Raw genomic sequence first — 115,318 nt, 5'->3', positions numbered from 1 at the left:
AAAATGGCAACGGTTCACTGTATTGTTCTAGAGTGCATTGAAGGCTGCTTCAGCGACGTTATTCCTGCCTGGTACATTGAGTATTCTGAACCACTGTTACAGTTCTTTGATTCAGATTTTGAATGTACTGTTGGAGTATGCTTTGCTGCCCGTTTAAGGTTGTATGTCTTTGGAATGCTTACCTTAATTTGCAAATTGACCTCATTCAGTAGTGGGGAACATAAATTATGCAACTGTCTACATGATTACTGTTTTTTTTTTTTTTCCATATTTTCAGAACACTACATTGCCTTTAAAATAGATTGTATTATATCAGTAAGTGCTGCTTTTGAGTCTTTTCATGCATACCAGCAAGTGTACAGAGCCCATGGTACTTTTGATTTCCAAGAATGAACTGTTCCTTTCCCTAGGTAAGATTTATCTCGCACTCATTTCAGCAAGTGAGTGTGTAATTTGTAGAAGACCTTGAATTTTACCAAAATCTAACTCTTTAAACTATTGTATGAGTCTCAAAACATGTAAACTGGTTAATTCATTGTCACACTCTGTAATTGCTAAGTCATGAGTCATAATTTAAGCTTTATTTTATGTGGTAATTCTGAAATCTTGAAGACCAACCTACTTCAGAAAAATAGCGTGAAAATTAAGATGATCTCAAGGAAGATTTTCCCCCTTCAAATTAAATAATAGAAGCATATATTCTGTGCAGTTCTGTGGAGTCTTTAGGCTTAAAAGCTAATATTCACAATTAAATGAGCGTGAAGTGTACTTGTAACTAGGGAGACTTATTTAGGCTTTTGTACAAGAAAGCTAGAAGCTGCCTGTAAATCTTATGTGCATATTTTTTGTGTGCCACATACAAAGAAAGGGATGAGCTATAGAAACCAGTGAGCTGAAGGTCTTTAGATACAAATACCAGAAGACTCCATCAATGTTCTTCAGAAGATCAAAGCTTATGATGGTTTGTGTTGTTGTAAGGATACAGAAAAGCATGCCTGGCTTTAGTCAGACTTTGCCTGAAATTGTAGGGACATCACAGTATCTTCGCAGACTTGTTTAGAAATTGAATTCCTTCCTGCCCAACTTCTGAATGAGGGTAGGGAAACTTTTTTAAATTGTTCTTGCCAGGATATATTTTACTTGCAGTGGTAGGAAGAGTGTGGTTGATCTTTGGCTGGTAATTAGTATATAAACTAACAATTAACCTTTCACTCTCCAGGAGTATTCTTGGCGAGCAACACACAGCAACCTTAATTCTGCTTTCTTTTTGTTTTTCAGCATATAGCTCCTCGAAGGCTTTTCACAGAGCTAGTAGGGATGGCAAGGTGATTTGCTAATGGTAGCATAGCTGAGATTGTGCCCCTTCGTCTGTGATGCACAATTGGTAACAGCAGTAAGATGGGCAGAGAGCCTAGTGAAAAGGCCATGTAGGTGGCAAAAGTCTTGGCCAAGGCTTAGCGTTAGTTAAGTCTTGAGCAGTGCCAAACTCTTAATGCTTGCTTGGAGATGGGATTAAATGATGTGGAATTACAGACTGGCAGAGTTTGAGCTGCGTGTCACGCAATTCTTTCTTCAGCCACCACAGAGGATGAGTTTAGAGAACAGAACACAATGACAGAGAAGTTCTCAGTAGAAAACAGTTGCGTTGCAATGTTCGTACAACTGTCCCACCTGTGTGTTGTGTTTCTTTTTGGCACGCTGCTTTCAGGACGCTATCAGTCAAAGTTAAATCAAAATGACTTCACGTAGGGATTTTAAACTACCTTTATGCAAATGACCAAATGTAACCAGACTCTTCATTCTACTTATTTGACATGCCCCTTTAATGCATCCTGTAGATGCAGAAAAATACTTACAGAAAACAAGTCAGCATCAGAGGAAGACTTACTATTTGCTCCATACTAATTCTAGAGACTTACTATCTAAATAATGTTAAATTTTGACATTTGTCGTAGCTTTACCTGATTCCTTATCATAGATACAAATGGTATAGTTCATAATTTAGAAACATCATGCCATGGGAAGGACAGTCAATACTGTGTGACATTACAAATATTATTTTAGAATAACTATGTTGTTCATATTGGAATGCAGTACAGGAAAATTCTGAATGGATATGTATGTATCCTCAGTTCGGATACCACGACTTCATGCTGTGTTCTTTTACATTATAAAAACTGAACACCTTTTACAAAGGCTGTGTCTGTATATATTATGTAACTTTAAGTGTTACCTGTGCAAGATCATATCTTATATGTATGGACACAGGTACACATAAGTATTTTTTAAATTAAGATTTTATTATCACCGGATCTGCTCTTGGAAATCCAGGGGGACCAAAATATTTTAGCATTCAAAATACTAATTTTATATCATTTCAAGTATATACCAAAACAGTTTGAATACTGATGCAAATGTTTATTGTAAATATACGTACCTTATATGTTCACTTGAGTTTTATGGATTCAATCAATTTGATATTTTAGTAGCATTGGAAGCCTCGGCGATCAGTTGGATGCATACTGACATGTAGAATAAAGAGTGGGGAGAATTTTCTGATGCTGAAAAGCCCAAAATAATGCTTTTGGAATGCTGGAGTTCTTCAGGGACCTTCTGATGTTGAAAGCTGGAATTCTGAGATGTTTATCAAGCTGATTTTTCAGGCGTGATGATCTGCTGTCACCCTCCTGTGGTCTCACTTGTAATCCTGAGAAAGACTTTGTATATAAAAACATTGACTGTATGGGAACATGAAGGTGTCAAACAAATAAGAGGCTATATTATATTTTCAGTCATGGTTCTGCGTGTGATTGTCATGAATTCCAGCTTTTAGTTAGTTTCTTGTTTATACTGTTCCATTGAAACGATTGTATGGCGTTAATCATTTCATGTTTATAAAAAAAAAAAAATCACTATCAGTTGCTTTAAACTCTAATTACCTCTTAAAAGGCCAAGGTACATTTACCTCGTGTATATAATGCTTAATATTTTCAGAACGTTTTCCAAGTTTGCAGTTACATGTTTTTAGAATATGGCTAATCCTAAATTTTTAGCTTCAGTGGTACTAAATGTATTTTCCCGTGGCCCAAAACACTTTCATATTCCATATTTTGTTGTATTAGCAAGTCTGCTGCTTTGAGTGTAGCACCTACCCCTTTATGTAGCTGTGTGGATGGATACTGCCTTGTAAATTTTACTTCTTGGATGATAAATTTGATGATCCTGTACAGATGGCTGTCACTTTTTTAAACCTTAGAAAATTGTGCATTTCCCCTTACATTTCTGAAACTGTATTGTATTTTTAGAGTATACATTTCAGTGGATTGTAAATAGGATGACAGTAGAAGAGTGGATGCATATATTAGGTGCTAACACTACAACAGAGAGATTAAAGGAGTGAAAATGAGTATATATATATTTATATATATATATATATTTTTTTTTTTTTTCATTTTTTTCCCCTCAAAATGTTTGAATTGTCTTTTAGGGGAAGACATTACAGGTACGTTCTGAACTGGCAAAGAGTGGATTTACAGTGAGGTATCTGTGAATTCCTTTTCTCTGAAGAAACTTCTGCTGCCATGAAAATGATGAGAAGGGGTTTGCTGATGCTGAAGCAGTCCATCCCATGTATGCCATACAGATGATGATAATGTGCCCAGTCTTCCTTGTATCCTATAATACGTTTTGGATAAATACAGTGTTGGTGTCTCTGATCTCTTAGCTAAAACAACGTGACTGGCTGTAAATTTTGCTGCTTTATTATGTTTACGTAGAAATAAGCTAGCATTTAAATGTATGTTTAAGAGGATTTTAAGACTGGAGCAGCTAACCTCAAGTGCACTGCAGAACAGCCAGTAAAGTCAGCATGTGTTGAATTTAACCGATACCACAACAAAAATTAAGATACCTTGCAGTTCTACAGTGCTATGTGCACCTATTTTTATTAGAACTGTTCAGTTGGAAAAGGGCCTACAAAGGCCATGTCCACCTGCCTGACCTCTCTAGGGCCGTTGTTCTCATAGCTCTTGAACATGGACAGGCGTGGGGCATCAACACCTTGCTTGTAAGCCTGTTCCAGTGTTTGACCATGCTTGCAGAAAATAAACACTTCTAATTCCCAGTCCTCTCCTTCCACAGCTTTGGGCTGTCCCCTTGCACTGTGAACAGTGGTATAATTGCCTCATTTGACTAGCTGGCTATGTTGGATTTAATGCACACCAAACTGTGGCTTTGCCCTCTTGGCTGCCAGGGCATCAGCACAGCTTCCAGTAAAATCTCTCCAAAATAGGAATCCTTAAGGTGTCCAGAGAAAGTCAAAAGCCACATCAAAATGTGTTCTTTAAAAACTGTCACAGGAGATTAAAAAATGCATTATATATTTGGCTGAAAACATGCCTCTATGCTGTGAGCTGCCAGAGGAAGGCCTAGCACTACAAACTACTAAAATGCAGTAAAATTCAAGGTCCCACTCATAAATCTGCTGGCAGAGGAAAGATATGGCTTCTAAATAGTATAATGGTGTTACCATCTACCAGGCTTAATTTTATCAAATATGGACTTCTAAATCTTAAAGTTGAAATCACGTTATAAAAATACACTTGATAGTGAGCAGTTGTTCTTCTGGCAGATGATTTTTAATCTTGAGTGAAGTATGGACTTGTATGATCATTTATATATATATATTTATTTTTTTTTACATTGCTGCAAGGACTTGACAAAAAGTACGTGGTCTTTCTGGGTCTGCGCTTTGGTTTATGCATAGTTTAAAAAAAAAAAAAAAAAAAAAAAACACCTGTAAGCTGATAATCTGTGATCAGGAAACATCTGTGAGGCTGTTTTAAGATAATTTAAGAGGAGCTGCTGAATGCATGAGTTCTGCATTCTGTCTTACACAAGTCATTCAGCAGAGTTGGGGTTTGCTATCAAAGTTGAAGGTGGAAAAAATGTCTTGGGAAAACTTGAGGGCATTTTCTGCTTTAGAAATCAAAACCTACTAGTGTGAAAGGTAGGATGATGAATGTGTGTGCCACTACTTCTTACACTGTTCTATTACAGATCTATTCACTGAGAGGCCCCCAAAATGTCCAGTTCTAGTCATGCTGCAGATCAGGTGTCTCTTCCTCTTTTTTTTGTCGCTGTCCTAAAAAAAGAAAGAACCATAGGTAAGTTCCCTACATTTAAAAATGAGTCAAATTAATTGAGCCCAGTATAGGAAGTGTTCTTGCTTAAGGTAGGCTGAACACAAGTTGTTATTTCAATCACTGTGGGTGGTGAGTGAGTGTAAAGATCTCGTAACTAAAAAAAAAGAAAAACCATAATAAAGGCTTATTTACAAGACTTAGTGCTATCTCTAAAGAAGAACACCACCATGTTTGAAATAATTTAGCACAAAACACTGTACAAACCTAATGGTGGTGGTTGTGATTTCTCAGACTTCTTTGGAAGATTGAGTAAACTCATCTCCCTTCAAAGTTCTGTATGTGGTCTTAGAATAGTGGAAAAAATCCCCTAAGTAGAAAAACATATAGAACCCAAGGTAAATGTACACTTTCTATTTGAATATGATGACTTCTAAAATTTGTAATGACCAAGCCAAGTCGAGGACAATTTTTCCTTGACAAAAAAAGCCAACAACAACATAAACACCTCTGCCCTATTTTATGATCTTCTATGCATTGGAATGCAGCATGTGACCAGCCAAAATGTTGATGGGTAATAACTGGATCACTGCTTGCTAATGTAGTTATATATTATTTAACGTGGTATCAGTTAACCAAATACTGACTGGTCCAAACCACTGGAAAATATTAAATAGTCACCTGAAACTTTAGAGGGTTGCACACTCATCTTGGAAGGTTCTGGAGTACTAAGAGGATTAGGCAGAAAAGAGCAAACAGGGCCTGCAAAATGGAGAAATGAAGCACTGGAGGGGACAGGACAAAGAAGGATGTGTATGGAGTTCATTGTAAGTTCAAAAATAAAAAAATATACTGGAATGAGAGCAGTGGGAAAAGAAGATCATCTAATATTTATTGAGGAGGAGAAAAATGATAAACTATTTTTATTCTAGCTTGCTTGGTAGATCTGAGCTTCTTCAGTTGAAGTATTAACCTATTTGTTTCTAAGGATACTGTTGGCTTTTAATGACTGGTGGTTTGTTGCTGCTAGAGAAAGGATGCAGGCAGTTCCCACTCAAAGCACAAGTTCAGCAAGAACGGTAGGAAAGATGTCAGGCTTCAGTAATTTGTAATGGCATCCTTTCTCAAGCAGCTTGATTCAAAATATCCTTGACCCCTAAACAGAGGGTGACGGGTGCATAATGAATCTAAGATCAAATCCTAGCAAAGCTGGTATGGGTTTTAAAAAAATAACTTACCAAAAATCTGACATCAAGGCATCAACACATCACCCCAAGGAGGTGATGCAACCAGATACAAGTGTGCAGTCCTCCATCTGGGCAAGAACAAGCCCAGGCACCAGTACAGGTTGGGGACTGACCTGCTGGATGCAGCACAGGGCAAAGGGACCTGGGGGTCCTGTGGACAGCAGGATGACCACGAGCCAGCACTGTGCCCTTGTGGCCAAGAAGGCCAACGGCACCGGGGTGTATTAGAAGGGGTGTGGTTAGTAGGTCCAGAGAGGTCCTCCTCCCCTCTACTGTGCCCTGGTGAGAATGCATCTGGAGTACTGTGTCAGTTCAAGGACAGGGAACTGCTGGAGAGAGCCCAGCACAGAGCCACAAAGACGATTAAGGGCGTGGAGCAGCTCCCTTACGAGAGGCTGAGGGAGCTGGGTCTCTAGTCTGGAGGAGAATGAGGGGTGTCCTCGTTAATGTTTATAAATATGTAAAGGTGAGTGTCAGGAGGATGGAGCCAGGCTCTTCTCAGTGACATCCAGTGATGGGACAAGGGGCAGTGGGTGCAAGCTGGAACACAGCAGGTTCCAAAATATGAGGAAAAAATATGAGGAAAAAAAATTCATGATGAGGGTAACTGAATACTGGAACAGGTGGCCGAGGGAAGTTGTGGGGTCATCTTCTCTGGAGGCATTCAAAACCCACCTGGACACATTCTTGTGTGACCTAACCTAGGTGTTCCTGCTCCAGCAGGGGGTTGGACTAGACGATCTTTTGAGGAGTCTCCCTGGATGAATCCTGACATTCAGGAAGTATGAGCTACAAGTCCTAGCAACGTGATTGTGACTGTGGGCCTGACATGCAGTACCTGGGCAGAAGTGACGTTGACTTGACAAGTTTTCACAAAGAAAACTTAGTGAAACTTGAAGAATTAATGGAAGCTGATCCTCAAGCAAAGTTGTTCATGCCAGGCCTACTAAAAGCAAAGAGAGGGTATTTGAAGTCAGAGATGATCACAGAGAGAATAAGAATGTGGAAAAGCTGGCCGTCATTAGGTGTTGCTTAAGCACAACGTGATATAGGCTGATGGCTTTGTACCCAGACAGTGAAATCAAGGCAGAAAGAAAGAAGCAAAACTGTATGTATAACAGTTCTCATGCCATCTGTGCACATGAAGAGGTGCTAGACAGAAATTTGCTGATGTATCCTATTTCAAAGGCAATGTTGAAGATAATGCAAGCATTGTCAGTACTCTTATTTTTCTTTCATATAGAAAATCAGAACAGAATTACTTTGTTTTCACGTGGCTTTTGGGAAAAAAAAAAAAAAAAAAAAAAAGAAAAAGTGACCCTGAGACATGGATCATTGTAATCTGAGCAGCTAGAACATCAAGACAGGGAGAAAACACAGATCTTCATTAAAGAAAAGAGTGAAATTGCAATCACTCAAGGAAAACATGCTTCGTAGGTAGAAGGAAAATGATTCTTTTCATACATCAGCCATCTCTACTATAAAGGACATAAAGCAAACTGAAAAATACTGATGTGATGAAGTATGTTTTTATTGTAAAGTAGCAGAGAAATTATTTCTGATTATTCCATGCTGCAAAAGTCATGTTGCTTATGGCTTAAGGAAGCCAGAAAAAATAGCAAGCTTTGGCTTGCTAGTCTATGATGAGGCTGATTCCTTGCTTTCACAAAAAAGCAACTGACAGCTTTATCTTGTAGCAAGTTGTAACTTCCTGTTGGTAATTGCAGTCCATGTGTTAGTCTCCCACTGCAATTTCATTCAGTTACTCAGAATATGATCATTATTAATATATATAGTGCAGTTACACAGCACATTTGAAGCAAAGTAGCATATCAGAAGATGCAGATGTGAAGACCGTATCTGTATGTTGGACAGTGACTGCAGTCGGGAAGATTTGAGCATTGCTGTTTCCAGACTGCACCACAGTAACAGTGGTGTTGGTCACAGATGTCAGAACATTATAACCAAAACAATTTTTTTCTGTTGATCACCTTGTAAGCTTGGCTTAAAAGGTGCAAAACAGGAATCTCATAATGGTTTGAGCCATGACTGTTCAACCTTTTGGCTTCCTGGGCTGCACTGAGTGAAGAGGAATTATTTTGGGCCACATATAAAGCATGTATTGTAGCTGACATATGAGGGCTGAAGTAATGCATCCTATTCTGTTATGTTGGCCCACCATGTCAGAGGCAGATGTTGGCAGTAGAGGCGAAACTTCCTGCAAATATCTCACATTTTACTGCTGTACCAAGGAGGGCACCAGAGGGGCAGTCTGACAAAAAGGCATCTGGCATGGAAGTCCATATGAAGCCAAAGGTGTGCCGCTGAATTCCTCCCCAGGAATCACTTTACCTTCTAAGGGGATCCTGGTCAGGTCAAATATCGTACAGTAAAAATGTATGTTTTGACCAGTAATACAAAAGGACTATCCAAGAATCTTCACTTAGTGCTGAAGAAGGCTTCAACATAAAATCTAAAGTTCAATCTTCTTAATTTTTCATCTTTTTTTTATGCTAAGGAAGCTGGATTAAACACCACATGTAACAAAATACAATGAACTAACCAAGCTACTCCAGAAAACAAAGTAGCTGAATGACCAGGATTTTTTATGTTCTAAGAAACAAGGATATAGCATATAGAATAAAATATTCATTTTCTCTTCACCGTTAAGAGGAACAGCAAAAAGAAAGATACTGTTGCAGAAAGTTTTCTGTTTTATCACTAGACTTAGAAGGTAACCTGTCAGTATACTGACAACAATCTGTTTTACACCACGGCATTTGATTAGTTCAAACCCCAGGATTCCACTTCTCACTGTTGAGCCCTGGGTAGGAATTGATTTGAAATGGGTTCTGTTTTTATAAGGTCTACTTGGATGGTTTAACTGAAAAACAGTAGCATGCAGATAAACATACAAAGTCTAAGGGAAAAAGTACTTGGTCTCTAGAACCAAGCAGGTTAAACAATAACCTGTTTTAAGAACTTGAGCTGTTACTATTGAAAATCAAATTGTAAAAGGTTTGTATAATTTCCAAGATGAGCTTGCTTCCTCAGAAGTGAAGGAATTACTTTCAGCGGTTTCGTTTATTTCTTCTGGACCTGGTAGAGTGTCCTGGTATGAATACCCAGAGCCATTAGCTTACCAGAAGTATCAGCATCTTTCTTCTGCCTTTTTGCTTGTGGAATAGTTAATTATCATTTTGCATATTTGCAAAATAATTTTGCACTTAAAAAGCATTCAGGGAAAATAGCCTGCACAGCAAACAGCATTCACCCACATGTTGAACTGAGACAAATTAAACCACTTAGCATAACTAGGGCAAAGCATATCAAATTCATTCAGGCCTCCTTGTATTTCAGTGAAACCGAAGCAGAGTAAAAATTTGGCTTTTTGGCTGATGCTGGTTTTGGATCTGCTGCTATCTAGTGGACCCCTGGTGAATTATAAGGACGTATATAAGAAGTAGCAGAAGTTAACCTTGGGTTTAGGGGGAAGAGCCCAGCTGTTCAACTTGCATGCAAGCACAGTTATATATTGGCAGCAAAAGAATGAAAGGGAAAAAAAAAAAAAAAAAAAAAAGGACAATTTTTTCTATGGTCAGACTATACTGGCTGCTTTTCATGAATTCACATTTAGAGCAACAACTTTAATTTGACTTCAAATTAAATTGTAACTAAGTGTAGTGTTACTTCTTTTGGCTTTGCTCCATAAAGACGTGATACGATTTAATTACTCTATAGGTGATGGCCAGGATGTAAAACTTACATTTCACTGCAGTGTTTTTCGGTATTGCCTCGCTGCTTTCTTTTTTGGGACCTTTTATGAATTTGATACTGGAGCTAAAGAGTATTCAGCTGCTACAGATTCTCGAGGCTGTAAAAATCATGGAGTCATGATAAGCTTGGTGGTTTTTCAGATTGTCTTTGGAGGAAGAAGTCCATTGGGATGACAGGCTGGAGACAGGGTAAAAGCAGAACAAACAGCATCTTGCAAACCATGTTTTTAAGACTCCTGTTTTGCTATTGCCTGAGTCTGACTCAGAATGGCCATGGCGCTTAGCCAACAACCATCCAAAGTCTGCCTACACAACTTTGAAACAGTCGGGATTCTCTGAGACAAAGTAGTTAACAGTTACGAACTGAGCAGTAACTCAAATCTGCTTTGGATAACTTCGATTTAATTTCTCATGTTTTCTATATATATATGAAGCTTGATCGTCACAGAAAAAAAAAAAAACAAAAACATACAGCTGCAGTCTTTCCTTACTTGTCTCCGTGAGCTGTATCTCCACGTGTTATCTTCCATCCGCCGCGGCCGGGAGCTGGAGCGCAGGGAGGGATGCTCGTGAAGAGCCTGAAGGACGGAAGAGCAAAAGCAGCAGCAACCAGCAGGGCGCTTCCGGCTGTTAGCTGGAATTGCAGCCCACAGAGAGCTGCGGCCGGTGCTTGGCTCCCGCTAGGGCCGAGCCCACGCTCCGCAGTAGCTCCAGCCCGCCGGGTCGCTCCGCGACAGACCGCGCGAACCCCGGCCGCTCGTCGGAATGTCCGCGGCCGTCCAGGCGGCGGGGCGGGGCCCGGCGGGGGAACTGCAGCCAATGGGGACCGGCGGCGTCACAGCCCGCCCGTCGGCCCGTCCGGCCCTCTCTTGGCTGGCTGAGGGTTCGCGACCGGCCATGGCGGCGGCCGTAGCTGCGTGGCCTTGGGCTCTGCTGTGCCTGGCGGCGGTGCCGCCGCCGCTCTCCCCGGGAGCGGCCGGTGAGTAACGGGGGGAGCGTGGCGGGAAGGCGGCTCGGCGGGACCCCGCTCCGCAACATGGCGCGGGGCGAGGCCGGGGGTGTCGGAGCCTCGGTGAGGGGCCGGGGCCGCTCGTTTGTTGTACTGAGGTCGTGCCGTCCGTTGCGGCTCTTCGCGACGAAAGAAGGCGGCGCGGGTGTAGATGGTGGCAGAGAGCTTTTATTAAGCGCGTCGCGCCGGCAGCGCGAGTGGGAACGGTGAAAAATGTAACGCCGTAAAGTAGAAAACATCGATATCGGAGGCTTTTGAGGGCACGGCGTGGTTGAACCGCGGTTCTGATTTCCACTTGTAGGAAGAAAGTCCGCTTTTAGTGAAAAACCGGCGAATTGGGACGTGGCGTAGTGTATTGCAGCTCTGTGATTAGGCTGACGGTGTGACGGGATGGCAGACCTCAGCCGAAGCACAGAGTGCGAGGGCTTTGCCGTGGTCGGATGTAAGTTCTGAAGTGAAATCTGGAGCTTTTATTAAAACAAGAGGCGGCTGGGTGCGAAAGAGGCTGGAGGAGAAGTCATGGGGCGTTTCGGAAGAGAGGCAGCGCTCTGAAACCGTGTTTGCGATGAATGCTGTGCACAGCCCAGCCTTCTGACTGCAGCGCTGTGCCCGGTGCATTGCTCCTCATTCCCGGTACCGTTACTTGATCAGAATTTCTTTTTCACTCTGAAAGTAGTGCCTCCTATTTATTTCCGTGGCAACTACAACGTACAGAGAGCACAGTCGCCCTGTTTGATAGGCCAAATTCTCGGCTGCAGAATACAGTTCTTCAGGCTCACCACCATTGGCTGTGCATTTTCACCGGTGATGAACAAAAGCCTGCGTGCCGTGGTCATAAAAATCCCCACCGGTGGAGATGACCCACTGTCACCACTGCTGAAACGCTCCACCAGCCTCCTCATTGTGCTTACATTGTACATCCACTGCTTGGTCTCCAGAAATGCTCAGCGAGCACAGATGAATGTCAGTGGCCGCAATTGCTTCCCCATGAAGGTATTCAGTGACACACTTTTGCTCCAGACAGACTTCCGTGTCAGGTGCCATTTTGTCAGACTGCCCCTCTGTTGCTTTCCCTAGTGTGGCAACAAAACGTAGCAATATTTGTGGGAAGCTTCAGCCTTGATGGTGAGCCAACGTAATAAAATAGAATGCATTACCTTAAGAGCGGCATCATATAAAAGGAATTAAGTGACTGTAAGATTTGGCATATTAGTATTTCATCCTGAGATACCTTTGATATAATTGCTAAGACTTGAAACCCAGTGATAGAAGTGACTGAGAAGAGCAAGCCTGGGTATCTGTTAGTTCCTTGTAGAAGGGATGTGAGCCACTTGGAACTGATGGATAAAAGGCCAGAGAGCATTAAATAACTGAATGTTATCTAGGATATTCATGAAGTGACATGCGCTCTTAAACATACGTGTTGTCTTAGTAGCCAATAAAAAATTCTCTCCATAGGCTGGAAGCTCTAAATTCTTGGGTCTCTCAAGTGTAAGGGTTACTCTGAGGGGAAATTTATGTGATGAAAAATGTCTGAGACGGTGAAACAAAACAATGAGAAGGTTGACTGAGTAACCACTATTTCTGGTTTTCAGTAAAGCATACCTTTAAGTACATCTGATTGGGGAGGGGGAGGTTGTTGTTTATTTTGACTATTAATTTGGTGAATATTTTTTCGTTATGAATCCTTTCCCCATCATTATGTTAGTATGTTTTCAATCTGATGGCATTACCAATTACAATTAGTGGAACGTGCTAATTAATGATGAAACTTGGGGAGGGATGATGATGCTGGTCAGATTGTCCTGAGGAACAGTGTGCAGGGAATCATAGAATCACAGAATTGCTCAGGTTGTAAAAGACCCTGAAGATCATCAAGTCCAACTTCAGCCTAACCATACTACCCTCACTCTAACAACCCATCATTAAATCACGTCCCTGGGCACCACATCCAAATGGTTTTTAAACGCATCCAGGGATGGTGACTCAACCACCTCCCTGGGGAACCTATTCCAGTGCTTTCTGTAAAGAAGTTGGACCTGATAGCCGATCTAAATGATTTCCCCTCATCCTGTCACCTGTCAAGAGAGAAGAGACCAACCCCACTCTCGCTGTAAGCATCTTTCAGATATTAGAAGAGAGCAATAAGGTCTCCCCTCAGCCTCCTCATCCCTAAACTAAACAGCCCCAGTTCCTTCAGTCTCTCCTCACAGGCCATATTCTCCAAGCCCTTCACCAGCCTTGTTGCCCTTCTCTGGACATGTTCCCGCACCTCAGTGTCCTTTCTGTACTGAGGTGCCCAAAACTGAACACAGCATTTGAGCTGAGGCCTCACCAGTGCCGAGTCCAGGGGCAGGATGACTTCCCTGGTGCTGCTCACCACACCATTCCTGATCCAAGCCAGGATGCCATTGGCCTTCTTGGCCACCTGGGCACACTGCTGGCTCATATTCAGCCCACTGTCCATCAGCACACCAAGGTCCCTTTGGTGTCAGGCAGCTTTCCAGCCACTCCTCCCCAGACCTGTAGGGTTGCCTGGGATTTTTCTGACCAAAATGCAGGACCTGACACTTGGCCCTATTGACACTCATACAGTTTGCCTTGGCCCATTGATCCAGTCTATCCAGGTCCCTCTGTAGTGCTTTTCTGCCCTCTGGCAGATCAACACTCCCTCCCAACTTGGTGTCATCTGCAAACTTACTGAGGGTGCACTCAATCCCCTCATCAAGATCGTTAATAAAGATGTTAAATAGAAGCAGCCTCAATACCGAGCCTTAGGGGACACCGCTCATTACCGGCCACCAACTGGATTTAATTCCATTGTCCACAGCTCTTTGGGCCCGGCCATCCAGCCAGTGTTTCACCCAGCAGAGCACATGGCCATCCAAACCGTGGGCATCCAGCTTCTCCATGAGGATGCTGTGGGGGACAGTGTCAAAGGCTTTACTGAAGTCCAGGTAGACAAACCACATTGACAGCCTTATCTTCATCCAATAAGTTGGTCACCTTGTCATAGAATGAAATCAGGTTTGTCAAACAGGATCTACCATTCATGAACCCATGCTGACTGGGCCAGATCTCCTGGTTGACTTTTAATTGATCTATGTAACGTCTCCCAAGATTATCCATTCCATGGCTTTTCCTGGCACCGAGGTGAGACTGACAGGTCTGTAGCTTCCAGGATCATCTTTCTGGCCTTTCTGAAGATGGGTGTCACATTTGCCAGTCTCCAGTCCCCAGGACATCCCTGGTTAGCCAGGACTGCTGAAGGGTGATGGAGAGTGGCTTGGCAACCACGTCTGCCAACTCCCTCAGCACTCCAGGGTGCTATCCATCAGACCCCGTGGACTTGTGAGTGTACAGCTTTGAGCAGGTCCAAAACCATCTCATCATGGGTTATGCAGGGCCTACTCTGTTCCCCATCCCTATCTACCAGTGCAAGGGGCTGTGTGCCCATGGAGTAACTAGTCTTCTGTTAAAGACTGAGGCAAAGAAGGCATTAAGCACCTCAGCCTTATCCTGATCCTTGGTCACTGTGTTCTAGCAATGGATGGAGATTCTCCCTAGCCCTCCTCTTACTTTTGATGTACTTATAGAAATATTTATTGTCATTCACCTTAGTGAGCAAGTTCAGTTCTAGCTGGACTTTGGCCTTTTTAATTTTCTCCCTGCACTGCTTCTCTGTGTATTTTGAACCTCATAAGCAGCTTGCTCCCTCTTGCAAAAATCGTAAGCTTGCCTTCTGTTCCTGAGTTCCAGCCAAAGGTCCTGAGTTCCAGCCAAAGGCCTCCCTGCCCATTGGCTCGTCTTCCATGACTTGGGGATGATCAGTTCCTGCACCTTTAAAATGACTTCCTTAAAGTATTCCCAGCCTTCCTAGGCTCCCATGCCCTCCAAAACTTACCTCCCAAGGGACCCATTCATCCATGGTCCTACAGAGGCTGAAGTCTGCCCAGCTCTGCTGACTCCCTTCCATGATTCAACAAGGATTGAGAGATCCAGCATCTCATGATCACTACGCTCCAGACAGCCTCCAAGCTTTACACCCCCCACAAGACTTTCTCTGTTAACAAACAGCAAGTCCAGGGTCTTGCTTCCCCTTGTTGGCTCCTTCACCAGCTGTGCCAGGAAGTTATCTCCCACACTCCAGGAACCTCCGGAACTGTTCTCTTTCTGCTGTATTATAAATGCAGCAGATGTCTGGGAAGTTGAAGTCTCCCATGAGAGCAAGGGGAACAATCCTGCAAGGTGTGCCACTTTTTGCCTTCAAATTTGAAAATGTTTTGAGCCATCAGGGTTATATCCTTTTTCTGCATTTGTAGATCATTATGTTTTTTCATCTCCCCGTATCATAAGCAGGGCTTCTGCTTTCTACGTTAATTACAGGTGTTTTGCTGCACTGTTTCTATTTATTAATGAAAACATTCAGAACTTACAAGTTAAATTGCAGTTCATCTTCTCTTCATGAATTATAGATTTCAGCATTAAAACATAGTTCAAAAATGTAGTAGCTATTTTAGATTGTGACAGCTTTTTGATTGGTGTTATAATTGTTTTTTTTTTCCAGTTCCTTGACATTTTCAAGCTGAATTCTTCTTTTTTTTTTTTTTTTTTTTTTTTAACATTCTCTCAGTATTGAAGAATTTTGGGTTTGTTGATGGCTGTTTTCTTGTAAAAACTACAATTTTTTGGATGAGAAACTTTGTAAGCTGTGAACATATCAGAGTTCATGCCTAAGACCCCTCATATTGATCCCATGAAAATCAAACTGATTTTCATAACTGCGTATTGCCAAATACAGTTTTTATACATACAGCATTGCTTTTCTATCACGTTGCCTCCTGAAGGCATTTGGCAGGTGCTAGGCTCATGCAAATGGAAGAGCATAAACATGGCTGGAAGCATAAAGCACACGGTGCTGCTCCTGTGCTGGCAGCAAATGTTCAATGTGAGGCTGGACAAACTGAGTCAGTGGCAGCTTTGGAACAAAAATTTCTTGTATTTTTGGTTTTTGTGTTTTGTTGTTTTGTTTTCTGGGAGGGAAAATTTCTCACAGTACTCAGATGGTTCTGATAGGTCAACCATCAGCTGAGTAATTCTCTTCAGAGGAAATGGTAAAGTACTTCAGGTCTTTTAAACACCATCTTCCCTTCCTTGCTTTTCCGTAGGCCTGTCTTGTTGTTACCACGCGAAGGACAATCTAATGTGCCGGGATGTTTGTGAACAGGTAAGCTTACTTTATCAGTTCTTTTATCTCCCAGAGTTAAAATCATGCTTTTAGATGGTGACTTAGCAAAAATAGTGGTATAAGTAATTATCTACATGTAAGCACTGCATGTGAATCATGACACATAATATTGTTATCTAAATGAGAACGTAAAGGTTTGAGCTGTGGCCCTCTTCCTTATCAAAGTGGATTCTTCATCAGGTTCTACTGAAGTTCAGAAGTCAGAGTTAAAACTCGAATTCAGGATTTTGCCAAGAAGTGATGAGCACGTTGGGAAATGTGAGGGATGAGGGTATTTTACTGCATTTCTGGATCACGTGTCTTCTTGAGAATTTGAAATGAAGAGCAGAGTGTTGGTACTGTTCTTTTTTTCTCCTCGTTGTTGCTTCTTAACTAACAGTGAGATATTCATTATGATGTATAGATTTGTGAATCCAGCAGGAATGTTCTTACTCTGTTCATACAGTAATAGTAGAGCTGGTTGTGTTGAACCCAAACTTGGAAAATATTTTCCAGAACTTCTGTTTAGTTTTTTTAGCTTTGGAGAATACATTGTACATCTTAGTGTGCATGTGTATATATTTATGTAAATGTATGTACCTAGAGCTTTTGTATTAATAAACTATACATAAACAAATGCACAAATTCAATATTAAATTTGTGCCCTTGCATCACAGCCGCCTTTTTTTGATTGCCTGTTTTGAACCTATCAGCACTGAACCTGGTTATGGTTAAGGTCATCTTTACTTGCAATTTTATTACTGAAAGTTTTATTTAAATCGCTCTTCTGCCTTTTTGATACAGAGTACCAAATCCCCTTTCAGCTTTCCTATTGTCTTAAGAGGTCTTAAGATCCTACAGACGTGCTTTTAGCCCTTGCAGCTTCATTTCCTCTCTTTGAATACAGATAAACAAAACTGTACATGCTACTATAAACAAAAGTGTAACGCTGAGTTGAAGAACTGTTAAAACTTTATGGTAAGAAACAGTTACCAAATTTGGCCACTGTATTGAGATAGCATTTGGAATAGTCTGTTCAATTTTTTCTTTTATTTCACCAACTTGAAGTTCCTATTAGCTCTTCCTATTAGTTCTTCATAAAAGGTCTTGAACTTTTCATTGTCAAATTTCATCTCATTTCTGCTACACGATTTCTAATTAGCAGGTGGGGTGTTTTTTTTTGTGCTGTTTACTTGGTTGGTTTGTTCTAGTTGTGTGTTGGTTTTTTTATGATTTTGCCTCATCTGGATGATATCTGTCTACTCATGGAAGGAAAGATTGCCAGATTATTTGGTTATTGAATATTAAATTTCACGCCTTCTGACAGTAGGAAGAAATTTATCTGTCTTTGGATGTGCACTTAAATAATAGATCTGTGGCCTTTTGATGGGTGAGGAAGAACAGGCTCTGTCAAGGAGCCATATGTACTTAACTTATGGATTGATAACAGTACCACCAGAACAGGGACTTCCTTCTGTATGGGATGGAGGGAATCATCTCCTGACTAGACTTGCTCCCTCATCAGGTTTGTTTTCTGGGACTTAGGATATTGCAGAAATTTCCAGCTTTGTTTGGTCTTGGACTGTTTATGTTCATGTGCTGATCTGCTTGGACACCCGTGCTCCTACTGAGAAAAGCCTCATCTGGATAAGGACAGCTACAGAAAGAAAGGCTTGGGTATGATTAAAGAATCCTGGTAACTACTAATTCAACTTCCTTGTGAGTGTCACAGATTAAATGGGTTACGCAGCCTGTGAATGTATGGTGATCACAACAGTGGGTTCATGAGATTCTGAAGTACACAAGCATGTGTAGTCTACTTCCTAAATGTCTTTATTTTGTTACAGATTGCTACGAATTCCCAGTAGCAAGTACACTTATGATTAATAAAGTTATGATATATCAAGTTATTACAGGACTGTTAACAGCAACGATCAGTAGCAGCTACAAATATATTTCCATATTGCAAGCTACTACAAGCTTATCACTAGTAGAGTAGTAGATGTATGTTTAATTATGTACATTTAATTATGCATATTTTATGCTCTTTTTTTTAGTAATTTGTGTTATGTGACTGGAACCAATCATTTATCAGACCAGTCCCAGAAGTGGGGCCAACTGAAATCAGAGTTTTCATCATGGGGAGGGATGGAACTAAATGATCTTCAAAGTCCTTTCCAACTCAGTCATTCGGTGATTCTTTGAAATTTCACGCTGGAGATGATGTGTGTCACTCGGTTTGGAGTCAGCCAGGTGTCCCAGCAAGGTTACAATCTGTCTGGGAAATCGGGTAGGAAAAATTCCTGTGCAGAAAGTTCTCAGAGACAGAAGTTCCACTTTTGTTCAGAAGTGAGAATTTAACAAGGATGTTAGCAAAAACAGTAACCAGGAAAATTCTCCAAGCCAAGTGATAGTTTAGGAAGTCAACACTAGTTTATTGCAGTGCATGAGGATCTCTTCACAAAGCATGCACACCCTGCAGCTAAATTATCCTCATTTTATACATCTAATGTGAATATTCATAAAATTTCCATGAAGTTCCTGTTTATTCCCAGAATTTCATACGTATTAAACCTAGCACCTGCATTTGTCAGTCAAGGGATTCTTGCATGGGGTCTTTCTGTTTGCCCAGGTGTGGTACTGATGCTGAGGTACACAAAGCATAATCTGTCTGTGACGCCAGGAGGTCTGTTCTTTGAATGCTTTGAATGTTTAAGTCTTTGGTGTCAGGGCTTAAGAGGACATAGTGTGACACCACTTAGAAGTAGCCAACAGATGCTGCTAATTTCTGTTTTTTTCAGAGACAGACAATAGATTGTGCCACTTTCTTCTCTCAGACAAAATTTTACTTTTCTCAGACTATTTTATCTTTTCTTTCAGCTAGAACAGCCAGTAGCTGATTCCTACTTTATGAGAATGTTTCCCTGGTTCTGGATGCTGTTTCTCTCCTTTCCAGCTAATAGGCTGCTGTTACAGTTGCTTGTTTTTGTCTTTCCTGGTGGTATGTATATTCAGGGTGTCTGTGGTTCTGCACTTCAAAGATGTCACCTGAGTTTCTTGTGGATGCTCTGAGTTCACAGGCCTTGTTCCCAGAGTGGCAGACATGTTCTTCTGCCAATGTTTTAGCAGATTTTCCATAAGTTTTTTTCCCATTTTACCCACATCGCCTTTATGGCTGCACTCACCACTAAAGAAGGAAAACTCAGGTTACAGGTTAGTTTGGTTTTTGTTTTTTGTTTTTTTTCCTACTAACTAACATCAACATCTCAACATCTATTTTTTTTTTAATTCTTAGTAAGCACTATTAAAAGCTTCATTACAATATTTTCTCCTTTTAGTGATTATTTGATTCTGTCTCTTAGATAGTGTAGAAAGAAATGTGGGCTTGCCTTTCTTTAGCTAACCTTTCTTCCTAAGCTTATGAATGGGAAGTTTTGCAGTGATGCTTTTCCTGACTGTATTCATCTCTGTATCAGTTCAGAGGTTTCTGTCCCCCTTGCAGGATAAGAGCAGTCCATCTCAGTCCTCAGGAAGACAAGTAGATGTTTCAGGAGCCTAGCTTAATTAAAAAAAAAAAAAGTCAAATTAGCTACAGTGCAGAAAGGCAGTACGAAGTATAGAGAACATTAAAGCAGAGGAAGGTTATGGAGGAAGAATCAAGAAGTTTTGCAGAGGCACGTCGGGGCTATAATAGGAAAGACAAGATCTCAGCTGCAACTGAGACTTGCAAAAGGTGTCAGGGCAGCAGAAAGTCCTACCTGCTGTAGGTAGTAGTCCAGATAGCACATGTGACCTTGCAGTGACACCATCCAGCTCTCTCAGATGCAGGCTATCATCTTTGAAAGGTGGAATTCAGGAGATGTCCCTAGTAACTGGAGAAGGCTACATTGTTTACCTGTCTTTTCCTCCTCCATTACTGCACTCCAGGAAGAAGGAAAAAAAAAATATCTGGAGCAAAAAAGAAAAAAAAAAAAAAAAGCTGAACTACTCTTTCCAAACCAGAAAACCATCCATCTTTCCTTAAATCTCTGGAGAGATTATAGAGGGAGTCCTGGAACACATTTCTGATCATGTGAAGGGTAAAGTCATGCCTGACAGACTTCATTGCTGTTGATAATAAAATTTTCATTGACTGTAAGGATTTCAACACTCAATATTTTTGTGTCCATTTTAGCATATTATGGCTTTGATGGATGGATAGGTAGATGACTGAAAAATTGTTTGAATAATTGGGTTCAGAGAAGAGAAGTTAATAGGTCATACTTTATCTGCAGGGCAATAAGAAGTGGAATACCAAAGGGATCTGTACTGGGACCTGTCCTGTTTATCATCTTTATTAATGACATGGAGGAGCCAGTTGATTCACTCTTGTTGAGTTCTCAGTTGATACCTAACTGGCAAGAAAAGTTTATGATCTCAAAGGCAAAACTACCATCCAGAGCAGTCTGGACTGTTGGAAGGAATTGGCCAACAAGAAGCCTATGAAGCTCAGCAAGGACAAATGCAAAGTCCTGCACCTGGAAATAATTACTTACAGCAATACAGGTTGGAGGTTGATTTACTGGAGAGCAGGTTTGTTGGAAAGGATCCAGCGGTGTTAGTATACTGACAGCAAGCTGAATGAGAGCCACTGTGCCTTGGCAGAAAAGAGGATAGCCTGGGATATTTTAACAGGAGCACAGACAGCACTTCTAGAGAAATGATTGTTTCCAGAATTTGTTACACCATATCTAGAATACAGCATCCAGTTTTGGGCCGCACTGTTACAAGGAAGACATCAGTTAACTGGAGAAAGGTGCACTGAGATGATCAGTGCCTGATCACTGAATGATCAGGAGCAGATGCCATGTGTGGGGAAGCTGAGGTAACTGGTTTTAGCAGGGGAGGAAGGAGTACATCAGCAGCCTTTTGATACCTGTAAAACATGGTTCAGGATGTAGAGCCAGGCTCTTCACAGTAGTCCCTAGTGGGAGGCTGAGAGAACAGGCATAGATTGAAAGCAAAGAATTCTAACTGGTTATGAAGTAAAACTTCTCCACTGTAAGGACAGAAGAATGTCTGTGCATTCTTTGCCCTTGTGTGTTTTCAAGATCTGACTGAGCAGCGTGGTCTGACATCAGAGGTAACCCTGCTCTGAGCTGAAGGTGGGAATAAATTATTTTCTGAAATCCCTTCACATCTGAACTATTTTATTCACCTATGACCCTGAAAGACCCCTAACACTACTGCAGTTCTTTCCTTGCTATCTTTTCTGAAACCAGCAACTGTTGTTATCACAGAATTGTAAGGGTTGGAAGGGAGCTCCAGAGGTCATCGAGTCCAACCCCCTGCCAAAGCAGGTTCCCTACAGCAGGTCGCACAAGTCAGTGTCCAGGCAAGTCTTGAACATCTCCAGAGAAGGAGACTCCACAGCCTCCCTGGGCAGCCTGTTCCAGCGCTCCGTCACCTCACCTAAAGAAGTTCTTGTGCACATTTGTGCAGAACTTCCTATGCCGCAGTTTCTGGCCATTTCCCTTCGTCCCGTCTCCACGCTGCTGAAATGAGTCCGGCCTCGCTGTTCTGCCCCCCACACCTTAGATATTTATAGGCCTGGATCAGGTCCCCTCTCAGTCTCCTTTTCTCAAGGCTGAACAGACCCAGTGCACTCAGCCTTTCTCCACAGGGAGATGCTCCAGGCCCCTCGCCATCTTTGTGGCCCTCCACTGGACTCTTTCCAAGAGATCCCTGTCCTTTTTGTACTGGGGAGCCCAGAACTGGACACAGTGCTCCAGATGAGGCCTCACCAGGGCAGAGTAGAGGGGGAGGATCACCTCCCTCGACCTGCTGCCCACGCTCTTTTTAATGCACCCCAGGATGCCATTGGCCCTCTTGGCCACAAGGGCACACTGCTGGCTCACGGCCGACCTGTCGTCCACCAGGACACCCAGGTCCCTCTCCGCAGAGCTCCCCTCCAGCAGCTCATCCCCCAGCCTGTACTGGTGCATGCAATTATTCCTCCCCAGATGCAAGACTGTTGAACCTCAGCTGGTTTCTTACTGCCCAGCTCTCAGCCTGTCCAGGTCTCACTGAATGGTAGCACAGCCTTCAGGCGTGTCAGCCAATCCTCCCAACTTCGTATCAGCAAACTTGCTGAGGGTGGCCACTATCCCCTCATCAAGGTCACTGATGAAGATGTTGAACAAGAACGGATCCCTGAGGAACACCGCTAGTTACAGGTCTCCAACTGGACTCTGCACCGCCAACAGCGACCCTCTGTGCTCTGCCAGTCAGCCAGTTCTCAACCCACCACATCTATCCCACACTTCCTCAGCTTTTCTATAAGGATGTCCTGGGGGACAGTATCAAAAGCCTTGCTGAAATCAAGGTAGACTACATCCACTGCTCTCCCCCCATCCACCCAGCCAGAGACAACATCATAGAAGGCTACCAGGTTGGTCAAGCACGACCTCCCCCTGGTGAACCCGTGCTGACTACTCCTGATAACCTCCTTTTCTTCCAGTTGTCTGGAGATGACATCCAGCACCAGCTGTTCCATCACCTTTCCAGGGACAGAGCTGAGGCTGACTGGCCTATAATTGCCTGGATCTTCCTTCTTGCCCTTTTTGAAGACCGGAGTGACATTGGCTATCCTCCAGTCTTCAGGCACCTCCCCCATTCTCCAAGACTTCTCAGAGATGACAGAGAGCAGTTCAGCAATCACCTCTGCCAGCTCCCTCAGCACCCGTGGATGCATCCCATCGGGTCCCATGGATTTATGAAAATCGGTGTTGCCTGGGCGCTCTCAGATCGCCTCTTCCCTGACTAAAGGGAAGTCTGCCGTCCCCCAGACCCTCTCACTAACCTCCGGGGTCTGAGATTCCCCAGGGGAAGCTTTTTCACTGAAGACAGATACAAAGAAGGCATTCAGTATCTCTGCCTTCTCAGCATCCCCCGTTACCAGAGCACCCCCCTCACTTAGTAGGGGAGCCACATTCTCCCTCGTCTTCCTTTTACTGTTAACATACTTTAAAAAGCCTTTTTTATTATCCTTTGCCAGATTCAATTCCAGGCAGGCTTTAGCCTTCCTCGTTGCATCCCTGCAGGGCCTGACAACATTTCTATATTCTTCCCAAGTGGTCAGCTCATCCTTCCACTGTGCAACTCTTGAGAACAGTCTGGCTCTGTCTTTTCTATAATCCAGCTTCAGGTAGTTGAAGACAGGAGTTCAGATACATACACCTTATCCCCTCCTAATCAGCAAACAGCTTGTCTTTTTATGTCATAAACTCCAGCATCTTTGTGACTTTTTGCTTAAATCTCTGAAGTTCATCAGTGTGTTTGTTGCACAGAGGTGGCAGAATACTGGATGTGGTGTTACATTGGTCCAGATATGGCTTCATCAGTGCCTTTATGAAAGGAAGTGGTTGTCTATGACCTACTGATGATGCTGTTGCTAATGAGGAATACTATGGTGTATCTTTCAGTGCTGCATTGGTGCACTGCTAAGCCATGTTCAGCTTGCCATCAACCAGGACCTCAACACCCTTCTTTGCAAAGCTCTTTAGCTAGTGAGCACCCAGCCTGCATAGGATTTTTCTGTTCCAGCTATAAGATTCTGTATTTGCTTTGGAACCTTCTGAGTTTCCTTTCAGCTCATTGCTTCGTTGATTGAGCTCATTACTCATTGAAACCAATCTGTGTAGCAGCTCCACTCTTCGGTATGTCAACGACAGCTCTCAGTTTAGGACCATCTTTGTACTGTCTGAGGATTATTTCTGTAAAGCAATTAAGCGGTATTGGTGTAACTGCTGTTGTACACCTCTTCTAAGTGGCCAGCACCTAGATAATTGAACTGCTGGCTACTAATTTTTGAGGCTGACCATCCAGGCAGTTTGTTATCCACCTCACAGTCCTTGCATCTCATCCACATTTCACTAGTTTCCTGTAAAATACTGGAAAAGACCATGCAAAACCCTTTTTAATGTCAGGGTAAGTAACACATTGTTTTTTCACTTCTTTACTGAATTAGTCTTTCTGGTATGGAAGCAGTCAGGCTTACTTTGCTGTTGGTGTGTGCCTGTGCTGAGCGTTGTGATTGTTGCTGGTCACCTTTCTTGTACTTCAGGTGGCTTCCTGATGTGGCTCCCAGGAGGATTTACTCCACAATCTTTGTGTGGTGAGCAGCCTGATTTCCACAGATTATCTTTGTTGCCTTTCTTATGGATATGAAGTTTACATTTTCTTTTTTCCAGTCATTAGAAACCTTGTCCAATTGCCATGATTGTTCAAAAGTGATAGTAAGCTGCCTTGCAATGATAGTAGCCAGCTTTTCACGTCCCATAAACTTCTGGATGATCTGTTTGATTAGATGATGCTTGATCTTGCTCCACTGTTCATTCCCTTTGTTTATTTTAACAGTATCTTTACCTTTTGTTCACATTTATTCCATAACAGTTGCTTTTTCTTTTTTCCTTCTGGAAGGAGTTAGTTGCCTGAGGTCATGCAAGAAGATCAGTTAAGTGAACAGAGTTGTGTGATATGTTAAGCAGAATTTCTTCATGTTTTTCACACTGCCTATTCTGTAGAAACTTCCAGATGTAAGAGTTCTAGGAGAAAATTCTAAAAGTAAAAATCCCTCCTTCATAAAAGTATCTGGGGGACTATAAATATATAAAAGAAAATCTTAAATGTGCATTCTTTACATGCTGACTATTAGCAGAAGTTTTCAAAAGATAGGCAGTACTGAAACTAAAAGAGGAAGACATCAATTGATATTCAGTGTGTGGTTACATTTTCTGTGTGTTTTGCTTCTTACAGATTTTGTCTTCTAAGAGTGATTCCCGTTTAAAACATTTACTGCAACGGGCACCTGAATATTGTCCAGAATCAATGGTAAGGCTTGCTAGATTTTAATTTAAAACAACAACAAAAACCACTAATCTTATGTTAACAAAGTTTTGCTTACAAAAGCAAAATTTCAAATTAGCTTGCAGAGTAATTTTCTTTCTGAGTTTTGAGCTGGTTTATGTTTTCAAGAGTTTTCTCTGTTTTGAAGGCTAGAAAGGTACTTAAATTGAGATTTGATCCTCAGGAGTAGGATTCCTTTTTAAAACTTGCCTGTTGTGTTACTTGGTGTTCATGTAAGCTATGAAATGGAATGAAAAACTATCTGATATTATGAAAATTTGCACTGTGTGATTGTCATTTAGAAATTAATTAATTAATTAAGCAGTGATTTACATGCAAGAACGCATGATGCAGTTTGTATGGGGCAAAGCTGTCAGGTCTTCGTTATACAGAGGCATGGACATCCATATAGCTGCTCTGAATGGCCTGTAGGCATTTCTGACAACCTGAAAAAGTGCTTCTGTTGGATCACGGTTTCCTAAAAGTTCTGCAGTATTTTAAGTGTGTGTGTGTATGTGTGTGTGTGTTCCCTATCTCTATGGAGGAAATGATATTATGGATGAAGAGATGAGTGCTAGCACTGACACTGCCAAGAGAGAAGACTCTAGAACAACTTAAAATATCTCAATTTGTTTGTTTTTAAAAAGGTTTGATTTCTTTCTTGTAATTTTTGTTCTAAATGCTATCGATCCTGTTTTCATCCAGTAGCAGTGGTAAATCTTAGTCTATCATTTTGCAGGCTTCTTCCCATAATGTGTTTGTTTATAGATCCCTTCTTCCTGTGCCTCAAAAATATGTTTCTCAAGGTTTGGTTTCTGTGGATCCCCAGCTCTAAAACCTTGGGAAACTGTAGACATCTGATGGCATGAGTAAAATCGTGGTAGGAAAACATATCGAAGTGGTACGTAGCATTTGCTTTGGTACTATTTCTCATCGTTATTTGTGCCCCGATGGGAGGAATGTGATTTATCTGTAGGCAGTAGACTTTTAGAAGACAGTACCACAGAGATTAGGAAAGGGGAAAGTGACTGATGCAATATTTTTTTTTTAAACTCCCAATTGCCGTCTTTATAACTGGTAGCTTTGCTATCTAGTGTGTGCTTAAATTAATGTTGCCACACTAGTAATATTTTAAAAGACTTCTATTTATAAAGTAGTTGACAGTTCATCTTAGTGCTGTTTTTGCTGTGTTCAGATACCACTCTGCTTTGTTGGGAAGGTGTTCAAGTGACACTCCACAGAAAAGTAAATAGGTTGTAAAGGTAATCAGTTGGTCCATTTTCTGGCATACTGATTACAGACATTGTTATCTTTACTCTTTCATGTGATATAAGAACTTTGCCTGATATAAAGTGATACATTAATTACCAAAATGAGATGCTACTATTCTTTCATGAAATAAGGGAGATCAGTCGAACCAAAGGAGCAGAACTAGGAAGCAGCAGCTCTAATGTTTTTCTTTTGAGCTGACTTTCCTCTTCTCTGATGTGGGAAACTCCACAGACAGAGGAGATATTTTTTGAACATTAGATACAGATTGACAGTATCTTTGGACAGTATTCCTGTGATGACAGAGTCATGACGTGACAGTACAGGTTGCTTGTGTGATTGAATTGAACTTTTCTCCTCAGGAATATTTAACATTATGTCATTTAAAGCCCCTTTAAGACTTTTAATTTGCCTTCGAATGCTGCAGAATTTTCTTCTGATTTCACCTATTAGGCTTTTCCCAGTGCTTGTTCAAAAAAGTTTGAATTCAGTTAGATTGCACTAAAATACATGCCCAGAACTGACCATAGTATTTGAGGTGCAGCCTCAGCAGTGCTGAATACTTGAGTTCTTACCTTAGATTGAATCCTTCCTCTACTGCCTAAACCTTGTTATCCCAGGACATTTGTAAATTTTATTGAGTGTGTATCGTAACCTTTGAAGAGTGTATGTATTTGTGTCATTTTTAATTAGAATGCAATAAAATCATGTTGTCTAAGTAAGGTAAGATTTCAGTTGTTGGACATTAACCATCATACATATAGTATATGGGAAATTGCATACCTTTTATCTCTTCAGCGTTTTAATACAGCACACCCACTGTAATGTACTTCCTTCTGACAGTGGAAATTACCACAGAATCATTAAAGTTGAAAAAGACCTCTAGGATCATCTAGTCCAACTGTCAGCCTGTCAACACCAGGCCCACTAAATGATGTCCCTCAGTGCCACATCTTGTCTTTTCTTGAAAACTTCCAGGGACAGTGACTCCACCACGTCCCTGGACAGCCTGTTTCAATGCTTGAGCACTCTTCCAGGGAAGTTTTCCTAATATCTGACCTGAACCTCCCCTAGCACAACATAAGACCATTGCCTCTCATTCTGTCACTGGGAGAAGAAGCCTACGCCCATCTTGCTACAACCTCCTTTCTGTAGAGAGTGATGAGGTTTCCCCTGAGCCTCCTCGTCTCCAGACTAAACAATCCCAGTTCCCTCAGCTGTTCCCTGTAAGACCTGTGCTCCAGGCACTTCACCATCTTCATTGCCCTTCTTTGGACATGCTCCAGGGCCTCACTGTCTTTCGTGTAGTGAGGGGCCCAAAACTGAACACAGTACTCGAGGTGCAGCCTCACCAGTGCTGAGTACTTAAATTCTTACCTTAGGTTGAATCCTTTCTGTACTGACTACCTGTGGTAAGATGGCATCTTACCTGAGAGTTCTCTTATACAAGCCCTACAGTAAAAAATTCCCCATGATCATTTCAGCCAGTAGTCTTGCTAACACCAGTAATGAGGGAGATGAGGACAAAGAAATCTGTATCTTTTTTTTTTTCCCTTTGGGTTGTGGGGAAACCCAACAGATCTGTATTTTAACCTTTCCTGTTAGTAAGCTTAACTTTTACAGCTCTCTTCCATACATCTGTTTTTCCATGAAGCTGCCTGTATCCGGGGTATCTTAAAACCTCTGATCATTTGTTGGGTTGCTTTTTTTTTTAGTATGGTTTGGTTTTGTTGTTGTTTAGAGGGAAAAAAAAAGAAAAAAACGTAGTGGAAAGGAGTGCTAGGGTAACAAGCTTCTCAACAGGTCTTGGTCCTAGATAAACTTTTCTCTTTTAAAACAGTGACTATTGTGTTCTCTAAATACTGGTGGGAAAAGCTGACTGTCTAGCATAGGTGAGATAATAACGGTATGTTCTCCTACAAATATGCTGCTGTTGATTAGATTCTCTGGAGATGACAACCTTCTTTTCAAAGCAAGTGAGTGGTGCACAGCTCATGTAACTTCTTCTTAGAAGACAGTGTAGACAAATATTCCATTGGAATAACTCTTTTAGAATACAAAGCAAAGTGACTGAAAATACTGTTTTGTGTATGTTAAAAACACTTTTATTCTGTAGATTGTTTATTGCTTTTTTACATTTTAATTTTCAGGGAGAAGTTTGGGGTTGTATAAATTCTTCTTTGCCAGGTAAGAAATACTAGTTTATTATTCTGTTGTGGTGCTTTTCCCTAAATGTGCATTTCAGTGTTCTGACTGCTACTTGCATCTGTAGGTTTCATGATGGTTTAAGTTTCATTAGGCTTCTGTTACAAACTATGCTTTCATTCTAGTTTCTTTTAGTCTACACTGGGTTACCTGAGCATCTTCTTAAAACGCTTCTTTTCTTTTCCTAGTTAGAAAATATTGAATAAGTTTTTGTGATTTTCTGTGACCCATCCAGGAAATATCAGAGAATTCCTTTCCTTTAAAGGCTTTCAATTATTTTTAATTTGAATATACTTTCAGTTTTAGATCTATACAGATTTCTGCCACTGTTTCAGAGGCAAACCTAAGCCACATGCAGAGAGATTTGCTGCCTTACTATAAGTGAAAGTGGTGAAATATGTAGTTTCTTAAGGAGCTGTAGTAGTTATCTCTCACCTAAAAACTTTTAACTTTTTGGTTGCTACTGGTGTGGCCTCACCTTGAGTACTGTCAGTAATTTGAGGGACACAAGATAAGGAGAACATAGAACTATTAGAGAGCATGCAGAGGACTGTTATGAAGATGATGAAGCATCTGGATGGCAGGGCATATGAGGAGCAGCTGAAGTCACTCAGTTTGTTCAGTCCAGAGAAAAAGAGACCAGGGGGAGACCTCGTGACTACCTGCGTCTCAATCACAAGAGAAGAGGAGGGGCAGGCACCGATCTCTTCTCTGGTGACAGTGACAGAGCCCAAGGGAATGGCATGGAAGATGCATGAGGGGAGGGTCAGAGTGGGTCAAGTAAAAGTTCTTCACCAAGGGGTGGCTGAGCACATTGGAACAAGATCCCCAGGGCAGTGATCACAGTCCTAAGCCTGCCAGAGTTAAAGAAGGATGTAGAAAATGTTCTCAGAAATACAGTTTGAATTATGGGTTGTCTTGTGTGGAGCAATGAGTTGGACACAATCCTTGTGGATCCTTTCCAATGCAGGATATTCTGTGAGTCTGTGGTATTATAATGCCTAAACATCATTGTAGCTTAAGAGCTACATACAAATGAGTATGAGTAATGGTTTTATTCTATGTAAGCAGCGTACATTTTAGTTTGAAATTTAGGTTTGTGTAAGCAAGAAAACAAAACATTTTGTTGTGTTGTTTTTTTTATGAACCACTTGCTAATTGTCTTTCTGGTCTGTCTGGACTGATGTGAGGCCTCTTCAGCTTCTATATGGTAGGATTTATAGGGAGAAGCTCCTTCCTCAGTAGTGATGTACCCTGTTCTCTTTTTTTTATAACATCTTCGTAGACTAACTGGTAAAGCATGGATTAGATAAGTGGAGTGAAGATGGATAGAAAACTGGCTCAAAGGTTTATTATCAGTGGTACAAAGTCTATCTGGAGGCCAGTAACGGAGGGGTCAGTACTAGTTCTAGTCCTGTTAAACATTTTCATTAATGATGATACAGCATGCACCCTCAGCATGTTTACAGATGATAGAAAATGGGAAGGAGTGTTGATAGATCAGATAGTTGATCTCTACATTGATGATGTCCTCATGTTGGGCAGCTTTTTTGAGAATGGGAAGAAAATAATTCAAATCCTTCTAAAAGCTAGTTTTGCATAAAGCATAGTAAGGTCAAGGGACCTTCACAGGAGATCGATTTAGTTCCTAGGAATAACATGGCAAGATGGATGTTGTCAAATTACAGTGGATGTGATCAATAAAATAACTGCTATGTCTCCACCAGCTTACAAAAAGAAAACAGAATCTTTCTGAGGTGTCGTGGGCTTCTGGAGAATGCATATGCTGGATTACAGTCTGATTATAAACCCTGACCATCAAGTGACGCAGAAGAAAACCGCTTTAACAGAGGGTCCTGAGGAACACCAAGCCTTTGAATAAATTAAACTTGAGATAGCTCATGCAGTAGTCCTTGGGCTAGACAGCACAAGGTATAAAAAAGGTGCTGTACATTGCAGACAGGGAGAATGGTCACACTTGGAGCCTCTGGCAGACTAAAGGTTTACTCCTAGGGTTTTGGAGTCGAGGATAAAGAGGATCTTAGGCCTGTTATACTGCAACTGAAAAAGAGATGTTGGCAGCATATGAGGTTGTCCAAATAGCTTTGGGAATGGTTGGCACTGAAGCACAACTCCTTTTGGCACCCCCACTGCCTGTGCTGGGCTGGACATTCCCCTCCACACATTATGCAGCTGATGCTACATGGAGTAGATGAATCACACAGAGGGCTTGGATTGAGAATCCCAGTCATCCCAGCATTTTAGAATTGATTATAGACTGGCTCAAAGGCAAAGAATTTGGAGTATCATCAGAAAATGAGGTGACGTGCTGAAGAGGCTCCGCTACACAGTAAACTGCCAGAAAATGAGAAGAAATAGGCTCTGTTCAGTGATGGGTTCTGTTGCATCGTGGAAAAGCTTTGGAAGTGGAAGGCTGCTGTATAGTGTCCTACATGACCAGTTGCAGAAGCTTCTGAAGGAAAAAATGAATTGAACCAATTTACAGAAGTGAAGGCCATCCAGCTAGCTTTAGGCATTGCTGAAGGAGATAAGTGGCCAGTGCTCTACCTCTGCATGGACTCCTGAGAGGTGGCAAATTCCCTATAGCAATGAAAGCAGAACAACTGTCAGCACAGAGGCAAATGCATATGGGCTGCTGCCCTGAGGAAAGATGCTGCTGCCCTGGTAGAGAACATAGTTGTATAGCTAGGTCACGTAGGCGACCACGTACCAAAGAGCCATGCCACTGAAGAATATCAAAACAACCAGTAGGTAGATTGAGCTGCTGGGATTGAAGTGGGCAAGGTAGATATGGACTGGCAACGTAAGGGTGAAGTATTTCTGTCAGTCTCCTGCACTGAAGGACTGTTTTGACAGATGGAACTTGAAGTTATGAATGGAATGAGTACCGAGAACCATTGCACATGAATGGCCCATAGACTGCAATAACATGTGAGTGTGTACATATCAAAAAGGAAGATAGGTCATGGTAATTAGTTAGGATGTGTACAAACTGTGGGCATGGTGTTAAGTGGTATGGTATAAGGAGTGGACATTGTCTTAGTTTCAGCTGGGATGCATTTTTTCTTCAGAGTTTCTGTTATAATGCTTACGTTTTAGTTCTAGGAGAAAAACAGTGTCAGTAACACACTGATGTTTATAGTTTGTGCAAAGCAGGAGCTGGGGGGGAGAGAATTAGGATAGCTGTCTGAAGCTAGCCAGAGGGATATTCCATACCATATGACATCATACAAAAGGAATTTTGAAGAGGGTGGGATTTCATTTTCCTTTCTTCCACTGCCTGGGGGGCTAACTGGGTTTCGGTCAGGGGATGGTGAGCAATTCTTGTGCCTCACTTCTTATATGCATTCAAGTGTATATGAATACTATATGCATAGTAATAACTATCATCCTTTTCCTTTTCTCTATCTTAGTAAACAGTTTTATCTCAACCCAGGAGTTCTGTGGGGTTTTTTTTGTTTGTTTGTTTGTTTGTTTGATTCTCTCCCCCATCCCACTAGGAAGGAGAGAAGGGAGCAAATGTGTGGTGCTCAGCCACCTGCCAGATTAAACCACAACCGTGTTGTATTCACTTTCTTTTATGGCTCATCCTCAAAAAACAAAACTATGTTGTATGTTATTGTCCTTGCCAATGCAGTATTACTAGCTTCAAAACAGTTTAGAATGTTAGAATCAAAACAGTTTATTAAAATTCAAAATGTTTAGAAGCAGAAGTTTAAGAAAAGAAGTTTAAGAAAAATATATTTTCTGAAGGTGAATACTAATTAGCGTTTTAATGGAGGATTTTTTAAAAACTGTGAGTCTGTTGATGTTTGTTTATGAAAAATAATAGACCTACAGTATGTGAATTACTTGGCATTTCAATAGGAAATTAAAATTTCTTTCTTATTCTGCATGCATTATACTATTGAAGGAACTACTTGCAAGTGGGAGGGCAATGGGGGTGGGTCAGCAACCTATAATTCTAGATGGTAACTATGCTCTGATTTTAAACTTTCTCATTTTCTGTAAGCAGACGGTAGAAGACTTCTCCAGAGACAGCAAAATGCTGACTTGATCTTTGTTATTCCACATGAAAACTATGATGAGCCTAGTTGTTTTTCGGTTTCTCCTTTTTCCATCTTCCTTTTTATTCTTTCCTTTTGTTTCCTGTGAACCACTGTGATCAAGTTTCTTTTAAATTTTCAATGTGTACACGGTTGCTTTCATCATAAAATACATACATCAGAAACCATATTCTAAGTCTTCACATTTGAGCAATATTCTATCTTTGATTCTGACTTGAATGCTCTTGTGGATGCTATAATAGAACATTTTTAATAAGGAAGAAAAATGTTTGTCTTTTTATTCATCTCAGTAATGTTGTGTGGCTCCTGGAAACTTCATTGAAAGGAGATCTTTGACATGCGTTGTACAGCATGTAGTTGTATGGATTTTGATACACTGGCTAAATGCAGTCCTGGGAATAGTGAAAAATATGTAGCCTTGCTTTCCATTTTCATAAAGGAATTTGAGAATGGAGTTTCAAGATTGCAAAAAAAGAAAAAATTATCAGTTTGCTTGCAACTCCATTTTCAGTCAACATAAATACATGACCTGTGAGTTTTCAAATGGAATGTACAGAGTTGCAGTTGGATATTCAGCTGAAAAATTTGATCATGTCTTTTTACTAGACTTTAGTAAGAATTCTCTTAGCAGAGAAAAGTATCCCTTGCTTCCCAATCATGCCTTATTTGCGTAATCGCTTTTTGGCAGTACACACATTTATGAACTACTGTTGTCAAGGATGAAGTGCAAAAAGAGTAAAATTTCTTCAAAAAACTCAGATGAGCACCTTGAGAATGCCCGAAGAACTGCAGGCCCTTCCATCAAACTGGCCTGGTGCTTTGGTTTCGCAAAAACGGGGTCAGCTATCTTACTTGTTCCATGGTTTTGCTGCTTTTTAAAAATGTTCTAATAAAGATATTAGTAATTAAAATGTTACTTATATTTATATGAGGGCAGCTCTAAAAGTAATGCCTCCTGTTTTATTATTTTGGCCCATGGTGTTTCTCAGAGGCGTACGTCCGTGGTATGGCACTGGAGGTTGAACCTTCCTGCCAGTATTCAATCACCTGCTGTTGCCGTGCGACAGATAGCAGCAGAGAGTCAGTCTGCAAAGTGACATCTGACTTGAAAGTGTGTATGATGCACAGGCGTGGAACAGAATTCCTCCGTGCAGAAAAAAAATGGCATCCGTTGACTTCATCAGTGTTTAGTGAACAATTTTGGAGATCAGAGAGTGGATGTGAGCACAGTGAGGCAGTCGTGGTGCATTTCAGCAGTGGCATCAGTAACAGTGGGTCAGCTCCATTGGTGCAGACTTTTATGGGCATGGCATACAGCCTCTTGGAAAACATGCACAGCTGATGGTGGTGACTGTGTTGAAAAACAGTGTTTTGCAGTTGAGGATATGCTCTATCAAGCAGAATTGTTGTGCTTGTTTTAGCTGTTGTAGTTTCCATGAAAATAAATAGGAGAAATTACTTTTGGAGTGACCTACATATACACAGCCCAAGGCAATTGCATTTCACTGAATGTAGCCAGAATGTTGGACACCCTTAAGAAATATGATCTTAAGTCAATTAATTGTGCACTGAAGGTGCATTTTTTGTTAAGAAATGCTTGTACTTCAATTATCTTGATTACAAAATTAATGTTTAAATGCTAAAGTTGCTATTTTAAAATTGCAATGCAGTATGTTATGGACATGTACCATAGCTTCTTTTTCACAAGCTTGTTTGATAGGCTGAAATATCATGAGTAGAGGGCCACTTCCCAAGAAAAATGTAACCATGGCTGAAGCTTACCAGCATTCCTAATTTGGCATGCAAGTTTGCTTCATTCTTCTAGCAGAGTTCATTGAAACGTGTTTCTAAAACACACAGGCTCTGTCTTGCACAAGATAGGAATGCTTGTGGGGTCTTTTATTTCTGTCTTTTGGTTTGTTTTGTTTCTCAGCTGCAATTATTCACTGGTTGATTTATTCAGTGGTGACATTGCCACTAAAGCTGTACAGATTAATTTATCATACTTCTCCAGCATGGGGGTGGTTACTGCAAGTATTTTTCTGGAAAACTTGTTTTTATACTGCACATGATATTTTTTTTTTTTTTAGATTTTATTTATTTATCTATTTATTTTACCTTAAAAGAACCTTGGAGTATAAATCCTCCTGAATTATTGTTCTGATCAAAGGGAATCTGTGTATGATAGCTCCACATAAAAAAGAGCTGAAACAACTAGCTGCTATGTTATCATAGAATCATTAAGGTTGGAAAAGACCACTAAGATCATCTAGTCCAGTCTAGTTATTTATATGCCTGAAGTGCATTGTAGAGAGTAATTAACAGATGTGTTGTTAAATGTATCTGCATTACTTAAGTGTAGACACGCAGTTGCTTTTGGGATTAGTTTAAAACAATGCATCAACTCAGAATTTCTGAATGCTGTTTCCAAACTGTTGATGTGTACCACAACAGTAATCTCCTAAACACATTTCAGAATGATTCTCAGTCTCTGAAAAATCAAATCTTCACCCCATTTGTGGGAGAGTAGGGTGACCTGATTCTGCTGTTATTTGTGGCCTTTGCTTCTGCTTTCAGCTCAGCTGAATTGGACAGTTGAGCTAAAACACTGAGCAGAGGTAAAGAGAAATCAGTCTTCAAAATGATGATCAAGGCACTGGTCTGCTGTGCATCGACACGGGCTGGCACAGACAGATGTAGTGCCTCTTCAAGCTCACTGCAGTCAGGCTGTTCTTCACCTTTGCCTCCTGTTCCTTTCCACTCAGATACACAGTTCTGCTACCGTGCTTATGCCAAGTGTTGATGTTGTAATTTGCATGAAAAAAAAAATTCTGGAAAATGTTCATTTAGCTGAAGATTTTGATTTTTCTTTATAAATTTACTTATTGCAGAATTCTCTTTACTGTGTAATTCCCTGAAAAGTGTAGAAAATGAGAGTAGCAAATTAAATAGAAAAAGATAGAAGACGGAAAATGTTGAAGGCATTTGTGAATATTAAAGTACGTTATTAAGGTAGAGAAACTACAGACAAAGCTTGAAGAAAAAGTAAGAATGATATTCTGTGTTAAGAAGTGGAGAATTATAGAAAAGTGTAGTGCTATTGAAGCCAGTAAGAGGATGTATCAGAACATGCAGTTTTGCTTCTTTTCTAACATTTTTTTTTCTTTTGGTTTCTGTCGGCTTATACTTCATATTAGATAAGAACATACTGCTATTTCCAGTAAATACATAAAATGGTTTGGATAAAAGACCTGTAAAGTCAGTGTGTAGAACTTACCTATTTGACAAATTCTAAATTTATTAAGTACATGGACTTGCTTTTCTTTTCTTGCTTAAAGTTAGTTTGGAATCACTTAATAAATTCTAACTAAAATATAATCTATAGGCAGACTTCTTGAGCAAAAACAGGACTGTCATACATGGAAAGTAACCTACTTATGGTGAGGGAAGGAAAAATAGCACAGGTTCTCTTGCTACTGTAATATGTACTGTAATTTTATTTTTAAAGGAGTTCTGAAGAAGTCTGATGGTTGGGTTGGTTTAGGTTGCTGTGAGCTAGCTATTGCTGTGGAATGTCGGCAAGCATGTAAACAGGTAAGACTTTCTTGCTATTTTTTGGTCCATTATTAATGTCAAATGACTCAGCATTGAATTCACTCATGTTACTGTTTGTGATTTACAGGCTTAATGAATTTTTAATATGAAACTTAAACTATCGCACAGATTTCTTACAAATTAGAATATATGCTAGGGTAATAAAACGTCACCAACCAAATTTCAAGAATTAAAACAGGGAATTTACATTCTTAGAGTTTTCAACAAAAAAAAAGCAACATTTAAATTCTGACGAGATGAAAACCTAGTTAAAATGCAGTTTCTTTCTTTCTTTTTGTTGTGGGTGGTGGTGGTTTTGTGGAGTTTTTTTGTGTGTGTGTTTTCAGCCACTCTGGAGGACTAAGCTTCTGGGTGCTTGCCAAGACTTCATGACCCTGAAGTTTGAAGACCTTTCTTGTTAGCATTTCCACAGAGAGAATTTGCTGTTCTCATGAGTATTGTGTTGCATGTACATGTGTAAGAAAGTATGCAGCTACACTCCAGGAGAGGTTTCTAGTTTACAAGACCTGTTATTTGTTGTCTGACATACTCAGTATTCATGGCCATCTCTTAGCACTGGGGAGGTGGTGGAAGGCAATCATTTGATTTTGATTCAATTCATTGTAATCAGATGGATCAGAAAGTGTTTAGATCCATGACGTAAACCATGTTTTTTCTCATACTGAGACCTGATATTTATAAATTTGAAGGCTTTGTTATTTTTTACATATGATCTAGAAATTATTAGAGGAAGGAAATAGATAACAATTGACATCTTTCCTTTTGGTGGTGTAGGTGGTAACAAATTAATGTTTAATGCCTACCAGTACGTTTTGACCTGAGCGCGATCTTTAAGATCGCCAACACTTAGGAAAAGTACCATTAATTATTAATCGTAACAGTTTTGTGCCGGAATTGCATTGGGATTCAGTAAGAAGCTGAATTTTGGTGTATGTCAACTGTCTTGATCTTCTGCATTAAAATGTTTACTGCTATGACATGCTAGCCTGCAGCTGTTAGGTAGTTACTTGGGTTTTTTTGGCATTTTTACTTTTTTTAGTGGCAAATCAAGACAGGGAGGCAGTTCTAGACAATAGTTCTTGTAGTGACAAATTGCTAAGTGGTGGTTTCACCAAATTGTTTTAAGGAGTTATCACTTCTCATAGCTTTTTACTCACTTACCTGAGTTAAAAGAATAACATTCAGTCATGTAATTCAGTGCTGGTATCACTATTAAAAAAAAAAAAAGAAGAAGAAGAATCATCAAACAAATATATTTTATTTAGTTCTGTAAGGCTCAGGAAGTCATACAGCCAAGAGTGGAACCAACCCCAGGTATTTTGCTGGTAGCATACAGCTCCCCGTGGATAATGGTTTCCAAACAAAACTGTCTCAGCCCTGCTCTATGAGATCTCTCAGTCACGACGTGCAGGTAGGCAGTGCCCTTAAGTAATGTTGTGTAGTACCCAATGCGCTGTCATGGAAACCCACCCGGGCAGGGAATTGGAGGGCCTCCCTGAAAATACTCCAGTACATGCTGGAGAACTCACCATTCTTCTGGTCCCCAGAGAGTCTGGAGAGCTTGTCCTATTTAGATTGCTCCTGTTGGCAACACTGTTTCTGGTGCAAGCCACGTTTTCTTTGATTCTGCCCGTTTTGGATTCCATTGTCATTTGTGTGGCATGAAAGAGCAGTAGTGGATAGCAGTCTGTTCTGATGACAAGCTGTGGCACTCTCTTGGCAGTGTCCCAGATCTTGGCTCCCAGGAAGCAGCAGATGACTCCAGGCACCCTGTCAGGCCAGCAGAGGGAAGCCTCAGTGCCTTTTAACAAGGAGTTATCCACTGCAAGCATGAGGTGTTCCTTTGCTAATACTGCAATGATTTTTCCTCACCTCTTCTTTGATACAGCATACGAGATGGGCCTCTGGCAACATGAGGCAGAGAGCAGGGGAAGCAGAGAGGAAGATCTTGCCATCACCCTAGTGAAAAAACCTTATTTGATCTGTCTTAAACTGCACCTGCAGCACTGCAAACTTGCGTCCCAAAATTCTCCAACATCAAAACAGAAAACATGTCTGAGAGTGGTGCTGTGCCTTTTTGTCTGTGTTTTAAAGCCATATGTAATGAAGATATAATTGTTAATAACTATAAGATTCAGCAGCCATCTTACCACTACAGAGGCTCCAGTGTGAGTGCTGGGTGGTTGCATCATGTAACTTTGCAAATTGAGATAACAAGTTTAGTTTTTCGTTGCAAACTGGAGGTATGTGATTGCTGCTGATGTGCTCTATTTTGTTGTTTCATAGCAGTATTTACTACATCTGCAGAGATTCCAGAGCTCTCTTTACTTTTGTTACGATAAACATAATTTCTTGATTATTTTTTTTCTATTTTTTGCAATCTCTGAATGAAAGTTTTTACTCTGCAGTAGGGCAGACTGGAAGGCAGCATGTGAGGTGGCCATTGTATGTGAAGTTTCATGGCACAGTGAGGAAAAGAGAAACAGTAGACAAATGTAACTGTAGTTCAAAAAGTGTTTTCGTTCTTCTGAAAAGAATATGTGTCTGTACCCAAATGCATATCTTAGCAAAGTTTTCAGATTTATCCTAATGTTTCTTTTCTAGATCTTTCATTTATGGTTGTGTTCTGTGAAACTTAATTTAATCTTATGATTGCTGTGTCATTTCTCTTTGTTCTCAGTATCAAATGCTGTGTTGCTTGATTGAAGACTGCTGTCTATGTATCTTGGCTGTGTCTCGTACTGACTCTGGTTGATATGATTCACATGATTTTCATTTAAACTAAAACAGACATGACTTGGGATTTTAAGGATATTCACCATTAAGGATAATGGTGAATAACAGGATGTTAATATTGATTCTTAAAACTTGAGGGGGTTCTGCAGGCATTTTGAAGGTGATACTATAGGTCATATCTTACCTTGGTTATTTTAAATTGCTGGAGGGAAAAATATCTAATGTAAGTAACGACCATAATATTTAATATCTGACATGAAAAAGGAGCAAGAGTTAATCGACAAAAAAAAAAAAAAAAAAAAAACAAACAAACAAAAAAAAAACTTATCTACACTGCAAAAGGGGGTTTTCTGCAAATTGCTTTTACAATAGTAATTGTAGAATTTCATATTCTAGAGGGAGAAGAAAGGAATAAAACAGATTAACATCATTGAACATACAAAATGAAGAAAAGTGATGAACAGGCTCTTCCATTTCCTTGTTTTTTCCAGTATTCTGCTCTGTCTGGAAAACCTCTGATGAAAACTAAGTTGCTTTGTCTGTGCTTCCAGTATCGACTAACTTGGTGCAGAAATAAGTGTTTTGGGGTTTTAATCAAATGTAATGGAGACAAAGTTGTAGCTTCTACTTTTTTTCCTTAAAGCTTTAAGTGGATTCTTCAGGTTCCTAAAACAGAATGTTAAAGTAGATCTTGTATCCATGGTTATCTTAGGTAACAAAGTCAGAATCATTTTTATTTTGCAACATGTTTTTATTGTTTTCTACTTCAAATTGGGGCATTTTCTGTTTTCAGGCTTCTTCAAAGAATGATATTTTAAAAGTCTGTAGAAAGGAATATGAGGTACGTATGTATTTATATGCACATGTATCTTATTAAGTCGTTTGTTATATAAATAATGAGGGAAAGTCCAATCATCTTATAGTAGCATGTCTGGATACTTCCATCCAACTGCAAATTAGCTGTCTGCAATTACTGTAAAAGTACAATTGCTTTCTGTAAGAAAGGGGCTTCCCTTGCATATATCTTAATTTGAATGAAAAAGATACAGCTTTCAAAATGGAGATTCGGATTGTAAAACTGTTTGATAAGAGTTCTGATAAAAGTAGGCATTTATTGTGAACATTCACTGTCAGCAACGTTTTGACTTCTAGAATGGCATATGTAGCTTAACAGCGACTAAAAAACTAAGGAAATAAATACAGGAAAGAATAAGCCTTTATGTAGCCTATCCTCATTCAAAAGGAATAATTTTTGCTAACATCAGTGAAAGTGTGCTTGCCACTTATACTGTTCTACTTTTAAAATTACTTTTAAAATTAATCATTAGAATGTTTTCAGAAATGTGTAAATGAAGATTTGTGCTCTTTTTGTAGGATTCTGTAGAAATGTTAGTTTGCTAGGACTTCTTCCCTTTCAATGTTTCTTCATTTAAAAAACAGAATTCTCCTTCTCCCACTCTTTCATCCCCTTTCATCCTGCCTGCTGTCCTGAATTAGACAGTCCTGTGTAAGTTCTGCCCGTATTGAATGGTGTCACACAATTCTTTTTGATTTGGGAAGAAATATAGCAGGTTTCTCATTTTTCAGAAAACATTGAATTCCTTGTTTGTTTGATTTTCCTTTGGTCTTTCTATATAATCAATCTACAGAATATTTTCCTAGATTCCTCTCCATTGAAGTTACTATAGTTTATTGTCTTTAAGATTATTTTTCATTTTAAGTAGTTCTGTCTTTTCTGATGCTATAATATGCTATACTGTCAACATCTGTAAGCTTCTCCTCTATTATGCTGGTCTGTTTCCTTCTTTTTTTCTGCATTTCTGCATTGCTGTAGGAGGTTGGCCAATATGTGTTGAAGGAGAACGGGAGAGGAAAGGTAAGAGAATAAAGAACACCTACAAAATAGTGATAGTCATCTTACTTACTTTTCTTAGTCTCTTTCTCCAGTTTTTGTCTGGAATTTTAGAAAGTGGGATGTTGCTGTTATTGCACAGAAAACCTTAACTCTTTTTATCTGTGCAGTACTTTAAAAGACTAGGAGAGACAGCAAAATAACAGAAGGAGAAATCAAGTCTTCTGGTTGATGAAGAAGAAAAGAACTTCTTTAATGAGCACTAGGATTGGTAGGCACAGATATTATGTTAGGGATACAAATGAAATTATCTGATATGGTAGATCCTCACTTATTACATTTTTTTGTATGAAAATAGATTTTCCTGTGTATCTTAGACGTTATGGATAGTCATGAAAAGTAGTATTTGCTATGCTTTCAAGAGGTCTATTGCATGCATAAAATTTAAGGCAGTTTTGTCTAAGGTGTGAGATTTGAGAAGCTGCTTCTGGAGGGAACGTGCCTTCCCTTTTTCCCTCCTTTCTGTTTGTTTATTTTTAGTAGTTTCCATGGTGGATGTTGCATGCTCATTGTAGTCTTCTGAGTAGCTTCCATGTCTTTGGCTAGTACCATACTTTGTATTCAGTTCAGTTATTGGGGAAAAACTGAATGACTGGGAGGTGAGTGGCTAATTAAAACACTAGATGACAAGATCAGAAGCAGCCTCTGAATCACATAAATGCAATGTTTTATGTATTGTGTTTGCCTTTTTGTTTAAGAAGCCATGACTCACTAAAAGTAAGGATCCAATTTGAGAAATAGTTTATTGAGAACTAGCTACGGAGGTGCTGAATGTGATAAAGACAACATATAGATAACAACGAGCTGAATTAACAATATAAAAGTTTATCTTGTGAACACTCTCCTAGCTTATCAACTGGTTAATCTCATACACTCACACAGGGATTTCAGAGAGTTTGCACAAGGTTCTTACACCAGTAAACCAAACTTTGCGTAGTACTTTTCAGTAGTATTTTGAGAGTAGGAAAGCAACTTCATTAGCTTACCTTCAGCTTCCCACTAAGTTAGTGAGCACAGAGAATGAGAGAAGTCTTCAAGAGTAAGGCGTAGGGATCAGAGCAGTGAAAGCAGGAGAAAAAAATAATCTCCAAATGGAAGATGTTAGAAAGTGAGAAGTTGCTAAGCGGAGTCCAAAGTTGTGCAATAAGTGAATCACTTTAGCACTGATGTGCCAACTTGTCATAAGATTAACTGAAAATGCTTTTATTGGATTGCAGTTACTGTTAGTAAAGTTTGTGATTCTTGTGATTCAGAGATTGTACTTTTTAGAAATGATTTGTGGCGTAATAAGCTGTTAATTCTTGATTGGTGCATTGAAAGTTTTAAAGCATACCCTATGAAGCGTGTTCTATGTGCAAGAAGCACTGCATGCAGAAATTATATTTAAAAAAAATGCGTAGTATCCTTGAAGAGTTTTGAATGTTACTTGAGTATACATTATTTGGCTTCTTTTGAAAGATGTTATTGTGGAATTCCTTTTTCCCATCTTCTGCTTCTCAGACACTCATTTTTGTCCTCTTTTCTCTTTAGCTCTGTGCACCTCTTATCTTTTATCTTTCACTACTACCAGCTTTCTACTATCTCGTTCATCTTTATCTAAAAAGAAGGTAGGTGATAATCAATGGACGAAGAAGGAAGTGGGCTGCTTGGGTTGTGTGTAGGGTTTTCTAATTTTTCCTATTTTTAAAAGTTTTGTGTGAAAATTCATTTTTTGAAAAGGCTACATGGAATGATGCTTGAAAAAGTAGCAAAGTAATATATAATGGTTGAAGTAAGTTGTGAAGAGTTTATTACCATATTTAAGATGCTAAGGACATAGAAAAGATTACAAAATGGTTTTAATGAACTCCTAAAAAATGCAGCTGTGTGTGGCCTCTGGAAGCACAACATCACTTAAGAATTTGCAGCAGACTTGACCTCTATCTACCACACATTGTAGTTAGTAATAATGTGATCTTGGGGTGCTTCTTGTTACTGTTCTTCACAGTTCAAAGAAAGTCGATGCAAGACTCAGAATTCTTGCCAAAACTTAAATTCCAGTGATCATGTTCTACCTTACTCTGCAAGGTTTTCTCTTTTTCCTTTCTTTCTTTTGTAATTGTTTAACACAATTCAGGAAAACCTTGGCCTTGATTGTTACTTGTTGAAAGTTTTTTAAAAATCTAAACAATTGTGCACCATAATCTGAAATTTCTACTTCACTCCACTAAGCCTCAGTATGTTACCTTCTGACTTTAAATCCTGTTGATTAAATTCTAAGATTAAATTAAATTAAGTTGAGGAAAGGCTAACAGAACTTAAAATGCTTTTTTTTACATGGTTAGTATGCGCAAGACAATAGTACTAAACTTATTTATTCACAGGTTGATAGAACATGTGTACAACTGTAATTTTCAGGAAGAGAAGTAATATTTTTTTTAAAATCCTCTGTTTTCTTGTGTAAATGAGCAGCTTCACTGCCATTTTTCATTCAAGGTACAAGAAGAAACTGTTTAGAAAAAGATGCAAAAGCATGCCTTGCAATGCGACAGACTTTCTCCTTTAGCAGTTTGCTCTGCACTGTCGATGTGCATGTGCTTTGGGTTTTGAGCCGTTACCTGCAGCTGATGAGCTCCAAAAAGAGCGAAACCAGTTAGGTCCTGCAGTACTGGCTGAAATCTTTCTTCAGGGAGCTTCTGTTGAGGAAGACTGGAAAATCTTTTCTGCTAGACAAGCTTGAGTTACCTTTTTCAATTTTCATCATGACAGAAGGTCTTTGAGACTGTTTTCTTAATGCATACGCACTTGTTTTAGCTGTGTCTGTCTGCTGCTTTCCGTTTCTCCTACTTGTAATCTCAATTAGTGACCAGTTTCAGCAGTGCTTGTTGTTATGGGTTTTTTTTTAAAAAAAAGAGGAGTCTGAAAGCTGAGGTTAATCAACAAGTAGAGCAAGTAATTTTACGTTTGTCCTTTGAAGTTCAATATGGCCATCTTTGTTCTCTTAATATTTTATTCATTAGTTGAAATAGGGAGTTCAATTTTTTAAATTTTTTTATTTTCTTTAATCTTCATTTCCACAGGTCTTGGTGAGTTAGTTTTTTCTTTTAAGGCAAACACTCTTTTCTGCTGATACTGGTTTTTGTGCATGGGAGGGAGCTGTTTGTTTTGCTTTACATATATCTGTTTTATCTTTTATTTTGTTTTTTTCTCTCTTTTCTCACAGTTCACTATTTCAAGAGATTTTGATGGCAGATTCAGGAAGAAGTTTGAATGGGCTGATGAGACTTAAATATGACTGCTACTTAATACTGTAGATAGGGCTTAGCTCTGTATTCTGTAATGAAGTTAGGGTCACTAACTGAAGTCAGACTATGACTGTTTAAAGCTGTAATCAGCTTTACTTACAAATAGGTGGCGTTATTTTTTCTGAGATTTTCTCATGTGTGTATAGTTGTGCTTCCAAGATGTATAGATTTGTTTTCTGAGACAGTGAATAGTTTTCCAGACCTACACAAAGAGCAAAGTCAACAAAGAATACTTAGCTACCGCAGAATACAGTGATATTACAGGCTACAGTTTCATGAGGTTGAGTTGCTTTAACAACTCAGTGCAGCTGAAGTTCCTCCTGTTCTCTCCTGAAGCTGCCTTTTTTCCACATGCTCTCTCCCTCTGCTAGCCATGCCAAATCTTTTTTGCCTACTTTATTCTGGAGCTGGCATCTGGCAGGTCCTTCTAGAATCGTAGTATCATCTGAGTTGGAAGGAACCCTTAAAGGCCTTCTGGTCCAACCCCCCTGCAGTGAGCAGGGATGCCCACAGCTCCATCAGGTGCTCAGAGCCCCATCCAGCCTGACCCTGGCTGTCTCCAGGGATGGAGCACAATCTTCTAAAAGATTTTGTAAATTCCTAGAACAAGAGGAAAATATTCTTCAGGGCTACTGAGAAAAATAAGGTCATTAAAAGATTATTGGAGTCAGAGCTGATGTGAAGGCATACAGGAGACTATACAATCAGGAGCAGGGAAAGAAGAGTTGAAAACAACATAGGAAAGGGAAGAAAGACTGAACTCTTTTAACAGTAATATGAGTGTTATTACAGTGATTCAGCCATCTGCAGAACTCCAGTTTTGATTTACAGAGTGAAGACTGATTACCTGGTTAGAAGATCCTGCCTGTCTTGGGGGGACTGGGGGGAAGATGTATAAAATAGTTACAAGAGGATATAATATTCAACTTGATAAATTTTACCTGAGTTTCTGATCACTCTAAATATTGCTTATGCTGTCTGAAAGTATGATCAGTACTTAGACATAACCATGGCAAACAGACCTCAGGCTTTTCAGAACCCTTTACTGTCTTAGTGCAATTGTTCCCCTTTACTTTGCCCTCATGAGGCCTCATCTGGAGTGCTGTTTCCAAGCCTGGGACTCCAGCATTAGAAAAACATGCAGACGTTGAGCCAGTTCCACAGGAATACCACAAAGGTGATCAGAGGGCTGGAGCACCTCTCCTATGAAGAAAGGTTGAGGGAGATGGGCTTGTTCAGCTTGGAGAAGAGAAGGCTGTGGGGAGACCTCACTGCAGCCTTCCAGTGCTTGAAGGGAGTGTATGAACAGCAGGGAGATTGACTTTTTACATGGACAAATAGTGATAGGACAAGAGGAAATGTCTTAAAATAAAAAGATGTTATGTGGAATTTTTTCACTCAGAGGATGGTGAGGTGATGGTCCAGGCTGCCCAGAGAAGCTGTGGATGCCCCATCCCTGGGGGAGTTCAAAGCCAGGTTGGATCCCTGGGCAGCCTCATCAAGGGGATGGCAACTCTGCCCATGGCAGGGGAGTAGGAACTAGGTGATCTGTAAGGTCCCTTCCAAGTCAAACTATTCTGTGATTCTAGGGCAGTGTTGCTTCCTACTTTGCTGCTGTGTACGCCATGTTGCAGTGCTTGATACGGCTGTGTGTGTAGGAGTCCATCCTCAGAAGCATCTGAAATTAGTCAGTTTTGGATCAGACTGATGTTGTGTGCGACAGCAGATCTTTTCTGATTGTTCTGTGATACACCAGAGGTCCCAAGCCAGACAGTATGGTGCTATATAAATGACATGCTCCTTTATGTAACAGTATAAACCTGTTCTTTACAGATATAGGATGGTTATTCTGTCTGCATGTTGCTTCCATTAGTTCTTGTGTCCGTCATCCCTGTTACATATGAATGGATGACAGAAGTTGCTTTGCAAATAGTTTCTGAACTGAATCTGATGAAAACCTGCTGCTGGGATGAGTAGTTTTGCTGTGAAATTGTTCGTACTCTTAGAGAACTTCTGCAGTGTTCTTGTCAGTAAGGATCTAAAATTTGAAACAGGATTCTAGAATTTGACTTAGTGAGGTTCTGTGTATTATTTTATGTAGAGCAGGCTTATGAATTCCTTTATCTGTGCTTTTATTCATGATCAATAAAATGATAAATAGTAAAGTTTATAGATAAATCTAACTTATATTTTAAAGTTAGCTTTTTTTATTCTCTTACATTGTGTCAGTGTTCTATCTACCATGGTTTACCCAGTAAATAAATTCCTGACTGTTAATAGAAGAAAGCCACTCTGCTCACTACAGTATTGGAGGTATTTTCTTTAAAATCCTACATTTGACTGTCAACTTATTTCACCAGCCAAGAATAAATTATCCAAAAGATTATTTCCTTATGACGCTGTAGAAAACAGGATTATAGGACTATGTTTGACACAACATAAAGATTAGCTGATAAGTTGGTACTCGTGACCAACTCAACCATAAATTTGAATAAAATCAAATCATCAATGACATGATACAAACTGAAACTTTAAGACTTGAGGCTTTTCAAATCTATGTTAAAACATCAACCATCCATCATTTGGTACTGTAAATGTTTCTTGTGGCTTTTCAGATTTTCATCAGAACTGTCTACTTGGGAATGCTAGTTCACGTGTAGAGAGCCAATCTGTGTACTGAGAGTTCTTGCTTTTAAGTGAACAACAGAAGATAGCTATGTAGATAGCTATGAAAGTAAAGAACAACATTAAAGAAAATCCTTTTTACTTGGGTACATACAAAGCTTTTATTAGGAGAATAGTTTAAAAAGGGGAAAGTAGGTTTGTAGAATTCTGCAGTGTTTTTTAGTGAAATAAATGTGAATAATGAGTAACATACCAACAAAATAAGAGATTAGGGCTTAAGGTTTCAGTATCAGGAGTTAAGGTGTCTCTGAAGGTGAGTAGATAAGGAAGAGGGTACAGAAGTTGTAGGTTGTATACTTGCCTACGCTGAATCTGTCCAGTAAATGTGAGACTGCCTGTTTGTTCTGCTCTTGTGGGAGGAAATATGTTCTACATTTACCTTTCCCTGTTAAGCACAACCAAACGTGAGCACGCTGCTTGAAAGGAAATCATCAGCATTCAGAAGTTGCAGTTATTTGTGTTTTTATGAGTTAGCCACAGGGGAGGACTGGTTACTTTGATATTGACTTTACTTGGTTCTGTAGTACTTCCCAGACCAGGATTCAGGGGAGTAAATAAGGATATAATGCCAAATCAGATTGACTCAAATGATCTCTGGGAACAAAGCAGAAAGAGAATTTGAATTGGAAAAACAAAGTCCTGCACTGTAAACAATCTCTGAGAGAAAAAGAAAGATCGGGGTGATTTCTAATAGAATGTTTAAATATAATTAAGTGAAGAAAATGTAACATTTTGATCCATTTATAGCAGTACAGATTTTTGAAAAAACAAAACAACAACAAAAAAACCATTATTGGGGATACCCACTTCTCTGCAATGTGGTAAATATGAGGAAATAATGTAGAGGAAGAATCTCAAGAAAATTTTATATACTTATTTACTGTTTGTCAAAGAGAAAGTGACAGCTGCTGCCCTCTGGCCAATTGATAATGGAAGACCTCAGCATGCTACTTTTTGACTTGTAGCCACTTGGCATCTTTGTGCTTTGTTTTGCAGTGCAGGGGGGGTTCCCACAATCAGAAGATTCAGCTGTAGAAAATCCAGCTGAGGAAAGGATCATGAAGTCTTCTGAGTAAACAAATTTTAAAGTAATGCTACTGAGGGAATTTCTATTTCTCCTAACAGAAATCCTGTTAGATGGTGATAGGAGAAATGAAGGAGATCAGGAAGTTTATGAAGATGTGGATTATATTGTCTTTATGTTAATGGTCTTGGTCACTTCTGATAACCTTGCAAGTGTAGAAAGGCTTTGCATTTCTTTTTCAGAATCGTGTAATTTTCATCTTTCATAACTGGCAACTGTATTTTAGAACTTCAGCCTCAGAACTTCACCTTTCCATTGAGTTCCAGAAAGCTTATATGCAGTGCTTGATGAAGAAATGTGGGGAAGACAGTGGTTATTTTGGGCAGGAGTTCACTATGCAGTCTGTCAGTCAGTCGTCCTGTGCGTTATAGAGCCCTCTGAAAGCAAACAATTGGATGTGTGTGTTTGCCTCCTTCTTATGCAGTTTAACATGTTGAGTATCCCCCAGGTGTACTATTTGGTGACTGTAATTCAATGGCATTGATAGCATGTGTTAGATTTTAAGGTATAATGCTGAGATTCTTGAAATTTTCTGTTTGCACATGTGCATATGCAAAGTTTTGTTTTGTTTTGTTTTGTTTTGTTTTTCCTTCCACAGATATCCTTTAAAATTGTCATGCAAAAACGTGTTGGTATATCCTATTCTGACATGTTCTTTTGAAGGTAGTCTAGAAATCTAGAAAAATCATCCTTTTGCTTGAATGTACTTCACTAGTATTGTTCACAGTGCTTAGGTGATACTTGATCCTTCCATTTCTTTCATTCAGGGCTTTTGTTTAGCATTCTTATTTGTTCCAGTTAAACTGAACTAGTTGAACAAAAACATTGGAAATGAGCGGACACCTAAATGTTTATTTGGAAGTTTTCAGGCTTGTAATGCTATTTTTGTTTTGATTTCAGAATGCTCTCTTTAGTTGTATTAACAGAAATGAAAGTAAGTATGTAATGAATAGTTTTTTGCTTTTTTTGTTTTTAGTTTTCCTTTTATAAGCTAACAATTCTTCCTCTGAAATGCAAGAAATTCTGTAGGCGAACATGTACGCAAATCACATGGATTTGGTTCCACAGAAGGGCTAGGCAAATGTATAATTTTTTTTGCTCAAGTGGTAAGAAGATTGGGCTGTTTGCATAATTGCTATCAATTTTTAATCTATGTATCTGTATATGTTTGGGTTTTTTTTTAACAAAATAAAGCAGATATGTTTGAAGTCTTGTGCCACGCAAGTGCTATGTTGTCTGATTTCTGTCTATAGAAAATGAAATAGCTGGGCACAGAGAACTCAATGTCTCAGAATTAATTCCAATAATAGTATTTAGTGGTTGGCAATCCTGCCCGTGGCCGGGGCACAGGAAATAGTTTGTCTATAAGGTCCCTTTGAACCCCAGCGATTCTGTGATTCTGCTTCTCAAGAACAGTATATTTAATAACATGGCAAAATGTGTGAATCGCAATGATTCAAGCTCTCTCTTATTTGGTTTAAATGAGTTTTGAGATACTGGTTTCATATTTATTTGTTTACCATTTGTATCTGTCTAATAATTCAGTTATAGAGAAAGATTAGTTACATTAAATAGGAGCAAAATATCTGAGGATATAATTCAGCTGGCTTATTAATGATTTAAATGTGAATTCAAGATAGGTGGGAACCAGAAAATGTGCTTTGACTAATTACAGATATTCCCATGCATTCTGTAGACAGATTATTTTGCTGAAGATAATTTGGTCTTCTGCATTGCTTTTTCTGTGTTGTTTCTTTTTTAAAGTAGTATCTTGTGCATCATTATGTGGGGTACAGACATGGTCACATCTTTGTTCCCCTGTGTAGGAAACCATGGGTTTTTCTTTGTCTTTCTTTTTCCCCAGTGGGGTCAATCTGTTGCAGTTATGCAGGTCATCATACAAACTGTCGAGAATATTGTCAAGCAATTTTTCGGACAGACTCCTCTCCTGGTCCTTCACAAATAAAAGCAGTTGAAAATTACTGTGCATCAATTAGCCCTCAGCTGATACACTGTGTGAACAACTATACGCAATCCTATCCAATGAGAAATCCTACAGATAGTAAGTATAAAAATTCTTTTATGAACGTTTTTCCTCTAAAAATGTGTGTAAGGTGCTCTGAAAGCAATACCTGCAATTTATTTCAAACCACTGTTTACAACATAGTCACCACCATGAGGTGTGCATTTTCACCAGCAGTGAACAGGAGCCTTCATGCCAAGCTTGTAAAAATGTGCATCCATGGAGGCAAACTACTGTTGTTGTCACTGCTGAAACATACCACTCACCACCTCACTGGGCTCACCTCACTCTTTGGTCTCCAGAAATGTTCAGCAAGCACTGATGAACGTCAGTGGGTGCCTTTTTTTTCCCCACACTTATTCTGTTCCACACTTTGCATGGTACACGCTTCCTTGTCAGACAGCATTTTGTCAGACTGGCCCTCTCTGCCATCTGTTGCACAGCAACAAAATGTAGTAGAACATTGGTGGAAGGGTTCAACCTCTACTGCCAAACCACCAACGTAAACCTCTGACCATGGGCCAAAATAATAGCATTGGAGGTATTACTTTTGGTGCACTCATCATATTATTGAATATTGTTTATTCTATAAACTATATGAACACACTTGTTAGTAATATGTAATTATATTAATTTATACAATGTCTATTTTATTTATAGGTGCACTTGGTTGTTGTTGTTATTTCTATTATTACTATTATTATTATTATTATTATTATTATTATTATTATTATTTTATTCTCCATTCTGGAGACTGTTCCTGTTTTTCTTGTTTGCATTTCCAAGAAGCAATGTTATCTGAAATAGAATAGAAGTAGAATAGAAATGCAATAGAAAATAGCTTTAGTTGGAAGGGACCTACAAAAATCATCATACTACTGCAGGGCTGACTCAAAGTTAAAGTTTATCATTAAGAGCATTATTCAAATGTCTTTTTAACATGTACAGGCACAAGACATCAACCAGTTATCTAGAAAGACTGTTCCAGCATCTAATTACTCTGCTTTTAAATAACTTTTTCCTAATGTCAACTCTGAACCTGTCCTCACACAAGTTTAGCCATTCCCACGTATCTTGTTACTAGATACCAGGGAGAAAAGTCAAGCACCTTTCTCTACTTCCTCCTCCACAAGAGGGCAATGAGGTCAGCCCTCAGCCTTCTACTCTCCAAGCTTAAGAAGCTCAGTTCCCTCAACCTCTCTTCATAGGGCATGCCTTGCAGGTACTTTACCATTTCTGTTGCCTTCCTCAGGATGCAATCAAGTATCTTAGTATCCTTTTTATATTGTAGAGTCCAGAACTGCACAGTGTTCAAGGTGAGATTGTATCAGTGCTGAACACAGTGGGGTAATCACCTGTTTTGATTGGGTGACTGTGCTGTGTTTAATGCACTTAATTCCCAGTCTGTACCTGCATCTAGCATTACTCTATCCCAAGCACGGTCTGATATTTGTTCTTCTTAAATTTCCCAGCACTGCACCAGTCTTTCTAGATTCCTTTGCAAAGCCTCTTCCTCCTCAATCTTGAGTCACAAGCACCTCCCAGTTTAGTAGCATCATCTAATTTACTAAGGATGTGTTCAACTCCTGCATCCACAGGCGATCTGTAAAATGTGTTGAACAGAACTGGCCCCAAGGTTGAGCTCTAGGGAACTGCACTAGTGACTGTCTGCCAGCCCCGCTTATTACAACACTTCGAGCCCTGCTGTTGAGCTGATTTATCCATCTAGAACATCTGATAGCATACTCCGTAACCCAGGTTAAATTTCATAAGGCCCAGTGGACTTACAAATGTTGAGCTGACCTAAGTGGTTCCTTACACTTCTGGCATCCACAAATGGAGAGAAAGTTGCTTCTCCCCCAGTTAGGTCATCTAGCTCAATGGACTTGGGGAACTCAGGAGCCCATCATTAATATTATAGACAGAAGCAAAAAGGACACTGAATGTTTCTGCATTTTGTAATTCCTATTTATCAAGTGATTGGTTTCATCTAGTAATGGTCCAGTATTTTCCATAGACGCCTTCTTGCTGTTGGCATACTCAAATCCCCTTTGTTGCTATCTGAAAAATCACTGGCTAGCTTTAATTCTGATTGAGCTTTGACTGTCTATGTTTTCTTTCTGAAAATGCAAACTGCACTTCTGTCATTTTCCTGTATGGCCTGACCTTGTTTAGGGAGATGATAGACTTTCTTGAGCTTGAGTTCCAGGAGGAGTTCCCTGTTCAGCTAAGTTAGTCTAACGCCCTGTTTGCTTGGCTTGTCACACAGTGAGATTGCCTGCTCCCATGTTTTGTAAAGGTAGTTCTTAAAAAGTGACTGTCTCATGGGACTATGAAGTCTTCAAAAGCAAATTCCAAGGGCACTCAGCTAACTAAGTTTGATGTCTGCTCTCTTAAAAGCTGGGGTAACAATGCTGCTATTTTTCTCATTTCACCTCCCAACTAACTAACTAATTTTTTTAGAAGGAAAGAAAAGTGCCCTATAACACTTTTTCTGTGAGGGCTTTTATGTCATGTTTCTTGGTTGTTGCTGTATGCTTGAGAATTAACTGTTATTTCTTAAACAGGTTTGTATTGCTGTGATAGAGCAGAAGACTATGCATGTCAGACTGCTTGTAAAAGAATTCTAATGTCAATGAAAACAGAGCTTGAAATTGTTGATGGACTTATAGAAGGCTGCAAAACGATGCCTCTTCCTCAGGATCCACTTTGGCAATGTTTTCTTGAGAGTTCAAGGTCTGTTCACCCAGGAGTCACTGTGCACCCTCCACCTTCAACAGGCCTCGATGGAGCAAAACTTCATTGCTGTTCTAAAGCAAACTCTTCCACATGTAGGTCGGTATCTCTCTACCTTCCTCTCCAACTGTGGGAAGGCTTCAGAAGTTGTTTTATGTCAGGCCTTTGCCCAAATCTAACTGTGTACATCTAAATAATGAGCTCTGTGAATTCGTGGAAGCAAAATAGGTTTAGGTAGTCTCATGAGTGTCATGTTTACTTAAGAACAAAAACAAAAAGTCTTCCATTGGAAAAATCAAACTTCTCATTTTTAGCACTGGCAGAATGTAGCAGACACACTGAAATTAATGAAAGCTATACCTTACTTGTGGCAATACTAGTATTGAAGTAAGATGAAGAGATTTTATCAAGATGCTGATGACAATGAACAGCATTCTTGCAAATAATTGCTATTGGGCCCTTTTTAGTTCAGAGTGATTGTCCATCCACTTTGAAAAGATAATTGCTACGTTTTAAATTCATCAGTTTGACAATGTGAAATTTAGTTCTGAGCTGTTGCTTTCTTTTATGTGTAAGTTTTCATTAGCAGAGCAGCAGACCTCCTGCTTTATGGTCCATTTTGTAGTGTAGCCCTAGAATTACATTATTATGTAGAATGCTGTAGCACAGGGCAATTAATACAGTAACTTTTAGTTGCTTACTGTAATAATCATTTCTTTAAAATTGATCCTTTCTTAATGTTTTCAATGTGCAATAGACTTTAACATTATAACAAAGTACCATACCTTCATTTGGTGGGGACAGTCATAGTTTATGGGATATTGCTGTGAACAAAGGGGCCCTGAGTGTTGTTAACACTAGACAAATCTCAAACACTTGCACTTGTTTCAAATATCATGGCAAAGGAAGAAATGCATTTTGCTTGCTAGTCTTTTCTGTAACACGAATAGGTGTGATCTGAAGATAAAGGGTGGGATTAGAAATTGTTTATTGGTGTGTTAACTAGATTTATTATCTATCCAAGTTCAGACTCCAGGTATTACATTTATGTTGAATGTTTTATATTCTGAAGTCTTTCAGTCTTAGTGGTGTAATGGTTTGCTAACATTCTTAAGCAAAACTGAACCCATTGGGAAGTGGCTATTTGCTTAGAACACATTTGGATACTCCTGCAGAATGTATTGGCACTACCACAAATTTCTAGTCGGTGCAGGCTGTTGTAATCAGCTGAACAACTGCTGTTCTTTTCACTTGATTTTACTTTTCTTTCCCTCCAAGGGAGCTCTGCACTAAGCTTTATAGCACGAGCTGGGGCAGTTCACAGAGTTGGCAAGAATTTGATCGCTTTTGTGAGTATAATGCAGTTGAAGTTTCCATGTTGACCTGTTTAGCAGATGTACGAGAACCTTGTCAGCTGGGCTGTAGAAATCTTTCTTACTGCACTAATTTTAATAACAGGTAGGAGAGAGACACTGGATATTTTAAAAAATAATCTTTGTGCTTTGATTAAAAAATATGTTTTTCAGGCTTGATTATATTTAGCTTTCAGATATTGTAAAATTAGTTATTGTTTAGAACATTAGAATAAACTCGTGAGTTTGTAAAATGCCATCATGTATTAGCAGTATATTCCTCTGTCTTAATATATAGGCAAATAAACCATATTTGCTGCGATATTATAATATTATGCATTATAAATAAGTTAAAGAATTCTCAAGTTTATATGTTACTTAATAACATTTTCCTGAGTGTTAATTTTCTTTCAAAATTCCTTTTCTTTTAGAGCTATTTGTGTGGTTTTATTCTCTATAGGACAAAATGTATAATTTTAAGTGCTGCCTGAATTAGTCATTGCGAGGTTACTAGTTAAGTCATGTTTGAGTTTCAAAAGTACATTTGACATTTTATCATTTAGCTGGCAGGGATTTCTGGCTTTTCTTTGAAAAACATCACCGTGCCACTCTGTGGTCATACAGCCACTATATACTGAATAGTAAATGTGATAAATGCAGCCCGGGCAAAAATTAAATCAACTTGCATTAGTGATTTGCCACAAAACGTTCCAGCAGATTTTCAGTGCATTTAAATGTTTGCTCAATATGTCAGTTTTCTTCAGGTAAGAAAAATGTGAATGATGCGTGATCTGAGAGGGAAGTGAAGAAGGCATTTTGGCCTTGAGCCTTCAAGAGACTATTTTTCTTAAAGATAGAAATTAAACTGATTTTGGTCATGCTTAACTGTGGAAAGGATTCCTGTATTTTATGCTACGAAAGGCAAGCCATTTCAAAGCTGTAGAATTCATATAGTGAAAGGTAAAATGTGTGCTGTTTTCTTTCTCTTGTATACCTGCAATTTCTTAATTTTTTTTTTAAGACCAACAGAACTTTTCAGAAGCTGCAATTCGCAGTCAGACCAAGGAGCCATGAATGACATGAAGCTTTGGGAAAAAGGGAGTATTAAGATGCCATTTATAAATATTCCTGTTCTTGATATTAATAAATGCCAACCAGAAATGTGGAAGGCAATTGCCTGCTCACTGCAGATTAAACCTTGCCACAGCAAATCTAGAGGAAGTATTATCTGCAAGTAAGTACCAAGAAAAAAAAAAAAACAGAAGTTTTGCTAAGGATTTTAATGAGAACTGAAAAGTTACCATGGAATTGTGTATGACTGCTGTTAGGAAAACATGGCAGAGCAAATACAGAGGGAGTATAAGCTTTCATAGTTGCTTCATCCCTGTAAAGTTTTTCTTTGCAGTGTTCCATCACTGCAAATTGAAGATGCTTGCCTCCAAATGAAATGGATAGGTGTTGAAAATTGATTGTTTGTTGTTTTTTGTGTTTGTTTGTTTTTTTAACTCTTATCTATGAAACTCTCTTTTTTTTTTTTCATTTGTGGATCTATTTTCAAATGACAGACAACTCTGGAAAACACATGTTTTAAAGGAAAAACAAAATTTGAAATACATGACCAGGTAGATGAGAAACCAGTTAATATGTACCAGTAGTGAGATGTGATTTCAATCCCTAAGTTGAACCCTAGGAAATGCTGGATCTTGAAAGATACTTGCAAATGAAGTCATAGAAAACAAACAAAGCTCACCAAGCCCAAAAGAGCGTGTGTGTGTGTGTGTGTGTGTGTGTGTGTGTATGTGTATGTGAAGTATATCCATTCCTCTGCTGTGAGGCAGCAGGAATTAGAGGAAGAGAAGAATAGTAATACAAGACCTTTTCTTTTTTAAGTGGTGTTCATGAAGTTCTTTTTGTTTATTCACCTGCAGATCAGATTGTGTGGAAATACTAAAGAAATGTGGAGATCATAATAAATTCCCTGAAGGCCACTCAGCTGAAAGTATTTGTGAGCTCTTGTCTCCAACAGATGACTTGGAGAACTGCATTCCTTTGGATACATACCTGAGTAAGTACTGACATATGTAAACAACAAATTAGAAAACCACCATGCTTTGAGTGCTTACCACTACTGTTAATCATTTGTTATTTCTTTCAAATAAAAAGAATTCTTGTACAAAATTGGAGCTTTGTAAAATTTTGGTTAAAGCTACAGCTGAAAGTATTGCTAAACTTATAAACTGATTCTAGAGAGATGGTGCATTAAAGCTTTGGGTGGTTCTTTCTATTTAGTTGCTTTGTTTTCTTCCCTTTCTTGTAATAGGAGAATTGGAGAGTATTACTAGTGAATTTGATTCTGAAGAATATAAATAAATAAATAAAGAATAAAACTTTATCAGTGATACCAGACTTGGTACAACATAAAGTCTACTTCAAACCAATAATTTCTTAATTATTGACCATAAGAATTTTCTTGATTGAACTAGCAGTCATTGTCAGTTTGTCCTTTTGTCATTTAGAGGAAAATCTTAGAGAAACAAGATAAGGAATTGTATTTTGCTTGTGAAGAATCACTTGGGTCAGTACTTCCATGATTGAGTACTAAACTTGACAAACCATGTTGTCATGTCAAGGTTTTACAAGTATAATTAAAAGTTATATATAAAAAAGATCTAATAGTGTTCAAAAATAAGGTTTTACTGTCTGTAACAAATGCCATGTTTCCTGTAGATAAATTAACCTCATTTAAATCATTGTAGATGCTGTATACTTTGCTTTCAGGTCCAAGTTCTTTAGGAAACATTGTGGAAGATGTTACTCATCCATGTAATCCAAATCCATGTGCAGCTAATCAGTTGTGTGAAGTAAATAGAAAAGGATGTCAGTCTGGAGAATTGTGTCTTCCATATCTGTGCGTACCAGGTAAGGGTTTGAACTTCTGTTTGCCTAAATTTTGGTGGTAAAAATTTTACTGAAAAATTTATGAAAGCTTTAAAATGAATTGCTGATATCCCACAAGAACTATTATCACAATTATCTGTTCAAAACCTGTAGCACGCTTTGCAGATCTTCTTGGTTCTTATTTTTGTATTGTTATACTTGACTAAAATGTAACATTTAATTTAAAAATACTGTTAATTACTTTTTCTTCAGAAGAAATAAATATCCATACATGATCTGTAGCCATCCTGCCTGCTATTTAAAATTACAAGCATACAGTACTGAAAAATACACTTCAGTTCACTGCAGCTCCAAACACAATAGCGTGTTACCCTGTATTTGTTAGCCATATCCATATAATTTTCCTCATTGGTCAAATAAGTGCACATTGTCTCTTGCCTTGAAATTAATGAAAATTTGGCTGTCAGCCTTGGAACAACATTCTGAGAGCTCTGAGAATCTGATCACATGCAGGAGGATGAAGGATGCGCACTTGCCCTGGCACAGCAATTCTGATATTACATTGAAGTTCAAGATGGTATCTTATGTGGAGTTGTCCCAAATCCACCACTGACCAGAACAGCATCTTGATCTCTCTCTAGTGGCTCAAAGGCGAGTAGTTCAGCCCAAGTGAATACTTTTGCATAAGAGCTTCCTTGTTTCTACAGTTCTTTACTTCACAAGATTCAGAGTTCCAGGACTTGAGAAGAAAGTGGCATGGATGTAATTTATTTGCCTGTCCTTCTTTCTCTCTACTGTTCAAGCTAGCAGCAGTGATGAAGCATCTTTGCCCTTTAATGACTGGCACCACTATGAGCTTATTGAGTCAGGAAAACTCCAAGTATCAAAACTCCAAGGCAAATGAACTCCATGTCTCTACAAAATCTGTAGGCTTGTACTTTTGAGGAAAGTGACACTGAGCTTGGGAAACAACAAAGACACGAGTAATGAATATTGTATTGCTGTTTTGTCCTTCCACATAAGGCCAATGGTACTTCTTATTAAAGATGAAGACTGGAGATGCAAAAGTACACGACTGACTGCATTTTTGCTGCTGTTTGGATGAGTGATAACGTAGCTGCATCTTACTAGAAAGGAATTCATGACCATTTGGCGGCTACTTTTTTGAACATAGGAGTTGTCTAACTTCTGTACTAAGCTTTAACTTGAACTGATTTTGAGAGAATGCCTCATGTAGAACGAGCTTGTTATCTAACTTCGGAATAGTAGGCTTTGATGGTGATGATGTGTGATGGTGATAAGGTTTGAATCTGCAGAAAGAGGTAGGAGATCATACTGTGTCTAGATTCTACGGCCCCTTCTTTGTTCTACCTTAGACATCAACAGTGCTTGCTGAAATTCTTTTGCCCCCTTTCAATCAGAAGGTATCACTGAGTGATACGAGGAATCACCTGTGGATCTTGAAGCAAAGAGGAAAGCTGGCATTTGGTAACTGCTTAAAAGCGTGGTTTGAGTGAGGGAGAGTGAGAAGCACTGATATTTAACCTGAATTGCTTGCAGCAGCAGCACTTTTACTGGAGGAAGTGACAGAGAATGTCGAATTTACCACATCACATATGTCTCCTACTTCTAAACAACTGTGGAACATAAGGGTTACTTGACAGATGTTGAAACTATGAGTCTTTTTATCTTAAGTGGTGTTTCTGCAAGTACTTCATGACACTGCCTCAGTTATCTTCCATTTCTCCTACTTGTTGCTGTAATGAGGGAAGGGTAGAGAAAAACTGCTTTGGCTTTTTTTTCTTTTTCTTTTAAACAAATCAAACAGTAGTGGTTTTCGTAGTGGCACTCCAATTCAAATTTTAAATATATTTTTGGTTAAATTTGTCTTTGTATACAGGCTGCAAACTGGGAGAAGCCTCGGATTTTATTGTCCGTCAAGGTACACTTATTCAGGTTCCATCCTCAGCTGGTGATGTTGGTTGTTACAAGATTTGTACCTGTGGACACACTGGATTGCTAGAAAATTGTGTAGAAATGCATTGTGTTGACCTCCAAAAATCATGCATTGTTGGAGGACAAAAAAAAAGTAAGTATCAGAATGGTAATTATATCTTTACAGAGCACCTTTTCCTTAAGTAATGAAATTTGAGTTGCATATGAAGATCAGAGGAATAGAATGCAAAGTTTGTCAGAAGATAAAGCGATTAATACCTGCTTCCTCATATGTAACACTTGTTTAATACTTTTATATGCTGGAGTTGCATTATTTAAGTCAGTACTGAATAAAGTCTGACTAAAGTAATGAAAGTTCTTTGTAAGTTGTTCTTAGTGTGCCATTTTTCAACCAAAAGGTCACTGACTTCCTTCGCATGCCCTGTATTTTATAGTACTCCATAGCACCTGGCTTCTTTTCTGATAGCAGAACTTGCTCATGAGAGCTTTGTCAAGGAAATGATCTGAGGAGAGTCAGTAGGCAGCACGGATGAAGCAAACACAGTAGAACAAATTTCTTTGCTTTAAACACGCTTGGTGCTGAGGTTTAAACCAGTATGCATCGCTCTGCAGATACAAAACTAGTGATACTTTGTGTAAATCTGCTGTAAAATATTCAGGGACTTTGAACATTCATGTGCTGAAAGCAGTTGTTAAATCTTTGTTTTGTCGGACTTTACTTTTTTTCCTTCTATGTTTGCACTTAATCACTCGTGTTACCATAGCAACTGAATAGCTTGCTTTCCCTGGTATATTTCTCACAGAGCTCTCAGTCAATAAGGTATTTTAACCTCCACAATGTGACATCATATAATCACAGAATCATACAATGACTCAGGTTGGACTGGCCTCTACAGATCACCTAGTTCCTACTCCCCTGCCATGGGCAGAGTTGCCATCCCCTTGATGAGGCTGCCCAGGGATCCAACCTGGCTTTGAACTCCCCCAGGGATGGGGCATCCACAGCTTCTCTGGGCAGCCTGGACCATCACCTCACCATCCTCTGAGTGAAAAAATTCCACATAACATCTGTATCTCCCCTCTTTTTATTTAAAGACATTTCCCCCTCTCACCAATTCTTCATCCAGTCAGTCTATCAAATAGTCCAGCCTGTTATCTACTGAGTTCTGTCTTTGATCATGGAAGCTAACAGTCTCTGAAAGCTTTCAAACAGATTGAAAGTCAGTTACTTCTTTAATTCTATAGAATCACATAAGAAAATATTCTTTTTAGTGTATGCTCCAAATCTTGGAAACTTTTCTTGGAAACTGCTGCAAAAAATCCTTCTTTCTTGTCTAGTTCTGTGTTTTAAACAGCTTCTTATGCTACAGGTGCTTTCTTCTTCCACTCTCTGTTGGTCAGCTGTCATTTGCCTTGGAGTATCTCTTCCAAATTGCTCAAGTGCTGAGGATTTTACTTGTGCTAGATTATTATTTTTCAAGAATTGTAATCTTTAAACTGAACCCTCTGAAAATGGATTAGAGAAAATTGCCTGATTTTCATGGGGCATGGTTACTTTCATGCTTTTTGCCTCTTGACAAAAAGTAACGCACTAAGGATAGAAGCACACAAACGAGACAGAAATTGCAGTTCTGAAAGAAACTGAAATTAAGGTAACAATAATTAAAACATTTATCTGTGCTTACTGTTTTCTGGTATACTTGTATTAATCGGATACATTTACTTAATTATTTTTGTTATTAAGGCCATGGGACATCTTTTAATATAGACTGCAATGTCTGTTCATGTTTTGCTGGGAACTTGATATGTTCCACACGTCAGTGCTTAACTGAGCACAGTTCAGAAGATGAACGTCGGAAGTTTACAGGTAATAAACAACAGAAACTGTAAGTTCTTTCTTCTTAGAGTAAGGATTAGCTTCTAAATTCTTTCTATGGAATGATTCAGTATAAAGATATTCTTTCAACTGTTTATTTTTTAATGTCCAACCTGCACTTCTGGAACAAAACGCTTTCTTTAAAAAATTATTTTAGTTTTTAAATCAGTACAGGGAAATTAAACCTCAGGTAGTCTGTGGAAATAGGCAGACAGGACAATGCCACTGGGAGTGACAGACAAGGAGTTTGTGGAAACGATAAAGAAAGCTGAGTAGAATGAGGAAGTGGGTAGAACACAGACTTCCTTTCCTACCACACGTAACTGTGTATGTGCCACAGCATTGCTTAATTAATTGCTAACAGCCATCAGCTGTGAGGTTGAAGAGAACAGTACGTCTTCACGTTTCCTGGATGTTAGGATGGCTTAGTGACCTCGAGTGTATCTTTCATCTGAGAAAATAAGTGTGAACCATACCCTTGCTCTGTGTTGCTTTTGCAGGTTTGCCATGTAACTGTGTAGATCAGTTTGTACCAGTGTGTGGTCAGAACGGGCGCACGTACCCAAGTGCATGTATCGCTCGATGTGTTGGCCTCCAAGACAATCAGTTTGAATTTGGATCGTGTATTTCCAAGGATCCTTGTAACCCTAACCCTTGTAGTAAAAATCAAAGGTAAAACCAAGATACTCTTGCACTTTGACATCTTCTGCTTAAAAGGCAAACAGACCTTTTTCTTTGGTGAACGTATATTGTGTAGCAATGGTTTGCTTTGGAATAGTTTGATAACAGTAGTCTCTTTTTACATATTAATTTATTCACTTACCGTAGCAATGAACTGTAATACCTGCCAATTCTTGGTTCTCTGTATATAGTGCTGTACCATTTATATTTCTTACTCACATCTCAGTTCTAGACACAAGACAGTATTCATGTGTAGTTTTAAAAAAAGGGAGAAAAAAGTTTGTTGGGCATTTTAGTACTCCGATTCATAATTTCTTCTAACACTAAAGAAAATTAGCCTGAATTGAAAATTTTAATTCATTGCTGCTTATTCAGTTAATGATCTGTGTTTTTAATTTCTGAACTTGGAAAATATCTGTAACTCTGGAAGGTTTTAAGTTTCTCTGACAGAATTTCATTGTTGGCTTGTGAAAACCATCTCTGTACACTCTCTGGATTTTTTTTTTCATGTAAGAGAAAAATCTGCATAGAGAAATATAACAAAAACTGTCTTACACCAGTGGCAGGACAAAGTCTGAACATTCTTCAAGAGATCAAAGTCCATCGCTTTTACTTTCAGTCTCTGTCTTCAGACAGAATTCTTCATTTTCTCAGTCTTGTGCATTTGGAATGGTAAATTTTCTATTTGGAAAGAAAACTACCATAAGAGGTTGTGTAATACTTTGCTTTCATGACAAATGATGAAAACATTTTTTTCCCTATATATTTAAAAGCAGAAAACTGCAGACAAAACAGTATTGTTTTGCAGCTGTAATAGAAGTTGAGGTATTGAGACTACAAATTTTAAAGCATTGTTGGCATGCATTCTTTAACTTACATACTTTTAATCTGGAAAGTATTGAGTTGGCTTCTTTTCAGATTTACAGAATAATCATTATGCTTAGAACTTCAACTTATTTAAGACTGTACACAACAGGTTATTCTGGGTATGTCTGATAACATAACTGAGCATGTAAAACTTCATTTTAAAGCATTTCTCAAGTGCTTAGAATGTATTTAAAACTTTATGTTCCATTAGTATTTTTAAAGCATTTGAATCTCAGAATTTCTGAGTCTTTCCTTTTATAAATAATGCTTAAGACAGCAACGCTGAGGAAGAGTAAGGGAGCACTGTATGTGATTACTGTAATTTGCAGAGAAAGGAGATTGTTGGAAAAGCAATTTAGACTTCCATTGGTCTATTTTTCAAATCACAGAATCACAGAATCACAGAATCACCCGGGTTGGAAGGGACCTCAAGGATCATGTAGTTCCAACCCCCCTGCCTAGCAGGGCCACCAAACATACACATTTAGATCAGGATGCCCAGGACCCCGTCCAACCTGGCCTTGAACACGTCCAAGGACGGGGCATCCACAACCTCCCTGGGCAGCCCGTTCCAGGGCCTAACCACTCTCCTCGTAAAGAACTTCCCCCTAACATCCAACCTAAATCTTCCCTCCTTCAACTTGGATCCATTTCCCCTAGTCCTGCTATTGTCAGCCCTTATGAAGAGTTTACTCCCCTCCTGGGTGTAGGTTCCCTTCAGGTATTGATAGGCTGCAATGAGGTCGCCCCGCAGCCTTCTCTTCTCCAGGCTGAACAAGCCCAACTCCCTCAGCCTGTCCTCATAGGGGAGGTGCTCTAGCCCCCTGATCATCTTAGTCGCCCTCCTCTGGACCCTTTCCAAAATCTCCATGTCTTTCTTGTACTGAGGGCTCCACACCTGGACACAGTACTCCAGATGGGGCCTCACAAGAGCCGAGTAGAGAGGGACAATCACTTCCCTGTCCCTGCTGACCACCCCTCTCCTGATGGAGCCCAGGATCCCATTTGCCTTTCGAGCTGCCAGAGCGCACTGCTGGCTCATGTTGAGTCTCTCGTCCATCAGGACCCCCAGGTCCTTCTCTGCCGAGCTGCTCTCAAGGACCACTCCTCCCAGCTTGTACGGGTGCCTGGGGTTCTTCCGGCCCAAATGCAAAACCTTGCACTTTGCCGTGTTGAACCTCATTAGGTTCACCCGAGCCCAGCTTTCCAGCCTGTCGAGGTCCCTCTGAATGGCATCCCTTCCTTCCACCGTATCAACCGCACCACTCAGCTTGGTGTCGTCAGCAAACTTGCTGAGGGTGCACTCAATTCCCTCATCGATGTCATTGATAAAGATGTTATCCCCTTGGTTGTCTTGTATCTAGTAGAGGATATCTTGCCAGACATGGCAAACGTTTCACAGATAAGACCATGGAAGGTATGCATTTAATACAACAGGAAAAGTACTTCTGGTGTTTACTGCTCTTGACTTGTCTGTGAACCTTGGGGGGGATGATAGGCTAAAAAGGAGATTGTTAGTACTGATTTTTTGTTTATTTTTAGTCATCCCCAGGATTGGATGTGATGCAGCATACCAAACCTACAAAGCTGGAATCAAATTGCATGCTTGCAATTGGCTCCATGTCATCTTTTGTTGTCACTGTTCTCTCAGCATAGGTTAGACCTCTGCAATAGAATCATTTTCCCTTGCAGTTTACTGTTTTGGTGTTTGATCCAGTTTTCCTTCAATACACCTTTACAAAGTGAGGTTTGGGAGTAAGAAGAAGTTTTTTGAAGACTTTTTCAAAAATCCATTGAAAAATATTTGATGGAAGATAAAATTTTACAGAAACTATAGCTGTGTGCACATACACTGACTAAATGTTTTGTGGATCGTTTTTAGGTGTGTACCAAGTTTGTAACTGGTTATTCAGGATGTTTTGTCACATGCATTTCCTGTAGTCTTGCTTAACCACAGTTAGCTCTAAAGCACTGGAGAAGTCCTAATTGAAAATGTTTCCACCGAGTACTTGGAATCATTTTGATAAACGTGTGACTGTAACTTTCTTTAGATGCATTCCAAAGAAACAAGTTTGCTTGACTAGTTTTGGAAAGTTTGAATGTAGCCAACATGAATGTGTGCCAAGGCAATTAAACTGTGACCAGACACAGGATCCTGTTTGTGACACGGACGGCGTGGAATACAGTAATGTGTGCGCTCTGTACCAAAAAGGAAAAAATCTGGCGTATCGAGGACCATGCCAGGTAAGGAATACTTAAAGAAATGAATATTAAACCTCTGTTCTTTTATTTCGATTGTACAGGATCCTGCTTTGATCATTTAGAAAATGTTTACGTCGATAGTGATCCTTTAAAACTAATTTTGACTAGTATAAGAATGCACCAAATGATATCTGGGATTTTAAGTGTGGAGGTGTTTGAGACAGACATCTCAAAACCAACCAAAAGCTTTGCTTCTCCTTTCTTAGAGGAAATCCTCTGATGCTTGTATTAAGTCTTCTGCTGCAAACACACTCCAACACAAGCTTTAATTAAAGCAGTTCCTTGGTAGGAATCCCAAATAACACCAAGTAGAACTTTTTCTAAGTGAAAATTATTGCTTCATCGTGTCTCCTTTGTAGTAGATCTATTTTTTTCAGAATATTTTGGAACAATTTCACTCACGTGTTAATTTTCACTATGCTGATATTGGGAGTTTGAGGCTCAGGGTCACTCCCATCTTGGCAGTAAAAGGCTTTCTGTGGGAAGTCATTAGCCTTTTGTTTGATTTTGTAGTGTTTTCTTTAGACAGTCTGTATTTGATCGTTCTTCACATTAATCCCTCTTAAGGAATAGAATTAATGAGATCTTCAGCCCCACCATTCCCTGCAGTGTTGGCAGATGGGCTGTTTCTATTGCTCTGCAGACAGGCTAGGAGCTCCTCTTTCCAGAGTTGCTGGCTTTACCATTCGTAGGCTGGTTATCTCTAGATTTTTCTCAAACAATGAAGATGAATCTGAAATGAGCCTGTGAAGAGTCACTGATTTCATTTGCTTTTGCCTGTATTCAGAAGGTTAGGTCTGTTGGCTTTTGCCTTCCTGAAAATGCTGAACAAACGCATCTGCGAAGGCGAGATGGAGGGAATGTTACAATTTTCTGTTATTTTGAGGCGTATTTGAATCAAGTGATGCTGCATGTGCTTCTGTGAGGAAAAAATGGAGACAATAAATACATTTATTTTTTTACAAAGGTCTCAATCATATGTATTTTTCCCCAGAGGTGTGTAGTAATAGACTTTATTCCCTTGAAATAAATGTAGACACGTAGCTTTTCAAATAATGTGTTAGAAATACTACATTCTAAGAACATAAAAAAAACCACATGGAGATGAGTAAGTGATAGAAATAAATACATTTAATAAATTAAATGAAATTACAGTCATTATTAGCACAGAACTAAAATTCTTCTTCCCCAAACGTGTCTTACTGCACATTTCTCAGATTCTAACTTAGATTCTTCTGTCACCTTCAAGTATTTTTCTTCAATTATTTTTTGTGCTTATTACCTGTTCCTAAACTGGCAGATACTCCTCACTCTAGATTTGTTTGTTTTTATCTGAATGTATTGGCCACAAATACCCATGTATTTTGATTTACCTAATGTTAACAATGCTTTTTGCTTGCAGCATGAACAAATTGATCTTCAAAGCATTTCTGTGTGTTTCAGCCATTCTGCAAATCAGTAGAACCTGTATGTGGACATAATGGGGAAACCTACAGCAGTGTGTGTGCTGCCTATTCTGACCGCGTGGCCGTTGACTATTATGGACCCTGCCAGGCTGTAGGTGTGCTCTCAGACTATGGCTTTCACACAGAGTGTGCCTTTGTTAAATGTCCCCAGCTTTCTGCTGCTGGCTGCAAACCAGTCGTTGCACCAGGTACGTTAACTCAATGTTGAAGTTTACTGCACGTCTCCAGGCCATCTGCATTCATATATGTGTACTTAGAATTAAACTCATGGCTTAAAATACTGAATTCTGTTAAGTCTTTGAGACATCCAAGAGGAAGAATGAAGTGGAGATCTTTAGTTAAGGCTGGAACAAGGCAGTGCTGGGACTCAGCTAAGTGATTTCAAAGTGGAAAGGCCTTTGGCTTTTAGGAACCACGTTCCTTCACTATTTAGAAACTTGCAGCTGTGCCCACAGGGAGAAATGAATGAGGTCTGTGGTGCATAGGGTACAATGTCAGTACAATCCAGTAGGAACCAGATGAGTAATTTTTCAGAACTGAAAGCACAGATGCACCTTGGGAATGCCAAACTATTCTCAAAATAGAGTTCCCAGAATAACAAAGATTATATTTAATTTAGAAGACAGAGTAAGATATCAGTTGTATTTACAATACTGTGAAGAAGGAAGTAGGAATAGTCCTGCTATTTTGTATTTTCATTCTTCTCACAAGTACTTCCTTAAGGAAGCAGTAATTAATTATTCACAAAGGTCAATTTTCAGAAAGCTTCATGTGCTTTTTCTCATTCAGTACTTTAAAAATGGCTTATGTGCTTTACTGTTATATCTAATATAGTAACAGTCATTCTTAGAATGTGAATTACTTAGTCAGGGGCATGAACTGATATGAACATACAACAGTGGGTAGGCAGAAAGTTGAAATATCAGCCCTTTTGTTTCCAAGATAGTGAGGGAAAGTACAGAGGAAGCACATGCTTCTGTGTTAGAACAGATCTATGGGTTTTCCTGCTCTAGCTGTATAAAGATTCTAACGTGCAACTCATAAGGAAATGTTTGCAATGTGCAGTTATGCATCTGTTATATCATCACTATTTCAGCTTCTGAAATTCATAACTTCTGTAGTTGCCTATGACTTCATACAGTATCTTGTCTTGCAGTACCTATGCCTTTTAACTTCAGTAATGTTATATTGAAACAATTTTTTGTCTTGTTGCTTCACTTTGTAGTTGTAAATATGTGACTACTTATGCACTGTGAAGATTTTCAACATTTGAAAAAAAAAGGTTGTGCACTTCTGCTATCGAATTGAAAGATTTACTTTGCTTTGGTATTTTGATAATTTTCATTCTGAATATTGGGCTTTACCTAACGTGAAAAGTGTTTGTTTTTCTTTCAGAGATTTTATTGTTTTTTTTTCACTTAATCCCACAGGAGCTTGCTGCCCACTGTGTGCTGGAATGCTGAGAATATTATATGACAAAGATAAGCTGGACAACTTTGCAAGGGTAAAGTTCAGTCATTCCTTGTGTTAAAGGGTACATGGAAAAGTCAAACTATTTTATGCCCTTCTGAAAAGTTAAATATTATAAAATCAGTTATTTTTCAGGTTTTTTTAATACTTCCCATTATTTCTTAACATTTGGATCTAGAAATTGAATGACAGTGCAAAACAAAACCGAATTGGCATAGACAACAAGAAGCACATTAAGTTGCAGTTTAAATGACTTTTAACATAAAGGCATGCTAAGAAAACTCTGTTTAGCTATCTCATGGCACCAACACAGTTTGTGTTTGTTATTTATGGCACTTATAATAAGATTATTCTGCTGACTTAACTATTTTCTAATGTGGGTAACTTAGTTCTGACGTTGCCTTTGGATAGTTTTACACTCTTCATGTTTATCTAGATGGTTATTGATGATTTGTTTTGCTCTTCAGCTAAAATGTCTTTGTAAATGTTCTTTTTTTAACATATCTATAAGTTAGATGCTTGCATTCTTCATTGCAGTTCTTTGAAAACCTCTAGTTTAAAATGGATCTTATGCTGACTGGCCATCACTGAACACAACATTCTAGGTCCAGCCTCACCATATGATGTGTAAAAGAATTGCATTTCTCTTTTGGCCTCTGCTTTCATGCTTCAGTATATGGAACACAGTATAACACTTAGAGTCACAGAATCACAGAATTGCTCAGGTTGGAAAAGACCTTAAAGATATCAAGTCCAACCACGACCTAACCATCCTACCCTCACTCTAACAACCCTCCACTAAGTCACGTCTCTGAGCACCACATCCAAATGGTTTTTAAACACATCCAGGGATGGCGACTCAACCACCTCCCTGGGGAGCCTATTCCAGTGCTTAACAACCCTTTCTGTAAAGGTGTTTTTCATGATATCCAACCTAAACTTACCCTTGTAAGGTAAGTACCCTTGTGAGGTGTAACTTGAAGCCATTTCCCATTGTTCTGTCACCTGTCAAGAGAGAAGAGACCAGCCCCACTCTCGCTGTAAGCACCTTTCAGATATTGGAAGAGAGCAGTAAGGTCTCCCCTCAGCCTCATCTTCCCCAGACTAAACAGCCCTCCTCTGTCTCTCCTCATAGGCTCCAAGCCCTATTCTCCAAGCCCTTCACAGCCCTGTTGCCCTTCTTTGGACCTGCTCCAGCACCTCAGTGTCCTTTCTGTACTGAACTGCCCCAAACTGAACACAGCACTCAAGGTGAGGCCTCACCAGTGCCGAGTCCAGGGGCAGGATGACTTCCCTGGTGCTGCTCACCACACCATTCCTGATCCCAGCCAGGATGCCATTGGCCTTCTTGGCCACCTGGGCACACTGCTGGCTCATATTCAGCCCACTGTCCATCAGCACACCAAGGTCCCTTTCCATCAGGCAGCTTTCCAGCCACTCCTCCGCAGACCTGTAGGGTTGCCTGGGATTTTTCTGACCAAAATGCAGGACCTGACACTTGGCCCTATTGACACTCATACAGTTTGCCTTGGCCCATTGATCCAGTCTATCCATGTCCCTCTGTAGTGCTTTTCTGCCCTCTGGCAGATCAACACTCCCTCCCAACTTGGTGTCGTCTGCAAACTTACTGAGGGTGCACTCAATCCCCTCATCAAGATCATTAATGAAGATGTTAGATAGAAGCAGCCCCAGCACTGAGCCTTAGGGGACACCGCTCGTTACCGGCCACCAACTGGATTTAATTCCATTGACCACAGCTCTTCGGGCCTGGCCATCCAGCCAGTGTTTCACCCAGCAGAGCACATGGCCATCCAAACCGTGGGCAGCCAGCTTCTCCGTGAGGATGCTGTGGGGGACAGTGTCAAAGGCTTTAACTGATTTTTGGCACCACATCACAACAAAATGTGCTGCTTATTGAAGTATATTTGTATCTGCGTGTGATCTTCATTTAAAAAATCAAAAAGAAAGAATTTGCTCAAAACATCTCACAAGTCCACTAACCTATTTAGACATTCAGAAGTAGATATAATTAATAATTTCCAGGTAGACCTGAGCATGCAGGCAGGTTCGCTGTGCCCAACGCTGAGTTGGGCAGAGAGGAACCTTACAAGATTCAAGGCCAAGTCCTATTTCTGGGGAGGAAAACCAGCATGCATCAGTACAGTTATGGGCTGACCTGCCAGAAAGGAGCTCTGCAGACAAGGTCCTGGGTTTCCTTATGGACAACAGGCTGGCCATGAGCCAAGGTGTTCTTGTGGCCAAGAATGCCAGTGATATTCCAGGCTGCATTAAAAAGAGTGTGGCCAGGAGGTTGAGGGAGTTTATCATTCCCCTCTGCTGTGGTGAGGCCACATCTGGAGTACTGTGTCCAGTTCTGGGCTAAATGATCTCTAGAGGCCCCTGCCAACACCTATGATTCTGTTTCTCTAATTAGCTATTATAAGAACACAGGAAAGAAAAATAGATGGAGCAGGAGAATGGTGCAAAGCATGAAAAGCTAAGTATGGGAAGTGAAAAGCTCTCTTACTCCAATAAAGGAGAGGCAGCAGGGGGCCAAACTAATGAGAACCAAATTAAGTTCTCTACTTGCCTAGGGAGCAAATGCCCATAGGACCTGTCTGAGAGAAATGATAATACTATTTTGCATTAAATCACCCATGAAGTGCTTTGTTTTTTTCCAGGTAACCAATAAAAAGCCTATAACTGTACTTGACATACTTGAAAAACTCCGCCTGCATGTTTCCGTGCCACAGTGTGATGTGTTTGGATATTTAAGCATAGAATCTGAAATTGTGATTCTCATCATTCCTGTGGATCAGAAACCCAAACCACTGCAGGTAGGTTATATTTTTATTTTATTTACCCAGCTTGGATTTACATCATTTTAGTATGTATGTACTTCATTATTTTCAATATAGCAGTTTTAAAATTGTTTTCCTGTGTGTTGAATACATGGAGATCTCTCTAGTGACTTGACTGCAAATGGTAAAACATGCCTTGAGAATCCTGCTGTCCTGGTAAGAGGCTTTTGAGTGTGGATCATCGAACAGGTGAGGCAAAGGAAGGCCAATGATCCAATAACACAGTTTTTCTTTTACAGTGGATAAGTGCAGAACTTTCAACTTTGTATGGCTAACACAGCAGAAAATATACTTACTAGTGAAGGACATCTTCAATTAATATTGTGTAATAAGTGGATTTTTGCATGAAATGGCACTCCTCTGTGGCTGGTGTCAGGGTTAAAAGTAGGTGGGCGTACAAGTAATATTAGACTGAAGCACATCTGTGTACTGGTATCACAGTAATATGTTGTGCTATCTTGATGTAAAGCAGTAGCTCTTACCAAAGAGGATTTATTGACACTATATTCTGAGATGTGCAAGGACATCCCAAAACGCTGTTGTATCCTTAAAAATGAAATAATGCAATTGAATAAGCTGCCCAGCATGCTGTGTCATTCATGCTAGCAAATAAGAGCCAAAAGCTCACAGTACTAACCTCTAAGTGTAAACCAGCAAATGCAGGTCAAAATTCTTGTAGCCTTTCTTAGGAATGCTTTAGAGCAGCAGCAAGACTCTGGCAGTGAATTGCACTTTTATTATCGTGGAGCTGTTGCTTCACTTTTAATTTGTTAACCTGTGCAAGACCAATGAGGATATCTTCTTCCTATTCAAAGGAACAGAACTCCTTGCCATTTTATAGTTGTTCCTAATAGTCTTGTTTTGCCCTGCTGACAGCATGTTACAATGGAGTGCCGTGGGGATGCTTTTGTGGTTTCAGCCAGCAGGCAGCAAAGCACCACACAGCATTTGCTCACTCCCTTGCCCCCAGTGGGATGGGGGAAGAGAATTGGGGGAACAAAGCGTAAGTCACAGGTTGAGATAAAGACTATTTTCTAAGATGAAAAAAGGAAATAGTAATAATGATAATAATCCATATATGAAACATGTATGTTTACCAAATAAGTGATGCACAACACAGTTGCTCACACCCACTAACCAATGCCCAGCCAGACGCCATGTCGCAGCTGCCCCCTGCAGCCAATCCCTCCTAGTTTCATAGTTCTACACGACACCATATGGTGAGGAACATCCCTTTGGCCAGTTTAGTTCTGCTGTCCTGGTTCTGTTCCTTCCCAGCTCCTTGTGCTCCCCAGCCTCCCTGCTGGCAGGGCAGTACAAGAAGCCAAGAAACTGAAATGACCTTGGCTGCGTACAGCATTGCTCTGCAACAGCTAGAACTTTTGTGTGTTACCAACATTTTTTTTTCTCTAAAGGCAACAAAACAGCACAACACTGGTGACTGAAGAAAATTATCTCAGTTGAAACCACGACAGATGCTCTGGTGGTTCCTTCTGTCACCTTACGTATCAACGTGCACTAGTTGAAAAGTGAGAATTTAGCTTCGAAAAGGAAGGGGGAAAAAAGGAAATCTGTCCATAGTCTCTCATCTTTTACTATTCAAACAATTTAGGCAGGTTGCTTTTGTTGTGGTGGTTTTTTGTTGTTGCTGTTATTTTGGGATTTTTTTGCTATTTTATATTCATATGTGCTTCCTGTTTCTTTTTCATTTCTGCAATCTAATTCTGCATGGTCAGAATTGCTTACGGGTTGGTCTGAAGTTATCAGTGTATAAAATGACTGTCATAAATTCTGCAAGCTGCAGTATCAAACAGGCCATTTGTTTCTCAGACAGAAACACTGTAGGTATTTCGCTACTGGAGCAAACAGCTGTTATCTCCTGTAACAGAAACAGCTCAGAATGTTACCAGTACTTAGGAAATGAGGTCTTGGGCCTTTGTCCATCTCTTCACACTGAGTGAAGAGGAATTGCCTTGGGCTGCATATACAGAAGTTGCTCGGAAATTAATACCTCCTATTTATTTCCGTGGAAACTACAACAAAGATCACAATCACACTATTTGACAGAGCAAATTCTCATCTCTAAAACGCTATTTTCCAATGCAGTCATCACCATTAGCTGTGCATTTTCACCAGCGATGAAAAAGAATCTGCATGCTTCACTCATAAAAGTCTACACCAGTGGAGATGACCCACTTCACCACTGCTGAAATGCACCACCTCACTGTGCTCACATCCACTGCTTGGTCTCCAGAAACTTTCAGTAAATGTCAGTGGGCACAACATTTTCTGCATGGAAGAATTCAGTGGCACGCCTTTGCTTCACGGGCATTGCCATGTCAGGCTCCATTTTGTCAGACTGCCCCACTGCTGCTGTCTCTCAAACAGCAACAAAATGCGAGGGAACATTGGCAGGAAGGTTCAGCCTCTATTGCCACACCACCACCATCTGCCTCTGATGTTTTGGGCAACATAACAGAACAGGAGGCATTACTTTTGGATACAGCATCATTAATGAAAGCATTTCATTTTAAATATTTTCTTAAAACGTTAAAAAAGAGAGGAAGAGACTGCAGAACCAGGAGGCGGCTTGATCCTGTCTTTGTGAAACTAGCACGTCAGGGCCGTTCCTCAACATTCAGAGCTTTGGGCCTCCAGGCACGAAGTTTGTGAAAGCACAAACTTACAGGAAGCAGCTCTCGAGGCTGCTACAGATCATTAATTCTGAATTTATTCCTGGGATGCGGTAGAAGGTAAGATGGAAAAAGCAATTCTAAAATGAATTTGTTATTTCGTCAATGGGGGAATTAAAAGCAAACGACTTTACATCTCAGTTCCCTCAGGCTTTGCTTTTATTTCTTTTTCTTTTTTTCTTCCTTTCCTGTAAAAGAAATCAGCTTTTGCTGACTGGAGGAAAAAAAGCCCATTAAGTATAAAATCCTGATTTCCCAGTTGCAGATTTCAACGCACTGTCCTGCTCAGTGTGGAAGTTCTTGGGCACTTCTAGTTCTAATTTACTGTGAGCTTTTTGGTGCCAACATTCAAAACGTGTCACCCTCAATAATTTGCATGGAGCTTCCTTCTTCCTCTGTTGCTGCTTCCGCAGTAGTTTCCCAGTAGCAAAGCCCATGATGAGAGCTCCACCACGTCTTTCTTAGCGGCTGCACTGAATCACTGTTACAACTCTTACACGCTGATTGCAATAATTAGACTTTTCTTTCTGAGTTTTTCTGCCACCAGTGAGATGTCTGCATTGCATTGCACGTTACGTGACAAGAGAAACAATAACTTTTTTCTTCCTAGATTGAAGCCTGCAATAAAGAAGCAGAAAAGATAGAGTCGCTGATCAATTCAGACAGTCCAACATTAGCATCACACGTACCTCTGTCAGCCCTAATTGCATCTCAAGTACAAGTTTCGTTTAGCATTTCTTCTCCTTCTGTTAAAGTGGGGCCTGTGCTGCACTGCCTGTTCATCAGTTTCTCATTTACCTTGCTAAAATTAATGCATTACATATAGCTACAAAGCAAACACACAACTATCAAGGTATTTTACGCTGTGGAGAACATTGGGAATTGCTGATCAGCGAAGCAGAAAACACAAACTGCAGAAGACTCGACGCACTGACGTTTCTCACCGAAGAAGGAAGAGTATTTGGAATAAGCTGAAAGATGATTCTTTTATTCCTCACTACCAAAGTGTTTCAGCACAGTTAGATCATTTTCCACAGATGTACATTGGAAGGTTCTGACTTCATGGATCTCTATTCGTGAGAAGGTTCTCAGTGTTCATTTCAGCAGTGAACAAAGCGTTGTGAGTTTATTGAAAAATGGTAACTTTGTATCATTCAGACAACTATCAGTGACTGCAAAATGTACGTGCCTGTTCTAAGCATCATTTTTTGAAGAAACAAAGTGCTGCTACTTCATTACCTTACCAAAAATATGAGTTTATTCTCATGTAAATACACTTTCGTATTTTATTATGAAGGAAACTAACCAGGCCTGAGCCTGTTTCAATAGACATCTTTACTTGGACCAGTGAAGATTCATGGGACGTTGGGCTCAGTGCTTCTGAAATGACAATCAAGCTCTATACCTGAAGTACCTGAAGAAATGAAGAAATGTTTTCTTTTTATAGTTTTGTATATTTCAGAATCTCGTATTAGATGCAAATTTATAAAGAATCTCAGTATCTCTATTTAAGTGCCATTTAAAATATTGCAGTATTTGCATGTTATCTAATGAAAATTATACTTTAAATATGTTTAAATGTTTACACAGTGTTTTATTTCTTATTGTATTCTATGCACCTGACCTTACTCTGCATGAAGTATTTTGTATCAGTATTATGATAACCAACTTTTGAAGTATTTACAGATTTTTTTTTGCCAAAATGCTGAACTTTGAAAGCACTGAAAACTTTTTGAACATGTATGTTATTGTAGCATGTCTGTAGCAAATATTTTATGCTAAATCTTTTAAATTTAAAAGTATTAAAGCTTTTTTATCTTAATAAAGCTGTTATTTGTCCTTATACAGGAAAGCACGTTACAGAATTCTGCACAACAGTAATTTCTTCTTTCTTTCTTTCTCAAATCAATACATAGAACTAATTACAACTATTACATATATAAGTGACCTACTTAGCTTAAATTTTCCAAAGAAAGTGAATTTCAAGTGCCTGGGTTTTACTTTTTTCTTTGCCACAATTCTGTGTAATACATATGCACACTTTCAGTCTGTGTCAGACTTGATGAACCACAGAGGAAGGATATTTTTTGGGACCATCATCATAAGGTTATGGTCACCCATAGTTTTGATTTGGTCATTCTGCACAGTAGTAAATCCGCACAAACATTAAGGACAGATTCAATACCTTATTTGTACCCAAAATTTAAGGCTCAGGGTCTTCCAAGGCAATCCAAGTCTTTAGTTGTGTTTTCTTGCAAGCCCACACAGTGAAGTTCTTAGAAAAGGATTCAAACCGAATCTCTTGCCATTGTGGCCTATTAATGAATGAAGAGCAGTTTTATATTTTAAGTGCTAATTTACTGTTTCTGAGCAGCGAGGGCAGATGAGTACAAACGCAGCTCACCTTGGAAAGTGTTCTACAAAGTATCTACAGGAAGACTGATGCGCATAATCAAAGCCTTGATAGAAGGAAACAGCTGAACATCTCTGTGGTTTCTTTTTGCATATTCCTTAGAAACTCGGACACGAGTATAATGAATGAATGCATTTGAAAAGCTTTTCTTTCCTCTTTTTTTTAAAAGCTGAAATAGCTTTAAATGATCTCTGAAACTGCATTTTATTTTGTCAAATCGTTAGTGAGTATCTACAAACCACTGTTTTTCAACACAGTCACCACCATCAGCTGTGTACTGCTGCCAGTGGTGAACAAGAGCTTTGTATGCCACACTCATAACAATCTGCATGGCCATCCAGAAATGGACTGGCTTTCGTGTCACCGCTGAAACTCACCACCCCCCACCTCACTGTGCTCACATCCATTGTTTGGTCTCCAGAACCATTTGTAAGTTGATGAATGTCACTGGGTGCCATTCTTTCTGCACGGAGGAATTCAGTTACACGCCTTTGCTTCATGCACGCTTCCAAGTCAGACACCATTTTGTCACGCTGCCCCTCTGCTGCTCTCTTTTGCACAGCAACGAAATGTAAGGGAATACTGGTGAGAAGATTCATCCTCTACTGCCATACCACCAACATCCACCTCTGATGCCAAGGGCCAATATATAGAAGCCAAAATAGGAGGCATCACTCCAGGAGCAGCCCTTGTTCAAGGAAAGACTGAGAGTTTGGAATATTCAGCCCAGAGATGAGAAGGCTTAGGGGATGTTGTCAATTTGTACACATATGTGACGGAAACTAATACGGGCACTAAGTCAGATCCTTTTCTGTATTGTCTGCTGATAGAACAAGACATAACGGGCATAATAAAGAATAAAAATAATACCAGCTGAATAGAAAAAAAATGGTTTTACTGTGAGTGATCAAACACAGGTACTGGTTTCCCATACAGACTATGGAATCTCCCTCCTTCAAAACATGACTGGACACACAGTTCTCTGCAACCTTCTCCAGACGTCCTTGCATGAGCAGGCTTGATTAAATAATTTGGAGAAGTCTCCTTGCAGCTCATCAATTCTGTGGTTTTGTAATAAAGATCTGAATAGCCAGAAAGATAGTTTTATACATGCTTAACAATTTGCTGGTCTCCTCGCTTATTATGCACTTTAAAACTCTGGCTGTCTCTAGAATTTGAAACTCTCATCCATGCCATATTTTCTTTTTGCATGTTAATTGGCCAGGGGTGCATCAAGAAGAGCGTGGCCAGCAGGTAGAAGGAAGCGATCCTCCCCCTCTACTCTGCCTGGTGAGGCCACATCTGGAGTACTGTGTCCAGTTCTAGGCTGCCAAAGCACCATCAGATTAATTACCAGGAGAGGAGCCTCTACTAGAAATTTGAAATTATGGCTTTCATAAGCACTTGACCAAATTAAGTGCGTGTGATAAACAAAGCGCCGGTCATTTGATGAAATTAAATAAAGCAAAAACCTTGGATGCGTGGAATTTTTTGAAGGGTGGTTAACACTGAAAGTCTACTGAATCCTTATTTGTCATTTCACAGCTTAATGAATAACTTGCATTGTATCACACCAACAGGTGATGCCTAGCAACTACTGTTAAATTCAAAGTAAACTGAATACTATGGAAAGTAATGCCTCCGATTTATTTCCATGAAAACTACAGCAGAGACAAAGAGCATATTATTTCACAGAACAGGTTCTCAGCTACGAAACACTATTTCCCAACATAGTCGCCACCATTCAGTGAGCACTTTCACCAGTGAAAAGCAATAGCCTGCATTCCTCACTCACAAAAATCCGCACCTGCAGAGGTGACCCACTGCCACCACTACTGAACGCAGCACCCACTGACTCACTGTGCTCACACCCACTCTCTGGGTTCAGGAACGTTCAGAAAGTGTTGATGAATGTCAAGAGGTGCAAAGTTTTCTGCATGGAGGAATTAAATTACAAACCTCTGCTTCATATGCACTTCCATGTAAGATGCCGTTCTGACAGAACACCCCTCCACTGCCACCAGTCGCATGGCAACAAAACGTAGTGGCTTTTTGGAGGAAGGTTCAACCTCTACTGCTATATTACCACCATCCGCTCCCGACGGTGTGGGCCAACATAATGAAATAGGAGGCATTACTTTCAGAGCAGCCCTTGTATATCACTGTTGCAGTGGCTCCAAAAACCCCAGTTGCATGTGTGCTGAATTAAAGCAGCAGCCTGCGTTGCTCCAGCCTCCTCTCAGCTCCGCTGTCCAGAGGTCTCTGCTGGCCACACGTACCTCTGGCTCAACTTCTGGAGGCCCCAGACTGCACAGCTCCAGTGTTACCACCTGCCACTGTGATTCCTCAGATACGGGCTGGTGATGGGAAATGGACTCCTCATACAAGAACAGATTGTATGCTTTTATTTAGTAACATGAACAACAACAATAATTCTTCTGGGGTTTATTGCCAAAATTTGTCACTAGCATACTTCCAGCACAGCTCACCTTTCCTATCTTGGCTGAATCCACACACACTCTGTCAATTTCTCTGTCAAAAACCTCTCATGTCGATCTTTTCCCCTCTGATTTCCTTCAAGGTCCACCTCATTCTACCTGTTGAAAAGGAACAGGGCAAGGACCTTCAAACAGTAACTTCACTATAATGAAAAACTACCCAAACTGAAATCTGTACTTCCAACATTTGCAGGTATTTCTATTCAGGTGTTTCATTTTGTCAGCTGTGCATATAGCTGAGGACAACAGAAACAGTAGCAAGTACCTAGAACATCTGCTTTGAGAAGAAAATGTAAGTTCAGTTCACCCAGTAGTCTTAAATTACAAAGTTTGTTGTTCTGGCTCATCCCCAAACTAAAGCACAAAGGATTGTAAGTGCAATTTTTAGAACTTTTTGTTAGAATACTTCAGTGTTTTGTTATACGTGTTGTATTTTACATTTTTCTCGTGTGGAGAAAACTTTGGAATTTTTTTTTAATTAGGAAGTCTCTTGCCCAGGTTTCCCAACATCCAGAAAAAGAAGAGAAACAACAGCAGAAGAATCTACAGATTCATGAGGAGATCTTCAGAATCTCGATTCTCAGGCAGAGGTCAATGCTTACAAAAGAACCTCTGTAGTTCCTAATAGAGATGGGGGCCTCCAGCACTCCAAGCTCTCTCTGTGCAGCACCACCTACCAGCACAAATTAATGCAAAGTTGATCAGCCTGGCTTGCCTGGGCTGCACTGACTGAAGAATAATTGTCTCAGGCCACACATGGAATATATAATGCAGTTATTGTACATAACTAACAAACCTTTGATGTTTTATTTAAAAATATTTCAAAGATACAGAAGTAGAAAGCAACAAAACCATAAAACTAGCGGGATATTTGTCCTTGTTTTTGTGAAACTAATGCATCAGTCTGGTTCAGTGGAAGTGGCTGCCATTCTCAGTGAGTTCTCACGGTGCCTGTTGTAGATTTTTGATGAAATTCTCATCTTCCTGTGCCTAACCCTCAAAAACAGTTGTTCACAATTGCACACACTGCCAAAAAGTGACAGCATGAGTAAGATGTGACTGTGAAGCAAGGAATATCTTTCTGCTCTAAGACAGGGCTTATAAAAATCTAGTAAAAATTATTTCATTGAGTTGAATGTCTGACTGCAGCTCTACACATTCCACTCGAAAATTTGCAGGTAATGTAACTGACTGAAAACAGCCACAAATACAGCAAAAATTGATGTTTTTTCCAGAAGTCTTGAAATCTAGTCCCAAATTCCTTTATCAAAACTGAAAGCAAAGCTGCTTATTTTTCACTATTCACAAGTCCGTTTAGCCAGTGAATGAAAATACATATAACTGTTTGCCATCACTTGAGAGGGTGCAGTGCAGTGCTAACTCAAGTTCTCGTCCCAGCCCACATCACTGACTGCACACCAGTTCAGTCGTTTCTGAGCGATGGGTGCATGCCCAGGGCAGGGCTGCCACAGTGTCACAGGGCAGGGGAGGTGCAGGGCGAGCTGTTCAGGGCCATGGTGGGCCATGCTCAGACCAGTAGCTCACAGGAGCCCTGTGGAGCCGCCGTTCCCAGCATGCTGTGGCTGCACGCAGCCAGAATAACTTCCTTAGCAGAGGTCATCACCAGTCAGGTGACAACAGGTGACAACAGCTAATTTTGTGGGAGATGGATGATCTTCTCCTGAGATTGCTGAGCAGCCTGCTACCAGCATGTCCTTCATTGCTTTCTGACACCAGGGCTCAAGCGTTCTCTGCAAGTTCCCCAAGTTGGACACCAGCACACTAAGAGATGCCTTTGAAGACCTGGTGGCAAAAGGTTCCGCTGCTCCACTCGGGTGGCCACACTGCAAGTCTCTTGAGCAGATCAATCTTTGGGAGAGGCCCTTGCATTTCCCTACGGAGTGCTCACATCCCTGCAAGTTGTGCTGCTGGAATCGCTCACAGCAATACAAGCAGTAAGCCCCTAAACCAGCATGAGCTCCTCCTTCCTACTGCACGCAGCCATGCCACACACCTCTCTTCAAAACTGAGAAGTCACACATCCTTCTCAAAAACAGGCTTTTTTCCTAAACTGCACTCAGATTCTTCTGAGTCTCACTGCCCTAAGTGCTGTTACTACATGAATCCACACCGAACAGGGTCAGGTTTTAACCTGTGTTTGTGCCATTTTGTTATTATTTGCCATGAAAAACAGCAGTAAAGAATGTGAACCCCAACCTCTATGTACATGCGATTGCAAATCACATCACTGAGTTTAAGACAGGGAAAACATTTATTTGCTTGGTAACATTTGTAGCCCTTACTGCATCCCTATTAGATTGAACTAACTTCTCCTAGCACAGATGACCAGAGGTGGAATGACTGTTGGACCAGAAGTCATGTTTCAGATGAAGCATCATCTCTGCTTCCAGCAACTATCTCCTTCCAATGCCTGGGAGCACACAACATTGTCACAGCTATGTCATAATGACTGCAGGATAACTCAGCTAGTCATACACTCATTAGAGACAATTCCCTAAACACGATGCTGTAATTACTCCAGCACTCATGTATTTAAAGATGCTCAAGGCTTTACTTCCAAGTGTAACAAGTTAATAAATCTAGTTACACCACTTGCATTTTCCACATCATAACATTACTAAAACCCGTCCTAAAAGCCATCTTACAAGGAATTCTATTCCAGAATAAGAAGCCACGACACAGCAGATTCAGCTGCACTGCCCACCAGCTCTATGCTCTGGCTCCCATCTCTGCCCACACACAACCCTCCCACCCGTAGGATCATTGCAGATCACCTTACTTTTGGCTCTGGTGATGACCAGAGGATTAAGTGCTGCCACTGTGACATTAATCTGACAAAACTTGATCCCATGCATCATTACACGTTCAGCACCAGTCTTCTGCACCACCTTTTCTAAAAAGACCCTGCTGCCAAACCCTGTGCTTGACAGTACAGCAACACACTTTGCTCAAGGGGACAGACTTCCACATTTCTCATTGGAGTCTGCTATCTACCAGATTGACTTCTCACCCTTTTCACCGTTCCTTCTGCAAACAATATGTCTGCAGTCCTTGCTTTATCATCTCTCTTTTACTATCATTTATTGTGACTGTTCTTGAGTTGCTGTCCTGATTTTTTTCTGTCTGACATTCAATCTCCCACTCTAGATGATGCCAGACAAGAAACAACACATTTTCTACTTAGCAAGCCTGTCATATACCATGCATAGCAATGCTGCTTCATAGACTTTTCATTTTATTTAAAATTGAGTATCTTTTTCACTTCCAAATGAACTGCTGGCAAAACAACACAGCAATTCTGAAACTGCAAACTAATCAGAGCGTTTTGTAGAAACACCCACGTCCCATGACAAATACATGCACTGCTACTTCTTGAGTTCTTTGCTTTCTTGGTGCAGGCTGCCAGACAAAACAGCTACCAATCTCAGCCTTTAAGACTTCATATGCTACAGCAGCAAGAACTGCTGCTTCTTTAACAGGCAGACAGCCAAAATAAAACAACAGCACTTCTGTAGACTTTCAAAGCCTCTGCTTCCCTTGATTTTGGAATGAGGTGGGTTTTTGTGTTTGTTTGTTTGGGGTTTTTTTTTGCTTGTTTTAGCACACCACTAAGTAGAATACCAGATTAATAAATACAGTCCACAGAAAATGAGAAGACAGGCATCCAGTGCGCGTTCATATTCCTGGTATTTGCAGAACCACGTTCTTCTCAAAAATGCAGGAGAGTACTAAGCTCACACTGCATATGCAAAGTGTAACTCAGAACACTGAACACATCCAAAGAAACAAACAAAACACAACATACACGTCTGGGGATCTACTAAATAAGTAAAAAGAGACACACGTGGTCACAGTTCCAACTTACCCCTCGAGTCCAAAGCAGGAACAATGAGACATGCAGGCAGTAAAACAAGGTGATAGCCTAGACTTCACATGCAGCACCACCAATTCCTGCCTCATTCATTAATACGTGCTTTTCATACATATTTTGCAAAGAAAAGAGTAATAATTCGTACGAACTTAAAACCAGCTACGTACCTTCCTCTTCTGCCAACTGCAGCAGAATTCAAGTTTCACAGATGTACCTGTTGAGAACTGTGCATCCAAAGTTATTTATTATGCCTACTTCAGTAAAACCCTAAGCTTAGCTGAACAATTTAAAAACAGCATAGGATAAAACGGGCTCACTACACAAGAACTACAAGACTGAATCAGAACTGCAAGGCTCCCTCAGTTTTGTCCTCCCCCAAAAAGAGAGTTTACCAAACAATACCTTAATTCCTAGCAGACAAACGTGAACAGGACAAGCATGACCACATCCCATTATAATAATCATCATCCCTCATACTACACGTTCAAATAACAAGCCATCTTTCACAAATGCTATTTTCTGCCTAAAAACTCAAGAGCCCACAAGGTGTTTCTCAAATGCTTCTTTTAACCAATACATTTCGGAAGCAGAATAAACACAGGTGTTCTTGTGTTTATTCCCATGAAGAACGAACGTTCCAGTCTTCCTGTGACCCAATCAGGTGTTCTTCCCACACGGATGCCTTTCACAGTGGACCACAGCTTTACTCATGTGCTTGAAGGACTTGCATTCAGAAAGTCTGCTGCAGGGAGAGCAGCCCCTATGGTTGACCTGCCTTCCCCAGCAGCACATACCAGTAGCATCCGGCTCCTCCCTACAAAACGCCAGAGAAGAACTTACCGTACACCACCCACGTGCACTTCCAGGCAGGGGCAGCAGTATCTTCCCAAAGTAGCAACTTCTCACCAAAGGACTTCACGCTTGAGAAACCTATAGCAAAGTTAGGTTAAAAAGATGGATTTGGAAGGGTTTTCTCCAGGTTCCTTGGCTTTTCTGAGAATCATAACCATACTGATAGAGGTGCTTTGGTTTCTCTGTCACTCCAGATTTCAAAATTCCATCTGTTTGTTCTTTGTTTCTGTGGTCCTCAGTGAATGAGGATAGGAGCATTTAGCAAAAGCAAATTAGTATCAGAACTTCAATTTCTTGGAAAATAAGCAGGTGTCAGTGGTTAATAAACAATGTTACTACACTGTGCTATTTGATTTTAAAGTCTGCCTAAAGCATCTAGATGATGCAGGTCCACTGTGCTTTTGTGTCTTTTAACAATGAAAAGAATGTTATATCAAGTTCCCTGAACACTGAAAAACAAAGTGAAGGAGCATGACAATTATTTGCACACACACCTATGACAAAGTCAGAAAGTTGTTTTGGTTTTTTTTTTTTTTGGAAGACTTGAAACCCAACTTCAATATATGAAGTCCTTAATATCACCAATGGATGCCAAGTAGGTTAACCCTGTTAAGACTGGACTGCTCCCTTGCAGCACCACACATGGGTGAACTTTGATACAACTCCCCAGCTCTCAACTCCAACCAACGCTCATCTCTGAACAGAGCAATCTTGAGCCATTTATCACTTCCCCAGATGCACACTGACAATGCCTTCCTGCTGGAGAGCTACTGACAGCAGCAGAACTTCCTCAAAGATGATGCAGCTCAAAATACCAAGTTCTGAAGACTGAAAATGACTGCCTAAGACTTCAGGACTTTACAGAGCTTCCCTCTTTCTCATTAAGAGTCCTTCAAACTGGTTTACAAACTATGCTGTGCCCAAATCTCAACTGCACACTGACTTTTCCATGAGCTATTATGAAGCTACACAACTGCACTGCTACTTATTGTCCTACAGGTCAGGATAGGAGGTGCAGGCAACCCCATAAATAGTGACTCTGTTTGTTGAACTAAGTCTATTCAGTAGCAAATTACTAAGTTTTTCCAAATGCAGACCCTCCACATTTAGGTAACCACACATCACATTAAAATTTGCTGAAGGTGTCAACATGTAAATATGAAGACTGTATCCAAAACAGAACTTTGCCTACCTCACAGAACTTCAGGTGGACAGTCACCAGTTCTATTAAGATGTCAGGTGCTTTCAGAAAAATCACAAAAATGATTTTGTATCTGCTTTAAAAACTACTGCACAGCACGACCAGATGCTGACTAATTTTAAAAAACTGCTTGGAGACGTTACCTTCTCCTTACCAGCACAAGGTACCAACAGGCAGCCTCCCCTTTGTTGTTCAGTGAAATACGAGGGGAAAGAAGAAGAACAATAAATAATATGGATTGTTACAAAACTAGCTATTATTTAATTTTGGAAACAGTTTCATGAGTCAAGAGAAACCAGGCACACGCAGAGAGAAGGAACAGAACTAAAGGCCTCCATACAGTCACCAGTAACTCGCTATGTAGTTTGTTCTCACCAACTTTTCTGCAGCAGAGAAGCTAGTTCATACTGAGCATGATCATCTCTCTTTATTTTACACCACACTGATGCTGTCTGTAATGAGAAATGATCACTGTTCAAGTAACGAAGTTTAGGATCTTGATGCCTCCAGCTCACCCAATCTGTTCATATTGTTTTTAACCCCAAGGACTTAAAGACACATCTAATTTGCTGAGAAGGAGGCACTGCTCCATTACCAAATACAAGACCAATTTAAAATAAAAGTTTTTCACCAAACTCCAGTGATACTTGAACAGAGCTTCTATAGGTCAGCTATGCTTACAGAAGTTGGACATTCCACATTACCAGAGCAACGTGACACACCAAATCGATTTCGCTTTTTGAGAAAGGAAAGAACCCAAATGCTGTTACCAAGCTTTGAACAAGAGACAGTTGAACAGGTTTCAACACCAGCAAAGAGAGTAAATGCTTCCAGTTAGCAAGATCTAGTCCACAGTTGATAAACAACTATTTCAATTTAGTAGCACCTCAGTAGGACCCCTTCTCAGCCCTTCAGTTCCCCACCACATTAGCAGCAGTTACACATTACCAGTCACCAGAATTAACTGGCCCAGGTAATAGGACTCATGGGAGGAAAAAAAAAACACCTATCAGGTACTTTACTGTTACCAGTGCATTCAGAATTTGTAGGGGCAATGGATGTAAAGACTCCAGTGTAGAGAAAAACAACCAAAAAAAATTTTTTTAAATTATGAGGATTGAAAAACACCATCAAATAGATGAAATATGTCTAGTTTACCTCAGTATTTTAAACAACATTATACATTTTATTGTTTAGAAAACATGATGACATTGCAGAAAAATAAAATAAAATTTGTATTTAACAGCACAAACATTTTACATAATGGTATAAAAAGTCTATTGGGAGCCTGGAGGAGGGGGAAAGGAGAACAAAACCAACAAAAAATTACTACTCTAGAAAAAGTAAAAAGCTAAAACAAATTCCAGAAGTGTAAATCACAAAGTTTTAGCTGTTTCAAATACACAACTGTGTACCTTCCACAATAACAGTCACAACTGAAAGTTTTTATATTACCAGTCCTCCAACAGGCCAGTCTGCAAGATAAACTCAATCGTAATAAATTGCAAAATTCATAAGTATGCAATTACTGATTGCTTTTAGATGTTCTAAAAGCTTTTTTTAAACATCTAACAGTTCATCTTTTATATTCAATTTGTGCTTAACGTTTTTTAGTTCTGACATACTGAAACCCAGCAGCACAGATGGTTTGTGACTATTTATTGCCTTTAAGCATACATTTCTCCTTTTTCCAAAGAATGATGCAACATCAATTTTCCAAGCATACAGCAGTGTGGACAATAACTGCATCTCTTTTTTTGAAGGATATGGCCTCACATGAAAATAGTCTGTCAAAAACTGTTTTTGAGTTTCATACGAGCTGTGATCATACTGTCTGGGATCTACTGCCAGAACACGAAGATCCTCACTCGAAATTTTCTTTATCTCAGTCCTAATACCAATCTTTTGTCGTTTGAAAGGCACCAGCCCTGAATACAAGTCATCTTCTGGATACAGAGCTAGTCCCGTACTCAAGCTTAGTGGCTGCTGTTCCTTATTCTTTTGGTCTTCTGTAACAAAGCAGGTGTCAGACTGCTTTCTCTTAATGACAGAATCATGCTTTTCACCATTCACAAACAGCAGCTCTTTCTTCTCAGTACGCTCAAGCTGCATCTTCACGCTTGGGTTGCTGTTTTTGGGAGCACTTCTACAACGGAGCAAATGCACAGCAATAGCTGTTAGAGTCATACTTCCAGTGTACACGCCACAACAGTGGATGCACTTGAAAGCTGGAGACTTTAAAATTGTATGTACAGTTGGCATAACGTGATGCCTCTCTTTCAAATGCATTTCATAGGTTTCCTGGCTAATAAACAAACTGAAACAAAACGGACAGGTGAACACTTTGTTGCATCCATTGTTCAATTCAGCTGCCTGAGGTTTCACTTTGATGTAAATGGGGACGAGCGTCCTTGAATTTACTCCAGCGAGCACTGCCAAGTGTACTTCTCTTTCACCAATGTCTTCTTCTGGTAACACTGTACTGAAATCAAAGTGGGGAAACACCAGGTCACCCTGAGCCTCATTACCTAGCTGAAATCCTCTGTTGCTGTAATCTGCATGTAACTGCTTCCTGCCACTGTGTGTAGATTTATTGTGTTCCGCAAGGCTTTTTAAGTCGTGGAAAGTAACTGTGCAAAACAAGCAAGCTAAACCATGCATCAGGAGATGTTTCATGAGCTCTTCCTCACAGAGAAAGCATTTACAAGGGAAACATCGGACCGTCTTCTCTGTCATCCACCTCAGAAAGGGCGCACAAGCTGCAAGTTTGTCAGGTTCCTGGGCTTCCTCTACTTTTACTTCACCATGTTTGTGGGCCACCTCCATATGCACCTCATAGACGTTCGATGGAAAGAGCTCATTGCAAACAGGGCAAATCTTCCACTGCTTCGCCTTTCCAAGGGTCTCACTTGTTTCAGAATCAGGTGGGGAAGCTTGTAATGATATACTCTGAGTTGTTAAAACCATTGGAGGAGAGGGGGCGCTAGCTGGTGACTGAGATAACTGAGTTACTGTCCCAGACTGCATCAGCTGGATAGGCACTTGTGGTGGAGTTCCCACGGTCACTCCACCACCAAGAGGTACAGGCAAAGTAACTGAAACTGGAGCAAGCGTGTAGGTAGGTATTCCATTGAACTGCTTCCCAGTTGGAATCAACTGCCTAAGTATAGAACCTGCAGCCAAAAAAGTCGCGTTTTGAGAAACTGCAGATCTAACCGACTGATTTACTGGGATAACGGCTGGGGCAACAGGTTGATTAAGCTGAAGAAAGCCAGGCCTGACAGGCGGTCTGACAGGAACAACTCCAGACACAGCAGACTGATTAAGCTGTAGAACTCCTGAAGCAACTGTCTGAGCCACGGGAAGGACTGTGGGACCGACGGGTCTGTTCACACTCTCAGCCGAATGGTTAACGGAGAGAACTCCCGGTGCAACTGGCTGATTGACAGGGCTGACAGGCTGAGGAACAGGTAATGCTGCAGCTGCAACTGGACTATTTACAGTACCAACAGACTGATTAACAGGAAAGAGTCCAGGCCTGACTGGTTGATTAACAGGAAGAACTGCAGGAGCCACAGTTCTATTTAGGGTCCCACCAGAATGGTTCAGAGGAACAGCCCCAGCTGTGACAGGCTGATTAAGAGGAAGCCTGTGAGAAACAATGAGAGGCTGAGAAGGAGACGGCTGAATAGTAACGTTATTCTGACCTACAGGAAGGTGACTGGATACCAGGGTAACATGTGACGGGGTAACAACTGGAGCAGAATTTGGATGTGGAACGCTACAAGAGGCACTTGGAACAGTCAGTGATGCGACTGTATTCTGACCTATTGGCTGCACCACTGTCTGGTTTTGATTATTCTGTGGGAACGCAAGTTGGATACAAGCTGGAGCTGAGATGGAACCTGCTGGGGCCACAGGAGGACCTAAAGATGGAGCGGCTACAGGTACACTTTGGGGAAGCTTTGGAGCAATCTGCATTTGTTTCACAAGTCCCGGTTTCTTAATATGCTCTGAAATTACAGACCGAAGCTTGTTCTCTAGGTCTCTGTGTGTTTCAGCTGTCAAGACGTGATACATTAAAGAATCTTGGCTGTTTGCAGAAACATTGCATTTTTTACAGTAGTTCTCAATAGAACTCTCTTTACTTTCATCAGGTCTCTGGCCAAAATATGTACTTATTAAGTTTTGAAAATGGTTCATCAGCACATGCTTCTTCATGTTATAATATAACGTGTCGGTGAAGTTACATTTTAGACATGTAAAGTTAATGATGTCACTCCTGAATTGTTTCATGCCATCCAAGATGCTAACTGTATAGTTCTGTATTCTCTTGTTAGACGAATGAAACATTCGGATATGTTTCCCCACTACTTTTGGCTCAGAAGCAAACACACATTTTGGGCAAGGTACTACAAGCTCTTGATCCATCTCATCTTCATGGTAACGGTGCAAATGATTCCTCAATGAAGTAAGTAATTTTGATGAGAACTTGCATAAACTACAGCAGTACGGCTTTGTTCTGTATCTCTGCAAACAAAACAAGAAAATCCACTTAGAAACTTCCGGTTCCTGAAACTTGGATTTCTGTTTGAAGTCTACTCTATCATCTGTCAGAAATAACTTCACGGGATGTATAGCATGTATCCTCACCATTCCACAGAGACCTGCTTATCGCTGAGTAGAGGACTTGAAGATGACATAAAGGAGAAACATTTGTGACTGTTTTGCTCCCCTGTATTTTATCAAAAAGCCTCACGCAGGTTAATTGCTATTCCAATTCACAAAATCCTGATTATGAAGCCATTTAAAGATGGGAATCACAGAACAGGATGAGAAGAAGTTGTACTCCACTATACCCAGGAGATAAAGTCGAAACAGGTAGGAACAGCAGTCCTCTTAATGCGAAACTATTAAAGCTTTGCTTAGTCAACATGGTCATCTCATATTTATTTGAAGAGAAAGGAGAAGTGAGAAGTAAGGAACTTTTTAATTTTGTTTTTCTATGTATTTCAACATCCTACCACTGGCTGACAAGTACTTCCCCCAGCAAAGTCCTAAAATACTAAACTATTATACTATTGGAAAGTCAGATCACTAACAGAAAGAGAAAGCAGTAAGAATCCCTTTTATCGTAAAATAGCAATCACCTCATAACCTCAACACACTGGACATCCTATTACACTAACGCCTGTAAGAAATTTCATCTGGCATGCTTATTACAGACCCTTCCCAGAATTGCTGTCATAATAAGCCTGTCCTCCACTTAACAATGATATACTCCCTCAACAGCATTAGTTTTCATACATTCATGAATATCAATTGCTCTTCCTACAAGTGTATACTGTCAGCCATTTCTAGCTATCCACACTTCCTAGGAAGTTACCCCTGACTTCTAGTAATTACACAGCCAGTCACAGCAATATCTAAGCGACAAGCCTGCACTCCACGATCTCGTGGAACACGTTTATGAAATGTCATTTCACCTTACTGACCACTGTCACTTACAAAATCACATCTAAAAGCAACAAGGAGCTGTTCCACCACTGAAGTATCCAGTCTAGCTCTATCACCCACATACATGCCCAGTACACTTAAGAATCAAGAATCTATGCAGTTATTTGTTTTGCCATTTCACATAGCCATGAAGGTATCACCTACTAGCAACACTAAGAATCTATGCAGTTGATAAAGCAAAACCAGGAAAATCTAACCTCCAAACTCAAAAGATAAAGACACTGCTTTCCCAAGGCTGCTGAAGCATATGCTGGAAAAGTATCAGCAAGTAATTTCCTGCTCTTACATTCGTCAGGCATCTGTTCTCAGCTGCTGGTAAACTGCACTGCATCAAGTCAGAATAAGCGTCAAACTTGTATTTGGGAGTACGCTGGGTAGGAGAAAAGCCACCAACACTAGAGAGCTAATGAAGCATGAAGCACTACTAAAAGCTCCCCTCCTCTTCTAAAGACATCAGGTGACAAACTGATGTTACTGCCTATTTTAACTAGCTCTTAAAGACTTAGAAAAGCTTATATGCCTTTAAAAAAATTGGACCAACGCACCCCATCACCACAACTTTTCATCAGTATCTCTCCCTCTCAACTTATTTCCTTGTAAATAGAATTACTTTCTATAAACAAAGTTTCCTTGCTGTCAAATATGGATAATATGGAAGTACATGCACTTCTAGTTAGGGCCAGTGAGAATACTACTTCACAACTAAGTGGTCCAAGTGCTGAATTTGCTATTCTGCAGTAAAGATGTTTTTACTTTTTTATACAAACAAGCATTGCAGTATACCACTAAGAACCTGCCCCAGCACCTGCAGACAAGGTCTGGGGTAAACTATTTTTCAAGCCTTTCTCAAGCCTTTTTTTTCTGTTTTGTTTTTTGGGGTTTTTTTTGTGTTTTTTTTTTTTGTTGTTGTTGTTGTTTTTGTTTTTGTTTTTAAAGGGAGGTCAAAATTACAAGACTTGAGGTGAAGGAAAATAAGCTTCATATTTCATGTTCTGTTGAAGAAGGAAGAAACCTGAAGTCCCATTACTCAGCTCAAAATAAAAAACTGCTGCAGCAGGACAAATGTGAAAGTTTGGTGGGGCTTTTTGTTGATATTTGGTTGGGGTTTTTTTGTTTTGTTTTTTAGTGTCTGTGAAAACAGAGTTCTTCCACACAGACACCTAAGGAGATGACGGGGCCAGCACATTCTCTACACACACAAGTCTCAGCTGCCTTCATTTTTTGGAAGTGCTTCTAAAGCCTTCTCCTTCTTAAAGAATAACATCTCAGTTGTAAGCAAGTTTTTGAGAATAGAAATTCTAGACTACTTCAGAAACCTGGCACATCTAGAAGTTCGACCAACACAACACTGAGCTGTACAAACAGAATTTAAAAAATCTTACCAAAAGCATCTAGGAAAATGTGACTGATTCCATTCCAAACATACTCCAGAATAAAATATAACACTTTGTTTTAGAGTCTCAACATTCTCCACAACCTAGAGACACAACAGCCTCTAAAAGCCAAGTTCTTCTGGAATTACTATAATCTCTGTAAGAATAATCCCACTGGTAGACACCACAGACTAATTTATCTGGGTAGCTTAACCAGACTCCTGAATTTTTTGATGCAGCTCAACTTTTTTTCCCTTATTGAAGCAACTTTGGAATAAAACATCTTAAAGGATCAACTTCTTTTCTCTCATGTGTAGGCAGCATGAAGTGAATAATGCAGACCAAAGAAACAAAGTTGTATGAAGAAAAGACAGGTACAAGTTCTGTAAATGGAAGACACAGCTTGGCAGATGGGATCAACATCAAATCTTAAACCTACAGATCCAAGTTTAGGAAAGAAAAACCAGAAGACAATCCTAAGTGCTGGAGAGATCACCTGCTACCAAATGAGCCTGGGTAAGTCTGAATGGCATTTGGTCAGCCTGTATGTTGAGGGCTTTGTTAATAATTGCAACTCTGTACCTGTGGCCTCCATTCCAGTTTTAAAAACGGTTGATGCAGATGAACTTCAGTCAAGCCACCACAATACTATTCTAAGTCACTATTTACCAGGATGAAAAGAGGATGCCTACTGCTATTTACAAGTTGCTGAGGGCCTTCCTCATACTAACAGCCAGGAACCTTGAGACTTCAGCAAGACTCAGAAAAGACTACCTTTATTTTTGTGTGTATACTCCTGTGCTTTACTTACTGCTTTCTATTATTTTATATTCCAGCAAGTTTCTGAGACACTTTGTTTTGACCATCTCAGCCCTGTCTCTTATACAGATTCTCGATCCACACAAAGTCCACCTATACATAAAGTAAAACACACTGTCTAATGAAAATTAGACACACAGCTAATGAAAATTTCAACTAAACCTACATTTATCTGTCCGGTCACATTTTCATTATTCTGTTTTTAAAAAAGTATATTATATAAAAAAGCATGTCACAACTTCATATAATGTGAGGCTACAGTTGTAGAAAACTGGCATGACACATGAAATACTGATGTTCAGGACTTAAACACTCCAAACAGCATACAGAATTGTCCTTACAACCTGCAGCATTACAGAAAAAAGAGGCAATGGAAGATGATTCCTTAAACACTATTTAGAGAATAAATACTAGAGCTGATATATTTTAGTTTTAGCAGGTCTTCTGCAATCAGTAATATTCAGCAATTCCACATGCACATCCACTCAATTTCAAAGGCACATACCTTCCTCTTGCCCACAGACTCCCAAGGAGAGACATCACTCCACGAAGTGTTGCAGAAGTATTTTTCACCTGGGTCAAAACTTTTAAGATTCTAAAATCAAAATAAAGCACACAAGAAATAACCTGCTTTGGTAGGTACAATTTGGTCTCAATTCAAAAACAAGGAACAAGAAAACAAGATGAATGGAAGTTCATGCAGCACTAATATAGAGGTTTCAAAACTCATTTCAAAGAAATTATTTCTGACTCCTGTTTGATTTATTTTACCTCAATTACTAGCTGATAACTGCCTCATGTAACACAGGCATTCTGAACACTCTACTGTTACTCAAAACAAGGAAATTGAAGTGTTTATACTTTATTTCCGTCGCTTCTAGCGAAGTTCACAGTGAACACAGATCTTTTCTGCTTCTACCTTCCTCCTCCTTAATCTGTAGTATTTCAGCATCTATTTCCATGTATTTACTTACCATAACTGCTTACTTCGTAGCAGGTATTTCAGTGTTAATTCATGCTATTATTACGCTTTTAACTTGCAAAGACATTTCAGAGACCTATTTCAAAAGAGTAGCAGTATTTTCTCAAGTTTAAAAGCAGCATTACAGCATCACCACTGCGCCTGCAACAACCACATCAGAGTAAGCTCTCCTCAGAGCATTCCTCTAATCAACTCTATCACAACAACCTGAGTGCAGTGAAGAGTTCCCCTCCATTTTCATGGCAAGGAAAAAAAGAAAACTGCTGATTGCTATGCCTTTCCCAAGACCCTAGGTCAGCTTCAGCAGTACACTAGTTTCTTAGAACGCAGACCACAAATCCAGGCTTAACCTACAGAAAATTAACATATTTCTCACCTCACCTTCCCTTCCATTTCACACTTACTAAGATGCTTAGAAAGAGCATTATGTTTTCAAACGTACACCAAAACCCACTGGAACAACAGGAGCAGGTAATAAAGGCTATTTAAGGTTAGCTCACCTTCAAGAGATGCTGAATTTATACATCTTCATAGTCTGAAGTTAAAAAAAAAAAAAAAAAATGTAGCATTTACAAGCAAAATAGAACACATGGCCAACAAGAAGAGAAGAAAGGAGACTCAGAAGCAGGTCAACAAGGCTACTTGATGCAGGCTGTGTGTGCTAGGCTCCTGCCTGCACTGCACTCATGTGAGCACCATTATCTACGCAACAGACAAGCAAGCACGCTAGTGGTAATATATCAACAAAATTAAGTTTAGGAAGCGCATTCAAATGTACAATAAGCTTTCTAGCTTCTGCAGCCTGCACATCTCCGCAGGGAAAATTCTGCAGTTCTCAAGGCAGCAATGAACAAAGCTCTGCCACTTACTGCTGCATAAGTCCCTCTACTCATCCTCACACAAACGCTCCGAGAAGCACACAACTTTTCTCTTACTCTGGAGGTAACTGCTCTTTGCAATTCCACAGCCTTATAGGACATAGTGTTTTTCTTGTAAGTGCTTGCTACAGAAAATAAAGAGACAACTTCACAAAGCATTCAGCTGAACACACTGGAATGCATTTCGTAGAATGGACAGGAAAGCTTAAACATGTTTTACTTTTGGTTTGAGCGTTCTCCATTAAGAAAGGCTCCTAGCATTGAATGCCAGACTCATACAACCCCAATGCACGCGCAAGTCGGCCTAGGCCTTTTTGCTGAAATGTCCATCTCGTACAGAGAAATTCTTACCACTGGAATAAGCTTGACATCCCAGAAGCAACACGTTACGCTCTTTCCAGGTTTATTTCAAGAGGGGAAAAGGATAAACAAGGGAGTAAAAAACTAAACTGAGAAGCGTGATTAATCAAGTACCTCAAGGTGAATAAAAAAACATTTTTGAAGAGAAAAACATTTCAAACCTGAGAACTGCTTTCTTCCCCCTATCATAACTTTTCCAGAACAGATCAAAGTGCCCAGAGTTTAAATGAAGGCTTATACAGGAGGCCACACAGTATGCTAAAGCTAGAAAGATTTACCCGAAGGAAATCCTCTGACACTGCAGTTTAAGTTACTTTGACATTCAAACATAGTTTAACACAGAAGGCAGATGTTTGCTTCCTAGTGAAGAACAATTAAGAACTTTTAGCTAACAAATAATCCTTCTCTCTGGTCAATCTACCAAGAGTTACCATGTTGTACATGAACATTCCTTCATTTTCCTCAAGCTATCATCCGTTATCATGTCTTACTCAGAGCGTTTAAGACCAAGTTTTAAGACCAGACAAGAAGCCAAGCCTGTATCATGTCACTTCATACCATTTCCTCAATTGTTCTCTCTTCTCAAAAGCACAAAGTCCAGAAATCCACCTTAATATTCAAAGGAGAAAAAAAACACCTTAAGCTACTTCTCTGTTAGGTCAAACATCCCTTCTGTAAGAAAAAAGAGTCACACCAAATAAACAGCCCTAGATTGTCTGGAAAAAATAGATTTTTAAGTTATGAACATGGCTGAAGGAGAACTACTTGATATTTTTGGGCCCATATTTCAGTGTTTTCCAGAATGTAAACTTGCACACAACTGTTTTGTGTCAAAGCATCAAGACAGATGAGTTTTTGAAGGGTTATTTACAAAATACAGCACAATAAAAAAATAAAAATAAAAACACCAGGCAAATATACTTTCTGAGCTCTTACGTTCACTTACATGTAGCACTGCTCAACTGCAACAACCAAGAATGTTCCAGATTTAGATATGCACGCAGGCCTCAAGTGCTTCTTCAAACCATTCACTTACACATGCTCCAAGAACACCCCAAGAGACAACAGCACCCCTAGAATGAGTGATTGCAGTACCATCACACAGAATTAACCCCAGCCCTTGGCTACAGTCAGTGTCAAGTCATGAACAGGCCAGAGCCAGAAAAGCTTGTGTTCTGTAACCAAGTTGCTATCTTTATCCTTTTTCCCACTGCTGGGGGAAAAAGTATTTTAAAAAAAAAAAAAAAAAAAGCCTCACTTCCATCTGCCAAATGATGTTTGAGTGTCCCTGGCTCACTGTACAGTACTTTCTCCAATAAGTGGTAACAACAGCACTACGCTCACTTTGCCTCAGCATACTTGCATATGCTTTTAAAAATACAGAACTGAACCACAACTCAGCAAGTCAAGTTTGATATTTTTTCCTGGAGACAAGTTTTAAAAGCCTGCAAAAGATTTGGATATAATTTTTAGAAATTACATTTATTTGTATATCCTTCAGAGGTTTCCTCTTGAACCTACTCAAAGCAATTGAGCTCCATTATATCAAGTCTTCCACTGTTTGTAATTTCAAAAGAACAAAATTACTATGTAACATACAAACAGCATTTCATATACAAATATACAACACACATCAAATATACATATTGTATGTTGTACATATGTATGTTATGTATAATACATTAGCACATACATAATATACAAGCAGCTGACTAAAGAAGCATTTTACTGAAGTTGTACCATTTCTTATTGGTGCAATTATTACAAGCAGAGAACACACAGCATCACCTGTAACATATTTTGTTGGGAAACGAAGCCTCTTTCAACATCATGTACCAAAAATCTAAGTTCCACTTCTAGCATTTAGGCACTCAGACTTAAGTGATCCTTCAACTAAAGAAGCCACTTTCTCCTCTTTACCTCATCATAAAGACCTAGGCCAGAAGAACATCACATATACAATAAACAAAGTATTTTTAAAAGGTTTTCTTCAAACCCGCTTAACGTTACTCGAAATACTTTACCTTCAACAATTCCCTGCAGCTGTCGAGCCCAAGTTCCACAAGAATGCCTTTCACCCTTTTGCGAGCCTTCCTGATATTATCAAGATTTTGAACAGGAATTTGAAACATTTTGCACTTTTCCTGAAAAGGAAGTTAAAAAATGGTGTCATAATTGAATACAGGCACTTCACGTTTAACAGTATTAAAAAATTAAATGTCAAAAATACACTGGATAAATAACAGCAAAAGCCTTAAACCAATTACCCATATGATCAGTCAGTAGATCACTTCCTTCCTCCTAAGGAACAAAGTTGGGTGGAGCCCCTTGGTTTCTTCTATCTAAACAAACAAGTCTCTGTTGTCATCTCTCTTCATGTTTAGATGGCAGCTATGGTGTACAAAACTTGGTGGTTTTGCAGGTGAAAGTGAATATAAGAATTTCACTCTTTTAGGAAAGGGGATTATCAGCACCTTTTGCCTTGAACATCACAGTGCCAAGGTGAAACAATAAACCAAATTATAAAGAGAGGCATCTCATGTGTATGCTTTAAATACAACTGCTAGTTAAACCCAGGTTTCTCTTCACAGCCACACCCTACTCATGTCACTCCTTTTTGACCCTGTGTGTATTTGTGAGCAACTATTCTCATGTGTGAAGTACAACAAGAGTACATTTCATCAAAAATCTGACAAACACCTTGAGAACTCACTAAGAATTGCAATCACTTCCACCAAATCAACCACTGATGCATTAGTTTCACACAGACAAGGTCAAGTATCCCACTAGCTCTATGCTTCTACTGTTCTTTTTAAAAATACTGTAATAAAAATATTCAAGTACAAAAAGTTTGTCGCGTTAACTGCGCTGTTTAATGCATGGCCCAAACAATTCCTCTTCCGTCAGTGCAGCCCAGGCAAGCTGAAAGTTTGGACAGCCATGTTCTAGAACATGCCAGCACCAAGGGTCCACTGCATCCCAGCAGCTGGGCTGTTGTCTCTACCCAGGCAGCTGTGTTAAGAGGCCACCAGTTGTATAACTCCAGCTCCTGCTACAAACACAGGCCACCTTTACAGACTGTGCTCTAGAAGTAGCTGTATTTATCACCTCCCTGGGTCACAGGGAAATGCAGTTTATTCTCAAATGGCTAAAATCTGCAAAACTTCAATAGGCACAAAGTGTTATGAAACAACCCCACGCTGAAAAAGGTTAATGAAAGCCTCAGAACTATTTCTTCTTTAACAGTTCCCTGAAGACATGTTTAAGAAACAGCAGAGTTCCATTTCCAAACAATTCAACCACCCAGGACACAGGGTCATAGGGAAAAATATCCAAACCAGTACTTGAGTCTCGGTGGTCCTGAGCATCCTGAAAAGTTACTTCTCAACAAGTAGAAAGATATTCATTATGTTCATTGTTAAAAGGATATCTTTACTCTTTAAATAGATTATAAAAATAAAAGCCTCCCACAGAAGGCTGAAGTCTTAGCAACAGAAAAAAAAAAAAAAAAAAATTCCCAATTTATGCCAATATTTTTTTTCCTTGAATGATAATTTATGTTCAAAATATACAATTCATATAATTAAAAGTTTATATAATTAAAAGTAATAATTGAAATTATTATAAATAAAAGTCAAAGAACTCACATGCTATTCTCCTCTTCTTCTCCCCACAAAGGAAAGGTGTGTAAAGAAAAATGGAGAGGGAGCCCCATTGGACAGATGCGAGTCTTGTTTTCTAATTTTTTTTATTGACAAGAAGTTTGGAAGACATTGTGATACCACCAGCGGCGTGGGTCAGAACCTACAAAGAAAGAAATAAACCACATTATCTAGTCAGGCATTCTACCATCAAAATCCAAGAAGTAAAATAAAGACTTAAAGTCCTCTTCTTAAACCAAAGCCAACTTGGATTTGCCATCTCCAGTTAACGCTTTATTGCCAGTTTCTCCCTGAAGGCAGGTTATAGCACCGACCTCAAGATCCACTTCAGACAACAGAGCTGACGGGCCGCCAGCTCAGCTTAGTCATAGGGAGCTGTGGATCCATACTGTAAGTTTCTGGAAACAGCTCCTTCATCTCAGTCCTTTAACTTACTACTGTTGAAGCTGAAGCAGACATTTTCTGACACAAGCCTTAGTACAGAAAAGTAATACACAGTACATTACACACATCTATCTCAGCTTTTTGCTCTTTTTTTTTTTTTTCTTTTGAAGACCAGCAAACTGTCTGAAATAGAAGTCGTCATCTAGAAGAAAGACAAAATAACAACAATGAATTTTGGGTATAGAGGACTTATTTTCCAGTTTTCAAGTAGTTGATATTCAGTCCAGTGAGACAGAAGCCTCTGTATCACGTACAAGGTTATTCAGCTGGTCTTTACACAGACTGCTTAGCAATAAGAGTTTAAGTTATCCACGAAACACACCAACACACTACCATGATGGTCATGAAATTTCAACTTTCTGAGCTCAAACCTTTTAATACCCAGATTACTATATAGTTTATTATCCATACTCGTTTTATACTCATTTCTTTTGTGATCTGAACATTCTTCAAACCTTAGCATGCACACAGTTTCTATGCACATCGCAGTCAACTTCTCATTGGTTTGCATGCCGTTCCTAATGGACAAAATTCAACACGAAAGCAGTAAAATTAAATCTGAGCTACTTTTGATCAACCATGTTACTGAAAGTAAGTTTATTTCTAATAACTTTCAACTGAGGTTTCTAAAAGCTTGGTAACAAACCAAGTTTACACAGAGCACACTACATAAGGGAAACCCCCAAGAAGTTAACAGCATGATAAAGGAATCCTTGCAGCAGCTGATGTCCCAACGCCAACTCATTTCATACAAACAGTTCTAAACAGGCCATTCAGACATTCCTCAGGCATTTCATCCACCAGTGTATTCCGACATCCAGTGTTCAAACTGGTACAACTCCATAACGATACACACAACTGGAAGTGTTACACAACACTCACGGTTCCCTTCAGTTCTGTATTTCTTACACTCACAAATAAGATAGAACTATATTCAGCCTTCCAACAGAGATCACTACTGCAGCTCTTCCCCTTCCAGTAGCACCAAGTATTTTAATACTAACAACAAAGTAACTGCGTGGACAGCAGTCTTATCTGGTCATTCACAAGTAATTATGCTTGTTTCGCACTAAAAAGAAGTGGAAATGTCTGCATTTCAACTCTTTGAAGTGGTAAGTCACCACAAAAAACGGAAGCTCCCACTTGCCTTCCTTTTACACCTATTTCTTAGAACAATTCTCATTCTCAGTGGCAGAGACCTCTGGACAAATCACAGCCAGGGTATCCAGTGCCTTGCCTATTCATGTCTTCAAAACCTGCATGGACAGATTTAACATCTCTGGGAAACCTGTGCCAATTAACACAGCAAGTTTTTCCCCTTCTATCATTCAGTACCATTTTAGCCTGTATTCATGTAGAAGCAAGACAACTGCAATCCAATCAAATACAGAGTTGGAATAAAGCTGGAGCAACAACCTTCCACATGCATGCATCACCACCAAAATGTGAAACAATAACAGATGAGAAGTTACTAGAAAACTAATGAGGACAGATAGAAACCCTACTAGAAAATCCAGAGAGGAAAAGGTTGCAGTATGGCCCTTTTCAGACACCAGGATCTGCACAGAAACTGATACACAGACCTGTTGTCAGGACGCTGGCGCTCAGTAGTCTGAAGAACTGCTTACAACAGCAGGATTTCGACACACCTGCAGAACTTTTTATAATATCTGCATAGGAAATTCAATCAACTTTAGTATTTGTACTTCCTCATCTAATAACCTGCTTAATGAGCAACGCTGGGAGAAAATTTTGAAGGTTTTTTGTTGTTGTTGTTTTGTAAATGAAGACTGTTTAAGGGTATTTGGGTTGCAAGTATTTTAAAAGGTTTATTGGCCAACTTATATTTCAGTGATTTTCAGAGCTGACAAATAGTAATACAGAATTCTTAATTTTCATTTGAATAAATTCATTTAAAGTTGGTAAGTCAATTTCATTAAGAAAACAATAAAACAACTTCCTGAAAATTAAATGGCAGTAAGCAATAACAACTAATGCTCAAAATCTAAAGAACAAACATAAAAATGCAGCTAGGAAGACAAGCACACCAAGAAACTGCCTAGAGGAATTTGAGAGCAGCCTGGGCATGGTTTTACTTCCATCAATTTTGTTTCAGCCACGTACCACTCTAGGAGGTATACAAGCCCTCAGAGAAATCGTACCCATTTATCTGCTCTAACATCTCACATGTTGGGCAGATGGTTCCATTCCCTGGACATTTATCCATTGCCTCCTGAAATAGAAGATATTCATGGCAATCCCAGATACAAGCAGAGACAAAGAATTCATTGAGAGCGACTCTGCAAAGAAGGACTCAGGTGTCCTGATGGGTAAAGATTTGATGTGAGCCAGCAGCATACTCTTACAACCTAGAAGGCCAACAGTATCCTAAGCTGCATCAAAAGAGGGGTCACCAGCAGGAAGGTGACTGTCCCCTCTACTCTGTCCTTAAGAGGCTTCACCTACTGTATATGTCCAAGCTTGAGGCCCACAGTACAGGAGGGATGTGGAGCTGTTAAAGCAGGCCCAGAGGAGAGCCACTAAGATGATCAGAGGGCTGGAGCACCCCCCCGTTGAGGAAAGGTTGAGGGAGTTGGGCTTATTTAGCTTGGAGAAGAGAAGGCTTCTTTACTGTAGCCTTCCAGTACTTCAAGAAAGCTTACAAGCAGGAAGGGGGACTGACTTCTTACATAGTGTGATAGTGACACGGGAACAGTTTTAAACTAAAAGAGAAGAAAATTAGGTTCCATGTTAGGAAGCAATTTTTTGTTCAGGTGCTCGTGAACCACTGGAACAGGATGCAGATGCCTCATATTTGAAGGCATACAAGGTCAGGCTGGATGCAATCCAGGACAGCCTGATCTACTGGGTGGCAACTCTGCCCATAGCAGGAGATTTCTAAATAGACAATCTTTGAGGTGCACTCCATTTCCAAGCCATTCTGCGTTTCCTCAAAATTTGAGATGGCTTTAACCTTATGGAGAAAGGAGTGCTGTGGTTTTGCTTTGCTTTAATAAAACTTCCATGAAGTCACCTGCTATTGTTACGGTTCTTCTTACAGATAACAAAGTCATAAATAAGAACACTGGATATTTACTACACACAATTTGTCTGAACACCACTAGAAATCTGCTCTTCTTGTTCAAAATCAAACAGAAGATTTATTGAAAAAAGTATTAAGATTTTCAGAATATAGATTGGAGATCCCAAGAGTCACCCTGTACAAAAAATTTATTATAGTTATTTAAAACTTTAAGGAGTTGAGTGCATCTTTGATTACAGAAGACATTCAAAGAAATCAACCTCCAACACAGCATTACATATCACAGTTGGTGGAGAGCTGTATGTAACTTTTCTAGTACAAAACTGAGCTGTTGCAGCAGGAGTCAAACGCTTATAGTGCTCTGCTTCTCATTTTGCACGGATGCTATTAACATGGACATCACAGCTCCGGGGCAATAAAACTATTTCAGATACCCATATTGCCTGTTAGTAAGTAAGAGTTATCACCCAGAGATCTTGCAGCACAACAAATCAGCTCCTTACATACACGATCACCTGGGCACAGACAGAAGTTAGAACAAAACAAAGTCCCAAACAACAGTGTAGGAAACGCCAAACACACGGCATTAGAACCGCAGTGGAAAGCAGTGATTTCTAGCTGCAGATAGCAGACAAACCCGGAAGCCCCTCCTGCGGTCATCCCCACTGCAAGCAGGGTACAGGGAGATGCTCGTGACACGAGCAGCGGCTCGACATCACTGCTCTTCAGTTTCACAAACCGCCGCCGGAGCCTTCCCTCAGTCCCAGCAGCCGCACCGAGACGGAGCTCCCCAAATCCTCACTCAAACCGTTCTAGGATCGCAAGACCTTCGCCCCGTTACATCCCCGCTGTCCGTTACCCCGCGACGAGGAGGGAACGGGGCTCCAGCAGCGCGAGCGGACGAGAGAACGAGGCCGCTTCGTTCCGCACCGCCTCCCCCTCGCAGCCGGGCACCGCCGCGTCCGCTCGGCCGCCCCGCGCCTCACGTTCCGTACGCGCGCCGCCGCCTCAGCCCCGCTGCACTTACCCGTCCGGCCTGCAGGGGGAGCCCGCCTCGCCGCCGCCTCGCCGCCGCTCCCGCCGGCCCGGGGCCCCACGCTGCGGTTGGCGGGACCGCACTACAGTCGCCGCAGCCGCGCCGTACCCGGCGCCTCGCGGCTCCTCCTCCTCCGCGACCGGTACCAGCACCACCAGCACAACCGCCACCGGCACCACCACTCCCTCCTCCTACTGGCTGCCGCGCTCACTCCGTGCACCGCGAAGGCGGCGGCGACACCGGCATCGCTGGGGCCGCGTGCAGCTCAGCCTCTAAATGCAGCGCCAGGCACCCACCGCCCAGCCTGCGCCCACTCCTCATCCACAGCCAGAAAGAGAAAATGGCGCCCGATTTACCCCAGGAAGTGACGTTAGGGCTTATTTGCATGCCATGCAGCCAGCCAATCAGAAGAGACTTTGGTCGAGGCTCCCATTGGCCGCCCAGAAGAAATGGGCGGGGCTGGGGGACGGGTCTCAGTCTCGAGGGGCTCACCTGGGCCCTTGTAACCTGACCTCGTGCAGTTCGCTGCTGGGGGCTGTGACGTGGCCTGGAGTCGTGACGTCATCCAGCAGTCCGGATGAGGCACCGCCTGCTCACCCAGAACCTTCTCCTGCTTTGCATGCAATGATGAGAGGTGCTTCATTGGCCTTTGGTAGGGGCTGGAGGCCCCGCCCCCCTCCAGCAGCCAGTGGAGCCCTGCAACCGACCTTCGTGTTGGAGGAGGCCTCACCTGGCACCTCCATGGTGGTTCCACCTACAACCCTAGCACTTCTCCAAGCTGGTGGCCATCCTAGCACTGAAGCTGAGCTGGAGCTTCAGGTGGAGAAGCCCAGGGAAGCCCTGTGATAGCATGGCGCTGTGCTGATCCTGTTCTGGGCACACCAGGACATATTTCCCCACCTCTGCTGCCTTCCTGAGGCGACTTGTCAGGTCCTCCTCTTCCCTACATGGTTGTCCTGGCTCCGCTTATCCTCTTAATCTCATCTCCGAAGGATTCACCAAGTACCTACTTCAAACAAAGCTCTGTTAAGTGTTCACTGTGTGAAGTAAATTCTCACCTCCTGGAAGCAAATGGAAATTTTGCTTTTGGCCTTGTTAGCCACAGATTTCACCGCATGTCTATGTGTAGATCTTATGCAGGTCAGCATTTTGGCCAACTCTCATCAAAGCCTATGAAAGTTACACAGACTGAGATCATCTCAAAAAGTGACACTAATAAAGTTGACATCTAAGACAATTACCCTGTTGTTTTGGTTTTTTTTTTACAGTAGAGACCACAAAAATTGTTTGCAATCAACACTAATAAGTGTATTGAAACATAGTTACTTGTAAAATGTTTTGTATGATACCCTTCTGGTATTGAAAATCAATGTGATCTATTTCATTTTTTTTTACATATAGTCAATAATGGTGTAAGTAAGTGAAGACTTGGAAAGTTTAATGCAAAAAAATGGCAACCATCTTTGAGAGATAAATTATGTATTGTAGACACATGACCACAATATTATAAAAAGTTACTATTCAATGCCAGGAGTTACAATATGTCCTAGTTAAAATATATATATTTTTTTAACAAAGTTATTAGCTGCTATCTATTAATTAATAAATAATGAAATATGGCACTGTAAGAATGAAAATGCCCGTTGTGTCTGGCATAATCAAAAACATTAAATTTCTTTTACAACAAAGTATCACCAAATAATTATACAGCATTTTGAACAATCTTAGAATCATTTAGTTTGGAAAAAAAAAAAAAAAAAAAAACTCTGAATTACCAACTCCAATCATTTCCCTGGCACTACCAAGTCTACGACTAAGCCATGTCCCAGATCACCACATCCATGTGTTTTCTCAATACCTGTAGGGATAGTGACACAACTGCTTCCCTGGGCAGTCTGCTCCAAAGCTGCACAACTGTTTCAGAGAATAAATTTTTCCTTATACCCCCACTAAATCTCCCCTGATGCAACTTCATGCCATTCACTCATGTGCTGTCAATTGTTGCTTGGGAGAAGAAACTGACCTCCACCTTGCTGCAACCTCCTTTGATGTAATTGCAGAGAGCAATAAGGTCTCCCCTAAGCCCCTTTTTCTCTAGGCTAGATAACCCCAGTTCTTTCAGCCACTCCACATAAGACTTGGTCTCTACACCCTTCACCCTTCAATGCATGTGTTAAAAAGATTAACTCAAATTGAAAAAAAAAAAAATATCTCTTACTTTCATATTAAAGAATCAAAGCAGGGTTGGTCTTGGAAGGGACCTTTGAAGGTCATCTGGTCTATCTTCCCGCTCAAGCTGGGGCACCCAGAGAAGATAGCCAAGGTTGATGTACAGACAATTTCTGCAAGTTTCTAGCTGTGGTAAAAATGGGAAGTACTTCACAAACTGCGTGAATTAATCTACCTATGTAGGAACTTGAGCTGTAAATCGGTTATCTGCTTATCTTCAGCAGTCAAATCCTGCAGTGTTCAACAAACTCAGCTCCTATTTGAGTTAATTGAAGTTATTGCTCATTTACTTGAGAAAAGAGGTTACATTCTCACATTGCATGTCCAGAACTTAACCATACACATCAAAAATAGTCCCATTACTTTCAGCTATGAAATAAAGGCTTTCTAAAGTAAAACCTGTGAACAGAGTTCAGATTTCTCCAGTTGAAGAAAAGAAATAGGATAGCAACATGCAAAACTAAATTAGGAAAAGGACATGGAAGAATAAAAATGGACAGGGATAAAAAGGAGGAGCAATGTTTGTATTTTTCCCATAAAGTAACAACGTCATTAGTGGTTCTGAGGACAACAGCAGAGTGAAGAGAAGAAAGAAAATTCAGAAATACACTATGTAGTCAAGAGTAAAAAGTAAAAAAGATTAGTTGTTTAGGATAAAATAATAGCTTTGACCAAGTCAACTCAGTGGTATTAGACATTTACACTGGAAAAGCATTTTAAGACAAGAAGTTCTTCAATGCATTGTCTTCGGACATCTAGAGTTTGGGAGATTTCATTTTGTCTACAAGTATCTTTGCTCTCATACCGGAGTTAAAAATTTGTTCAGTTCATCTTGAAGAAGCACTTTAACTAACATTTAACACTAACATGTTAAGTAACATTTTTGCTGTACTGTGGGACAGTTCGGTCTGGAGGAAGTGAAAACAGCAGTGAGTGCCTTTGCAATTGACATTCACGACTTTGGCTCTTTCTCATTAGTTCTACTCAGAACAGCAGGAGCAGAGCACATGTCTGCAGTTGTGCAGCCATTAGTTGCATTGGCAGAAGGAAATCCTCAGTATCTACTTTAAAGACTGAAGAATTAAACTTCATAGCTTCCTTCCAGGTCCTGAAATAACCTCCCAGAGTGGTAGTTGACCTAAATGCCTCATCTGGGCAAGTTTTGGCTAGTATATTTTCTCTTCAACTGCAATGTACATTGTCTACAGTGACTTACATTAACAGAATGTTAACAAAATTCTCCTTCCTTTAGATTGCTGTCAGTCTCAGCAAAACTGCTTAATGAATATGTTCAGTAATCTGTTCTAAAGTTTAAAGATTAATGTAAACTGCTTTACAAAATCTCTTCCCCACAAGAAGCTCCAATTTCTCCCTTTGTCCATGAGTCCTAGTCCCTGTGTTTACTTTGCTAACAAAGGTGTCTCATTGACTGTGGTAGTATTGCCACAATTCTCAAGAGACAGAAGACCTGGGTAGAGTTTCCTACAGGCAGTATGCATCAGCCTCCCTCTGCACTCCTCCTCCATTGCCCTCTGCATTTTCTTGCCCATCCTCTCTAAGCAGTACTATCCTACAGTCACAACTCCTGGATTCTCCTGGTTCGAACAAAACTAGATACTGAGAGCTGAAGTTCAATTAAATGCACATACATGCAATAAAATATATGTATATTTTTTAACATGCTCATTGGTGATGCTGATAGAGCCTATTTCCTTAAACCACCCCGATATTTCACTGAAATCTTTAAAGCCTCTGAATGAATGCAGTAGATATTGAAGAAGTTTTTGTCAAGAATGAAAGAGCAACATCTCTGGAAGAAGGAAACCCAGTAAGAACACACAAAGTAAAGATGAAGCAAAATGAAATACAAACAGAAATTATAGAAAAAGAAACTATATTCAAAAAGTCTGGTTGCTTTTACATCTCAATGCACACTGCCAAGTAAGCGCTGGAGAAATTAAAAGGATGTCAGAGTTGAAAGCATTGAATACCACTGTAAAAACAAAAAACGGTCCCTTAAAGCTTTTCTCTTGTTTACTGTAATAAATCAGATCTTTCCATTTCCACTTTCTCTTGTGAGCAGCTATCATAGCTAGAAGGCACGTGACTTTTTGAGGGTTCTTTAAAACCCATACTCTGACTTGGAAACTGCACAATAGGTTTTCATTTCTGTGCTGAAGTTAGACGTATTAAAGACAAACGAAGAGGCACGTGCAGATCTCTAGCTTCAGTCCTCATGAGGATATTTTAACAAAGCAAATAGATCATGTCATATGTTCAGAAATGTTTAACAAGTTCTTAGAATAAATTTTATTTGTGTTTTAATGCATCTGTGTAGTCACTGTGGCGACCAGATCTGGATAGGGTGTAGTCTTTCAGGGGGCTTAGCTTGGTGTGCTGGGCATTTCATGGAATATAGCATAAAACAAAACACAGAATAGCTGAAGTTGAACTGAACTGCAGAGTAATCTATGAGAGAAAACTAGAGCCAAACTTGATGGCTCGTTTTCACCAAATTTAACATTAAGTGGAATTTTTTAAGTTATCTGATCAAACAGATGTTGTATCTAGTCCTTGTCTAAAGGTTGTAAAAGAAGATACTTGAGTAAATCCCATGAAGCTGTGGAGATTTTGGCCAATCAAGACCCAATGTCTGGGAAGTTGTTCGAAATAAATTATAGCTTCATTTTTCTAGGGAGTGTGCTACATACATCTTAAAACCATTGAATGTATATTTAAGTATTTTATCCTACACTATTCACATATAAAGGAATTGTCCTGTTGATATGAAAGGGAATATCTTCAAGTCAGAAACAATTGACAATTTTATTAAATGTGGGAGCTATGAGTCTTTCTGGTCAATCTCAAATAGTTCAAAGTTCCTTCACTTTAAAACATAGTAATAACATTTGAAGTATTGCTATGGTTGGAGCTTCTTTGCTCTCTGCACTAAGACATTTAAATTTTCAGTTACAGTGATTTGACTTTACAGTACTCCAAGCAGACCATAAACTTGTGTGGGTTCAGAGGCTTCATGAAATATTGCTGAAAAGACAAAGAAAAAAAAAAAAAAAAAAAAAAAGAAAGAAAAAACCACAGAACAAAAGATCATTTACTGTGGAATCATAGTGGTCCATCTGGACGGCTTAATTAGTGTGCAGCACTGATGACTGGCAAACTTATTCTTGGAAGTGCGATGTTTCAGCTGTGTAAGTGAACAAATGGTTGAGATGTTGCTCCCTCTCCCAGAGTTGACAAATAAATTCAAACCACAATATTTTAAAAGGTTTAAAGATTCTTCCATGGCCTTATCATGTTCCTAAACCAAGCAGAAAGATTTACCTTATATTTTACCTTACATATTGTGGGAGATGAGTGAGCAAGAGAGATGTACAGGTCAGCTTACAGAGCAGCAAGGAGATAACTTACCTGTTTCTGATGGCTGGTCTGGACTAAAAATATCTGGATTTGAAGAGGAACTGATTGATTTTGTCAATGTAGCAAAGTAAATTCCGAATAACTTAGGTGCATATGATTTCTTAAAATTCTAGATATTGCCTGAAAATAACACAGATTATAAAGCTGATTTATACAATAATCACAGAACACCTTATCAAAATTAGTCTTCATGTTATCTTGTTCTAATAATACGGAACACACACTGTTCTGTGTTATTGAAGACTGCTGGAATCTCAGGAAAGTTGCAAAGGTCACAAAGAGAAGCAGATTTATGGTCAATTAAAAACTGTTCAAGAAAAGGGGGGGGGGGGGGGGAAGTGAGGTTGTTGCGATATAGGACTTAATACAGCTGAACAGACATTCAGTTGGATTCAGTGTCAGCAAAGGTGGAGTAGAATCTTGATGTTTAGGGAACACATATTTCTCCAAAATGCAGCACTGGAAGGTCATTGCGAGGAACTCAGTTCTGATCACATTTTTAATATCAGGAATGTGTTTGGAGCTGCTGATATGAATGCCTCCCAGACATAACATTTGCTCAGCCTCTTCACTGATTGACACAACTTCTTATTCTACATGACTGCTTCAGGAATTTTCCTTGAAGTAAATGTTTCATGGATGTTTCATACCTAACTGGCAGACTCTGGAGCTATTTTGAAGATTAACCCAGCTGCCAAAGTCCAGTTTGCAAGCAAATAGCAGAATTGCCAGTTCTAAGTGGCTGGTATAGCTGCTATTGTCTGTTGTTCAACTGTCAGTGAGATAATTAGTTACGGGGAAGTTCATGTTGAGGTTTCTGAGTTAATGGGCTGTTCTTAGATGTCCCAATAGAAGAAGGGGTATGAATATTGCAGAATAGAAGTAACCTAGATGAGAGTGAGCCATACTTAAAATAGGAAGGTTTGCATTCTGCCTTGAGATATGACAACTGACCCAAAGGTGCTTGCCTCACTCCATCAGCTGAGTTAGTGACTTATTGCTTCTATGCAAAACAAGAAGATAGGTGACATTTCTTGACCAAATGGGTTCCAGAAGCTTCACAAAAAGAAACCCAGAGTGGAATGGACAGTTGCTGAGTTCAGACCTGTGATCTCTGGAGTCTTGGTGGAAGCTCTAATTGACCTACTTTTTGTGACCGCACATGGAAGTACAGTTATTGGAACAAACCCAGTATTCTATTATGGAGTGAAATTTGTGATGATGGCACTGACATCATTGTGGTGCACAGACATACTTTGAACATGACTTATCAGATGTTACTCCAGACTTCTGAAAATAGAAGGTCACATGTAGAACAGAAGAATCTGAGATCATTACAGCCCGTCTAGACATTCCTTGGAAAAAAGTGAAATTGAAAGAACAGAATAAGTGTAAAGAGAATCAAGTAGTTTTAGGAACAGATAGACTGAGAAAGTAGTGATTCAAGGCCAGGATGGATGTGGCTCTGGGAAGCCTGATCTGCTGACTGGCAACCCTGCACGTAGCAGGGTGTTGGAACTAGAAGAGAATGGTGGTAAATGGAGTTAAATCCAGCTGGCAATCAGTCATGAGTGGTGTTCCCCAGGAGTCAGTACAGGGGCCTGTCCTGCTTGATGTCTTTACTGATGACCTGAATAAGGGGATTGAGTGCACCCTGAGCAAGTCTGCAGATGACACCAAGCTGGGAGGAAGTGCTGACTGCCTGAGTGCAGGAAGGCCCTAAAGAGGGATCTGGACAGGCTGGATCACTGGGCTGAGACCAATGGGAGGAAGTTTAACAAGACCAAATGCCGGGCCTGCACTTTGGCCACAACAACCCTAGGCACCACTGCAGGCTTGGGGCAGAGTGGCTGGAAGACTGTGTAGAGGAAATGGACCTGGGGGTATTGGTCAACGCTATGCTGAATATGAGCCAGCTGTGTGCCCAGCTGGTCAAGAGGGACAATGGTATCCTGGCTTGTGTCAGAAATAGTGTTGCCAGCGGGATCAGGAAAGTGATTGTACCTCTGTACTCAGCACTGGTGAGGCCACACCTTGAGTACTGTGTTCAGTTTTGGGCTCCTCACTGCAAGAAAGACATTGAGGCATCAGAGCGTGTTCAGAGAAGGGCAACAAAGCTGGTGAGGAGTCTGATGCACAGCCCTTATGAAGAGCAGCTAAGGGAACTAGGATTGTTTAGTCTGGAGAGGAGGAGGCTCACTCTTATCTCTCTCCAAAACTACCTGAAGGGAGGTTAATGGCAAGGTGGGGGTCAGCCTCTTCTCCCATGTAACTAGAGATAGGACTAGAGGCAATAACCTCAAATTGCACCAGGGGAGATTCAGGTTGGACATTAGGAAAATCTTCTACTCTGAAAAAGTGGTCAGGCACTGAAATGGACCATGCAGGTTGGTGGTGGGGTCACCACGCCTGAAGGTGTTCAAGGAATGTTTAGGGGTTGTAGTGAGGAACATGATTTAGTGGAAAATATTGGTGGTATATGGATAGTTGGACTGGATGACTTTGGAGGTCGTTTTCAACCATGTTGATTCTATGATTCTGTGATTCTGTTCTATGATTCTGTTATCATCTGCCGGCTCTGCTCTGCTCCCTTTTTCTTGAGAACAGATTCCCAGGGGATTTTGTTGACTAACTCTCTGAAGAGATAGAAGTTGGCTTTATTGAAATGTAACATTCTGATTTTGTCTGTCCAGTATCTCTCAAGACTGTGACCACTGCGCGGTCACAACAGCCCAGGCAGCCTCCAATCCACACTAGTGAACTGATGTTCACTAGTGCTGGTGAGCAACAGGTCCAGCATTGCATCCCCCCGGGGGGGGCTGTGTTTTACCTGGCTCAGGAACTTATCTTTGATACATTCCAGGCATCTCCTGGGTTGCCCACAGCTTATCATGTTATTTTTCCAGCAGATGTCAGGGTGGTTGATATCCCCCAGCAGCACAAGAGCCTGTAATCATGACTACTCCTGTAGCTAGAGTGGGCCAGCACAAGGCTTCCTTTGTTATTCCTCTTGATCTCTAACCCTCACCAATAGGTTTTTGACTTGCTCATGGCCATTCTTCAGGGACAGCTCTTCATACTGTATTCCTTCCCTGCTATAGTGGGCAACATCTCCTCCCCTCCTTCCTCACCTGTCCCTTTTGAACAGCAGTGGGAATCATCCCACCAGGTTTCAGTGACAACACCTTGAAGATTATGCTCAGGAGAGGCCCAAAGCACAGCTATGGAAGTAGGCAACAGATACAGCAGTTTATGTGACAAATTATGAAGAAGATGGGGGACAGTGCTCAACTGTATTCAAAGCACTGTGACAGTCTCAGATATAGTACTTACACATCACACTGCTGCTTCTCCAGCAATGTTGAAACATGTAACTGCCAGAGTGGAGACTTCAATGTAGGCAGAGCTGAAGACTGGCATGTCTCAGGCTGCAAGGAGTGACAAATGCTAGGAGAGATGGTCCTCTGTCTTGCAGGAGGTATGCTATCATGAAGCAGCTGTGCTGCTAAATGGAGGAGTTGTGGGAGGAAGCAAGCAGGTTCTCCAGTACCAGAGAAGATGACAGGAAAAGAGAATTTTCTCTGAGACATAGTAGCTTGAATAGCCTTAGACCCCAGCTACAGGGGAGAAGGAGGAAGAATTCACTGTTGAGTGTAGCCTCTGCAGTAGAAGGATGGAAACTAGTGATCACTGGCCTCAAGAGGAAGGCTCCTGTGCAACCTCAAGGCTTGCACTTACAAAATAGGTTCACTGCCCTCAAAGTTGAAGAGAAGCCAAATGTGCCTACAAGGAATGGATCTGGTGTACCTAACTGTAAACCAGGCAAGACGACCTGGAAGAAATGGAAAATCAGCACAACAGGTGACTCCTTGCTGCAGCAGCCAGATGGCACCCATCTGTCAAACCTGAGCTCTTGACTAGAGGTGTCTGCGATCTGCTGGGAACCCAGATCTGGGATGCTGTGGCATGAGAGTCAAAGCTGGTCCAACACTCTGACTTGTATCCTCTGCTGAGTGCAAATCGCGTTCGTAGAGGAAGAGAGACCTTATCAGTATCAAAACTGAACAGGGCCAGAAGTGACTGCAGAGTGCTGTGAGCAGTAGTCAAGGGCACTGAGCCTGGGTAGTGACCTCCAAGCTGACAGTGGGAGGAAAGCTTGTGAGGAGAAGAGCAGTGGTAGCACAAGTCAATAACTGGTTGTACAACCGGCACCGGTGACAGGGTTTGGGGTTCTGTGACACTGGGACCATTCTTGCAGATCAGCAACTGGGAGAGAAAGAATCCACCTCAGTGAGCAGGGCAAAGACATTCTCAGCAACAGGATGGCTGAGCACATAAGGAAGGCTTTTAACTGGCAATGATAGAGGAGGGAGAAAGTAACTAGAAGACCTGTGAGGGTATGACAGCCAGACTTGACAAGCAAAGGGGATGGAGTGATGTGACAGGGAAGGATAATGTGATCAGCTTAAAAGGGCTGACGTGTGATCATCCCCACCACTTGTATGTGAGCAAAGGAAGTGGCTACAAGGCATGGGATGGCTCCCATGAGTGGAGAGTTGCAATGAAGCAGTGCAGGCTCTTTATGAAGGACAGGCTGGGAAGATAAGCAAGGGGAGTTGCCCTCCATATGAGAGAGCAGCTGGAATGCATGGAGCGAGCTCTGTCTGGCAGTGGATTAAAGGGAAGAGATGGTTAGTTGATATTATGATGAATGATAGCAACAAGCCATCTGACCAGAAAGAACAAGTGGAGGAGATCCTATGCAGACAAATAGGAGCAACCTCACATTTGCAATACTTGGACCTCATGGAGGACTTCAACTTCCCTGATACCTTTTGAAAGGATAACACAGCAGAACAGCAGCCATAAGGCAGTTCGTAGAGGGTGTTCATGGTGATTTTCTCCTCCAAGTGACAGGGGAACAAAAAAGGAAAGATGTTTTGCTGGAACAACTGTGTCCTGGTGACAAGAAAGTGAATGTCAAAGGCAGCCTTGGATGCAGTGACCATTAAACAATGGAGATCAGGAACCTGAGGGCAAGGAGGATGGTGAAAAGCAAGTTTACAGCTCTGGAATTCAGGAGAGCAGATTATGGCCTCAGTGAGGATCTGCTTGAAAGAGTTCCATAGGATTAGGTCCTGAGAGGAAGCGTTGACCAAGAAAGGTGGTTAATTTTAAACAATTGCCTCCTCCAAGCTTGAGAGAAGTTCATTCCAGTAAGCAGGAAGTCAGGCAAAAATGCTAGGAGGCCTGCATGGATGAACAAGGAGCTCCTGGCCAAACTCAAACACAAAAAGAAAACAGGTAGAAAGCGGAAGCCAGGACAGGTAACGTGGGAGGAAGAGAAAGACCGGGTAGGATTGCATTTGGCCAGGGATGTCAAAGACATTAAGAAGGGTTTCCATAAGTACATCAGAGGTAGAGGAAAGACTAGGAAAGATGTGGGCCAGTTGCTCAGTGAGACAGGGGACATGGTTACACAGCAAAGGAAAAAGGCTCCTCTGAGGAGGAAGTGTCATCTAAGGAGTTAATAGGAGTTTCCTGGTGTCAGCTGACCTTTGCAGAAAAGCCAGTTTTGAGGGAGCTCCTGGTATTTGTAACGAAATTGCATTTTTGGACTAAGTATCAGAAGTTGCTCAAAATAAGGAGTGCCACCTTAAAAAAAAAATGTGTCCAGGTCACCTGTGCTTCTAATACAATCAGTTCAATGTGTACAATATCTTTATGATCTAAAGGCATTCTTACATTCTCATCTGGGTCATGATGCTAGCAAGCTGTATATGGCTATGAACTGTCATTTTTTCTTATCTGATCTTGTTAGCATGACCAGTTCAGACATAATCCAGTGCAAACGTGAACCTCATCAGACATAAATTTGAATGCCTTAATCAACTGACTAAGCTTTAGCTGGGATAGAGCTGTTTTTCTTCATAGTGTCTGGTATGATGCTATGTTTTGGTTTTAGGAGAAAATTGTTCTTGATTACACACCAATGTTTCTAGTTGTTGCAGAGAACCACTGTATAGAGCCAAGGGAGGGGGCTGGGAGGGACAAGGAGCTGGGAGGAGACAGAACCAGGACAGCTAACCCAAACTGGCCAAAGGGCTGTTTTATACCATATCAAATCATGGGAAAAAAATGATGAAACTGAGGGGAATTGGCCAGGGGACAGTGGAATCAAGTACACCTTGAATGACATCAAACTGAAAGGTGCAGTTGATATGACAGAAGAAAGGGATGCCATTCCAAGGGACCTGAACAAGCTTGAAAAATGAGCCTATGTGAACTCCGTGAGATTCAACATGTCCAAGTGCAAGGTTGGGGTTGCACTTGGGTTGGGGCAATCCCAGGTACGTGTATAGACTGGGAGAAGTTCAGAGCATCCTTGTGGGCCGTCCTGGAGGATGAAAAACATGAGCCAGCAGTGTGCACCTGTGGCCCAGAAGGCCAATTGTATCCTGGGATGCATCAAAAGAGGGGTGGGCAGCAGGGTGACGGAGGTGACTGTCCCATGTGAGGTCCCATGTGGAGTACTGCATCCAGGCCTGGGGTCCTCAGCTCAAGAAAGACGCAAGCTGTTTAAACAGGTCCAAAGAAGACCAAGCAGATGATCAGAGGGCTGAGGCACCTCTCCTAAGAGGTCAGGATGAGGGAGCTCGGTTGCTTAGCCAGAAGAAAACTCTGGGGAGACCTCATTGCAACCTTCCAGTGCTTGAAGGCTGCCCAGAGAGGTTGTGGATGACCCATCCCTGGAGGTGTTCAAGGCCAGGTTGGATGGGGCCCTGGGCAGCCCAATCTCATGCGTGGCAACTACCCATGGCAGGGGTTTTGGAACTAGATGATATTCAATGTCCCTTTCAATCCAAGCCATTCTGTAATTCTATGATAACTCTATGATTCTATGACTCTGTTCCACGGTTCATTACTTTTGTTTTTAGACTGTACTAGGGAATTTTCAAATAGGTTTCCAGTGAAATGAGATAAACAGAAGCAAAATAGAACAGGCCTATAAAATAGCGCTGCCTTGTGCTGTTGTGTTCCTTCCTGATCTCCAGGTTCGAGCATTTTTGACGTCTAGGCGCCATCTCTTGTTCACTGTTAGATGTAACAGGGTTTTGTTTGATTGTGCCCAAACAAAATTTTTTAGGGCTGTCTTCTTTGAACTATAAGACAAGACCTTTACAGGGTTACTTATCACATATTTCCCCAGCTGTGATGTAGTCATACACTCTCTTGAATACAGTCAGCGTGCTGTACAACAGCTAGCTGTCCTAATTACAGAAATGCTACAATAAAGAATGTAGAGATTATGCAGGAGTTGAAAGCATAATGTTCAGGTGGCCAGTGTCCACATTATTTCCAAGTTATGAAATAGC

The 115,318-nt window shown here is 40.3% G+C and overlaps 2 protein-coding genes across 2 annotated transcripts; one reads left to right on the top strand and one right to left on the bottom strand.

Moving 5' to 3' along the window:
- Positions 1 to 11,061: 11,061 nt before the first annotated feature.
- RECK (reversion inducing cysteine rich protein with kazal motifs) lies at positions 11,062 to 74,131 on the top strand (the record flags this gene model as incomplete). Its single annotated transcript, XM_079533684.1, has 22 exons — positions 11,062 to 11,143; positions 16,342 to 16,400; positions 25,197 to 25,271; positions 28,706 to 28,742; positions 36,357 to 36,442; positions 39,993 to 40,040; positions 41,034 to 41,075; positions 49,065 to 49,098; positions 50,029 to 50,226; positions 52,755 to 53,026; positions 54,206 to 54,381; positions 55,297 to 55,509; positions 56,204 to 56,340; positions 57,054 to 57,194; positions 59,074 to 59,262; positions 60,874 to 60,996; positions 61,506 to 61,677; positions 64,605 to 64,797; positions 66,259 to 66,469; positions 67,712 to 67,785; positions 70,433 to 70,588; positions 73,916 to 74,131. 22 exons carry the CDS (start codon positions 11,062 to 11,064, stop codon positions 74,129 to 74,131), a joined length of 2,934 nt encoding a protein of 977 aa, XP_079389810.1.
- Positions 74,132 to 85,721: 11,590 nt separating this feature from the next.
- On the bottom strand, positions 85,722 to 96,222 carry ADNP2 (ADNP homeobox 2; the record flags this gene model as incomplete). Its single annotated transcript, XM_079533820.1, has 3 exons — positions 85,722 to 88,691; positions 92,376 to 92,465; positions 96,115 to 96,222. 3 exons carry the CDS (start codon positions 96,220 to 96,222, stop codon positions 85,722 to 85,724), a joined length of 3,168 nt encoding a protein of 1,055 aa, XP_079389946.1.
- Between the last annotated feature and the right edge of the window lie 19,096 nt (positions 96,223 to 115,318).

This window comes from Tetrao urogallus (genome assembly GCF_951394365.1).
Source record: "Tetrao urogallus genome assembly, chromosome: 3".
NCBI lineage: Eukaryota > Metazoa > Chordata > Aves > Galliformes > Phasianidae > Tetrao > Tetrao urogallus.
Note: the sequence above shows the minus strand (reverse complement) of the source record. Positions and strands in the feature narration are given on the sequence as shown.